Below are 134,841 nucleotides of genomic sequence, written 5' to 3' on the forward strand. Positions count from 1 at the left end.
ATTTGCTCCTCCTGCTCTGCCTTCCCCCACCTCTTCCTCTCCTCCTCCAGCGCTTCTGGCTTCTGCTCTGTGGGACATGGTCCTGCTCCCCCTATCCCCCCCGTATTCCTGTTGGAGAGTCTCCTCCCAGTCTTTCCTTGGGGTCTCCAGACTGTACCCCCCTGCAGCCCCAGACCACACCAGCATCTCCCTGAGTGATGCCCCATGGTGCCTGCCAGCCCCTGGGCTGAGCCCACAGGAGGCGGCACTGGGGACCCACGGCCAGTCTCAGAGAGGGTAAGATGCCCCAAAGCCACACAGCCTCCTGGGGGCCAGGCACGGAGGCTCAGGGGCCAAGGGAGGCCGGGCCGTAAGGCAGGGTGGGGGCTCAGCTTCCAGTTGGACAGCCCTGAAATGCAGGTGTTCAGGCCACTGTGACTCAGAGTGGCCCAGCCACGTGCCTCAGAACCCACGGGTGGGGCAGCCTTCCCAGTACGGGGGTTTCTCTCAGGCAGCGTGGGCTGAGCCTACCACTCTGATCCAACCTGAGGACCTATCTGATTATGTCCATCCTGCAGAAGGACAAATGGAGGCCCAGACACACAGGGACTTGTGTGAGGTTGCTGTATTGGTTTCTGTGGCTGTTCTAACAAATTGCCATGAACTTGGAGCCTTAAAACAATAGGAACGTATCCTCGGCCAGTTCTGGAGGTGGGAAGTCTGAAACCAAGGCTGCTGGGGGGGGGGGCAGGGGGGAGTGGGAACCCTTTCTGTCCCTTCCAGAATGCAGGGGCTCAGGGTACCTTGGCTCAAACCTCTGCCTCCGTCTTCACATGGCCATCTCCTCTACTGTCTCTTATAGTGACACGTGTCAATGGATTTAGGGTCCACTGGCATATCCAGGATGACCTCACTCTGAGATCCTTCGCAAAGACCCTTTTTCCAAACAAGGGTACATTTACAGGTTCCAGGCAGTGGAGTCTTTAGGGACCACCACTGGGCCCACTATAGCGCAGCTGACAGCAGCTTCTCCATCAAAGTCCCTGCCTTGGGCACCCCGGGCTCAGGCCCTGCAGAAGGACACCCCAACTCTCCAGCCACCACCTGACCTCCACCTCTCACCCAGACCCCTTCACCAAGGCCGGCAGAACTCACCCTCCCAAGCGCTCTGGGTTGGGATTGAGGCTTCTCCCACTTACCAGCTCCCACGCACCCCACTTCTGGATCTCCAGGGCCCTGGGGGACAACCCTCCCTGGCCCCTAGGTGGCTGTGCAGTATTGGGGTACCCACCCCCTCTCAGACTGCCCGTGGGTCCCCGGCGCTGTCTCCTGTGAGTTCGGACCAGGGGCTGGCATCTAGGGGTATGGAGGGTAGACTGAGGCTACTGAGGTGGAAGGGCCTGTGTTGGGCAGCCGGGAAGGGGATGGGGAGCTGGGGTGGGGTGTGTAGGATGCAAGCCTGGAGTAGAGTGACTTTGGAAGGGTCAGGACGCAAAGAGAGGCTGGGAAAGGAACCCCCCCATCCGGTGGCCCTCGCACCTGGCCCCGCCCCGCCCGCCCCTCCGCCTCCTCAGGGCTCCCTTCCGCCTCGCGCCTCTCCTCGCATTAATCTCTGCGCCCGGCTCACTGCTGACCCAAGCGAAACGGAGTTTGCCTTTTCCCCTCTCCACAGTTTTCTGTTGGCAAAGCAAAAAAGATCGCAGCGCGTGCTCACCCCCGACCTCCCGGCCCAGGGGGGACCACTCTGGAAAATGAGTCGGCCCTGCGTGGGCCGCTGCTCGCTTCGCGCCGCCGGGGCGCAGGCTCTCCGGTGCGCGGGCGCCGGGCGCCGTGCAAGCACACTGGGGACACTGGCCTGCGGGCCCCAGCTCCTGCCGGTGCACACGCTCGCGTCCGTGAGCTCAGCCCGGCACACTTGCATGTCCTCCACGGGCCCTGCTGCGCGCTGGGCACCAGGGGTCGCGGCAGTGTCCCGCTGTCCCCTCAGCAGCTCCTGGTGCCCACCCCTCTCCGGACAGCACACGTGTAGGATACTCGCACCAGCTCACAGAATCTGCCCAGCATTCATGGAGTTCATGGATGAGCTGATGCAGTCCCTGCCCTCAGCCCATGGCCCATCTGTGACACAGAATCAAACGGGGATGTGGCTGGGCCAGAAAATGGGGGAAGGGGAGCACGTCTGGGGAAGGTTGAGGAGGTGCCCTCAGGAAAAGGGGTGGGGTGGGCGAGGGGGGAGACAGTACAGGTGGAGGGCAGGAGTCAGACTGGAGCTTCGGGTGTGGGGGAAGAGACCAGATTCCCTGACGGGTCAGGGCACAGTGGACAAGCCTGGCAGGCACACCCCTCGTCACACACGCACAGCCACAGTTGTGTGCACACCATGAGCCCACCCTGTGCAGGGCAACCACTGCCACTTGGGAAAGACCTCTGCCCAGGTGAGCTCTCATGGGCACAGCCCCATTACCCAGGCTGGACAGACCCTCCCAGCACATGACTCCACCCTGAGCCACACTTGCTGAAGCAGGTTTGCGGTGGGGCTTACCCATGGTGCCACCGCAAGGCCACTGCCCTCTCCGCTGAGTCCTGGCCCCCAGGGGGTGTGGGCAAAGCTGCTGGTTCTGCCAGGCCCAGAGCAGTGCGCTGGATCAGTGTGGGCCCGCTGCCAATTCACCCCCAAGAAGCAGGGTGTAAGGGGCAGGGAAGGGGCTGGGAGGGGCCTGCCAGGGTGTGCACCACAGGCTGTCTGCAGTGGAGAGCGGTATGGACTTTGGGAAGGGTCCCCCCCACCAACCTGGTGCAAGGGGCAGGCAGCAGCTCCTGCCCTGCCCCCAGCTCCCCTGCCAGCCCGAGTGCTCCTCTTGGGTCCAGAAGAGCCGCAGGAGGTAGGGGAGTCACTGTGTCCTCCTGGACAGGACCTGCCAGGGCTGTCGTCCCCGATTAGCAGGTAATGGCCTCCTTGATGCACAGTTGTATTAATCAAATTAATAAGTGCTGAGGTGACCTTGGTGGGTTCTGCTGAGAGGGGCATTCTCCCAGGAGGGGCACGAGGGCCGTTGAGGAACACACCTGTATACCCGGCCCCAGGCTCAGGCAGGCCTGGGGACCCTGCCTTTCCACCTCGGAAGGCTGCCCTCTCTTGCGCTGTCTTCCCAACACACACTCATCACACCCACTCATCCTTCACTCCTCCCCAGCATTAACGCCCTGACTCACACACTCTCCCCCACTCCCCAATGCTCACCCCAAGCCCCATTCGAGACCCCGACAAGAGCATTAAAGGAGAGAAGTGGTGAACTCAGGGACCAGGTTCTATGGGCTGCTCCTGTCTAGGGACCCACAGCGGAGACAGAGACGACATCTGGAGGGAGGACAGGGAGGGCGGACTCGGCCTGCAGGGGTGCATCTTTGCCGACCTGATCTGCTGTCTGCCCCGCCCCAAATCCCGCCTCCTGCGGCTGCTTGAGTGGGCCGCGGCTGCCCCCCGGTGGCCACACAGACCCCGGCCAGCCGGGATCCCAGCCGTTTGCCCAAGCCTGCCGACTAGAGCCCCCTCCACGTGGCTTCTCCTGGGCCTGCCACTCCCGCGGCCCTTCCCACTCCTCCCTTTGGGCCCAGGTCCTGAGCCACGTTCTACGCGACCTGGTCAGTGTGCCTGCCGATGACCTCTGGGGCCGTTCCGCCGTGCATGCAGCTCAGGGACACTGAGGGTTCATAGACCGAGGAGCCCAGCAGGTGCCGCAGGGGCAGCGTGAGTGTGGAGCCCTAGGAGGGCCCGAGGCGGGCTGGGGGTGCCCCTCGGTGCTAGTCCCGGTCGCAGGGGAATGACACAGCCTTATGGCCATCTGCCCTAGAGCTGGAGCAGAGAACTCAGGGCCCAGGTAGTAGGACCCGGCCAGGGAGAGGGAGAGGCAGGGACAAGACAGGGTGGGGTGGAGCCAGGCTAAATGAGGGGCGGAGCTTGGCGGGACGCTAACGGGGCCGTGCCGCTGGGTCTGGCCGGCTGGTTTAGGGGGAGCAGCATCAGATAAAAACTGAGCAGCAGGTGCACGGCTAGTATGAGATCTAAGCCCTTGATGCAAAAGGAGGGCCGTGTCAGGATGCGGGGTCCCTGTTCTGTGCACTGAGGGGGACAGTCACAGGTGTTGCAGGAGTGGGCCTTGGCTGGGACCCTATCCAGAGGAAAGGTCAGGTGGGCACCTGGGGTTGCTGAGTGAAGGGATGGACAGGGCAAGGAGGCCTGGAGGCCAGGCGGGGAGCTGAGCCTTGTCCAGACTGCGGGGTGCCTGGCGGGCCAGTGCAGGGGTGCCCGGTGGGCCGGTGGAGAAGTGCCTGGCAGGTGCCACTGTGCGCCAACAGAAGCTTGGCTTGGGGCAGACCCTCTCTGAGGGAGGATATGAAGGTGTATGGCAGGCTGGGTGGCCGGAGGCGGGAGACAGGCCAGCTGGGGGGACACTGGGAGCTTCCCGAAGGGGGAGTGAGGATCCAGGTTGCAGGGACCCCCTGCAGACATCACTCCGCCCTGCCCAAGCTCTCCAAGATGGCTACTTCAGGCTCCAAGGCAAGCGGATGGACACCCCCTGACCCTCCACAGGGCGGCCCAGAGCCCCTGGGATTCAGTGTCCAGGGTGACAGTGACACTTCCCATGTGTGGGTATAGTGCTGCCCCCCCTACTGGCCTCAGACACACTGCATCTGACACTGTCTTTAATGGGCAGCTCAGTCACTGGGCTGAGCAGCAAACTGACCTGCAAGTCCTCTGGGCTGGGGGAGGACACCAGAGTGCCCCGGCTCCCAACCAGCTGGAGCCTGCACTGGGGCCCAGGTGTGTGGGGAGCCTGCCCCTCACTGGCTCCCTGGGCACCCAGAGGGTGAGGGTGGCGCAGCTCAGGGCTGGGAGGCTGGGGACAGCCCCCCTGCAGTCTTGTCCCTCTTGGCCTTACGGCCCCAGCCAAGGAGGGGCCTGGGGCTGGCTCGCACAGGCACTGAGGTCCCCCAGCCACACTCCTTCTGGTTCCTCAGAAGCCCCCGCAGGGCTGGCCGGCGGTCCCCCTGCAGTCAGGACAGAGACACATAGGGTCAGCACCCCTGGCCTGGCCCACCTGTGGCCAGCCTGGTGAGTGCAACAGGAAGAGGTGGGTAGTGTGTGGGAGGCATGTCAGGGGTGCCACGCTGGGGTGGGTGAAGGCCGTGGGACAAAGCTCCTGAGGTGGCACCTCTGCCCGGGGCCTTCAGGGGTGTGGGCACACAGAGGCCCACTGAGGGGTGGGCTGGGGCCTCGTCTAGGGCAGGGAGGGGTCACCAGGTGAGGCGGCCCCACGGAGGGCCACAGCATCCTTTCCAAAGCCCTGCAGCATATGGGGAGGTTGGGGCTTGGAGGACCAGGGCCAGGCTGGGACAAGGGAGCTGGGGACCACCCTCCCAGGTCCCCAGGGCTCACTGTGCTGGGTGGCTCAGCGCTGGGCAGCAGCGTCACCACCTGCAGGCTCACGCCCTCGTCACCCACGCCCTTCAGCTGGGCCACCACCTCGGCGTGCTTCCACCACTTACATGGCTGCCCATTCACAGACACGATATAGTCGCCCTCCTGCAGGCCAGCTGCCTGCAGGAAGATGGGGACAGTCTGCAGCTCCTCGCAGACACCCCCACCCCGCCTCTGCCCGTAGTACCATCAAACCCCTGCATGCTAAGCCGCCTGCATTGAGCCAGAGATTTGGCTCTGGGGGCAGGACAGGGGTCCTTACCGCAGCGTGGCCCCCCGGAATGACAGCCGCGATGAGGACCGGTGAGTCTCCCCGCAGTGTGAAGCCAAAGCCACCCTCCCCTCGGGTCACGTGGACGGGCCCTACCAGCCGCCAGCGGTTCTTGGCTGAGAACACAGACAGGGGCCCCTGGGGGCCGTTGGAGGTCAGAGGCGTGGCTGGGCAGTTCTCTTGGAGGAGCCCCTGCCTGTAACACCCCCACCCCAATGTCTGCATTCTGGGACAGAAACCAATGAGGTACGAGGCAGGGTGGGGTCACCATGCTGGGCCTGTCTGGGGTCTCAGCCCGGGCAGTGAAAATGAAGAGCAGAGCCACTCTGGCTCTAAGTGCCCAGGAAGGGGTGCTCACCAGCCGGTGGAAGATATCAGCCACCTTCACCCGGGAGAAGCTGGGTGCCCTGACCTCCAGAGTCCGGTGTGTCTTAGCTGAAAGAGTAAAGGTGAAGGGAGGGCAGGGCTAAACCCCAAGTTCATGGGCCCCCAAGCCTCTCAGCCACAGCAGTCTAGTGATACCTGCCCCTCTTGGACATCCGGAGCCTGGTTGCACCCCCCACCAGAGGGAGGAGCACCAGTGCTGAGGGGCTGGCCTGCAGGTGTCTGTCGCCCAAGGCTGCAGCCCCCCACCCCCACCCCCACGCCAGGGCAGGAGTCAGGTGTGTGGACGGGACACAGGAGCGAGGGGCGTGCAGCGTGGGCTTTCCCGGGCGCCCTCCTCCTCCTCTGAGGTCTCCAGGGCTGTGGAAGGTGATTCATCTGTAACAGCAGCTGCAGGAGCCTCCGTCCACCGCCCTCCCTCTGTCCCAAGGGTCCTGGCTGCTCACGCTGGATGTCGGGGGCCTCGGTAGCCTCGAAGAAGTCGTCCTCGAGATCCAGCTCCGAGTACCTGGTCAGCGAGCACCGCAGCGCCTGGCCCAGCACAGCCTGCAGGAGGTCCACCCTGCGCAGGGCACGGCCCAGGGCATGCAGCCGCAGAGCCTCCTCTTGCCCCAGGATGGCACGCTTCAGGTGGGCCTTGCCTGCATGGGCACAGTCAGCACATGCTGTGTCACACACAGCCCTCCTGGCACTTCTGGGCTGGGCCCCAGCTCCCCCCACCCCCAGATGCAACAAGAAAAGGGCAGGTGAGGGCTTCTGGGTTCATCCTGAGGGTCCACTGGCTGGTCCAGGAGGGCTGCCAGGTGTGGGCAGCTGGGCCAGGGAAAAGCCTCCCACATGTACTCCCACCTGCCCAGAAGGCTGCCCGAGCTGCTGAGGCCCCTGCTCGGCATCACCCACCAGGTAGAGGGCATCCGGGAGGAGGGATGACTACCCGACCTGTCAGCCTTGGGACACCAAGTACGCCCAGGACACGGTGGGGTGGGCTACTCAGCACCCTCCTCCAGCCGCTCACCTAGCTTCCTGCGCTCCTCAAGCTCCTGCGGCAGCATGAGGCCCCGGGGCTCCGATGGGGGCAGGGGCCCGAGGAAGACCTGCTCCAGTGCCAGGAGTTCTGCCTCAGCTGCTGGGGGTCAGAGAGGGCTGTGAGCCCCTCCATACCAGGGCCTCTGCAGGCACACAGGCGCGAGGGGCAGGGCACTCACGGGGGCTGTCGCACAGGGCCACGGCCGCGTGGTAGTGGGCCAGGGAGCGGAAGTGCTTGGCCTTGACGTGCACCAAGGTGGTCCAGGGAAAGGGAACATAGCTGCACACCGGAGGCTGGATCATGGCCTGGTGTACCAGCTCGTACTGGGCCGCCACCTGCCGGCACAAGGGGCAGGACCCTGGGGCCTCCTGAGGGACTCCAAGACAAGCCCAGCCAGGCACTGCCCAGCAGCCTCTGTCCCTCCCCTCCATTCCCCGGGGCCCTGCCCCACACCCCAAGCTGAGCCCAGCTCATGGTCTGTGCCCACAGTTCCTGCTCTGATTGCCGCTGTCCTTGAGGCGGGCCCACAGGGACCAGGACAACAGCTGGTTGTGGAACAATGGAGACAGCCCGGACACTAGCCTCCTTTGCCCCCAGCTCTGCCCCTCGCCTCCAGCCTGGGCCCCTGGCCCAGGCCCTCCTGCCCACTGAGCCACTGCAGCTTGGCCAGGCCCAGATTAGGGGCCCCACTCCTTCCAGGATAGGGCCTCCCTGTCCTCACCTGGGCGGCCTCCTGAGCCAGGTGCAGCTGGGCCAGGCAGTCACGGGGCGCTGTGGGGACTGGAAGCGAGAGGCCCTCGAAGACACACTCCTGAGCCTGGGCGGCCATGAGCTGCTCCAGCATGGACAGTGAGGCGGGGCTCATGTCCGGGCTGGGTGCTCGGGAGAACTTCTGCCTCAGGAGGTTGAAGGCCCCTACAAAAGGTGTGCTCAGGGTGGGCGCGGCAGGGCTGGCCCCACACCCCCAGCACCCCTGTGCCCCAAGGGCCTGCAGGCTTAACGCGTCACGCGGGGAGGCTGTCCTACCCGCCCCCCAGCTCTGGCCCCAGAGAACAGCTAGGACCTGAACAGGCAGACATGCACCCTGCCTGTGGCCATGGGTCTGGGGTCTGGGCTGCCCTTACCAGCAGCCCTCTGGAAGGACTCCGCAGCGCGGCTGGTGCCCGTGGGGCAGCCACGGTCCTGGCGTGCCCCGATCTGGGTGTGGAGGGCTCCGATGTTGAAGAGCACACTGCCCTTCTCGAAGGCTAGCGCCCGCTGCTGGGCTGGGACCCCTGTGAGCGAGTCATACCTGCAGGGTTGGGTTGGGCTGGGTGGGGTTCCATGGCAACAAGCCAGAGTCTCAGACATGGGGTGTGGGCAGGGGAGGCCACTGCCCCCGGGAGGATGGCGGGGCCCAGGAAACCCTGTTCGCCCAGACCCCTACCACTGGAAAAGCAGCCCCAGGCTCCGGGCAGGGGTGACGAAGCGTGCGTCCAGGAGGCAGAGCTGGTTGTAGTATGCCGTGAGCAGCTCCAGACCCGACTCACTCCGGCTGGGGGTCCGCACGGCCTGTAGGACAGCAGCAGCTGGGCCCACTCCACAGCACACGCACCACCCTGGGAACCTCTCAGACATCACAGCCCCATGGGAGCACCCCAAGGTCTAGAGTGGACAGGGTCACACTGGGGCACGTTTGCCCTCTCTGGGCTGTCATGAGCCATGCGTGCCACCCCAGGGCACTGTGAAGGGTACAAGGGAGGGACAGCACTGAGGTGAGAGGTCCAGGCAGGGTCTCTGGGGAGGGGACAGGCATGGAGCAGCCATTCCCAAAGGGCCAGCAGCACCTCGCATGCAGAGCCACCTGTGCCTGGCTGTGCTGCCTTAAGGTGGGACTCCTGCAGTGTGACCGTCTACACTGAGCTCCATTTTTCTGCTACCGACTGAGCCTCATCTGTGAAATGGGTGTGGCCAGACTCCTGGTTGGGGCCGGGCGGCCTCCAGGGCGGGGCAGGGTGGGGTCCACCCACCTGCCGCAGGTTTGTCAGCTCCCTGATTTCCGTCTCATAGGAGGCGCCGTCCTCTCCAAAGTGTCCAGAGATCAGTTCCTGATGGGGGAACAGGAGAGGGCAGGTCCTGGCCCTGCAGAGGGACTGATGCGGGTCCCACCTCTGGCCCTGGGAACCCATGCCCACCACCCCAGATGTGGGCCCAGAGACTCCGAGCTGTTTCTAATCGAATTCCCTTACGCATTAGCCCCACGTGGCAGGTGCGGTGTGCCACTTGCCAGGCGAGGACACTGAGGCACCTCTCCACCGGGCCTGCTGGGCAGTGGCAAGCCACCACTCCCCCACCACAGCCTGGCTCCTGAGCACCCACAGAGACCCTGGGAGCCAGCAGGTTTTCACAACATAGGCTGTGACTTGAGGGGGCAGCCTCCAGCTAACGGGACCCTCAGAGTGAGAGTGAGGGGACCCTGTGGCCATCTCGGGGCTTTAGCAGGGTGCCTAGCTCTGCCACACCCATCCCAGGGTGGGCTCTTCTCTAAAGCCCACCCAGTCAGAATCTCCCACAGGCTGGGGAGGCTGAGGTCCCCACGTCAGACCCTTTCTCCCTCTGGGCCTGTTTTCTCATCTGTTCAATAAGATGGCTAGACCAGGAGGCCTCCAAGATCCCCCCAGACCCCAGGGCAAGGCCAGGTCCTTGAGGCCCCGGGGCTCACAGGCCAGCACTTACCTTCAGGGCTGTGGACCAATCCAGCTCCTTGGTCTCCTTCAGCCCCAGGGGAATCATGGGGACAGTGGTACCTTCCCTAGAACCAGAAGCATTGAGTCCAGGCTCTAAGGCTGGCCCCTGCTGTCCCCAACGGCATGGAGTCCACCCCCTACTGTGCCTGCTACACAGGACACAGTTCTGAGACACCCTCGCACACCCACGTGTGTCTCCTGCACACACACCTATCAGGCGTGTCCGTGTCCACGCTGCAGTTGAGTTCCTCCAATTCCTCCTTCAGCAGCTGCAGGCTGGAGTTGACGTAGCTCAACTCCAGGGCCACCGTCTCCCTGACCCTGGCATTGCTGGTGGCTCTGGGGAGGCCAGGCTGAGGTGAAGCTCTAGCCCTGCAGGTGGGCCACATGCCCCTGGGCACACCCCAGCCATGCCCAGCCCCAGGGGCCAGCAGTGGGGTCCAGGGCCCACCAGAGGGGACCTAGCCCTTCTCCTGAGTCCCTGAAGTTCATGTAGATTCCCACCCATGTGTGCATATCCTGATCCTCGCCCAGGGCACATCCATCAGACCCAGGACTTCCAGGGCGCAGGCTGTGCCCTCTGCCACCTCTCCCTCCACAGGACTCAGGCTGTGGCCTCCGCAGACACTCCACACCAACTTCCCTGGATGGGTGGGGCCAGACCCTCGTGGCCTGCATCTGAGTGCAGGGCAGAGGGGCCATGGGTCCCTAGGAAGGCCAGGCTGGGGACAGGGATGAGGTGGACAGGGAAGCCGGGCTGCTAAGGAAAACGAGGGGCCCTTGGGTCCAGCAGAGCCTCATCCTGGAGCCTCGGCTGGCTGTGCTCACTGGCTGTGGCTCCAGCCATCGCCCATACAGCAGGCTCAGGGAGGCACGTGTGAAGGTCGGAGCACACGCACAGCTCACGTGCCCTTGGTCTGGAGGACAGACACCGGTCACCTGCCTCAGCTCAACCTAAGCAGTGCTGCCGCTAAGCAGCCCCCGCTGGTCACCACAGGCAGAGCAGAGGCCCCCGCATTGCACGCTGTCATGAACAACCCCCCCCCAGCACTGCTCCAGTCCAGCTGGCCGTGAGTGGACCACAGCCAGTAAGGTCCACCAGCTGGGGGCCTGGGTTGTCTGTGAAGGCCTTGGCTGAGAGCCCCACACCCCAGTGGGAGCCTGCACTGGCCACGGTTACCTGCTCATGTGTCCCTCTCCAGACTGGACCACGAGAGCAGGCCCCACGTGGGTCACTGCCCTGCCCCATTACCCAGGGTGGGCCTGGCTCTCAGAGGGTCCCAGGCAGCCAGCGCTCACCTATAGAGGTTCTCAGCCCCCGTCCGCATCCGTAGCTCCTTGTTGATCTGCTGATGGATCCGCGCCCTGCGGCTCTGAAGGCGGCCGCACGGTGTTTGCGCCGCCAGGGTGTCACAGCCCTGTGGAGAGGCCGCAGGTCACAAGCCGGGCCACCCCTGGCAGCAGCAGCTCTGAAGCTGGCCCAGGGTACTCTTGCCCATGGGGACCACCTGGCTGGGGTGCATGAGCACAGAGCCTGGGCACAGTGGGTGATACCAGGAAGGAGTGCAGTGGTGCATCGTCCGGCCAGGAGGTACATGGCAGGTGAGGGACATGCTGGGACTGGGGCGCCAGGAGGAAGCTGGACGGGTTTTGTGGGGCCCAGAGGCAGTGTGATGGGTGCCTGGGCAGGTGGCAGCCAACTGCTTGCCACACATCCTTCTGCACTTTGGAATTTTGCTCTGGAGCCCCCAGGACTGATTCACCCACACAATTCTTCTAGCACAGTTATCCCTGGATGGGGGTGGGGGAGAGGGTGCGACCAGGGGCCTGCAAGGTGCTGGAGGCTGGCTCTCCGGCCCACCCCTCCCTGCAGCACTTGGCCCACACTGACCCTGGACTGGGCTCTGTCCCAGCTGGCTGCTGACTCGTGGGGACCCTTTGGCAAAGGCCCAAACCACAGGCCTGGGGTCCCTCAGCTCACAGGCAGCAGGCCAGGCCTCCTGGCTGCCCACTGACCACCTCAGCAGTGGCTCCTCACCGCACACGGGCAATCACTCCAGCCTGCCCACAGTTTGGAGCCCCAGGTTAAAGCAGCAATATGTGTGCTCCTGGCTGTGGTGACGCTGCAGATGGCGTGACTGACCAGAGGCTCTGGCCAGGGAGGGTGAGAGGCTTCTGCAGTGGCCAGTGAGGGAGTGGGAGTGGGAAAGGCTTTCAGGGCCTCAGTGGGACCGGCCGGTACATCCCCTCTTAGCCATTTAGGGACTTCCTGTCTGAGTCAGTCACCAGCCCACAAGTCAGGAAGTTCTCAGAATGCACCTCTCCTCATCAATGTCCCCACGTGCGGTCACCTGGCCCTGCACAGAGTGGGGATGGGGACACAGTGCCTCACGGGACGCTGCCCCAATGGCACGGATGGGAGGAAGGTTTTATTCACGCAGAACCGACCTTGGGCTCCTTGCAGTGCTTCCCGTCTTCCACACATGAGGAGCCGGCTGCTTTGCCTTGGTATGCCCCCGCCCCCCCCCGTCCCGGTCACACAGGGCAGTTTCAGACCCTCTGGGGGCTCTAGCTTGTCCCAGCCCTTGCAGGGGACTCCCTAAAAGGCTTCAGAGCCCTGGCTGCTGGCACACGGCAACCTTAGATTACAGCCCCACTTCTCCTCCAGACTCCAGAGTTCTCAGGAGAGGTCGAGCAGGGAAGACTTCTTATGGAGGGAGGCCCTCTTCTGGGACGTGAGGACAGGAGGCCGCCAAGTGGTCCTTAGGTAACTGGGGAGAGGGGACTTGTCCCCACTGAACAATGGGACTCCCTGCTGTGGGACCCTGGCAGGCCCTCACCTGTAGGTAGTAGGGGGCTGGTCGCAGGGTGGCACCAGGAGGGAATGAGACAAAACACAACTCTCCTCCCTCCACTCTGCTGGCTCAGGGTCTGTCTTCCTGCTGGCCTGGGCCTCTTCTCGGAGGCGCCCCCCCATGGTCACTCTGTGCAGGAGGGGATGAGCCGAGGACTTGGGCAGTCTCCCCTCCAGGCCTGAGAATCTGAGGAGGGAGGGGCAGGCCACAGCCAAAGTCACATCCCTCTCTTTCCAAAGGTCTGACTGTAAACCTGCAGCAGGTTCCCAGGTTCTGGGTGAGCAGCCATGGCCGTCTGCCTGGGTGGGAGGGTCCTGTGCTGGGCAGAGGCCACCGGCTCCACAGCACTGTCCTCGCCAACATGGTTCATTCGGTTTCCGGTGTGAGTACTCCTGGAGATGTGTCAGGAGTGGGGAGAGCCGCAGCCTCCCAGCTGGGTCCACTCTGCTCGGCAGCAGTCCTCATGGCCTCTTGACCCCAACGCTCCATTTAGGAGGCCAGGCCAGCTGGAGTGACCTGGGTGGGGAGGTGTGGGAGCGAGCAACGCGAGCCTGATCTTCAGGGCTGGGTGAAAGCCCTGCTCACACCTGCTGTCCCCACTGGGTGAGGCTGGGCCCGTGGTGAGGGCATCTCCCAGCAGGGAGGGGCACAGAGGCCAGGTAATCACATTTGCTGGTGGCACAACTTCCCCCATCCGGAAACCCAGCCTGGGTGGGAAGGGGTGGAGAACAGAAAGGCAACCCCCCACACCCTCACTGCTGCGGCTCTGGATGCCTGGAAGCCTGAGGCCAACGGCCCCCAGCAGCCCAGGAGGAAACGGCATGGGCGGCGGCCAGACTGGGAAAGTGGGGAGATGGTTATGCTAGCACGGGCCAGGAACAAACAAGGGCCCCACACCCTCCCCAGGCTCCCCTGGCTTCTGTTGGCTCCCAGGGAGAGGCCCCCATGCTTGGCCGGCCAGCTTCCTCCTCTCAGAGCCCTCGGCTCTGCCTGCCAACGCCCACCAGCCTGAGGGACCCCTCCTCTTCCCTCCCACAATCTCACCTGAACACAGAGGAACTAGATGGCCCTGGAAGGTGCACCCCCCCACCCCACCTTTACCACTCTGCCAAACACTGCTGCCAGGATACAAGGGCTACAACCACACCCGTGCTAGATGGACCACAGATCGGGCCACTCATCCAAGTGACACCACCCTGCCCTCTCTGATAGTCACTTGGGCACTGCTGGTTCCCGGCCACTTTCAGGCAGATCCCACTCCCAGAGCCTCTTCCAAGTGGGCCGGGCTGCTCTTCAGTGGGCACTCACCTGGTGCTAGTAAGCCCTCATTGGACACCAGGGTCAGGTGGGCGCCCACTGGACACCCACTCTCATTACTGTTGGGGCAGAGACACATCACCCACACTGGTCCACAGGGGCCTTGGACCAGGCGTGGCTTTCATGGGAATGGCTAACCAACTGGTCCTGCCCTGACTCTCAGCATTATAGCCAGGATAGGGGCCAGCCTCACTCCAGCCCAGTGGCAGGGGTCAGATTAGACTTTCCAGGTGGCAGAAACCACCTGGGCAACAGAACAGAGAAACGTGTGAGGGTGTGCAGTGTCACTCAGGGATGGGCAGGGCTGGGGTCCATGCCCCACCCCCCAGCTCCCAGCCCAGGGTCACTTTGTCATCACACAAATCAGGACCACGGCTGGAAACAGTGTCTTCCCCCTTCCCAGGGTGGTAGCTGGGCAGAGAGCCTGAAAGTGCCCACTGCAACATCTTGTGTGAGCAGTCTCCCAAACATTCTGCCCAAACCAACACGTGCTCTCTCCAAAGGCTGCCTGCAGGCCTGGCCGCCCTGCAAGGAAGCAAGTTCACAGAGGGCAGGCAACAGGCCTCCTCTCTCTCCAGTGCGACCACTGACCACAGTGTCCCCCACATACTGCCTGCAGCACCTGGCATCTCCTGGGGGTGAGCATGGAGAAGCCTTCCCTTCCAGGGGTCTGGTCAGGATCACGTGGCCAGTAACCTGGAGCCCATGTCCCAGCTGACACCCCCCTACTCCTCCTTGGAGGCCTAGGCCCCAGACACAAAAGCTGAACAGAGCAGCTGGGTCCACTGTGCAGTCTGACACAGGAGAGAGAAGGGGGACAAAGCACCATTGCAGTGCAGGTGCTACCTCTGCTTGGTGGCATCAGACTGAATACCTTTGGGGGCATGGATGCCCAAAGCCTGGCATGAACACTGAGGCACCTCGAGGTGATCCCCCAGGGAACACAGGGCTTCTGGGCTGCAGAGGGAGGCAGGCAGAGCACCCCCTTTCCCAGACAACAGACTCTTAAGGTCTCGACCCCCAACACCCTTCCAGAGCTTCCCCAGTACTCCTGGAAATGGTCCTTGGTCCATAGTCAGCGCCCAGGGTTAGGGACTTTACAAGGGGGTAAAGGTGTGGGTAAGTGAGAAGCGACAAACTCTCCTGTTGTGAAATCCTCCAGCCATTTCCTGTACCTCAGAGACTTCAATCGCCTGCAGCTCAAAGTTTCACCAAATACAGAGCTGAGTGCCCAGGGCAAAGTTGCAGAGCCCTGGGGAGAGGGAGGGAAAAGCTAGAAAAGGAGGAAGGCCAGGCGCAGGAACATACTCGAGGGCCCCGGCTGTCACAGACCAGAGCCCAACACGTGCTTAGAAGGGACCCCAGAGCGTCGAGAAAACTGTGAGCTGGACTTGCGCTCCCCCCATTCCTGGGCCGCACAGGAGGGGCCTGCAGCCTCTTGAAGGCAAGTGACCCTGAACCGTCAAGAGAGGAGCTAGCGCACGCAGGCAACGCGGGCTCTGGCCCTCGACCGGGCCTCAGTTTCCCCAGTGGTACGCCCAGTTGCCTCTTGAAACCTGCGAGGTGTGGGAGGGGACCCCCGGGAGTCTGGCATTGCGTTCGGACGGGAGAAGCAACGCTGGCTCCGCAGCCCCGTGCCCGCAGGCTCCGGGAGCCCGGGCCCCGCAGGCGCGCCCACCTTGCGGACGCTGCCGGCCGCCTGCAGCTGTGTGCTGTCCTCATCAGCGCCCGGCCCGTCCCGCCTGTCCTCGGGGATCATCGCCGCCCGCCTCTCGGGCCGCGCCCGCCTGGAAGCCGAGGCCCGCGCAGGTCCCTCCCAGGCGCCGAGCAGGGTCCCGCACTGTCCTCTGCTCCCGGTGGCGCGCCAGGTTGGCCGGAGGGGCGTTGCGCCCCGCGCTGAGCGTGCGAAACTCGCCGCTGCCCAGTCGGCGGCAGCGGTGACTCCGACGGACAGCAGCCTCAGCTAACCAGAGAGCGAGGGAGGCGGCTCTGAGTGTCCAGGCCGCGCCCACCCGCCCGCGGAGTCCTGGGGGAATGCGGTCACCCCTGGCAACCGCCTGGCCCGACGCGGAGCGGCAGGCGCGGGGAGTGTATTGCGCGTGCGCCGGAGGCCGCTCTGTGTTCGCTAAAGCCAGGGAAAAGCGAAAAAACAACGCGAAACGCGAAACTCCCAAACAGTGCCAAGTCCAGAGCGCCTTGGCGCGCCTCCTCGCGCAATGCAGACTCCACGTTTGCTGCCGTGAAGTTCTGTTCCATCCCCCCGCAACAGGGACCCTCCAAGGGGCTCGTCCAAAAATGTTCACAGTGGGGTTTTTAACGGTTTTGTTAGAGCGATCATTGGTGCGAGTTGTTGAACAATGCCCGCTGTTTTCTCTCGGCTCGGAGAACCAGGCTCCTGCCTGGCCCCACTCCCGGTGCTGTCTGCACGGTTCGTCGTCCTGCCCCCAGAACCCGCCTCCAGAACCTGTTTCCAGAATCATCTTACTTCCACAACCTACTTCTAGAACCGACCTGCCTCCAGGACCAGTCTGCCTGCAGAACTGGCCTGTTTCCAGAACCTGCGGAGCTCCCTGCACGGTTGCCTCCATCCTGGACCTTTCCTAACTTCTGTTTCTGGTGACTCTGGAACCCACTCAGATTTCATGTGGGTCTCACCTCACCTAGAACACACCTTTTGTAGGGGCAGGCACACCAGAGCATAAGCAGTAATCGAAGCTCATCTTTGATCAAATTCCCCTAAAGTTCCAGCCCATCCTAACCATCCCCCCACTGTCCATCCGCCGGTCACTGCCGTGTTTTGGTGCTGAGCCGGGTCCGGTTCTCCCCCCACCCGCACACCTGATCTGCCTTTCCCCAGAGCTAAATCCTGTAAGCTAAGCTCCTTGGCCTGCCCTGACCATCTGCAACAACAATAAAGTAGTACAGTTGTTAGCTCAGGAAAAATAAAAAGCTGTACAGGAAATAAAAAGTAATCACAGAATAGTTCCTGACTTAACTGTGTATTTCTTTTGTATTGCCATAATAATGCGATCAAGAGGTTCTGGCATCTTGAATCCAGGACAATCAGAACATGATTCTATTAGGAGGAGGGGAGAGGTGAGGGGGAGGAAGACAGGAGTGGAGGGTGAAAGATGCTGAACCTTCATCCTCCTAAAGCTAAGTCAACAGATGAGGCCTAAATTAGAAAATAAAATTCCATAAGCAGAAGCATGTTATTCAGAATTGTGGAATTCAATACCAAGTCATCAAGTCAGAGTAATTAAAGGGGCTGCCCCAGGGGGACAGGAGGGCCCTGGGAGGGAGGGGGGGGGCCCTGGGAGGACAGGGCCCCCCCCCAGGAGGACAGCGGGGGCCCTGGGGGGAGGCAGTTGTTCTGCTAAACAGGTCTGGTGAGACCATGCACCTTTAACAGCAATGCGATCCCAATACTTGCTTTTTAAAATTATTTCCCCCCCAAAGCTTGTTTTTTAAAGAGGGGATGTATAGAAATTGATCACAAAACATCCAAAAAGAAAACATAACCCTTTGGAAGTGAAAAGGTTTCTCAATAAGGTTCAAATTACAAGAAAGTTAAAAAGACAAATAGCACATTACCTAAAAATCTAGAAAGTAGATAACATTATATAAAATATGTGGAATAAACCAAAGGAAATTCTGTAAACTCAGGTGAGTTTGTTGCTAAATAGATATAAAATAATTAACTAAATCAAAAGAAAGTAGTAGGAGGAAATTACTAAAGATTAAAAGCTAACATCAGTCACTTAGCAAAAAAAGCTGAGTGTTTGGGCGGAAAAAAGGTTGATAAATCCGTTGAGAGGCCCAGTAGAGAAAAAAGAGATTGTATCAGCTAGGATCCTCCTCTGCCTGCATGAGATTGGGGTGCAGTAGCTTAGCCAGGTTAGTGACATGTTTATTGTTCCCCCCCCCCCCCACCTCCATTCAGAAGTGGACGGTGGAGGCTGGGGTGTGGCCACAGGGATATCCACACCCAGCTGGCCATGTGACTTCAGCCTCACAATGGAGCTGGGGTTATTCCTCCTCTGGGTGTGTTGTGTTCCAGGGAGGAAAAGAGGAAAGATGCATTGAGGTGGAAAGCAAAAAAACGCTCCCAGATGCCCGCAGAACTTTGTCCTGGGGCCATGTGTCGCTGCAGGGGAGGCAGGAATGTTGCTCCAGCTGGCACATTGCTTTCTCCAACAGTCTGGGGTGTGCCCATCAGAAGGAGAATGGGTTTGGGTCGGCCACGAGCAGTGGCTGCCTCAGAGCGAAAACACAGTACACCACATTGCAACAGGAAAGAGCAAGAACTAAGCCCCCGGGAGTTTTGTGAACTGGGAGAGAACATTATGAAAGTTAACTGGAAGGCCTAGAGAAAACGGAGGATTCTGTACTGAAACATAAATGATCAAAGTTGGCCCAAGGAAAGGGAGAGAAAACAAGACCAGACCAATAACCACAGAATAAACTGCCGAAAGGGCAATGGACTTGCAGTCAGGCCGCAAATCCTTTCTGCCGAGAACGGGGGCGAAAGGGACAGCAGTGTTCCTGACCTAAAATGCCAATGTAATGAGGAGAGGCCACACTCCCTTCACTGTGGATGGACTTCACCCACGCACAGGTGGCAGACCCTGTTGGTGTCAGGGCCTGTCCACTTGCCCCGCCCCTGTGAAGTCACCACTCCAGGGAGGGACAGCCGGTCTCAGCCCCAGAAAGTGTAGGCCAATGGTGCATAACCAGAGTGAGATGGAACCATGTGGGGGGCCCTGTGTGTCACAGGCTGGGACGCAAAATGGCCTGCGGTGCCAGGGCCACCTGCACAGTCACGGACCGGCCCCGAATGCCAGAAGGTCACAGCCACCCATAGAGTCTTGTTGGTCCCGGTCCCTTTGCCAACAACCAATCTATACCCATGGGGTTAGGATGCAGCTTCAGCCAACTGGGCAAGAGGGCAGTCTTCAGGGGGCTCCCGGGCAAGTAGTGCAGGAGGAGACCATGTCCCCCCTGCTCGGACGTTGTCATGACTGGGCGAGGCCCCACGGACTGCACAGCCATTTCGCCTGTGACTGTGGGGGAAGCAAAAGACAAACTGAGGGTGGCAGGGAATGCTGGCTCTGCTCCCTGACTTCTGTTTGGTGAAATAACAAATCTTTCTATCTCAGCCACTTGGAGTTGGGCTTTGTGATATTTGAAGCCCATGTGTCCCACGTGAAGATGTGGTCTCCTCGCCAGAATCGGGGGAAGGCTGACCTGACCACAGTGGGACACGTTGTGTAAGTGTCAGGTAGTCAGACCTTTGAAAGGGTGATGGCATGCAGTGCGGACGAGGACACAGGAAAGCAGGCCGTCCACGGTGTGAAGACATAAGCCTTTTAGGAAAGTCATCTGGAAGAAACCATTCAAATCTAAAATATACATGCCCTCAGCTTCAGGGAACCTGCTTTTAGAAATCAAGCCTTCTGAAGTAAACATTCAGAATAACACAAAACAAAACAAAATAAAAACTGGGATACAACTTCAATATCCCCTACAGAGGTCTAGACAATTCTATAATGGCCTTTCCGTGCTTTGGGTTATAATGAGGTTATTTTAGAACTAGAGCTTCATGCAATGGTCTAAAATGAAGTCCATGTGATATTGTGAAGTGAATGAAACAAACTGCAGAATAACATGTACATAAAAAAAGTCCCATGTTGGTCTTTAAAAAAGAAAGGCAAGGAAGAAAACCCCAAATGTACCTGTTTGTGTGATTCCCAGAAGTGCAAGTCGGCTGGCCCGCTACACCGGCGGTCACGTCTGGCTTCCTCTGGCCCATGGGGTGGGGGTTAGGGGGTGGCTGCCTTTTTCTTTACACACTGCTGTACTACTGGACTCGTCTCAGCAAAAGTGCACTCCTGCGCTTTGAAGTTAAAAAAAACATAGAGGGAAAGTGAGAGGATGGGAAGTGAGTCAATGCAGGCAAATTTTGGTGGGAAAAGGCGGACAAAAGGGACAGTAGCTGGAGGAGGACGGAGGTCAGCAGAGGGACTTTCCACAGACAGGAGGTGGAAGTGCTGCGGCTCCGCCTGACACCTCACTGATTGGTGTTTTGCGATGGCCAGATATTCCCTCAATGGGAGCGTGCACGTCCAGATTCTCAAGTTGGGAGGAAACTCGGGCTGCTTTCTGAGTCTCAGAGGAAGACTGGCTGTCCCCAGACTCACTGACTTGCCCAAGACCCAGTGGCTGTGCAGTAAGAGCGCCTGTACACACACTAGCTCTCTCCTGGCAGGGACCACCCATGGGGAGTGCCACCAGTGAACCCAAAATGCCACCAGGAGGAGGGGGTCTAGATAGAGAAATATGGAGAAAGCAGCTGACTCTAGAAATTTCCCAGCAGGTCTGCATTCTGCCACTTTGATGAAGCAGGAGCTGAAGAATTTGGGTTTGGGGTCTTTGGGTTCAATCCGAAATGTCAGATGAGTGGATGGAAAGTGGTGGCGCTTTCCTTCTGGCTCCAAGTCTCAATTAGGTGCAGGGCCGATTGTTTACATTCGCAGTTTTTCAGAACAAGGGCCAAAGAGGCAGGCTTCCTAGGCCCGGGATGGGTAAGCCAGAGAATGTCATCATGCCTGGGTTTGCTCACTGCTGTGGCATGCTAAGCATCTGGAGTTCTGGCAGGCACCTGTACTTAGAGGGTACACGATATAAATGGAAAAGTAAATAACTGTAAGGCACGAGGGGAACATGATATACCACTGCGTGTAAGCCGCGTGTCTGTGACGGATGGAGTAACAGGCAGCCCAGGACTACAGGAAGCCTTAATCAATGGTGGTAATAGCTGGTGATGCATCAGCCGTGGGACTGTCACCGAGGGATGCTGGAGAGGAATCAACAGAACAACGTGAGAAATGAATTGTTTGTAAATACAATCAACAATTCTGTGTTCGTGAGAAAGCCATTCATCATTTGGAAACCACCTTTGGTAAAAGACGCACCTGGCTTCCTGGTGAGACGGGGCCATCAATCCCCCCTAAGTCACCAGGCGGCTCAGGGCTGTCGAAGACCCCAGAGAACAGACACACACATTTATTCTTATTTGAAGGCAAGTCGACAGTCGGGGCGGGGGGAGAGCCACTGAAAGCATGGGCTGGCAGTGGGCACAATAGAAAAAGCCACTTGAGAATGGAGAGAACTCCTTAAAGCCCCCTCTGTCTGGGCACCTTGCCCAGGGGCCCTGGTGGGAGGGCCTGGGAGGACCTTGAGTGCCCCTCACACTCTGACAGCTTCCCAGGCTGTGCTCTCACCCTCGCAAACAGGAAGGCCCTGAGTGTGCACATGGGGAGGGAGAAGCCCCTCTCCGAGCAAGGAAGGTGCCTGCCAGCTGGCTTCTGGGGAAATGGCATTTTTGGGGATGAAGTCCAAGGATGGGGGGGCGGGGACGACCAATTATTGCCCTTGTAAATTGACAAAGTGGCCTGGCTGCATGGGCATTTTCCTGGCCACTTTGGGGACCTGGTTTCATTTGTTCTTAGAGCATGAGGCAAGGATGCCAGCCTTGGTGTCAGTGGCTCCATGGGCTGGGCTGGTCACGGGCAGACACGGGCCTCCCCACAACCCTCTGCAAGGATCCTACTGCTGAAGGGACCACCCTGGGATGGGGGGCAGTCCAGGGCGCTGTGGAGGGGCAGCCTGCTGAGGGGAAATCCAGGCAAGTCTCACCCATGTGTGAGCTCTGTACCTGCTGCAGCCGGGGCTGTCTCAGGGGGGGTGTGGACAAAAGGCTGCTTTGACGGGGATCAAAAGTGAACCGGAGGAAAGGAAGTGGACCCGTGTCTGGGGAGTTCTATTCTAGGGGGAGCCAAGAACTGGTAGGACGCCTGGTCGTGGGGTCAGGGGAGGCCTGGGAGGGCTGGCCGGCCTTCAACAGAGGTAGGAACAGTCACAGAGGCAGAGGGGTGGGGACACTGGCAGGCACGTGTGGAATTGGGAGGGTGCAGACACTCCCTGTGGACTGTTTCTGTGTTGGTGACGTAGGAAGCAAGGCCCCCACTGAGCGTGGGCCTTGGAGGGGGTGCTGGAGGCCGCAGGAGGGGTGGAGAAAGATGGGCTAAGGGCTGGGGTAGGGCTTTCTGGTGGGCGGGTCCCGGCTGGTGTGTGGCTGCTCACAGGGTGGAGGGTGAGAGGACTCCTCGGGTAAGGATTGTGCCTCCCTGAGAGCTTGTGACATATACAAGGAAAAAACTTAATTCCAGGGACCCTTCTTCATTTGTGACCTAATCCAGAAAGATTCCGATTCTGGATGGAGGCACCTCTGCTGTCACTACTGAATACCTTGTTGTCAGACAGTTTGGGATGTAATTTATAAAGTAGTTTTGACACTTGCCCAGCCAGTCAACTGCCAAGGCTCTTACTCCAACTCTGGGGCCACCTACACATAGCTACCCTCGAAAATATATATCATCAGAAAATATGCATCATTTATTTACCAAGCAAAAAAGGGGGTATTATTCAGTGGAACCAAAGCTTCCTTCTCCCTGAAAACCCGTTTCTATTTTCCACGTATGACTAATTTTTAATCTCAGTGACTGAGCGGTAATGCCATTGTCACTGGTGCTGACAATGGGGTTTTTTAAGAAGCATATGATAGATGTTGCCTTCATGGTGTCCTTTTTTGGTTATTTTTCCTGTAGCGTTCTGAATAAAATGAGTTCAGTCTCCGCGAGGCTCTAGCAAATCCAGGCGCAATTGTAGATTAGGTGCCATCTCTATGCAAAGCTTCCGCAGCACACACTCTGAGGCCATTACACGAGAGAAAGCTCTGTCTGGCCATTATTTACCAAAGCCAGGAAACAGCTATTTACCTAACGTCCATTTGTTAAGAAGGCAGGGAAATAGCATCTTTAATAACCTCAAACAAAGGCACTAAACTTATAACACAACCAAATTGTAAAGTGAGGGAGCATGTGTGTACTTGCTTCCTCTGTTTTCCCTGAGTGTACGTGTTTAGGTGGATTTCCTGTCCTGTAATGGGGCACTAGGGTCACAAGACAGCCCACTGAAGCGGCCATGCAAATACGGCCATCTTGTTTCCCGCCCCCCATCCTCAGCTGGCCATCCTCACGGCCATCTCCTACTGGACAGAGGTACCAAGTTCCCCACAGGCCTCCCTGCCCCTCAAGCCATCCTGCCCACTGAGGCCCAGTTGTTTCTTTAAAGTGCAGTGGAAGCATGCTGTCATCTTACGTGACTGATGGTGCCTCCCCAGTGTCTGCAATGATCACATCCATGCCCCGCCGGCCCTTCCCCACCTCCACCACGTACGCACGCACACACTCAGCCCAATGCTCTCAGCGCTCTGCCCACATCTTCTTGGCACTGGCTGCTCCCATACACCCCAATTCCTCCTACAGGCACCTGCCTCCAACCTCCCCAGGTGGCTTCTCTCAGTGCCTAGGGTTTGCTGGGAAGAGTCCCACGGAATTGATGGTCCCAAAGCAGCCCCAGGCAATGACTGACAGGAGCCCAGATCACACTCACTCAGGAGGTGTGTTCTCTGTTCCCAGAGGCTTCAAGAGGGGGTGAGCCCACCCCTCAAACCAGCTCTTCAACACACCTGGGACTGGCCTCTTTCGCTTTCCTGTCTCACTTCCCTACTCCCCTATCTGTGTGCTTCCTGGGCCCACCACCCACATAAAGTATTTGTATGAAGGGTCCGCTTCTGAGGCAAACAGCCTCAGACACTTGCACACATGGACCCACCCACAACTCTGTCCTGGCCATTTGCAGCCATTCGCTGTGCCCCGTGAGCCTGGAGTCCTCCAGTCTGCACCCTGGCTAACATCTACCCAACTTTCCAGACTCAGCTTGAGTGCCACCTCTCCCCACTGTCTCCCCAGACCCAGGCGACACCGATGTGCGGCCAGCACACCCGTAAGTGTGTAGGCTGTTCCCCTCCTGCTCCCACTGAAGAACACGCCATGTTTGCCTCGCACCCCAGCACCCGAACCAGCGCCCAGCCTTCAGTTTGCATGAAAACAGTCGCATACGCAACGTACCAATGTATGGGTACTTGCCAGGCGGCTGGTGGGACCCGCAACAGCCCACATGCAACAACTACGTGAGCTTTTCTCAAACATTACCCGTTTAGTGTTCAAAACAGCAAAAAGCATGTCGCTGTCCCCATTTCTTCAGGACCCAGAGGCCTAGTGAGCTCCAGCAAGGGCGCCGGAGGGCCCGAGACCAGGAGGCGGGGCTCGGGCTTGGCCCCTCCCCGGAAGGCCCCCTGCGCCCCCCCCCCCCCCCCCCCGACGGACCAGCGACCGGGCGGCCCTGCAGAGGCGCTCGGCCCCCGCCAGCTGCCAACCACTTGCCTCATCACCCGTCACCTGGCAGGAGCCTGTGGTCAGGCCTGCGGAAACGGCCGGAGGGAGTGTCCGCACCCCAGTCCCCCGCCTCCTGTAACCCGCCCTCCCACCTCTCGTCTCAGGTGCGCTCACCGCCGCACATGCGCCGTCCCGCCGCCTTGCCTGCTGCCCACGCGGCAGAATCCAGGTGCTGCACGTGGCGGCGGCGGGGCACCGTCTCCGCGTTGGTGCGGTGGCTTAATGGGTCCCAGGGTCACTCGAAGGGCTTCAGAGGAGGTGGGACGCCGCCTGAGCGCGCAGGGCCAGTGCGGGGGCGGGTGAGGCCCGAATGGGGCTCTGGCCTTCCCTTCGGTGGCCACGGCCGTACCCTCGGCGACCCCCTTCCTCTCAGCGTCCCCAGTCGCGCTCTTGGTGACTCCGCTGCCCCCCCCCCCCCGTGTCCCATTCCCCTTCGTGCCCGTCCTCCCTTGTCCCCCCATTGTCCGCATGATTTCCCGTGGCCCCCTGGGGGCGCCTCTCCCGCGCACAGCCATGCTTTGGACGCGTCCCCCCCCCCCCAAAGTATTCCTGCCCTGGACCCCGAATCTCCAGCTCCCCACGAACCCAAGGGACGGTTTCCCGTCGTGGCGCTGCCGTCTCATTTCCTGAGTTCTCATCTGCCTTCCTCCTCCTGTCGCCTTGCACGTGGAGTGTTCATCGTGTGAGACCTCCAGTGTACAGCTTTTCTGTTCTTTCTTCGTTTGGTCTGACGCATCTAAAGCCACGGTACTCACACCTGGCAAACCGGCTGTTCAGTACAGGCTATGCCTGCAGTCAGAAGACTTAATTGTGATATTTAATGATGACATAAAAAACCGGGGAAAATAAATGCTCAGGACTTGTTAACTGAAACTTTTCCTAGGGAAACTAATTTTACATAGTACGTGGTCAGGAATGAATGTCGTCTATTGGCTGTCAGAACCAATAGCGACCTCTCAAACTGTTCTCTTGTTGCTTAGCTGTTGCTGTGTTTTAGAGGTGGACTCGGCCACGACCCGCCATAGACTATCCCTGCCACGTGGACCCAGGCTCACCTTGAGAACTGATCTGTCCTCTCTAATGCATCATAGCACTGTGCTTGTGTGTTTTTTAATTATTGATGTTTTTCAGTTAGTTGATGTTCAGTATTATTTTATAATAGTTTCAGATGTACAGCATAGTGTTTACACATTTATATACACCCTGTGTGTTTTCTTGCATTTGGGGCTACACAGTTACGGATAAAGACGAGCTGATAGGAGATGGTCAAGAGTCCGGTTTGCAGCAGTTCTCGGTGAAGGAAAAGGTTGCCCTCATGAGATAACAGACCACTTTGGGGAAGAAGTGGCCTTTGCTGGGTGGATTCTGATGTTTGTCAACAGGCCCGTTCAGCTCCTGTAACAGTCCAGTCTAACTGACCCCATCCCTACACTAGTGGGAAGTGGATGGGAGCTGCCTGTGTGTGGACACGGCACAGGTGGTGAGGAAGGAGTCTGGTTTCAGGTTGGGGGAGGAGACGGAGGAGGTGATCTTATCACTTCTGTGCAGTTTGTGTTTCTTCCTGTCAAAGACATCATTTTGGGGTTGGCTTTGCATTTCCTCCCTTCGGAGTCACATTCAAATATCTTTTTGATTAAAGGAAGAGAGAGAATACTGAGCAGATGAAGCTGGAAAACTCGAAGAAACAGAAAGTGGAGGAGCCAAACCAAAAAGCCAGGGAAGATGTGAGGAAGACCAGGTTTGAATGTTTTACGTGCTGTTGTTTCATTTTTAGACTCAGTCTTCAGTATGTTCCATTCTTCCTTTTTTCCACCCGTAAGCCTTTCTTAGTTTCCACATCATTTTGATAAACTTTAAAACATATACTTTGTGTTTATGTAAAGTACGCTTACTTCAAATTTCCCAAGGCGTGCTGCCTTCCGCGATCTGCGTGGGGACAGGGGTGGGTTTGGCCATTCGCTACTCAGAGTGCTTGACGCAGCCCTGCCACCCCCTTGCTGAGCTCTAGTGGAACGGGCAGCCACGGACTGGGGATGTGACGGTGGCCTGGACCTGATCCGCTCACATTCTGAGTGTCACGTTTGGTGTCCCCAGGGACCACATGCAGGACACGGAGGTGTGTTTTTCTTAGTGTCTGGCCATTTACTGTGACCCGGGAACGCACTCAGCATGTGAACTCTGGTATCTCGTGACTTGGAGCAGCTCTTGAAATGAGACTTAAGTACACTCTCCACATAGAAACTCCGGTCGGGATAACCTCGTTACCAGGTAAGGGTTGTTCCCTCCCTTTCCTCTGTGGAGGAGGTGAAGTGGGATGGTGAGAAGTGGGTGAGCCCTGTGGAAGGGCGAGTGACACCACCTTTGTCCTCAGAGTCAGGCCTTTGCAGTGGAATTGGGACCTGCCCTCCCTGTTTTGATCCGGTCTTGGCTTTCCTGCAGCGGATGTTACGAATCCAAACTATAGAATGGGTGGTAATGTGAGCTGCTGTCTGACAGGCAGATCCATCTCGCACATTGTGCTCAGCCTGAGACGTGAGGCTGATTCCTGAGGACTGGCCTTCCCTCAGCTGCCTTTTTGTGGTCTGATTTTATTTTGAATGATCTTGTCAGAAATCATTGTAAACTTGGGTCACAATCAACATAACCACAATTTTTTTAAAGAATGAAAAATAGTGCAGAAGGCATCAGGCATACAGTTGTTGCTGACCTTTCTTTACCCCTCCTATCTGTTTTCTCCTGCTTTGTGTATCAGATGATAGTGTAAACAGCTCCTTTGTCCAGCAGAACAAAGAGAAAACCTGATGGGGAAAAACCGCAGCAGCTTTTGCTTTTGAAAAATTTGGTGCTGTAAACGAATCCAGGATTTGCGTCTCATTCACTGTGAACGGGATCAAGGTTTCAGAGTCAGCTGTTTGAGCTGTGCTGTTGTGAGTAGTGATTTCCATTGTTGACGGAAGCGACCGGTCTGGCCCGCAGCCCATCTGAGTACTTCATGTCCCATCCCCTGGTTTCCATGCGTGTTTGGGTGTCAGCGAGGTGGCCCGTTCGCTCCTGCTCTGGCTGATCACGGCTGGTCTTCCGTCAGCTGGGTCTTATTTCTGGATGTGGTTTTCACTCTGATTACTGTAAATGTTACCTTTGAAGATCGTGTTTCTAAATTGCTGAATCCTGGGCAGCCATATGGCAGTCCCTCTGCCTGTGCTCCCAGGCCTCCTGTGGGCGGGAGACGTGCCACACACAGGCACCTCTGCAGCTCCCACTAGCTCATCTGAGCTTACACTGAGCTGCGCGCGTCCACAGTCTACTCCTAGGCTTGCCATCATATTTCTCAAGCATTTTCAAAAGAGAAAGAAGTTTGTTAAAAAGCTTGGAGATGTTTACAAGGTTGTTTTGAATCTTTCCCCATTTTCAGGATGGCAGGCTGCCTAAGTGAGCAGATTTACACATTTACACATGAACTTGTGTTTCAGTTCTGCACTGACTGTCGCCACACTTGACTGACAATTTACATCTGTGTAAACGTTTAGGTTGCAAATTATTTTCACTTGCAATTTTCAAAGCATTGTTGCATTGTCTTCTAACCTGTGATTCTGTCAAGAATGCCCAGGGACGTGCGTCCCTAAGCCCAGGGTGACAGTTATCTGAGCACCTCTGGCCACTGATGACCTGCATGTTGCCACAGCCTCCACGCAGGTTCTTCCTCCATTACTCACGGAGGCAGGGTCTGGGTAGGCGCTTTTGTTCTGCGATTCATCTCAGTTCTAGGGAAAATAAAATGATTCTGACAAGTGCATTCCTACCAGCCCCCGGCCCCAGAACCGCTGTTGGCCTTAATCTTTCTGTCTTACCATCCACTTCCCTATCTTTTCATTCCTTGAAAAATATTTTCTCCACTTTACCTCTCAACCCTCTTACTGTGTTTCATTTGGCTGCCATGTTTCATTTCTAAGATTTTTTTTCTTTTGAATTGTTCCTATGAAAACACTCTCGTTCATGGATACGGTTCCTTTTTAATCTTGGCGGTGATTGATTATCATTCCGTTCACCTTTCTACATGACCCGCAGTCTCTGGTTCGAGTTTGTAAGAAAACTCTTTTATTCTGTGGTTTGATTTCTCACTTGCATATGAGAAACGTCCTCAGATGCCTGCTTCTGTCTGGCTCTCCACGCGCACAGCAGTGGATGGTAACGAGCTGCACAGCCGAGGCTCGTGACCGGGCAGGCAAGGTCGGTGTGTCAGCCTTTGCCTGTGCTCTGAGGTGCCTCACCTCTCCCCGTGCGCCCTCCACCGACCTGCTCTGTCCTGAGGTTGAGTGTTTGACAGCACACTGGCTTGTCTCCGTGGCAGGGCCTGAGATGACTCTTCCCCCCGGGGGCTCGGGCCTCTGCGTGGTTCCGAGTTAAGTCCTCCGCACTCACCACTATTGGTGTCTGTATGTCGGCTCCACTGCACCATGTTCAGCCTTATATTAACACTACTCTCCCATCTGGTATCTGAGCCTGTCATTGTGAGAGCACTCTCTTTTCTGCAGTAAAAACATCAAGTGTTCTTTTATTGAAAGTCCCTTAATGAAAAACTATCTCTTTACATTTATCCATAAATGTCTGTTTTCTGCCTTCTCTAGAAAAGCCATTTTGCCGGGCACCCAGTTCCGTTGACAGATACTCATATACGTCCTACCTCCTGGGCCTGCAAAGTTACGTTTCTAGTTAGAGAAGAGCCTGGCTGGGCCACTGCGGCCCTGTGAGTGCAGAGCCCGCTCTAGTGGGAGAAATGGACCGAGGCCGCAGGCGCAGCAAGCCCTGTGTGAGCTGCTCCACCTGAGAAGACCTGCACAGCAGTCAGCTGGGCATCCAACGTTTGCAGCTGTCCACCCAGCTTACAAGTTGAAGGTGACGACCTGGGTCCTGTCCTGAGGACGGCTGTACCTTAAGGGTCCTCTCTTTGGACTGGTTCTTACTGGCCCGACTAGGGGGAGGCTGAGCCAGGCTAACATGGGGTGTGGACACCCACCTTCCCCGATGGGGCTGACTGTGTCTTCCTGCTTGTCCTGCCCTGCACCTGTCCTCAGCCCTACAGGAAATAGAGCCCTCACCCCGTGGAGCAGAGGGACCTGTGGGCCGTGGGAGCCAGTTGCCAATCAAATCGGACTCTGCAGAGTCATGGGTGGCAGTCCCTGCAGGGTCTCACTACACTTGCTCTCCTTCCTCCTGGGAACTCCTGTCAGGCCCAGGCCAAACCTTATCCTAGTTTACAAGTCAACCCTTGGTATTTCCATCTCGTCTGCATGGTAGTCTGGATTTCTTCAGCTGTGTCATCTGCTTAGCCTAGCCCATTGAGTTCTATTTCAGAATTATATTCGTTTCTAAACATTTTCCTTCAAAAACCCTGCCTATCCACGCCTGACAGCCCACTGCTTTCCCGTCACCACGATTTGTCCTTACACACGCCATACAGAACCGTTCTCCTGCCTGCATTACCTGGCAGTTTCAGTATCTGTGGTTCTTTATGGTTTGTACCTGTCTACTGTGCTTGTCGACCCTCATTCCGGGAGCCTCACGTCCTGTGTGCACAGTGACCTCTGTGAGCTCACTGCTTGACCTCACAAACAGGAACACTACAGGCTCTGAGAGCGACTGCTGTGGCTTCTCCTGGTACGTGGGAAGCATCGTGGACCTGGCACCCTCCGGCCTGTCTGAGGGGCTTGGCTTGGCATGGAGGCCCCAGGCTGCTTCCCACATCACCACTGGCCCACAAGTCAGCAGCCCAATAGCAGTGGTGCCACTGAGTCCACTGTGAGGGGTGTGCCCTCCACGCTGGGCAACTGTGTGGCCGCCCATCTTAACCAGGCCAACCAGAGCCCTAGACTGTGCTGCTGCTTTGGAAGCCCCAGGCAGCCAGAGGACCCCAAATAATTCAGCAGCTCAGCTAGAGCAAACAGTTGTCATGAAGTGGCGCCAAGCTACAGCCTGGCCAGGGCAGCTCTGGAGCACGTGGCTGGACCCAGGACTCATGGGCAGGTGACCACTCAGGTCTGGCGTAGTCATTGAGAAACTCTGTGCGTTGTAGCAGTGTTATGATCTGCGCCAGGACGTTTCCCCAGCAGACACCTCCCTGTCTGGCAGATGCCATTTATACCGACCCATCCCTGCCACCTGATGTGACGTCTAATCACGAGCAGTGAGCTCACTCAGACCACGCTGCCCCTTGCACCTGCCCTCTTCCCTCTCCAGCTACAAGCTGCGTGCTCCCGTGATGAGCACGTTTCTTACCTTGCACCCCCAGTGCCCCGCCTCATCCGTATGCTGCCGACTCAATCTTTTGAAGAGCCAGTTCAGGAATCACCTCCCTGGGGGCACCCCCCCCCCATTGTCTTCCCTTGCCCCCGTTGTCCTGCTTGTCACTCCCGTGTCATTTGTTACTGCACTTGGATTGGGTGTCCCAGTGACTGCTCGGCCGCCCCCTCTAACCTGTAAAGTCCTGGAGTGCAGACGTCAAGCTGGCTGCTTTCCCTGAACTGGCGTCGAACCTCGACAGGAAACCCCTGTGCTAGGAAACCCTGGTGACGATGCAGACCCTCGACGCCCTCTCCTGCGCTGCCTGTGTACACGGCAGGCTCTGAAACGGCGTGTGCACAAGTGAACTGTGCTGTCCCTCCTCTGCTCACCTTCTACACTCCCCACGCGGGTCATTTACTTACTGTTATGGGCTGCATGTTTGGCACCAGGCCTGTGCTGGAGAATTCTGGCTACAAGCTCCTGTGTTGATGGGGAGACACAAACACCCAGCTTGATATGGGGTAGAAAGTGACTCGCCTTTGGAAAAGTGCTGTGGAACTAAAAGAATTACTGCCACGTGAATAAATCTCAACACAAGCAGAGAAAAGGAAGTCACATATATATGAGTTTGTATCACCATTCTGTTAATACAAAATTCTAGGACAAGCAAAACTATGGTAACAGAAATGAGGTCACGGGTTGCCTCTGAGGATGGGGGTGTTGACCTGAAGGGGACAGTTTGTACCTTGATAGTGTCCTGGTTATAAAGGTCAAAACCGGGTACATTTGTCAAATCTCATAAAACCAAACACTTAAGATCTGTACATTTCACCTTATGTAAATTATAACTCAGAAAAAAAGTGCTCTAAAAATGAAACAATTTCGGTGTCACCATCAAGTCGCCTCACGCCTTTGGGAAAGCCGACATGTTCCATGTAGGAAGCCTGCCTCCCGAGACTCCCTTCTCCTCCAGCTGCTCCTGGGCGAGGGGCCGTGGACACGCACGGCAGGGCTCACGCAGGCAGCTGCAAGCACCCGGCAGCTTTATTATCCCGTCAGAGCACGGGAGCGAGCCCCCCACGCACGGGCGGGTGGTGCTGTTGGGGTTCGCACTCCCGGCCCCACCCCTCACTCCTGGCTGTGGACCCGCTGGTGCTGGATGAGGTGGAAGCTCAGGCGGAAGGCCCGGCCGCACTCGGTGCAGCGGAAGGGCTTTTCGCCGGTGTGGATCCTCTGGTGCCGGAAGAAGCCCGACAGGGCCCGGAAGGCGCGGCCGCACTCGGAACAAGCGTACGGCTTCTCCCCGGTGTGGATGCGCCGGTGCTCGCTGAGGAAGGAGCTGCGGCTGAAGGCGCGCCCGCACTCCTGGCAGGCGAAGGGCTTCTCGCCCGTGTGCACGCGCTGGTGCTGGATGAGGTTGGAGCTCTGGCTGAAGGCCTTGCCGCACTCGCCGCACGCGTACGGGTTCTCGCCGTGGTGGGTCCTCTGGTGCCGGACGACGTTGGAACTATGGATGAAGGATTTCCCACACTCCCGGCACTCGTACAGCCGCTCTCCGCTATGGGTCCTCTGGTGCTTAGCAGCGTCTGACCGCTGACTGAAGGTCTTGCCACACTCGGCGCAGTCATAAGGCTTTTCCCCGGTGTGCACTCTCTGGTGTCTAATAAGATTGAAGCTCTGGCTGAAGGCTTTCCCACACTCCTTGCACACGTATGGCTTCTCCCCATTGTGAATTCGCTGGTGCCTGACGACGTGTGAGCTGTGGATGAAAGCCTTCCCACAGTCACTGCATTCATAGGGTTTCTCCCCAGAATGAATGCTCTGGTGTTTCACCACATCCGAATAGCATTTGAAGCTCCTGTCACAGATGCTGCACTGGTGAGGCCGCCCTTTCCAGGGGCCTCTGCCATCTGTCCCAGAGCCTGCATTCAGGGTAGTGTTTGACCCGGATACACTGTTCTCCTGGCCATTCTGGTCCCCAGTTTCCTCATAACCAGCTGGGCCCTGAGCGACCTCTCTGGGCGTCTCTCCAGCTTCATTCCCACAAAGGTCCAGAAACCCCAGTGGCTGGGGAGGCCTCTGGCACAGTCCTGGCGTTCGCTCTCCGTGGTGTTCCCTCTCTTCTGGAGCCTCCTGCCGTGGCATCAACCCTGTGCTCTCAGCCCCTTGCTCAGGAGCCTGGCCAACACTTGATGCCTGTGCTGGGAAATCTGGAAAATGAAGGTCAGCAATGTATGATTTTAGACATAAGAAACTCTACGAAACAATACACAGTTATGCATGAACTTGAGATAGCGTTGGTGACCCACGGTAATGGCAGGACACTAATAAAGCCGGTGTATAGTAGGTACCCATTAGTTTGCTTGTCCAGTTCCCGCCCAATTCTCCCTCAGTTCCTAACTTCTGTGGGCACAGAAATGGACGAGGGACCGGAGGGTGGGTTAGGATCCTTTCCGGTGACTCCAGGCAAGGCCTGAGCCTCTGCCTGCATTAGCCTGGTCTCAGGAATGGAGGGATGGGCCGTGCACCCTTGGTCTGCCTCACAGCCTGGGAAGCAAAGCAGAAGAAACCAGAAGGCTCTGAAAGCAAACGTGTCCTGGTTCCCACTGACCACTCTGACCCCTGATCCCCCAAGACAACACTATCCCTGACAACTCTCTACAACCCACCAAACTCGAAGGGCTCTGCTCTGTGCAAGTAAGGGGGGTTCTTATCCCAACATCAGTACCCAGAGTGGGCAATGGCCTGTGGAAGGGACACCGGGCCCTTGGGTCCTGGCTGGTGGCAGTGAAGCTGGTTAAATTAGGGCCTGTTGGCTCATGGCCACAGACCAGGTGCCTGTTTAGACAACAACTTCAGGGATGTAGCTGCAAAATCATGGGACATCAGAAGGCTGGGTAGTGCCTGCAGCCTTCCTAGAATTTCCTGCCACAGGCTCTTACAGGGGCAAGTGGGGAGGTGGCTCAGAGGGCAGGGACACCAGGGCAAGCACGTCAACCAAGTTGAGAGAAGACCTTCCTGCCCATAGGCAGAAACCTCGTCAGCTGAACAGAAGCAGTGACGCCCCAAGCTGCACCCTCAGCTCAGTGGCTGACTGAGGGCCTCCCAGGCAGTGAGAGCAGGCTGGCGTCTGGCCTTCCATCGGTTCCCTAACAAGAGCATTAGTATGAGCACCAGGTGGGGAGGGAGTGTGTACACATGTGACCTGGGCAGCCATGTCTGTGTCCCACCTAGGCTCCCCACAGAACAAAAATCATGAGTGTGACCGTGAACAAGCTTCAAACACCGCTTGTCTCTTTGCTAAGGAAGGTGGCACTACTGTCAGCAACGGTCACGTGGTAGTGTATCCGCAACAACAGGAAACTAAACATGAGTCCTCCACTTCAACAGCGCTCCAATGTGGCCTGGACCTTCAAAATAGAGGGTCCTGGAGCCTGAGACGGAGGTGGCCAATGGCAGGAGGCTAGCCAGATCTTCAAATTCTTCCTGGTCACCTCCTCTGAGCCCAGGCCAGCCGACACTGCTGGGCCCCGGGGAAACAAAGCCAAGAATTAATATTCTCATTCTCAGAAGTCTCCAGGTGGAGCGACCAGAGAAACAGAGGCATGTAGAGAGTGGCCAGGAGAGCACAGGCATGGAGCCAGGTGAGGTGAGGACCGCAGGCAGAGGGAGGTGGGGGGCTGTGACGGGAAAAGGAGAGTGGGGTGGGGTGATGCTGCCAGGATGGCACTCGGGGAGCCCTGATTCCTAAGCCATCCCCCCTCCCTAGCTCCAGGATGGTCCTCCAACTGCTCTGGGCCTGGCTGCCCACCCTCACCTGTGCATGTGTCCATCAGGGTGGCCCTCTCCATGGCGTGTGGAGACCCAGGCCTGGGCTCCCCTCCCTTCAGAAACACCAGGAGTGGGGACACCTGCTTGGGTAAAAGGAAGGAGAGGACAAAAAGTGACAGAGGGAGGTGAGGTCAGAGCTGCCTCCAGGGATCATGAAGGCGCCACCCACCCACTGGGCCTGTTTCTGTCACTAGAAATCAAGGTCCTGACTGAACAGACACCCCAGGAAGTACCGTTCTATGGGGTGCTGGCTCCCTCCACCTCAGACTCAGGAAAGGGGGGCGTCAGCACCACTGTCGTCTGCCTTTACCACCTTCAAGCAGTTTGCAAATGTCTAAAGAAATAATCATGGGTTTTTAAATTTTGTTCATAATTATGAAGACTTAAATATGAAAACAAGAAAAAATTATTTGAACAGTGCAATTTTGGATTAAGGAATGATTTTGCTAAGCTTAACACCAAAGGTAAAGTCTCACATTTAACTACAGAAGAAAACTTAGTTTAAAAACAAACAGACAAAGGGGCAGCCAGATGACTCAGGTGGTTAGAGCATGAGCTCTTTACAACAAGGTTGCCCGTTTGAGAACGGCGACTGGACTTGGAGCTGAGCTGCACCCTCCACAACTAGATTGAAGGACAATGACTTGATTTGGAGCTGATGGGCCCTGGAAAAAACATACTGTTACCCAATAAAAATTTAAAAAACAAATGAAAAAAATTTTTAAAAAATGGGTGGGGCTTGCAACATAGATAGGGGTTCATATCCTTAACATATAAAGACGGCCATATATTGAGAAAGCATGGAAAACTGCTAAAAGCCACGAACAGATAACACACACACACACACACACACAAATATCAAGTGGCTAATGTATTTTAAAATACAAGTCCCACATTTGTTCCCACCTCATTGCAATTCAGAAACGTCATTCAAAATACCATTGTTTCCTCTGAAAATGGCAAAGACTTAAAAACGGTAGCTCCTTACGAGCAGGAAGAGTAGGGTAAACGGGCACCTCGCACACCGCTACTCAGAGGGTGGTCATTGGACAACTTACAAATGCCCTAGAGTCACACCGCAATTCCATCTCCACAAACCTCTCCTGACACTGAAATTTTGGAGATTTACCTACATAGAAATTTCATCTCCAGTTTGTTTGCAGAAGAAACCTTGGAAATTTCAAGCAAAGAACAAGAAAGGTTGGCTCAAGAAAATCCAAGATACCGGGGTAGATAAACACTGTGCCTATGTCCTTCTGTGAACACATTAAATTACAACTAAATTACAGAGCAGTCAACCTGGAGAACCATCTGAAGTCTGACTAAACTGAAGTTTTACAACTAAGAATTAAAAAAAGCCACGTCGAGACTGGTAGGAGGGGCAGAGACACGAAACTGGCTGACCCTAAACCTCCCTATGGCAGTTGAGAATCTGGAGGGACATTAGCGGAGTCCCCACAACAAATGGCTGTGAAAAACAGTGGGAATTCCGACCATCCAGATGGGACAGAGGCTGCGGGATACCCAGGCGTCCTCTTAAATGGCCACGCACAGACTCGCTCGCAAGCGCTCACCTTGGGCTCCAGCGAAGGGACAGTGACTCGGGGGGCATCAGAGGCATACGGGGGAAAGACTGAGGTGTGTGGCTTCATAGCGAGGGTTGGAGAGCAGTCCCATTTTCCCTGTGTGGGGCCCTTCTCCCATGCAGCCAGCAGGTCGGCACCATCTTTCCTGTGTTTAGCCCTCCCCCTCTGGCTAAATCTGAATCTGATCCGTCTGGTGAGTTCTGCTTCTCTGCCCTGCTGACTCATTGGGACCCCACATTTACACCTGAGCAGCTGGCCCCACGCGCACTGCACTTTTTCTTGGAAAACTAGCCAAGTCCAGTGGGCCCCAGGTGGGCAGTGTCTGGCTTTGGTGACGTCTGCTGAGTAGCTCTAGGCTCAGCACTGTCACCAAACCAGAATCTACATTAACCTGGTGACCACAATTCTTCCCACTCTAGAGACTCCCTGAGACCCTGCCTCACTTAACTCACATACCACACAAGGTTTTATCAGAGGCTGAACCTTAAGGGAGCCAGCAGGTGGCAACAAGCCTCAGGATGTCCTGGCTTTTATGGACCTACCCCAGGACCAGTATTGGTGGTAGATGTCCTTGGTTCACAGCGTGGCCTCTCTCATGCTCCTCCAACTTTAGCACAGGCAACAAACAACTGTAGATTGCTTTGTAGCTCCTACAGGCAGTGGGTGACCTGGGCCTGCACCAGAGCCCCTCCCAAGAGGCCCCAGAACCAACATACTTGGAGGATAGCAGAGCACCACCCAATTAGCCCCCCAAGTCGCTCACCCAAAGGGTGGTCTCAACAGACACCAGAGCCCACTGGGGCAAATCACACTCAGTGGGGTAAACCCCACACAGAGTCCTGTAAGCTGTGGACATGGCCAAACCCCACAGCCAATCAGCCTGAGGGTCGATCCCACCCACTGATGTGCCAATAACAATGAAGGCTCCACTATAACAGGAGGGCACACACAACCCACACAAGGGACACTCCTGGAGCACCTGGAGCAGGTGACCAGGGACACTGTGCCAGTGGCCCCCAGAGCACCTACATAAGGCGCCCCGACCAAAACTGGGAGGCAGCCACAATGAGGAAACCAAAAAAAAAAAAAAAAAAAAAAAAATGCATCCCAAATGAAAGAACAGTAGAAAACTCCAGAAAAAGAACTAAACAAAATGAAGGCTGCAACCTACTAGAGACAGAGTTCAAAACACTGGTTATAAGGATGTTCAAGGAACTTAGTAAGAACTTCAACAAAGAAATATGAAGCATGACAAAGGACACAGAAACCCTGAGAACCAGTCAGGACTGAAGAACACGGTAACTGAAATGAAGACTGCACGACAAGGAATCGCCAGCAGCCTAGATGAAGCAGAGGATCAAACCAGTGATTTGGAGACAAAGTAGCAGAAAACACCCAATCAGAGAAGCAAAAAGAAAAAAGAATCCAAAAAAATGAGGATAGTTTAAAAGACCTCTGGGACAACATCAAGTGCAACAACATTCGTATTATAGGGGCACCAGAAGGAGAAGAAAGCAAGGAGTTCAGAACCTATTTGAAAAAACTGATGGAAAACTTCCCTAACCTGGCAAAGGAAATAGACATACAAGTCCGGAAAGTGTAGAGAATTCCAAACAAGATGAACCCAAACAGGCCCACACCAAGACACATCATAATTAAAATGCCAAAGGTTAAACACAAAGAGAGACTCTTAAAAGCAGCAAGAGAAAAGCAGTTAGTTACCTACAAGGGAGCTCCCATGACTATCAGCTGACTTCCCAACAGAAACTTTGCAGGCCAGAAGGGATTCGCATGAAATGTTCAAAGTGATGAAAAATAAGGACCTACAATCACGATTACTCTACCCAGCAAAGCTATCATTTAAAATCGGAGGACAGATAAAGAGCTTCCCAGATAAGAAAAAGCTAAAGGAGTTCATCACCACCAAACCAGTATTACAAGGAATGTTACAGGGACTTCACACACACACACACATCAAAATAATAAAATAGCAATAACTACATATCTATCAACAATCATCTTCAATGAAATAGATTAAATGTTCCAATCAAAAGACATAGGAGGGCTGAATGGCTTAGAAAACAAGACCCTTACACATACTGCCTACAAGAGACTCACTTTGGATTGAAAGACCCAGAGACTGAAAGTAAAAGGATGGAAAAACATATTTCACGAAAATGGAAACAAACAAAGCTGAGATAGCAATACCTATACCAGACAAAATAGACTTTAAAACAGTCTTTAACAAGAGACAAAGGACCCAGCAATCCCACTTCAGGGTATTTATCTGAAGAAACCCAAAATGCTACTTCAAGGGGATGTGTGCATCCATATGTTTTTACAGCACTGTTTACAATGGCCAAGATGTGGAGGCAGCCTGGGTGTCGGTCAATGGAAGAATGGATAAAGAGGAGGTGGTACATATATACAACGGAATATTGCTTGGCCAGGGAAGGGAATGGGTTCTTGCCATCTGCACGGGCATGGATGGACCTGGAGGGAATTGTGCTGAGTGAAGTATGTCAGAGAAAGACAGATGCAATGTGATTTCACTTATATGTGGAATCTAAAGAACTAAATAAATAAACAAAACAAACTCATAGATACAGAGAACATTTTGATGGTTGCCAGATGGGAGGGGGGTGGGGGATGGATGAAAAAGGGGAAGGGATTAAGAAGCACAAATTGGTTGTTACAAAGTAGTCACAGGGATGTAAAGTAAAGCACAGTGAATATAGTCAATAATATGGTGATAACTATGTATAGTCCAGGTGGGGTTAGTCAAGGGCACCAGTTCGTAAATTATACAAATGTCTAACCACTATGCTGTACACCTGAAATTAACATAATACTGAACGTCAGCTGTAACTGAAAAATTACAAAACGGGGGCAGAATGTGAAGGTCCACATTTCCAGGTATAAAACAAGGAAGTCACGGGGATGCAATGTACAGCATGGGGACCACAGTCAATAATCATATGAGACCTCGTGTGGGCTGGCGTCAGATGGTTGCTGGACTTGTATAGTGATCACTTCCTTAGGTATATAAATGCTGCGTGACTGTGGTGTACATCTGAAACTCATATAATGTATGTGAACTATATTTTTTAATAAAAATCTTTAAAAAAATAACAAAAAAAGGTTAACACAGTGGGAATGCAGTGACCCCTGACGGCTGCCTCACTAGTCGGGGAGCTGTCCTCTGGCCATAGTGCCGTCCCCCGCTCCCACTTTCCACAGCGGACCTGCGGCTCTTCCTCAGCGAGAGCCCAGGAAGGACAGGAGGCCCTGCACCCGGCCTAGGAATCGCGCTTCGCCCGTCCCCGGCGTCTACCGCCCCCAAACTGACCAGCCACTAACCCGCAGACAAGTTGTCCACCCAAAGCGCCGCCGTCTCCTTCACCCGCCTGCGAGCGCTCCCGGCGACGCTCTAGGCCGCCGAAGGACTGAGCACTCGGCTGCCCTGGAGGCCGCTGCTCGAGTACTTCCGGAGACGCTCTAGGCCTCAGGAGGACTGCGCACTCTAGTGCCCTGGAGGTCGCGGTTTAGGCACTTCCGGTGACGCTCTAGGCCGCCAAAGCACAGAGCACTCAGCTGCCCTGGAGGTCGCAGCTCGAGTACTTCCGGCGACGCTCTAGGCCTCCGGAGGGCTGTGCGCTCGGCTGCCCTCGAGACCGTGGCTTGGACTTCCGGCGACGCTAGGCCTCCGGAGGACTGTGCGCTCGGCTGCCCTGGAAGCCACGGCTTGGGCACTTCCGGCGACGCTCTAGGCCTCCGGAGGACTGTGCGCTTGGCTGCCTTGGAGGCCGCGACTTGGGCACTTCCGGAGACGCTCTAGGGCCCCGGAGGACTGAGCTCATTCTCCCTGGATTCGGCGGTTCGGGGACTTCCGGCGACGCTGTAGGCCGTGGGAGGACTGCGGGCTCGTCTGCCCTGGGAGGCTACGGGGTCGACTGTCACTGCGCGCTGGCTGGCCTCTCTCTGCAATTCTTAAAGGAAGGTTCTCTAGCTCGAGTGCAAGAGCCTCCCTGACTATTGTCCCAGCCACCTTCAGAGCAAGCCTCCCTCCCCCGTCTTTCCGCCCCACGGGCTTTCCAGAATCCCACCTTCTGCCAGTCCCCATTTCCCACGCACCTGTCTGGGGGCAGCTCTCCCTTCTCCCAACTGGGCTCCATCCCCTCCAGCCAGGTCCAAGGATGAGATCAGAGAAGTAAGTCTGGGTTTGGTGACCGAGCTGACTGCGGAGTGAGCGAACGAACGAATGAACGAAGTCAGTGCTAGTGGAGAAACGGGAGTGCCATGGGGGAAAAGAGGCGACAGAATCTCAGGAAACTTCCCCATGTTGAAAGAGCAGGAGAAAAGGGTCAAAGGGGAGGGAGTCACGGGGTGGGCAGCAGCCTCACCCTCGCTGCTCCTTAGCACGCGGGGCCCTTCATAAGCCCCCAAGCAGCACAGAAATCCCTTTTTGCTGGCGAGTGCCCGGGGGGCGGGGCTGAGAAGCTCAGTGGTGCCAGGCACTGTGAGGCTGGCACCAAACTCATGCCCACTGGCCCCACCGTGCAGGCGGCCTGCCGCCCTGCTGCTCAGCCCTGGGGTGTCCACTACCCGCACACTCACCGCTGGTCCCGCACGTGTGAATCACTTCCTCCAACATCAGCACCCCTGAGACAGATGCTGCTTTGCACAGGAGGACATTTGGGTTTCCAGAGGAAGGAGCTGGTGCACGGAAAAGGGAAGCGACACCCCTCACTTGGCCAGGCTGCGATGACAGACAAGCACACATCTCCGTGGCCAGAGACCACAGAGCTCCGTGCTCACCGAGGGTCAGTGGGCCGCCAGTGGGTTGCTGGTGCTGCGGGGGAGGGGGCCCTTTTTGCTTCCTTTATTGCCTAGAGCACCTTGGGCACGGCGGGGTTCGAGGACTGGGACATGCAGTTCTGCCACCACTTGGGGGACGAGACGCAGGGTCCAGACCGCAGTGGACCTACCCTTTGGCTGGTGGTCAACAGCGGGGCCAGGACGGAAGGACCCAGGCGGTCTGAGTCCAGCTCTGGGTTCACAGCACAGCTGCAGTTCAGTCCTGCCTGAGCCTCGGTTTCCACCTGTAGGTCAGGGATGCAGGCACCTCTCACGCTTGGGGGACTGGAGATGCAGTGCACAGGGCTTCTAGTGCTGCTCCTGGCAAATCGGAGACCTTCAGTACACCGACGTTATTTTAGAGCTGAGGTTAAGTCAATCTGTTTAAACAGCAACAATTGTAAACCACTCCCAAGCCTACAAGACTGGCGGAAATGTGTGCGAACACTCCCTGCACTTGTTGGTGAGTGATGTCTTTTTTTTTTTTGGGGGGGGTGTTCTATTTTTTCTAAACTTCTCAAATTTTCTTTAAAGACCATGAATGGCTCTTACAATGAAAACAAACTCCCAAACGCTATTTAAGAAAAAGAATCTGTTACAACCTGTGCTCCTTGAAGACTAGACCAGTTTTCCTGGGGCGGGGGTGGAGGGGGGCGGAGGCTGGGCAGAGCCCCAGGTGGCAGCACACTGGGTGACCAGAGATGTCAGGTCAGAGCCTGTGGCCCAAGGGAAAAAGACAGGGGCTCAAAAGGGGAGTACCGTTTCCCTGGATCCTGGCCTCTGGAAGAGGAGAGCCTGGCGTGTCCCCTTGGCTGGCGATGTAGGAGGTAAAGTCACAGCGGGTGACACAGCTGCTATCGCGGGACAGAAGACTCGTGCTGACAGGTCCTGAGCACAACAAATGCCAGCTGGGTGGGGATGGGGCCGCGCCCTGAGCCCACATGCTCTTCCAGGGACAGGGCGGCCTGGACTTAACAAGGCCTGTCCCGACATTCTAGGACGAGTTTCTCACAAAGGGAAACGCGGTCTTCCGCATTATTTTCAAATCTCACAGAAATCTGTCAGCAGGCCTCTTTAAACTACAGAAAGTGGGTAAAGCGTAACTTGGGAACCTGGCCCATGGCCCACGCGTCCCACGCAGTGGCTGCGCGGAGACCCTGGGGCGTGGCCTGGCTGCGCCCTCAGTCCTCACCCGCGGGTTTGCGATCGGGGACCCCCTGGGTTAGGTGCTGGGGGGCGTGAGGACGGACGAAGGCCGTGGCGTGGTGGCTAGGGGACAGCGGAAGGCCGTGTCCACTCCCGGCCCCAGGGCCCCGCGACCCACGCAGCGGAGCCACTCAACCGCGGCGCGGCGGGACCGGGCTGAGCCACAGCGGGAAGCGCGCGCTGCACCCACAGGAAGCGCCGCCAGCACTTCCGGCCGCTCTAGGAAGCTCGGAAGACCCTCTGGGGAACCGGCGGCGGCGGGGGCTGGGGGCGTGGGGGAGGGAGCGGCTCGGGATACTGGGGGGAGCTGGCTGAGGGGACCGGCGCGGGGGAGCGGCCCGGGGGACGGACTCGGGGCGGGAGGACCTGGGAGCCGCGCGCGTGCCTGGAGCTGTCCGAGGTGCTGGGCTGGACGGGGCCCCGGGGTCCCTGAGGCCGACTCCGGACGGAGGGATGGAGCAAGGGGACTCGGTGTGTAGGGTCCTGAGGCCGCAGGAAGGGCTTTGGGAGGCAAACGAGGGGCACTCAGTTTGTGACTCTAGAAGACCTCTGGTCTATGCGTGGGGGAGAGGAGGGAGATTTGGGTTGCTGGAGTGGTCTAGGGGATGGATGGCGGACGCTGGCGTGGACTGGGGTGAGATCATTACCGTGCACTGCTACGGCCAGTCCACGCGGCCTGCGACCAGCTCTGACCCTGGGCACGACAGCTACCTTCAAATCCTGAGGACCCTTCCTATGGACAAGTGTGGCCAGGTTATGACAGGCCCAGAGGACAGAGCTGGGAGTAACTGGAGGTGAAAGGGCAGATCGCAGCCCAAGCCAGACCTGTCCAGTGGGTTGAGGTGCCCGTCCAGGTGGTGCCTCGACAGGGCTTGGAGCACTTGCTTTAAGGGAGGGGCTGGATGAGACCAGAACTCCCCAAACCTGGCGCACCATCATCACTGGGGGTGTTGGAACTAAGTCCAGATCTCCTGGCTCAACCCCAGGCCGACTCAACCTGTCCCCCCAGGGTTTGGGCGGAATCTGTTTTTCAGCAAGCTCCCCAGGTGACATAATTGGGTGGTCTTGTCATGGGTTCTCACACCACATGAAACAAGGTCCGCTTCACAGGACTGACTGAGACCAGCATGAGACTTGCAAACAGCACCGCAGGGGGATGCTCGGAGCCGATCCAAGAAGGGCTGCAGCTTGGACCAAGGGGAAGGCGGGCTGTGACAAGTGGATGGAAACGTACGCAGCCCCGAGACCCTGCAGGGAAGCCCTCCTGTGGACTCTGTAGCAGCTACAGGACAGTCAGTCCTCAGCCTCCCGCCCAACTGGGTTGCACTGGGCTCAGCCTGCAGGTAAGGCACACAACCCTCATAGGACCTGAGGGTGGAACGGGCTCCGTTCTCACCCGAGTCGCCAGAGTGGGTTTCAGGGCCATCTTTCACTGCACAGGCTGTGCTGATAGCCCCGTAACGGGTGTCAGCTGGTGGCACTGTTTGCAGGTGATGTTGCAGAAGTTACTCGAGGAAAAACGGACCAAGTCCCCAAAGAATGTGCCCCCTTTGCAGACCACAATCCTAAGAAAATTCTGGCCCCCAGTCTCCTCTCCCTCACTTGGGGATGAATCCCTTGGCAGTGACGTTGGTATGGCACGAGAAAAGGGGCCTGATGGTCCGGTCAGTGCAGACATACAAGCCCAGCCTGGGCGCTGACGCAGCAGGACGACCCTCCCAGAGCACAGGCCAACCCTGCCACTCCCCACGAAGCTGGGGAGGCCCTGCTTGCTGCTCTGTGGCCCGGCTGCTCAAAGACTGAAGTCCCACATTGCCTCGCGGTATTAGGGAGAGCGGGGACAGGTACATTTGCTCATCTTTCAGGCCAAAGGCACTTGAGTTTTCGGGCGCCACTGCCACTGCACATCAGCAAGGACGACTCGAGGAGGTGCCCTAACCTGTGAAGCTTATGTCCAGAGACAGCCTGGCTGCCCGCCCTCTCACTGAGTGGGGGTGCAGGGCAGGGGAGCCCAAAACACTTGGTGGCCACGGGGCCCTGGGAGTGTGGCCTGGAGAGGTGAGGCAGCCCAGCCACAGGGCTCTGTGAACTGGGTCCCAGTGGAAAGAGGAACTGGGGAGGGGCCCGGCACACCTCAACTGGGGTGGGGGTAGGGTGGTGCCACACTGTCCAAGGGGGGCAGGTGGGACAGGGAGTGGGCACATGCTGTTGACACTTGGGCCATCCCCACCCAGCTGAGCTCTTTCCAGAGCTGGAAGTCCAATAGCTACAAGGCAGACATGGCAGATCTGAAGACCGCCTACACTGTCAAGAGGAGAATGCCCTGGGCCCCCACCTTCCGGGGCCGCTTCGCACATGCGCAGGAGTAATGGACAGGCGCAGCCTTCAACTGAAGCCCGCTGGCCTTAGCCACCGCCAAGTGCCCACCCGAGAAGGCAAACAGTAGTCTGCGACTTGCTGTGTGAAGAACAGGCCACGCGCATTCTCCCAGATCCGCGAGGGGACCGCATTACCTCGGTCTGGGCCAGCCGGTCCTCCCAGCCCCACTCTGGGTCTCTGCATCTGGAAACAGCCACCTTGGGGCGCCGCACTGCGCCCTGGCTGTGGCTCCAGGTAAGTCACGATGCTTCCAGGCCTCAGTCCCATGAGATCGGAGACTAAAGGGAGCCCTGTTTCCCGCACCCCCACCCCACTCCTCTCGGAGACGGGCTCTCAGGAACCAGAAGCAGCCCCATGGTCTCGCCCAGGCAGCAATAGCTCGGGTTTCCATCAACTAAAAAGAATTTATTCGGGACACTTGGCACGCGGTGCCGGCTGCGCCAGCCCGGAAGGGTGAGCGGGCCAGAGCCTTCCCTCTGCAAGCGGCCCGTCCAGGCCTGGCTGCGGCCGGTGCCCCTGCTGGCTCTACCGCAGCCTCCGCACCTGTTACTCCCGGTAGTGGACGCGCTGGTGCTGGATGAGCTGCGAACTCTGGCCAAAGGCCTTGCCACAGGCGCCACAGGCGAAGGGCTTCTCGCCCGTGTGCGTCCGCAGGTGCCGGAAGAAGTGGGAGCGGCCGCGGAAGGCTTTGCCGCAGTCGGCGCACTCGTAGGGCTTCTCGCCGGTGTGGATGCGCTGGTGCTCGATGAGCACGGAGCTCCAGATGAAGGCCTTGCCGCACTGGCTGCAGGCGTACGGCTTCTCGCCCGTGTGCAGCCGCTGGTGCCGCACCAGGTTGGAGCTCTGGCTGAAGGCCTGGCCGCACTCGCCGCACTTGTACGGCTTCTCGCCGTTGTGGATGCGCACGTGCTGGGTGAAGTGCGAGCTGTGGCTAAAGGCGCGGCCGCACTGGCCGCACTCGTAGGGCTTCTCGCCCGTGTGGATGCGGTGGTGCTGGATGAAGCCCGACCAGCCACGGAAGCGCTTGCCGCACTCGTGGCAGGCGTAGGGCTTCTCGCCCGTGTGGATGCGCTGGTGCTTCAGCAGCAGCGAGTTGTACTTGAAGCTCTTGCCGCAGGCCTCACACCTGTGCGGCTTCCCGCCCCGTGGGCTGCCCTGCCGGGCCCCAAGGCCAGAGCCCCGGCCGAAGCTGTCCCCCAGCTCAGGGCCACCGTCGGTCCCAGAGGCTCCCTGTGGCACGAGCGTCATGCACCAGGCACCCCTGTTCTGAGAACAGGACACGGCCCCTGGCAGCTGGCCTGCTGGTTGCTCCAAGCTGGACTCCTGCCCAAAGCTGTCCCCACACATGGGCCTACGAGGAAGAGACCTCAGAAGGGTCCTCAGTGCCTCGCCGTCCTGATCCAGCTCCTCCCCAGGACCCTGCAGGTGGGGAGGTGACAGAACCTGCTCGGGCTCCAACTCAGAATCTGAAATGAGACACGGGAGAGGCCGATGGCACCCGCCCACCCGCCAGTCCACCTGGGGGGGGGGGGGCACTATGTCTGCCCTTCCAGGTGACAGGACCAGCAGGGGGCGCCACAGTTTCGAGACCAGGCTGAGAGCAGAGCCCCCCCCCCCCCCGGAAAGCCTGACAGCAGTCAGACTCCGGGAAGCACAATGCCCTCTGCTCAAAGGGGTGCCACCCAGATCCCTGCAGGGGCGAGGCTGCTGCTTCACACTCTGCAAGGGGGCGCCCTTCCCGAGGCCCACAGGCCCACAGCTCCTCCAAGGGTTGGTCAAGGTCAGGTGGCAACTGCCTCTTGGCCCAGCTCCCCCTGCCCCTGGGGAACTGCCTGATACATTCAGGGTCTCCAGATGGGGACGTGGGGAGGGTTGGAGAGCAGCAAGGGGCTGAGGACCTGGATTAGTGCAGCCCCAGCCAGGCTGTGGGGAGAAGGGGTGGGGACCAGAACTTGATTTGGGGGACAAGTGGAGGCCAAGGGCACTCCACAGCAGGAGGGGGCCCCAGGACAACTCCCTGCTTGCGGGTCTGTGTGAGGGGGGCAGTGTGCTGATCAGAGACCCCAGGCACACAGGCAGGTGACTACAGGGGTCTGGGGCTCAGGGGAGGGGTCTGGGTGGCACTCACAGCCTCGGGAAATGTCAGTGATGCGAGTGGGGAGTGTGGGGGGGCAGAAGGGAGCTCCGAGACAGGGACAAGTGGGGCCCACGGCCCTGGCAGTGCTGGTGCCCAAAGCAGTCGAGGACGCGGGGTCTGCCACGTGCAGCCACAGGTAAATGTGCTCCTGGGCTCACCCCAAGCAGGGTCTGATCACTCACCTGGCCAGCAGGTGTCGCTGCCGAGCGGGACCTCCTCCTCCTCCTGGAGATCCAGCTCGGACAGTCCCTCCTCCCTCAGTGGCTGGGACAGCACCTCAGGGCTGCAGCTGGCGGAGCCTGGGGGCACACGGGAGCTGGGGCTCAACTCCCCCTCCTCTCAAATCCAGCCAACCTGCAGGATGCCACCTGCTCCTAGGTCACACCCTCCAACACACCTCCTTCCCCCCATGGCACTCCCTCCAGAGCCTGCCCAGTGCCAGGCAGGAGGGCCTGCCTGGTGGCTTACATCTCTCTTCTTTAGGGTCAACCCTGCTTGTTTCCCTTGTGGGCAGGGTCCCCCCACTTCTGTTTCTGGCATAGCACAGGGAGAGCTGAAACTGCTGGCTGTGCAACCCACACTCCTTCCCACTGGGCAAAGCCCCTGGCACTTTAGGGCACCTGGACAAGGTCAAAGGCCCCAAGCCTGGCCTTCCGGGCTCTGGCTGCTCGTGGCCGGCCTCTGCCGGTGGAGCCCGCCAGGGGCAGCCGTACTGTGCATGGGCACCAGCCTTCTTATCCCGCAGGCCGGGCTTGGTCGGCATGTCCTCCGGGACAGCCCCTCCCAGCCCTATGCCCTGCCACTCCACAGCCTCAAGAGGAGCCACTGTTTTCTGGGCCCAGATGGGGGTCAAGGGCGTGGGCCTGAGTCAGACTGATGTGGTCAGAATCCTGCTGGCCTCCCCTGGCTCACACCTGCGCCTCCATGTCCCCATCAGAAACATGGGGACATGAGGTCCTACTTTACCAGGCTGTTGTGAAGGTGACATGAAAAACTGGAGGTGAAGTGTGGGTCTCCAAGTTCCGACTGCATAAAGGGTGGGGAGCACGGCCCCCAGGGCTGTGGGGCTGAGCTTTGGACAGGGCCCCAAAACCATCATGGAGGGAGAGGGAGCTAGTCCAGCAAAGGCCTGTGCAGTTTATGTGCTGGGTGGCGTCCAAGCTCTTTCCAGGCAGCACCCAGCCCACACCCGCCCCGCCTGGCCCACCACAGGGCCGCGCGGGGGCCAGGCAGGCTGCTAGAGCCAGGCGCAACACCAGGAATGGCTAGGAGCTCAGGTTCCGGTCCTGGATTGACCTGAGGGTGACCCAATTCCTGATCTCAGGCACCCCCGCGACCTCTCATTGTTAGTGCCCACCTAACATGGTCTGCCCAGAGCCTGGGACTCAGCACAGCTGCTACTCCACAAATTTCAGCTGTCATTACATCCCTCACCGCAACTGAGAACACCAAGAGCGAGAACATGAGATGGAGCACCCTGGGCCCTCGTCCTGACTGTCACCAGGTCACTTGTGTCCTCAGCTATGAGAGGGGCAGGCTAGGCCTCCTGTGGGACGTGGGGCACGGAGGACCCCAGGACACCCTGACATCTGAGCACAAGCAGGGCCCTGGACATCCTCCCCCGGCCAGTCACGGGTTACTTCCACACCTTGACGTCCCCAGACCCTTCCAGGGGAGTGGAGCAAGGTTCCTGGGACCCCACTCAAACCAGCTTGCCCAGAACTCTGGACACGATTTCCAAAGGCTTGGAGAAGGAGATGTGAGGACTTGCTCCTGTCACACGGGACCCAGGTGTGGAGGCTGCTTTTCTTTTTGCCCTGACCACCCTCTCGCCAAAGAAATGCAGTCCCAGAGGACTGTCCCCTAGGGAACCACTGTTTATGACACTCGGCCCCTAGACTCAACCAATGATGCCTGAGCCCCACCCAAATCTGAGGGTGCAGGAGTCCCGGAACCCAGGGAGCTGCTTTGGTTCCCGCCTGCAGGGTGGGTGTGCTGGGCAAGTACCGTGTTGATGACCACGGAGATGTAGCCGAGCCTTGTGGTGGTGGGCTCCAGGTGTCCCCGGTGACTCGAGGCTGACAGGGGATGGCACACAAGGGGGCTCCTGACCATCCCCCAGGGCTGCCATCTTCCCCAAGGCCTGATGAAGTTCTCCACACCTGGGACCTGGGGAAATGAAAACCATGGCACAATGAGCGGCTCACAGGGATGTGCGTGGGGCAAGGCCAGCAGCCCGTCAGCCACAGGTGAGCTCGTGGGAAGAACCCCTCATGTGGGGTCTGGGGTATGAGGCGATCGGGTCCCTGGTACATGAGTCCATGTGGAACAGCACCAACACCTGCAGGGACCACACCAAAAAGCTGTGTCCCAAAAAATGGCCTGGAGTGTCCTCCCAGCCCACAGCCTCACCCACAGAGAAAAGCACAGTGGTTCTCCCCGAAAAACCTGCACCACCGCTGGCGGCTCCTGGCCCTGGGGGATGGTGAAAAACTGAACCTCGTCTGCCGGAGCATCAGCATTCTAGATTAAATCTTAATGAGACATTCCCAGAAAGTAAAACCGTCTTCCTCAGACCCTGCAGAGCCCTCAGAGGCTGCAGGCGGTAACGGTAAGCTGCCGGCACCCCCACAGCGCCCGGGGCCTCCTTTGAGGTCAAAGATACTTTAATTTGGTTTGCAAGAATGGCTTATGCAATGTCAGAGGATTATCTTTTCACGCTGTGATGAAGCAGGACTCCTTCCTTGGGGTAAAGAAGGAGGACAAGTCAGGGCGGGCTCCGCAGACCCGGCAGACAGCACCTGCTCCTAGGAAGAGGGGAGGCAGCCCCAGAGGGGCTCTGGCCAGTGCCCGGGCCTTCTAGGTCAGCCCCCAGCAGGCCTCATCCCCTAATGAAGGGGTCACAGGCAGCTGGGACTGGGTGCCGGTCCTCAACCCCCCGTCACAACTTGTTTCTCGGTTAACTTCCTAGGACTTACCTGGGAAAGGGCACGCTCTGCCCCACCCTGGCTGTCTGAGCAGAGGTGGCGGGGACACAGGGCGCCCACAGGGACGCGAGCACAAACTCAGCGCACGTCCCACGCTCCCGCTGCTGCAACCGGCTGAGGCGGAAGGGACGCAAACGCCACCGGCCCAGGAGCAAACCTTTCTCTGCCCCCCTCTCTCCCAAGCTTGGAGCCTGTGCCCCGTGGGAAAAGGCCCGACCCCGGGGAGCCTGGCAGCAGACAGCAGCCTGCCCGGTCAGAGGTCCGGCGCTCACACTCGCTGGCCGCGGGCCTCGGACTAGAGACTTCTCTGAGCCTCAGCTTCCCATGTGCAAGGCGGGCATGACGGCTCCCGGGGTTCCGGGCGCGTGGGGAGGTGCCCCGCAAATGGACAAGGCGATCGCCTGGGGCCACTGCGCCCGCCACTCCGCGGATCGACCACCCGTGGTCCCAGGCAAGGCCCGGGATCAAGGTCACGCGGTGGCAGCTGCGGGGCCAGACCCGCAGGGACCACGCGCGAGTGCAGGCCAGGCCCTGAAGTCACCGCCCCGCCCGGCGTCCACTCACCTACCGGGCCGGAGGCGGCCATCCGCGCCCGCGCCGGCCGGAAGTGAGCGCATGCCCCGCTCCGCCCAGGCCGTGCGCACTTCCGGGCCGCTCTGGGCGCCCGGAGGACCGCCACCTCGGTGGCCGCAACGCGTGTGATGGAAGTACACACAGCCGAATTCCGCTTTGGACGTGTCGTCCACGAGAATGGACGGAGGCGCGGGGGCCCTGGCCTTCACCAGTTGCCCTTTTCTGTCTGGACATCGTCTCCGTGACCGGCCACCCAGTGTCGCCCCGCTGGATTCATTTTGGCGGGGTGGGGGCACCTTCCTGTTTCCTGTGAAGGGGGAACCTGGGGGGTTCTAGTTACCCAGACTTTGAGCCAATCACCATGTTTTCCGCCCGCCTCTTCCCCCTCCTACAGGAGCCCTGCCAGACTCAGCCTGAACAAGCATCTCGCTTAGGTTTCGGAGGGCCCTGCGCTGGGGCGGGGAGGGGGGAGGCTGCCCTCCGTAGGATGCTGAGCCGCTTCTCTGCCCCCGCCCACCAGATGCCAGTAGCATCTCCCCTCATTTGTGACAATCCAAAATGTCCTGAGACATTGTAAACCAGCCCTTCTGGGAGGCAGACTCGCCCCTCGCCCGTCGGGAGAACGGCTGCTTAGAGGCAGACAGAATGAGCAAGGGCTGGGGGCGGGGCAATTACAGGGTCCCAGGAAGCTGGCCTGGTGCCTCTCAAACCCCTCCAGGGGTTAGGGCTGCAGGCACCAAGCAACTGGCGAAGTCTAACTTAATTTCCCAGGTATGGAGGGCCACCAAGGTGGTTGTCTGCAGAGGGACACAGTATCTTGTCACTGCAGGGGGTCACTTTCATCCTAAGTTATAGCAAACTGCTTTTCTGATTTATGTGAGGCTGCCCCCAAGAGATGCACTGGAGGAAGTGACTGGGTCTCTGGCTCTGGGCGGAGACCAGACCCTGGGCTGGGCCATAGCGCCAGCGTTCTCTCCCAGGGAGCCAGCAGCATCTCCCTGGGGAATCCTGACTGTACCCCAAGCTGCAGGGAGGTGAACAGAATGCAGTGAACGGATCAGGACAGGTGTTTATTACAGGAGCAAACAGGTGTCAACAGGCAGCAGGACAGGAGGCAGCTGGAGTAACACGGGAGCCAGTGAGGCGGCGTCTGGACTAGGACTCACATGGCCAGCAAACCACAGGAAACCAGTAGGAAGCAAACAGAGCATCCATCCCAGGTGCAGAGCACACTTGCTCAATAAAGACTGAAGGAGCGAAGAGATTATAAAGTAAAAGTTCAACAAACTTGACTAGTTAGAAAGTTAAATTTCTGGACAATAAAAATAACAGTGGGAAACAATAGACTAGGGAGTATCTGCACGGCCACAGGCCTAAGACCGCCCGTTGTGTGACAGCGTTTATGGCCCAATGGCCACCTCGAGCCACCAGGTACGTGGGTGCAGACGCACTTTTCACCGGGAGATGTAAGGAGAATGCCGAGACACCAGGTGTTCAAGCTCACCAGGAAACATACTAAAACCAAGAGGCATGGACACTAAACGCAAACGAGATCAGAATGCCACACGGGTAAGGCTGCAGTGACACGGGCGCGCGGTGTGATGGGGAGTCCCTGCGGGGCGCTGTGTGTAGCGGACACTGGGCACCCCCAGTACTGTCACCAGCGTGTGCAGAGGCTGAGGCCCCTGGTGCTCACCCCACGGACAGCAATTCGGGCCTCAAGGACCCATGTCTGCAGGTGGCGGTGGAAGCAGCGTCACCCTCGCCCCTGGGGCCAAGCCTGGCTGCTGGGGGGGCTCTGGTCAAGGAGAGGAGCACGCAGTGGGTCCCTAACAGGCAGCTGCAGTTTGTGAGGAAGAAACCAGGCGGCTGTGAGCTCCGAGCTCGGCACACGGAGGTTCTCGAAGGCACAGGCTGCGCCCGGAGCAGAGCACTGTCCTCGGGCAGTGGACCCGGAGACCTCGCTGTCCTCTTCGTGGCTGCTCCTAGTCTGGCCCCCAGCCCACTGCTTCTCTGGTCCCAATGCTGCTTCCTTGGGCCTCAGAGACACTGTTTACCCCTCCATCCTGGCTCGCTGAGAACCTTGACCTCATCATGACCTCTCTGTCCTGCTCCAGAGCAAATGTCCAAGTCCAGTGTCATGGTTTTCCCACCTCCAGCCCCACCCCCCAGTGGCATCTACTCTGCAGCGTGTCTTGGGAGTCTAGCTCACTTGCAGAGGTCATGAATGATCTTGTGCCCAAACTGGGGACGGAGATGAGATGAGGTCACTAGAAGTAGAGCCCAGGTGACACCTTGCTGCCCACAGCCTCCCCAGGAATGCACTGGACCCCGGTGTAACAGCAACCAGAGGCCAAAGTTACTGGTCAGCCCCTCACTGCCCACTGTCCACAGCGCTGGCTCCCACTGTTCCTCAGATCAGGTGGGTGAGGCCTGCAGGGCAGATACTGGCATAGCTCACAGAACGCCGGCATGAAGGATGATCGACGTCAAGTCCCCAGGACATCGCAGGTGTCTCCGTGTCATTCAAGGTCCTCTGTGGCCTCTGCCCTGGCGTCAGGTGATGCTGGAGCCATCCCTGCACAATCCGTGCTGGGCCGTGGCAGGGCCTGCCGTGTGGGCACAAGATACCCCACGGGTCTGGGCTCAGTGCTCTAGGTCTCCCTGCAACAGCGGGAGGGCGCCCTGAGGTCTCTGCATGTCGCCAGGGGCTTCCTCAGCCTACGGGTGTTTCCACCTGGAGCCCATTCCTAGAACACCGGTTGAAGGAGAGCTGACGGGGCCTCCTGGAAGGGGCGAGAATGGACACTCATGAAGGTCTGCCCACGGTGCATTTCTTAACCTTTGAAAAGGTCTGAGAGCCGCGTGAAGGCTCCTCACTGTCACTTCCAGTTTCCCCATTTCACAGAGCCTCACTCAGGTGAAACACTGCCCTCCGCTCACCCTGTCTCCAGGCATGTCCCTTAAGTGTGGCTTTCCTGCAGGGACAGCCCTCCCCACACCTGTGTCCCCACCTGTCCCTTGAGGCCAGATGACGAGGTTTCCTTTCTTCTCCTCCCTCTTGACCTCTGTTCACCTTGGAGCTCAGGAATGTGGGAACTTTCCGGTTTTGAGGTTCCTTTTTATGCATAGCTCATTGGTAACTTCTTCCTTTGCAGTGATCTGCTCTCCCAGCCTGAAAAGGATGAGAAATATCTCTTGAATAAATAAAGAAGCACAACTAGTACCTGGTTCCTCTGTTGGAAAAAGCCAACTGTGAAAGGAAGAAAATGGCTTTGATCACATGGAAACTGGTCCTTACCAAAGGTGACAGCGTAAGGGTGGGGAGGGGCTGGAGCGCATGGCTTAACCTTTGACCTCAGACCTGGAAGGCAACAAGGTCATGAGGAAAGCGCTTCTTTTTTAAAAACTTAAGAAAGTTGGAAATCTATCAAACACACATTCACTTAGGGTGTATATGAAGAAATATACAGCAGTGGGTCAAACACCCATTTTACCCTCCACCCAGTTTAGGAAGCAGACACCAACACCTGAGCCTCATGGGGGCCCTGCCCACCCGAGGAAACATTCTCTCAAGTTGCGTGTGAGCCATTCGTGGGCTTTTCTCTCTGGTTTTACGACACAAGTAACCCAAACAGCACACTGCTTCCTTCTGCCTGGCTTTGCACTTTATAAAATTGAAACCACACTGTGTGTCTGCTCAGAGTTTTCTCTGGATCCACAGACGTCGGTGTGTGTTTACCTACTTCACTGTCCATGCACATTTGGGTCATTTCCAGTTTTTCTGACATTCACGTACACTGTGAATATTACTATGTCTCTTTGGGCGCACGCATGCACAGAAGCTTCTCTAATGTACGTTAATGAGTGAGACTTCTCACTTCTCACAGCAGCGTATACACAACCTCAACTTGCCAGAAAATGCCAGTTTTGTTGCTAATGTGGATGGTAGGTTTTTCAAGTTACAGTTTGTTAACAGCGTGTCAAATTCAATAGACCTTTTTCATTGCGATAAAATACACCTGTTTACGATTTTAACCACTTGTTAAGAGTACAACTCAGTGGCATTAAATATCCGCAGTGCTGAGCACCTGTCACCACCATTTATACCCATAACCTTGTCAGCTCCCCAACAGAAACTCTGCACCCATGACGCTGCCATGTCCCTGCCCCAGCTCGCTAACCCCTATTCTGCTTTCAGTCTCCATGCATTTGCCTGCTGTAGGGAGCTCAGAGAAATGGAACTGCGCGGTATTTGTCCTGTGCGTCTGGCTTCTCCCCCAGCATCAGGTATCCTAAGTGCAATCACATCGTGTCACGTGGCAGGACTGCATTCTTTTTATGGCTGAACAGTATTTCATGGTCCAGGGAGACCACAGCTTATCTTTTCATTTGTGGACAGACACGTGGACTGTTTCTACCAATGGCTGCTGTGAACTTTCATGTAGAGACCTGTTTGAGTCCCTGCTCTCGATTCTTCTGGATATACAGCAGCTCTGGTATAACGTTGTTTCGTTCTAACGTTGACGAGATCGTGTAGGAACCTAACTCCTGTTTATACCAATTAGCCTGTGGTAACACTGGTTTCGTTACACGTCGACTCACTTAAAGTCCCAGAACCTAGATGATGTTAACGAGGACTTAAGAGTACACTGACCTCCTATGTGACACCCTTGCCGAACCTTTAATAATTTCAATAGTCCGTGATTACTTTTGCATTTCTATGTAGACAGTAGTATCATCCACTAATCATGACACTTAGGATTTTCCACTCTAACCTTAGGCGTATTACTTCGTCCCCTTTCTTACTGCACTGGCTGGAATCTCCAGGACAAAGCTGAACAGAAGTAGTGACGGCAGGCATTTTCCTGTTGGTCTTGATTTGGAAGGCGTTGCTGTTAATGTTTAACCCTAACATATAATGTTGCTATAGGTTTTGGAAGATATTCTGTATCAGGTTCAGAAAATTGTATTACATGCCTTACTTATGAAAAGATACTAATCATGACTGTGGAATTTTACACAGATTTTTACAGCTATTGAGATGATGATATGGTGCCCTTCTCCCCTTAAATCTGTTAACGTGAAAAATGACATCAGTTTCGAGCCACATTTGCCATTCTGACCTAGACGTAAGCTGGCCGGGCCGCGGTAGCCTGTACCCACTGTTTGGCTTGCTGGGATTCTGTGAAGGGCTTCTGCTCCACAAGCATGTGACACTGCGCTATAATCTGATACCACCGTCACACTAGCCTCATAAAATAAGGTGGGACGTGTGTCCCCTTTTCTGAGTCCGTGTAAGACTGGACTTAGTGTCCTGAACTCAGTAACATACCATCTGAACTTGCACTCTTGTGGGAAGACTACAAGCCAGGAGTGCAAGCTGTTGAACGGGAATAGGGGTCTGCAGGCTACTCTCGCATCGGCTTCTAATCCCCCACTTCAGCCGAGTTCTCACGTTTACTGGCTCAGTGTTTTACCTTTTAACCTCTGATGTATCTGCTGTCCTCCTCCCCTTCTCAGTCCTAATGGTTTACTTGCTCCTTCTCTTTTTCTTGGCCCTATTGCCAGGGAACGTTAATTTTAATAGTCCTTTCAAAGAACCAATCTGTACACTTTTAATTCCCTCAACAGTATCCATTCCCATTACTAATTTCTGTTCTTCATTATTTCCTCCTCCTCTGAGTGTATCCTGTTGTTCTTTTAATAACGGTTAAAGCTGGGTGCTTAGCTTGATTCCCAGCTCTGCTGCTAATCGAAATAAAAGCACTGAGGGCTACAAATTTCCATTTGACCCAGAGGTTCTCACTGTCCTTGAGGCTGAAGTACTTTGTAACTTTCGTTATGTTGTGTTTCTTTGACTTGGTTTATTCAGAAGGTTTTTTTCCTGGAATATAACTATCATTTGAACATCAACAAAAAACACCAAAGAGATTAATCTGAAAGATTTGGCTTCGGAGCTCGGTGGTGGTGTGATGTTGTGATGGGTAACTCAGAAGAAATGACAGATGAGCCCATCTGTCTGCACCAAAATGACAAGAGGGAAAAAAGACCGCTAACTGTTTTAGTTTGAAATGTGTGGTTTTTCTCATGACTGTAAACTGTATTTTTACAGTTTGCTGGGTTTTAAGAGCATTTTTCTGTTGTCGTTCCCGGGTGGGTTCAGTCTCAGCTGTCATTCCCCGGTGGCTGCTGTCCCTTCCCGGCAGAGGCCCTGAAGGTGTCAGCTTGCACAGCTGCACCTCACGCACATGGGCAAGTGTGCGCCTCCCCGAGCACGAGCATGTGACAAGAGCTGACATGCGTCAGACCATCAGGGTGAGCCAGCACTGCACTTAGGACTTCACGTCTCAAGCCCCTGGACGACGCTAAGCACCGCCAGCGCCCCATTTCACGTCTGAGGAAACTGAGGCACAGGAGCTTCAGCAGGGTGCCCAAGGCCCCACATCTCAAAAGTTCGGGGTCAGGGCAGTAGCCCTTGGCCCAAGAGCCTATGCTCTTGACCACCTGCTTCCTCTCCGGAGATCAAAGACATGAGATTAGCATGTTTCTTCTCTCCTAACAAACTGGGAAGGATCAAGACCCACCTGCCTGCTGCCAGTGAGGCCAGGGGGAAGCTGCCCTCTGGGCGCTGCTGGGTGCCCATGCGGCAAAGCCTGGAGGAAGCTGTTTGCCAGAATGATCTCCGCCTGTCATTCCCCTTCTGGGACCCGTCCTGTTGGCCCTAAATGCGGAAAAGATGTTTGTCGCGGCATTATTTAGAATGATATATAGCCTGTAACAATATATTTAACATATGTCTCAGGGTATATTATAATACTTTAACAGACAAAACCCAGAGCAAACCAAGCGGATGCAGGACACGCGTGAGCACCATGGCTGAGGCTGACACCTGCTGCCCACGCCACAGCCCCCCTGGCACACCAGGGGAGCAGCAGGGCGCGCCTGCTCTGAGCACCTCCCAGCACCTCCCCATGGTCTCTTTCCACTTCCCGCACCTGCTTCCCCGCCTACATAGTTCAGAAGGACTTCCAGGTTTACAGGCTGGGGGTGAGCTCTCCACACTGCACCTAGAACAGGCCAAATGCTGCTGCTTTTGTAAATAGAGCTTTAGTGGCACATAGCTGGGCTCAATCACTTGTGAACTGTGTGTGGGTGACTGCTGTCGCATGTCACAGCTGAGCTGAGTAGTGACGGAGATGTTCTGGCTACAAAGCCAAGAACAGTGATGATCTGGCCATTTACAGGGTGGCTGGCATTTAGCCAGCTTGCTTTGTCACTCTCCTGGTGCCCATATTGTATTGTTACTACCGTTTCTTTGCTAAACATTTGAGAGTGAACTGCAGACCCTGTGTCCTCGAAAACCTAAGTGAGCACCTTTCATAACACGGACTTGTCCGGGTTGGCCACGGGCCATGATCCCACCGGGGAGCTTCAAAGCTGACACGGCCCTGCCACCCAGTGCACAGTCTAGACCCCAATATCCCTGTCCTGGTAATGTCCTTTCCGGCAACCTTTTCAATGCAGGATCACACAGCGTGTATCCCCCCTAAGCCAGCTTCTGGCACATGCTTTTGAACAATTTTGCCTCATCAGTTCTCACTTCCTGGACTGTGAGAGCACATCACAGGTTGGGGGGGGGGGTGAAGGAAGAGGGAAGACGTGCTAGGCCACAGGTTACTCCCATCACCTGGGGTCTAGGCAGGTCGGGTGTGGGAGGAGGGGCCCGGCTCAGGCAGAGGTGTATCGTCACAGCTTTTAGAAAGAACAAGAGTAGGACTGTTACAGTTCCACCTGTGGCACGCTCCCTGTCGTCCGTGGCTGCCTGACGGAAGAGCCCGTCTGTACCCTAACTCGGGCCTTCTTGCAGGACGGAATCCCCAAAGACTAAGGCCATTATTAGTTTTTTTGGTTCCCAACAGTGAAAATGTAGGTATCAACATTTTCCTAATAAAAAGCCGTATTACCTCCTGGTTGACAGCCAGGCTGCATGGGGACGGGCTCGGGACTCACTGGGCCAAGAGTCTGCAGGCGAGTGTCTTCAAGGAGCAGGTGAGAGGGCCCCCCTGAAACTGTCTAGATTCGGGGACAAACCGCACTGCCCTGGACAGCACAGAGCCCCATGCAGACCACTCCTGGAGGGAAACCAAAGGCGGGTACAGCATGTGGACTTGACCGGGGGGGATGATGGAACTTGGGGACCAGGCACAGAGAAGTGGAACTAACCTGAATGGAGAGTTGGCCCCTGGGAGGCAGGGCACACCGCATTGTGTCTGAAGGTCTCCTCTGTGGCAGATGCAGGCTGGATCGAAGCTGCATGCCAGGTCAGCATCCGGGACCCCCATCACGTGGCCAGGGCACAAAGCTCCCATGGTGGCAGCATTTAGGCCCCAGGAGCTGTGTCCCAAGTGGTCCACATGGGTAAGCGAAGCCACTTATGTGGGGTGATGGCTGGGCTGGGAGGACACACAGGGGGTCCAGCTCCTGGGGATGGGGGCTGAGTTCAAGGACTGGTGCTACAGCCCGAGAAGGACTGTCACTGCAGCCAGCCAAGCAGGGACAGCAGGGTCTGGTCCAGTCTAGCGGGTCCCCAGTGCTCACCACAGAAGCTCTGCCATGCAGCTTGGAGCCACAGGCGTCCTGCCAGGCTGCATGGGGACGGGCTCGGGACCCAGTGGGCCAGGAGCCTGCAGACCAGCGTCTTCAAGGAGCAGGTGACAGGGCCAAAGCCCAGTGGACACCACAGGCATGGGCGGCCGCGGGAGGCCGAGCGGACCGCCTCCCTGTGCTCAGTGCTTCTTCCACGGGTGCTGCTTCCGATGGCGGATGAGACACGAGCTGTAGGCAAAGGTCTTCCCACATTCCTTACATTCGTACGGTTTCTCTCCAGTGTGTGTCTTCTGATGCTTCAGGAGATTCGAGCCGCAGTTAAAGGCTTTCCCGCAGTCACCGCATTTGAAGGGCTTTTCTCCCGTGTGAATTCTCTGGTGCTTCGTGACATCGGAGCTGTGCCGAAACGTCTTCCCGCACTGACCGCACTGGAAGGGCTTCTCTCCAGTGTGAACTCGCTGATGGCGAATGTGGTCTGTCTTGTGCTTAAAGATGCGGCCACATTCGCTGCACTCATAGGGTTTCTTTCTCTGAAAAGGAATGAATACGGGAACCCCCTCAAAGTCATCTTTAAAGGACGCATCGAAAGCATCAAAGATGTGTTCTTCATCTTCAGGACTCAGGCTGGGTGCCTTACTGTGCTTTTTAGCCAAAGCGCCTCTTTTGTTGGGCCGTTTTGCACCGCACACCTTTTCTTCCTTGGCAGTGTCCTCCTGCGCGCCTCTGTCTTCCTCTGGGCTCTGAGTCTTCTTTCTGTGGCCCGTGGGCTTTTCCATCTTTCTCTGTTCCCAGGAGAGGAAGGACCACGGGAAGCCAGTAAGGGCTAAGGAGAAATGTCGGGGCACAAGTGTCCAGCCTATCAAGTCCTTTTTTTTAACTCCACTTCTTCAGAAAGGTCTTGCTTTACACATAGCTCTTCACTTTTCTGAACCTGTAATTAAAGCTGTGGGACAGAGCTTCTTTCTGCAACAGAAAGAAGAGTGCCACCAATTCTCTAGCTGTTGGACAGAAGCAAGACTGAGCATTAAGCAAGTGTCTGCAAAAAGCAGTGAGCTCTTTCTCTGCTCAGGGACAGGATGGAGGGAGATCAGGGAGGGGAGCTGGGCCCCACGGGCAAGGCCCCTTTCCCTCCCCAGCTCGTGTACTTCCGCTTGGACATCGAATGAGTGTCTCAAGCTGGACCTGACCAAACAGAACACTTGATTTGCCAGGACCCCGCCCCACGCACTCTTGCCAGGTCCCTCATCTCCATAAATGGCACTGATTACTCAGCTGCTAAGCAAGGAATTCTTCCTCCTCTGCCAGGGGATGGGGGCTTCACACCTGTGTCCAGTGGGATTTGACACGTACCTTGTGGTCCCCAAACTGGAGTTTTTCCCACCCTTTTCTCGCTTCTTCTCCACCTCTTGTATTCGGGAGCTGGGCTGCTCGAGCCACTGGTGCCTGTCGTGGAAGGGACCTCCCATCAACTACAGCATGGGTTCTGAGCTGGATGAAACCTGGGGCTGGCTCCCTGGGGGATGCCCCTGCCCTCCCCTCATGACCTCATCTTCACACAGCAGCCAGTGAAATCCATCACATCCCTGCTCAAATCCCCAGGGGCTTCCCTCACTTACAAGCCTATAGACTCCTGACCCACTGCATGGCCGACCCCCTCACTGCCCTCCAGCCATCTTTAGGTCCCACAAATGTACCCAATTCTTCTGGCTTAGCACCTGGCTGCTTCCGAAAACAGGCCCTGAGAGTAGGCGTTTGTGGGGTTGGCCCCTCACTCATTCAGGGCTCTGCTCCAAGGGCCCTTCCCAGAGAGGCCTCCCTAACCAACCAAACACAGCCCCCAGTCCCTGCTTCCTTGCGTGACTCAAGCTTTCCTTGTAGCACCGAACCGGAGCTAACTCACCTACTGAGGGCCAGAACCGCAGGTAACCATCAGCGAGGTACTTGTTTGCATTGTCTGAAAAGTCTGACATTTGCTCTCCCGGATTCCATCTAAAAGCATCCCAATCTCACTGCAAGTTCAAACAGGCATCAGGTGGCCCCAAGGTGCATGTAAGAAGCATGACTTGCACGGCTCATGTTTCATTTAAGAGCCCTCATCTATTTCTTTTCTGATCTGCGTCTTTGTTCGGGGCCAGCTAATGGAATTCCAGCGTTAGGCTTGGACAAACTTCAGGCTCCCGTAGACGCTAGCGAAAGAAATCTACACGAAATCAGGAAATAGCCCTTTCCTCTGTGCTCCCCAGAAAGCACAGCATCTTCTGATCCTCGAGCCCCACTACAGAGGCGTTCCAGCAGAAGCATCTCAGGGCTGTGCTGGTTACCCTACATACAAGGGGTCCATAACTCAGGGAGCCCGTCTTACCCAAAGTGTGGTGCTCCGGGTGATAACATCCCAAGTGACACATGTGTTGCGATGTAAGTACTTTGAATTCTTTCTGTTAGGTCAAAGGAGATACCCGGGCTTCTCCCTTCTCTCCCACACATAGAAGCAACACATAAAATGGCTGCACAAATCTCCCAGCAAGGAGTTTGAGGGTCTGGTTTCTTCTAAATGAAATGTTTAGCTACACCTGATGTGGATTCCGGCCAGTGTCACTCAGAGGGTTCTACTGGATGTGGCTTCTGGGAGGAGGCCATTCTCAGCATCAGGTGGGAGCCAGACTGAAGATGAAGGAAGGTCACCTGTGCTGAGGGGAGGCTGCAGAAAGAAGGGGGCATGTGTCCTAGGGAGGGTGGGTGCAACGAGGGCCGAGGAACACAGCACCAGTCTACCAGGCAGGAGTTTGAGTTGGGGTCTAGCTTTGGGAGGAAAATGAGGTGAAAACCATGAACCAATACGTAAGCGCAATCAATCCTGGTGCCCTGGTGGTCGCCGCTCTCCAAGGCAGGTGCAAACTCACCTGGGCCCTATGTCCACCCCACTCGGCCCCTGAACCTGCGACCTGAGGCCTGTGTGGGGTTCCTCTGTGCTCCAAGCACTGTGCCCCCTGCCAGGACTCTTGTCACTCCACATGTGGCTTGTCACTGATGTGGCAGTCTCCCTATGAGGCACGAGTTCTTGAGAGCAAGGAGCATGTTTTTTGTCCCTGCATCTCTAGTTGCTTGTCTAGAGTCTGTACTTATCGGTGCTCAGGAACCTTCCAATAATTTTGTCCGCCCAGCTCAAGGTGGCAGGTGCTTAATGGCAGGGATTGGATTTACTCCCTTCCCTACATGCCGTGCACACCAAGGAATTAAACAGTTGTTCAAAACGGAGTAGACTAGAGGTCATCGTCTTGGTCCCCTCGTGTCACTGGCCCGTAGACACCGGTGACTGCTATGGCCACACAGACAACTCCGTCCACATGCGGGAGCGGAAGAGGGCTCCGGCCCAAGGCTGGGTGCTGGTACCTGTTGTGCAACTTCAGTGTCGCTCCTCTGCTCTCTGGACCGGACCTCTCGGAACAGGCAGCTTTGGGTATCCAGCAGCAGCCGGGATCCCGGAAAATTCACTCACCCAAGCTCCCTCCAGGAGCCTGGGTCTCAAGGAGAGACCGGATTACCAGTGGGTTTGAGATCCATGCACCCATGCCAGGGGATTGTTGGGGCCAACATGACGCAAACAGTCTGTTGGGCCCCGGCCTGCAGCGGCCAGCAGCTGTGCTGAGGCCAGGGACAGGGGCCCCAGCCGGGCAGGGCGCGATGCGCCCCGTCGACGACGACAGAGCCTCGCCAGCTGCGCGTGCAGGGCCCGGGGCGACGCCTTTACCGAGTCCTCGCGCAACCTCAACCTGCCCGCCGCGCCTGGACTCGAGAGGGGAAAGACGATGCTTTCGGCCGGGGGCCCACGCCACGCCGGAGGGACTCAGGTCGTCCCTGGCTGGAGGCGGGGCGGGGGCGTCCCTCGCAGGGGCCCTTGCCAAGCCCCGCCACACCGCAGCCCTCCCGCGCCGGCCCTGGGGGGCTACCCAGCGGAGAGCCCGGCCTCGGCACCCGCCGGAAGGTCGTGCTGCCGGGCCCGCCCCTTTCCGGTGCCGCTCTAGGAGGCGAGGTCCCCGGGCCTCTCGGTGGTCGGCCGTGGTGGGCTCCGCCCCCGAGCAAGCTCCTCCCACCACACTCTGGTCCCACAGGCACCTCGCTCAGTCTTGCTTCCCTCTCACCCACCCCTTCGCCCCCTCGCTCACCTCTGCACCTCCTCATTCACTCTTATGCCCCCCTCACTGCCTCCTGCACTCCATCCCTTATCTCAGGTTTCTCTCTGGGAAGAATGATGACCGTGAATAAGGGGGAACCACGAGTGGAGGCTTTTTCCACGTTACTTCCTCCACAGCTCCCCCATCCCTACCCCCGGCTCCATTCTCGGAGGTCGGTAGACGCCAGCCCCGGTCCCACGGGCAGCTCCCGCTCAGTGCCCCTGAACACAACCCGCAAGCTTTTCAGGGCCCCAACACTTCTCCCTAGGGTGCCTTTCCTGATGCAGAAAGCCTGCGTGCTGGACAGCGCCTCAAGTGCGGGCTGGACCAGATGTGACCCTCTCTGCAAGCAGGAGCCCTGTGATATACACACGAGCCCGAGGTCTCCCCTCTGCTCCGGAAAGTCCCTGGGAGGACCTGAGTGTGCTGACCTGTCCCTGGTCCAAAGGCCCCTGCAGACCCCAATGGTCACGAGGGAGGAGGGCGCCTCTCGGAATGTCCATCCTCAGGGATGCCCTGCTTTGGGGTCATCGCCTCATCTTCACCCCGTTCTCATGGTGGAGAACAAGGACTGGAAATGCGCCCCGCGGCCACCGGCTTCCTGTGCCGGCAGAAGGAAGTCCCAAGGAGCCAAGCCTGGGTGGGGTGCAGTCAGCGGAGAATGGCAAATGACCCAAGGAGGGGGGGACATGGGCACACAGGACAAAAACAGGTGTGGTGGATGGTAGGGGAGGTGACCCAGGGTCTGGGGGGAGGACGGAGGCTGCAGGGGAGGGGTGCACAGGGAGGGTCTGTGCCAGGATGGGACCCCCCGAAGCCACTGGTCCCAGCTGGCAGGTTCTGTGGGCCAAGAAGAGCAGGGAAGGAGACAGTGTCCTCCCTGAGCCAGGGCTGGGTGGGGGACACAGGGCCCTGAGGGGGCGCCAGGCGCTGGTTCCAGGATAGGGGTGGTTAGGCAGCTTGGGAAGGGGTCCCTCAGCCCCATGGGCTCATTCGTTTCCTCCCCATTAGGAACGAGTGGGTATGAGTGGGGGGTCACTGAAGGGAGCAGGACCAGAGAGCAGGCCCAGTGCCAGTAAGAGGGACAGAAAGGACGCCTCCACAGGAGCCGAGCCCCCACCTAGAGCCAGCTCCAGGGCTCAGAGCAGGGACCTGAGCACAGACTAAACGGCTTGTGGAGGTCACACAGTGGGAAGTGGCTGATTCAGACTGGAGGACTTGCATGCGTCTCAGCCCTGGGGACTTCCGGGCCCCTCTATCGTCTTGGGGTCCCACAAGTCACACTGAGAAAGGGCAGGAGGCCTTGGCAGCATCTGAGCTGCAGGACAGAGCTCTTACCCAAGGCCACCAGGCTCTGGAAGTTTCCAGCATCAGGCTCTTGAAAGCCACGCACCTGCACGTGCCTGGGCTGAGGGGTGTGTTCCGGAAGGTCACCAGGGCCTGAGCCCTGCCTCCTCTGTGCCCACAGGTCCCCCTGAGAGCCCAGTGATGAGTGGGGGGTTTACTTTCTGCTTCCCCAGCTGCCGGCCTGGCCCCAGGACCCTGGAGAAGAGGATGTCCCCAAAGCACGAGCCAGTGGCCAGGGCAGCCCCTATGGCTTCAGACCGAGCCCGCAGCCCCTCTCCCATCTGATGCAAGGGCCTTAAAGGGGAATCATCTTTGGGGAGTGTGGTGGGTGGGGTCTGTGCACTCAGACCTCTGCCGGGTTCTAAGGCAAGGGGTGAAGGAAGAATTCTGCGAACACAGGTGACAGCACCCAGTGCTCCTAATGCAGGCAGGTGAGGCTAATGAGGTTTCTTTTGATCATAAGGGACTCTGGTGGGAGAGCCCACCAACATGCACACAGGTGGCACCCAGGGCCATCGTGGTCGTGTTGACAGCAATAGCTCATGTTTGCTAAGCGTACTCTGCCAGACGTGGGCTCTAAGCCCTTTACATGTGGCACTTCATTATTCTCCCTGCAGCTCTCCTGAGGGGCTCACCTACCCTCCCACTTAGCAGACAAGGAAACCAGTTGGGGAGGTGCAGGGGTTCACCTGCAGATTGAGCTGGAGGGTATGGCGTTCACTTGGAATGTGAGCTGGAGGGCGTGGGTCAAACATTTGAACCCAGGTCATCAGCGATCCAGGCCCTTTCCTCCATGCGGCCCTGCGGTTCTCATTATGCTGCCTCATGATACAATGTGGATGCTGAGCTCCAGCCATCATTCCAGCCAGCAGGAAGGAGGAAGGGGAAGAAGCCTGCCACCTTTACCTGCTAGATCTTGAGGTTTCCATTAAGGGAAGGGGAGAATGGAGAGTGGAAGGCTACGCTTCCTGCTGGGGAGGCGACAGGCAGGAGAGCACTCTGGACTGCCCAACCCAGGGATGTTGAGCTGGTGGGGATCTACGGGTCCTCTATGGGCCCTTGTTCCATAACTGCTCTGATGGGGAGACTGAGGCACAGAGCTCTGTCCTGGCACCAACTGGTGAGAAAGCAGAGTTTGGTGCAGTCAAGAAGGCCAAGTGCCCAGCTGCCAACCGCACAACCCAGGCAGAGCAGATCCTGGGGGACCCACAAGGCCTGGGCCACCCCCTGGCCCAGGCAGGGCTGGGCTCGCCTACCCAGCACCTTCCCACTATCCCGCTCCTTTTCTCAGGAACCCACAGGCCTGTTTCACCCCCCTCAGCACACTGCCCCCTCCATTCCCCTCAACCTATGCCCACCAGGCTGAGGGGCTGGCTGGAGAGTCCCACCTCAACTGACCCTCCTGCCTCACCCCTTTCTCCCACTCTTCCAGCCACCCTTCATTCATGCCACCTCGTCCCCACCCACAGCCTCCTGCAGGTGGGCTTGGAGGCAGACGAGTGGATGGAGGTGGGAAGCTGGGGAGTGAATAGCAATATAGTGCGTGTTTTCTCTGCCCAGGTCTGTGGACCTGCCCTGTGAGAGGCTGAGGCCTGGACCTGAGGCCCATGTGCTGCCCATCCCGCCACCTGGGCAGTGGGAAGAGGGCAAGGATGCCAGATGGGGAAACTGAGGAAATGCAGATGGGCTGAGTCATTAAAGTCACTCCAAGTTTATTCTCCAGAGCTGCTGGTGATGAGAGGGGCAGGAGGGGATAGGATTGGACAGGGTGCTGGCCCACCAGGGTACAAGACAGGTGGGCAGGACACAGGGCCGCCACAGTCAGGACGCCATTGCCCAAAGGCCAGTGAGGAGACTGAAAAGGAAGGCGGCGGCCACAGTTTCAGGGCTGCCCTGGGGGTCTCCTGCCCCCCTGACCTGGAGGCCTTGCCAAGGTGGGATGTTGCACAGGGTGGTCTGGCAGCAGATCGTGGTCATCAGGGTCTCGGCTACCTTTCTGGTGGAAGGTTCACATGTGTCTGCACACCACCCGGAGTAGGTCGCCCAAGGACCCGACTCTGGTGGGGGCAGTGGAGAAAGGGTGTGTCACACGGAAAGGCCCAGGCAGGGATGAGGCCCCCCAAGGGCTGTGTGCCTGCCGGGTGCCAGGTGGCTGCTCACCAGTATTCCACTGGGAGTTCAAGGTTTTGCAGAAGGGCTGGCTGAGAGGGCAGCTTCGCGTCTCCTTGCAGTCCTGTCCCTCGTGCAAGGCCTGGCAGGTGTAGCACTGCAGCCATCCTGTGTGGCAAGGTGGGCTCAGGCCAAGCGCCACAGTCCACGGAGCCGCCAGCTCCCCCGGGGGTCCAAGTCCGGCCTCTTCACCGCCAAGGCCTCCTTCCACTCCCTGTTCCCCTTGCTGTTCTCAGCTGATCCCCACAAAACCAGCCCTGCCAGAGCCTCCCTCCACACCTCCTCTGGCCTGCAGAGCCACGCTGGCCAAGGCCTGGGGTGAGAGAGCCCATGGGATATGGGTGGAGGCGGGGGGCATGCTGGGGGTGTAAGGGGCAGGGCTGGGCGGGCAGCCCTAGGCCATGCAAGTTGGATGCTGGTGATGCCCTTGGCTTTATACTTGGGTATGGGACAAAGGAAGCGTGGCCTCCATGTCAGGGTGAGGGGTGGGGGTGGGTCTCATCTCTCACTCTGCTGTGTTCTAAACCATTGTCCCCACTCCCTGTCACCTGCAGGAGCCTATCCACCCCCTTGACCCAGGGCCAGCCCACCTTCCCCTGCCCTGCCCTGCTCCAGAGGGCCATTCTGCTCATGACTCAACATCCAGGGTTTTGTATTCACTGTTCTCTCCATCCTGGGGCTCCACTGAGCCCCTCTCTGCTTGGTGAACCCCTATTCAACTCTCTGCCCAGGCACCATTGCCCGTCCCAGTAGGAGCTCCTTCTAGGCTCCCTACCCTGGATGGCACTTGAAGGGCACAGTCAGGGTGAGTGAGGTGAGGGGTGTGCTGAGTGTCGGGGTCCCCTCCTCACCCCCTTCCCCGCCCCGCTGGAAGGCAAGCTCACAGGCGGCCCTCGCCTGTGCGTCTGCATCACTCCAGCCCGACACCCAGCCTGGCACTCAGGGGCACCCTTAAGAAGTACTGAAAGAGGGGCACGGGTGCCCACGGTGGGGGCTCGGGGTGGACAGGTACCTGGGCCCCCGCTGCCTTTATCATCGTCCTCCTCGTTGTCCTCGTCGTCCTTCTCGTCCTCATCGCCCTCGTCGTCCTCGTCATAGCCAAAGTCGTCGTCACTATCATCCTGTGCCCGCCCTCGCCCTGGCCACACAGGGATGCCTGTAAACCTCCGCTGTCCAGGTACAGAGGACACACGCTCGGGGCCCAGTGCCGAGCCCCAGCCCTAGATCCGGCCTGTTCCCACCCCTCTGTCCTCCTCTGCCTGCAGCCTCCCACACAGGCGAGGTCACTGTCTGGGTCTCCACACACCCTGGCCCCGTACCTGACTATGACCAGGCACTGTCTTTACCACCAGCGGCTGTGGCCAGCCCTTTACAGCACCTGCCCCCCACCCCGCCCCTGAACCCTCAGGGTGGCCTGCCCATTCTACAGAAAAGGAAACTGAGGCTGAGAGAGGAGAGGGCACCCCAAAGCCTGCATTTCAGAGAGGCCAAGCCTGGGGCTCATGGGGAGGGGAGACTGTGTCCCCCAGGAGTGGGCTGGGGCTGGAAGCGGGGAGGTTTGGGGACCTATGGGAGTCCAGACAGCCCCCATCCACCTCCCTCTGGCCTCAGACTCCAGCCTCATCCCCTCTTTCTCCCAAGCCATGTCTTGTCCCAGGGTGGGGTTCCCTGGGGGCCCAGACTGTGAGGTCCCCTGTCGTTGCAGGGTCGTCCCCTTGCCACAAGTACCTGGCTGCCTGCACAACAGCAGGGCAAGCAGGACAGCCGGGAGTGCCTTCATCCTGCGAGGAGCTCTGGATCTGCTCACTTTGTCCTGCTGGGGCTCTGCATCTGTGGGAAATGGGACAAAGAGTACTGCTGGGGGCTTCCTGGAAGCCCCCGGGCCTGGCCCCCCCAGCTCCAGCCTCAAACAATGGGACAGTTTCCCTCCTGGACTTCAGGGACCCAGGGGAAGGGAAGTCAGTGTTGGCCTTGGGTGTCCTGTCCATCTGTGCTGCTCTGCCCTGACCTGGCTTCCTGGCCCCAGTACCCGGGGCTGGTGAGGCTAAGGACCAGACTCCACCTCTGGCCCCCACAAGACCTGGCCTCTGAGCTGGGCAGACCCTTCCGCTGACACCTTGGGCCCTGTTCTCCCCTTTCTGCAGCTCAGCCCAGGTGCCTTGAGCCCTGACACTCATCTTGCCGAGCCCCACACAGAGCTGGGGAGGATGGCTGATGCCCTGTCTCTCCAACCAGGCTGGAGCTCCCGGAGGGCAGTCTGACCTTGGCGTTCCTGCGTCCCCACTGGCCCCAGTGGAATTTGCCGGTGCCTGGGGATGGCCACACCCAGGCCAGCAGGTGAGCAATGGGGAAAACACAGACATGCCAGTGCTGGAAGGGCAGTGCAGGGAGCTCACAGAGGGGTGGAGGAAGGCCACGCGATGGTGGGAGCGTGTCCGAAGTTCTAGGATGTTAGAGCTGGTGGACCTTGAGTGTGAGCTAGTCCTGGCCCCTCATTTTATGGAGGAAGATTTGGTGCCTGGGAGAGGAGCGCTTGGCTCAGAGGTGCCCTTGACTCAGTCCCAGATGTCCAGGCTAGCATTGATGTGTTTTTCAGTTCTTAAACTTTCTCTTTTTTAAATCAGACATTTTTTTCAAAGCAATTTTAGGTTCCCAGCAAAATTGAGAAGCTACAGAGAGTTCCCATATGCGCCCCCACCCCCAAAGTGCCTACCCCATTAGCAACATGCCCCACCGGAGTGATACATGAGCTACAATCGATGATCTGCACCGACACAGCGTAACCACCTCAAGTCCATGGTCTACATTAGGGTTCACTCTTGGTGTTGGACATTCTGTGGGTTTGGACATGTGTATGATGACGTGTACCCACCATTATAATTTCATGCCAGAGGATTTTCACTGCCCTGGAAACCCTCTGGGCTCCAGCTGTTTATCTCTCTCCCCGCAGACCCTCCTGGCAATGACCGATCTCGTTACTGTGTCCGTAGTGTTGCCTCTTCCGGAATGGGTCCCGTTGGAATCATATACTGTGTGGCCTTTTCACGTGGGCTTCTTGCACTCAGTCAGGTGCATTTCAGGTTCCGCCAAGCCTGTCGTTTCATGGTCTGACAGCGCATTTCTTTTTAGTGCTGAATACTATTCCAGTGTGTGGACGGATGGACCAGTTTATCCACTCACCTCCTGAAGGACATCTTGACGGCTTCAAGTTTTCTCAGTTATGAGTAAAGCTGCTTCAGCGTCCATGTGCAGGATTTGTGTGGACAAGTTTTCAGCGCCTTTGGGTAAATGCCAACACTGAGGTTGTCCCCCAAACATCCATCCCTCTCCTCTTGGTGACCCACCACCCCCGGGGGCCTCAGCTCCGGGGAGGGGGCTCAAGTCTGAGATCATTGCTGACACCTCCCCTACCCCAGTACAGGCTCAGTGGGCTCCTGACACCAGGCCCAAAGGAGTGCAGCACCCTACAATGGGGGCTTCCAGGACCTTAGGGAATGCCCCACACACACTGTGGACAGGGAAGCGGATCTGCCACCTTGAGCTCTTGGCCGCCAGGAGCCAGTTGGCAACCCCAGAAGGAGCTAGGCTTGCAATGAAGCCAATCTGACTGAAAACTCCACTCTTGGCCTGTTTTCACATGGCCACTTCCTGTGTGTCTCTGCCACAGGGCTCCCTGTCCTTTGTCTCTTAGGACACCAGACATTGGATCTAGGGACCACCCTAAAACCAGGATGACCCCAAATCCAGATCCTTAATTCCATCCACAAAGACCTTTTTTCCAAATAAGTTCACATTCACAGGGTCTGGGAGTTAGGATTTGGATATCTTTTGGGGGGCCGCATTCAGCCCAGCCCACATCCTATCCCCCCACTATTCTGGAAGTCAGGGATGTTCTCCATCTCAGAGTTTGACAACCTTTCAGGAAACAATCGCTGTGTGGATGACACAGAGGTCCCTGTTGACCCTTGCATGGCCCTCTTGGTGAGGCCAGGTGGTCTTTTGAGAAATGGCCCTTCTTTGTAACAAGGCCTGCAGCCACATCCTCCAAGACAGCCAAAAATACGGGTAGAAAGCTCTGCTACACATCTCTGCGTGACGCCAACCTCACCCCTCTCCTGGTCAGGGCCTGACCCAGAGACCTGTCCCCTCTGCCCCTGAGCACAGGAAGCTCAGCAGCCAATGGCTGGAGAGCAGCAGCCTCTAATGCTGTCCTTGGTTCTGACCACCTGGCTCTGCTATGGGTCGGGCTTGCCGATGGTCCTGGATCCTGAGGACAATGTGAAACTTGGGCCATGGCCATAGAGTCGCCCCAGGCTGTGGGTACTAGTCAGAACGACACAGAATAGGGTGAGATCCCAGTGTCTCCTCCCCAGGATCTGGGCATCTGGGCAGCTCAGGCTGGGAAAAGGGAGGTCAAGGCCAGCTGTCACCAGCTCCCTGCAGGGACTGTTCAAACAGAAAGGGCCAAAGCCACACAGTGACATGTTCTGCTCTCATTCTGTTAAAGAAAACCCTTTCATTTGCTAACCAGGCTAACTGGTATTCTTGTTTGCAAAAATTCTAATAGGGTGAAACTGTCCCACGTGCATAGGGAGGAAGGCAGAGTAGCTTGGAAACCAGGATAGGAATCTCCGTTTCCCTGGCAACCAAGCCTAGCGTGGGAGAGCACTGGTCTCTGCTCTCTAGAGAGCAGGCCCAAAGCTGCATTCCCCAGGGACTGGCCCCAACTCCTTGGACATTACTCTTTGGACACTGGGCATCTGCCCCCTGCCCCCAATATACCCAAGCCAGGCCCCACCCACCTGTCTTATCTTTTGCTGCATAACAAATTACCCCAGAACTTAAGGGCTTAAAACAACATCATTTATGGTCTCTCAACATCTTGGCCAAAGGAAAAAGAGCTTTGGGAATGGCTTCAAGGTTAGTGGTCAGTGATGTGTGCAGAAATGGGAACAGAAAGGGTTGAGGCAAGGGACAGACATCATTCACTGACTTGTCAAAAGATCCCTGTGGCATATATATATGTAGAGAGAGAGAAAGAGAGAGGGAGGCTTATTTTAAGGAATTAATGAATTAGTTCATGCGATTATGGAGGCTGGCAAGTCCAAAAGCTGTAGGGTGGGCCAGCAGACAGAAGTCAGAAAAAGCCAATGTTTCAGTTCCAGTTCAAAGGCCATCTGCTGGCAGAATTCCCTCTTGCTCAAGGAAAGTCTTTTGTTCTATTCAGTCCTTCAACTGATTGGATGAGGCTCACCAGCACTATGGAGGGCAATCTGCTTCACTCACAGCCACTGATGTGTTAATCCCAGTTATTTTCCTCCAAACACTTTAAAGATATCATTACACTGTCTTTTGGTCTTTATTGTTGCTGTTGAAATTGTGCTGTCAGTGTAGCCACTATTTTTTTTTTAGAGTTGATCTCCCTTTATTTTGGCTGTTTTAAATATCATCTTTTGTCTTTGGTGGTTTGCAATTTCACTATGTTGTACCTAAGTGTGGGTTTTCTTTTTGTTTATTCTATTTAGTATGCTTAGTATGTTTATTCTATTTAGTCATGCTTCTCTGTAAATACTTATTTTTCACCAATTCTGAAATATTTGGGGGCAAAATCTCTTCAAATATTGACTCTTTCCTTTTGGGACTTCAACCAGGCTTATATGAGCTCTTGACACACCATCTTTTGTGTGTCTTAACTTCTCTTTCCTGTTTTTCATCTCCTTATCCCTGTGTTACATTTTTGATAATGTCTTCAGATTTCTATTCCAGTTCACAGATTCCCTCTTCGGTTGTGTCTAATTTGCTGCCTAACACATTTGCTGAGGTTTTTTTTTTTTTTACAACCACTTTATTGAAATATAATTCACATACTGGAAAATTCACCTTTTTAAAGTATACAACTCAGTGGTTCTTAGTATATTCACAGACTTGTGCAATTGTCTTCACTATCTATTTTTGGAACATTTCCACTACCTGAAAAGATCCCTTGATCATTAGCAGAAACTACCCATTCTTTCCTCCTCGCAGCTCCAGGCAACCACTAATATACTTTCTGTCTCTTGGATTTTTCTAATCTGGACATTTCGTACAAAGGAAACCACACAGTATATGCTTCTTTATTATTTTTATTTTCACTTAGCATAATTTTTTCAAGATTCCTGCTGACCTTTTAATTTCGATGAAAGATTTTCCATTCCTAGAGGTTCTTTTTTCCCCCCAGCTAAGCATGGTCAGTTTTAATAGTGTTCCTTTCTTTAATATATCTTAAACCTATGAAACAGTTTGATTTTATATTCTATATATGATACCATCGATTTAGAAAGTTTGTGGGAATTGAAACCTGTCACTCACCACGGTTTCTGCTGTGTCTCACTTTGGAGGCTATTTCACTTGGACGTTTGCTGATTTTTGACTTCCAGCTCATATTTGAGTTCTGCTGAATCTGTGGACACCCCGGTTCCCAAGTCAGGGTTCCTTGTCCATCTCTTCCTTTGCCTTCACTCCTGCTGAGCAGCAGGAGAGCAGTGAAGTGTACAGGCTCTGGAGCCAAGTGCTTAGGTTTCAACGTGGCTGTACCTCTTGGTCACTGTCACACACACTGTGTGACCATGGCAGGGAGCTCAATCTCTGGGTGCTGTGGTTTCCTCATCTGTAAAATGGGAATGATGACAATACCTGATGGTAGGGTTGTTGTGAGACCGTGATGAGATAACATACACAGGGGTCAGAGCACATGCACGAGCTCAGTGAACGCTGTGATTGGGACACAGCCGTGAGCAGCATCCGTGTAATGTAAGCTTGGGGCTGCCGCAGATACCCTCTTCTCATCTTCTTGTAGGGGGTCCCAGAGCTGCCCTAGGCCAATAGTGGGCGCTCCATCAATATTTGCGGGACAAATGAGGACAGGACGAAAGGAAGGACCCTCACACTTGCCCCAGAGACGGATTCCAGGCACAAGGGACGCAGGTGCAAAGGCGGAGCACGCCCACAGCTTTGTGAGCAGGGAAGGCGAGAGACAAAGCTGAGAACCCAGCCGGAGCGGGGCCAGATGGCCTTGATACCCAGCCCTGGCTCTGGGACTTGCCCTCAGGTGTGAGTGTTGTTGGAGACGGAAGTCCCCGGGGCTGCGGCGGCTGGCGGGGATCGTCATGGATGTTCAAGGGAGAACAGCCTCGAGCACTCACAATCGGAACCTCGGATGGGGTTGAGGAGGGGAGGGGCCCCAGGGCCGCGAGTCTGTGAACAGGCACGGGTACCTCCCCTCGTTAACTCCCTCCCTCTGCCTCTCTGCATCTTTGTGCGTTTTGCTTCAATTCGCAGTAAACGTTCTTCCGAGAAATATCAAGGGGACCTCAGCCAAGCAGAGGGGGAAGGGATCCTGCCCACGCCTGGGTAGGGGGAGGTGGCAGCGGTGGAGGGAGTGGGAACCGGAGAGGGCGGGCGCGAGCGGTCAAGCGGGCGCCTGCTGGCGAGGGGCACAGGACGGTCCGGAACAGCGACCTGGCTCGGACCTCAGGGCCGCGGGTGCTCCCCGCACGACTCCCACCGCCCCCGCCCCCGCCCCCGCCCCCGCGAACCCCCGCCCCAGTTCCGCCCCGCCCCTCGCGCGGGGTCCGCGTCTGCGGCTGCGTTCCCCGAAAGACGAAGCTGCGCCCGGGTTCCGGTCCGCAGGGAGACCGAAGGGCACCGATCCCCGCGCCTCCCGGAGCCTCGGAGTGCCGACACCCCAGGGATGTGAGTGTGCCCCCGACTCGTGACCTGCGCTCCACGCTCTGATCAGCGGTGAGCGCAGAGACGCGCGCAGGGCAGGCGATGGGAGGGGGCTCATCGCGGGGTTCCAGGCCCCCCAGCCCAGGGGTGGGGGTGGGGACGTGGCGCTCACCCCTCCCCCCATCGGCAGGTACAGTTCGCTCGCACCTTGCCCTGCCCTTTTCTCTCCGGACGCACCTACGGCTCCCCAGGGAAGAGAGGACGCACCCCCGATCTCGCCCCCCCCATCCCACAGGTGCTGGGCGCGGGGTGGGCACATCTCGGGTTGTACCTATTCTCGCTGGAGGAGATGCTGTGATGATGGACACTCTGGGGGATGGGCTGGGGGTGGGGCTTTGCAATCTCCCAGACGACCCCGCTGTGTATTCCTGCGAGGAGGTTGCATTTGGAGGCTAGAAAAAGAGAGGGTCCTTCGGGCTCGGCCGAGGGCTGGGTCTGCTGACCGAGGCTTCTCCTTGCCAGGCCTGCGCCCCAGAGGACCCCCGCCCGCAGCCCCTGCGTCTTCCCAAGGCCCGTCTGGAGCATGCTGCCTGCAGCCATGAAGGGCCTTGGCTTGGTGCTGCTGGCCGCTCTGCTGTGCTCTGCGCCCGGTGAGTCTGGGGGCAGCCCGCCCTGGGGTGGGCCAAGTCTCCTGGAGGATGGGGCCGTGGGGCCGTCATCCTCTGATGGCGCCCATCAAACCCACACCCCCTCCCCAGCCCCTGGGACTCCAGCTCCTGTCTCTCTCCCTTGCACTGCTCCAGCTCCAGCCACGCGGGTCCCTGCGGGCTTCGGAGCACTGTTCCTCCGGGGCCTTGCACCCGGACTGGTCCTGCACGCTTGTCCCTCGCTCAGTGCAGAGGTTCTGTGCTCCATCACTCTCAGAGCCCCACCTGTCTGCCCATCAAGTCCTGTTTGGTCCTTTGAAGCTTAGAACCAACTGGACTCTGGGATGGGGAGGGTGAGTGCATGAGGGGGTCGGAGTGTGCAGGAGGGCACCATAGGTGTGAGGTACTTGTGGCTGTGTGTGGAGGGGGCAGGGAGGGGGCACAAGAATTTCCAGAGTCCCAGTGGTAGAACCCTCTCTGCAGACTCCTGGGAAGGGACACAGGTTCTCCCAAGGCCTGCCCTCCAGGTTCCAGTCTGGCCTGGTCACTGCTGGCCAGAGGGTGCCCACCCCCCACAGCAGCACGGTTGTCTGAGAAGTGCCTGCAGCAGGCAGGTGGGGAGGATGTGGGGTTGGCCGGCCTGGCCTTCAGTTCCGCTGCTCATCCTCCACCTCGGGCCTCAACCAGCTCATGGCCTATGGTGCCAGGACTGCACACTGACCACCAACTCCAGCCATTGCACCCCGAAGCAGTGCCAGCCATCGGACACGGTGTGTGCCAGCGTCCGGATCACGGATCCTAGCAGCAGTAAGTCAGGACGTGGCCCGGGGTGGGGAGAGGTTGGGGGTCCTCTGAGCCCCTCTGGCCTGCTGTGTGACAGCGCACAGGTGCCTGTCCTGCCCTGGCCCCTCCATGGCCCTTTCCACGTTGTTGGGTAGCATGGGTGGGTTGAGAGCCTCAGCTTTGCTGTTCTGGGTCCCAAGCTGGGTCCTGGGCACGAGGCAGAGGGCCCAGCTGGGGCTCCAATCCCAGGCTCCCCTTCTTCCTCAGGCAGGAAGGACCATTCCGTGAACAGGATGTGTGCCTCGTCCTGCGACTTTGTTAAGCGGCATTTTTTCTCAGATTATCTGATGGGCTTCATTAACTCTGGGATCTTAAAAGTAGATGTGGACTGCTGCGAGAAAGATTTGTGCAACGGTGTGTCTGGGGCCAGGGGCAGCCCCTGGGCCCTGGTCGGAGGGCTCCTGCTCAGCCTGGGGCCCACCCTCCTCCGGGCTGGGCCCTGAGTTCCCCTCCCTCCTGCAGGGCTTCTGAGCTTGTCCCCTGGAACCTCTGGCTGCCCCCTCCTCAGCCTGGCCTGGCTGAGGCTGGAGGCAGCCTTGGCCTGGCTCCACCATCTGTGGCCCTCACCCCTCCCCGTCTCTCCACCAGCTCCGAGTCCTAGCCAGCAGGACATCTCCAGAACACCAGGTGTCGGGTGGGCAGAAGGACGGGGGTGAGGGCGGGGGGGGACCCGGGACCTCCAGGTCTCTGAGGGAAGTCAGACTGAGCCAGGCCCAGCCCAACAGCCTAGCTATGAGGGCATCACCTACAGAGAAATAAAGTCACTTCTGAGTCTGGAGACCTAGGTCCAAACCTACGTGTGGGGGGCAGAGGCTTCCTGGCAGAAAGCAGGGAATGAGGCACTGAGTAAGAGCAGGTAGGCTGTGGGGGCTGTGAGGACTGGGCTGCCTGGGGGACCTTGGGCCCCATGAGGTTTGGGAGCAATAGGATGGGGGAAGGTTAGAGTTGAGATGAACCAGATCACAGGGTCGCCCGAGGGGGAGCCCTTCCAACGGCGCCTGCACTGCAGACACCAGATGCACAGGCTCGCACTGGCCACACAGATACAGCGGTGTCCCCCCGCTGCCTGCAGAGTGGGACACTTGTGTCCACACCCACGCTCACATGTCCACATGCTTACTCCCACAGATGTGCACACACAGTACATTAAACCATGGACACCCCCCTAGCACGTGGATCCGTGTGCCTCAGCGCAGACACACCCACACATGCCCATGTCACACACACGTACACAGACACACAGGCCCATGTGTGTGGGACTCCTGTCCCTGCTCTGTCTCGGCCCCACAGATGATGAGACCCAAGGGCAGCTCCCCTGAGGCCTGCTGGGGCTGGGTTGGGCTACCCCCGCCGCCCTCATGGGCTCGCCTTCTGCCTCTTAACCAGACAATCCCCGCCCTCACCCTGAGCTGGGCAGCACTGTGGGCAGGGTGCTGAAGGCCAGCCCCCAATCTGGCTAAGGAAGCCCACCCCTGTGTGGGAGGGCTCGGATGGACTGGGGCACTTGGGTGGGAGGAGGCAGGTCTGAGGGTGCTGCTTCTGGCCCTTCCCGCTCCAGCCATGGCTCTGGTTTCATCCTTGCACCCACATCCCGGCCAGCTTCCTGCACCCACTGGACATGTGATACTTGGCGGCCACGCCAGCCTTCCTCTGGGGTCAGGTCTTTGGCTAGTTCTTCCTCATCCCTGTGTGGCTGACCCAGGCCATGGTCACTTCTAGGTCCTGGGTTCCTTGGAAAGTACAGTGGTTCCACTAAGAGCTGGCCTTGACCTCCATTCCAGGCTCCTCTGATGAGCCATGGATAGGAATCTGGGGTCCAGGGTGAGTGAACCAGAGAGTTGAGTGGGGTCACTGGAGACTGGTGTCAACTTCCTGCTGGTGGAAATGGCCGAGGGACGTGTCCGAGGGTCGTCTCCGCTGTTTTAGTTTGCTCTGATGCTCTGCAATGTACCCCATCCTGCCCCTGCCCGAACCTCAGTAAAGTGTGCTACCCACATTTGTGTCTGGTGTGCTTTGGGGAGTGCAGGGACTGGGTGCTGCTGGGGGTGATCTGGAAAACAGCAGCTTGCTCCGTGTAATGAGAAAGTTCAGGGTTCGAGGAGGCCGGAAGCTGGAGGGCAGTGGGGAGCAGTGGAGCCCAGAGGTCGTGGCGGGTGAGGTCTTGGCCCCCGCACCCACCGCGAGTCTTTGTGCACTGAATTTATTATTTGTGGGATGCATTTAAGACGGAAAAGGGAGGGGAATTCTCCTAGCTCTTTTAAGAATGATTCACAACTAGAAGTCAATGCGGGCTTCCAGGGAGGGTAGCACGGCACAGACAGTCTGGACACGACACCTCAGTGCCCACTTCCAAGCTGCTGGGCCTCATTCCGTGGCCCCACCTCTCACAGCATTTCGGTGTAGTCCCCACCCTGACAAGGTGTTGGAGGGTTGACCTCCACAGCCCAGGTCAGGAGCTCAGCCCAGTGGGCACACGGATATGCCGACACACCAGCCATTTGATTCTTTCTCTGAACAGTTATCCAAGGGCATCTTTTCAGGTCAGCACGACTAGATGTACCTTTTGTTTTCAGTGTCTGCTGAGTATTCCCCTGAACGAACAAACTGAGATTTATTTAACCACCCTTACCTGTGGTCCAGGGTCTGCTCTTAGCAACACTGATGCGACCATCCTCGTCCTCACATCCTCGGGGACTCGTGATTATTCTTGCGGGTCAGTTTTGAGAAGTGGACAGCTGAACCACGAAGGATAGCTGCCTAGATACAAAACCGACACATAGAAAGGCTGTGTCACACTGGTCCTGCCCGTTCCTTCCGCCCTCACTTACAGTGGATGTTATCCAACTCTAGGAATGTTTGTCAGTCTGTCTGGTAGATAAAAACTAGAATCTTACCGGATTGTCATTTCCAGTGAGGCTGAACCGGTTAGGACTTTGTCAGCCATCGTGTTTCTCCTGTAACTGACCACACCCTCAGCCCATCCTTCCATTGTGGTGTTTGTCTTACTGATTTGTAGAGCATTTTGTGTATTAGGGACACAGTTTTCCCATGGTGTATGTTTTGCAAATATTTCCTTGGGTCTGTGTTGGTGTCTTCACTGTACATACATGCATGTTCTCAAGTTCTGTGGGTGAACCTCATTTTTTTTTATGGTTTCTGGGCGTCTGACCTTAGGAGAACCCGCTCTGCCCTTACCTTATGAAAGTCATCTCTATTCTAATATTGTTACAAACTTGGCAACCACATTCAGATAGCCAGTCCGCCTGGAGTTTATGATGTGGCAGGAGGCAGGGACATCTTCTAAAGAAATAGCTAATTTTCCTCAATGCCACTTATTATATAAGACGTTCTCCCATTGACCCCATGAGAATAGAATGCATTCCCACAAGTGTCTGCATGCTTCTGTCCTGCTACCTAGCGGGATCCCAGTGGGCACTTTGGCACACGGTCCGTGTCGTGATGTTTTGATTCTGGCAGATTCACAGGAAGGGTCATATGTGGAGGAAGGGCAGAGCCTAGAACTCAGGCCTCTGGCCCCTTCTGTCCCAGCCTGGCAGAACGCTAGCCAGGCGGGTGGATGAGGAATGGTGAGGAGTGTGGGCACCTGGGAGGACGAACTCCTCCCTCAGTTCCCTCCCTGGGGCTGGTACCTGACCCCTCCCCTGTTCTGTCCGAGAACTCCTCCTGTGAGCGGCATGAATCTAACTAAGTATTGATTGGGGTCATGGGCTCAGGTCCAGACCCTCAGAAGGGCCAGCTGCCACTGAGTGAAGGTGGGGAAGGGGCACTGGAAGGGTCGGTGGGGCCCGTCTAGGGCAGTGGGATTTGGAGATGCTGGGAAGGGGTGGGGGGACCCACAGGATTCGTGTTTTGTGGGCAGCTGGGTTGAAGAGAGTGAGGGCTGATGGAATGGCTGGAGGTGCCCAGGACGGCCCCATGCTGGCCTGGGAGAGGACCACCCACGTGAGGGGCACAGGTGAGGACCAGGTTGGGACAGGTGGAACCAATGACCAGCTCAGGGCTGTCGGGCTGAGCTGAGGGACCCACGGGACATCCTGGAGGACGGGGAGATAGAGGACAGGGGCTGAGAGCAGGGCCATTGGCACCAGGAGGAGGTCTGGGGGTGGGGCATCATCATATCACCTGCCTGTGGGCTTGGCCAGTGGCTCTCCTGGCTGAAGTTTCAGAGTTCCCAAGTACAGCCAAGCCTCCTACCCTCCCCACCCCCACCCTGTGCCCAAGTTCCTGTGATTTCCCATGGCTTTTTCCCTCAGCCCAAGTCATGAAGGACCAGTTGGTGAGAAGAGGGCTTCACAAAACAAGGGTGACTAAGCAGGGAGGGCGGGTGCCTGGGGAGGGGCCGGGATGGCCGGCTGGCACCCCCAAGGTCAACACTTCCTATCAAGCCCACTCTGCCAGCTGCCTGCCTCCCCAGATCACCCGGTTCTGAAGGGAAATCCGGGGACCCCGCTCCATCCATCCTGAGCACTGAGTCCCCCTCCCCTAAAGGGGAGCTGAGGAACATGCTTGTCCCAGCTGGGCAATGAGACAAACAGACTCCAAGATGGACAAAAAGACAATCATTCATCTTCCTGAGACAACCCACTTTGGGGGTTTGATCCAGGGCAAGCCTTGAAGGGAAGAGCTGGTTTACCTGAGGGAACGTGGCTGGGAAGCCAACTTAAGATTAGCAAATCAAAATCAGTGGTTCTTGGGGAGTGTCCCCAGCGCTCCCTGCAGGAATCACCATGGTTACCACGCCTTCAAATCCCGAGTTTTCTCAGAGAGCCCTCCGCTCAAGCCAAGCATTCTATTTCCAGCAGCAGTTGCAATGAATGAGCCACGGTGTCACACAGGAGCGTGGAAGGACGCTCACAACATGGAGCAGAGGAAAGTCCCAGCACATTACACGCAGATGCTACTCTACATAAAGCACTTTGTGCCGTTCTATGGAACTGTGATAGAAAAAGTACAGCTTTCGAGGCAGGAAAGCTATATTGCCCGTCACCTCTCTGTCATCTGCCTACTGTCTTCTGTCTATCTATTATCTATCATGTATCTATCAACTGTCATCTACTCTCTATTCTCTCTCTCCCCCCCCCCCGCTCCCTCCCTCCCCAGGGAGGAGGAGAACAGAGTTTTGAGGTGTGTGTGTGGGGGGAAGGAGCACTGAGGGAGGAGCAGGGGCCATGGCTTTGAGGACAAGTCGCCCTGTGATGGACTCAGGGCATCCATGTCTGCGCTCCAGCTTTTTGTGGGAGTTTCGGGGGCTGCTGTAACAAATCACCACAAACGGGGCAGCTTGAAACAACAAAACTTATTCTCCCACAGTCCTGGAGGCCAGAACTTAAAATCAAGGCATGGGCAGGGCCGAGTTCCCGCTGAGGACTCTCAGGGAAGACCCTTCCTCATCTCTCCCAGCATTTGGGGGCTCCCGGTGTTCCCTGGCTGTGGCTGCGTCACTCCAATCTCAGCTCTGTCTTCACGTGGCCTCCTCCCTGAGTCTCTGTGGGTCCTTTTTTGTCTCACTCTCTAATCCAGGATCCACTCTAATCCAGAATGGTTTTACCTCAATCCTTACCTGAATGGCACCTGCAGAGACCCTATTTCCAAATAAGGTCCCATGCTGTTTTTATATTTCGTCATCCACACCAAAAATCCTGGGACACAGGAAGAAATAGACATTTTCAGAATGTAGAAATCTCCTAATTCCTCATTTATTTTATCCCATGTCACACACACTTGTCTCAGAACAGCAGCACTACAGCCGTCACCCACTATCTAATTACTGAGCACCCAGAATTCGGTTTTGCATTCCTTTTACATTTTTTGTGGCTGTGTTGCATCTACATTGTCTGAGCATGTAGTCATTACATATTATATTGGCTCCCCTCTGACACTCGATCCGCATTCTACATGTGTTTGTTTAAGCATCCACACCAGTCTTCACCACAAAACCTCTGTTATTGACCTTATTGTCTATAGCTGTTTCTCTGGTAGAGCCCTCAGGAACAGCTCATGGGAACAAAATGCCCTGAGTTCATCAAGGTTGAAAACAGCTTGTCCATTTTGCTGGTTAGAAACCTTGAACCACACTTTCTCCCCTTTATTCTCAGTATGTTTTGTGCTGTCCTAGTAACAAGCTGTGGCCCCTGGTGTGCTGTGTGCCTTGGGGACCAGCAGGGTACTGTCCTTCTGATTCCCTGATTCTCTCTCCAAATCTCCTCCCTACCCTGGCCGGTCCCCCACCATTCCAGAATCTCTCCGCTGATTGGAGAAAACCCTGCCTGCAACTTCACTTACACTGAGCCTCACGAGGTCACTCACACCTTTGATCTGCTGGCAATTCCTATAAGCAGCAAGTTAAAGAACTGGGGCAGCAAACAAGTGAGAAAGAGGCCAGATTTGGAGTCCCCAAAACATCCTCTAGGAGCACATGGGAAGAAAGATAGATGGGGACAGAGAGAACTCTGAAGTGAGGGTGTGGGAAGCCCCTCTGGGCTGGCCAGGTGCTGTGTGTGTGTGTGTGTGTGTGTGTGTGTGTGTGTGTGTGTGTGTGTTGGCTGTTGTAAAGAATGCTGCCAGGATCATGGGGATGCAGAGATCTCCTTCACATAGTACTTTTGTTTCCTTTGGACAAACACCCAGATGAAATTGCTGGGTCATATGGCAGCTCTAGTTTTAACTTTGTGAGGACCCTCCGTACTGTTTTCCATGGTGTCTGCACCAACTTACAATCCCACCAGCTGTGCACATGGTTCCCTCTTCTCCACATCCTTACCAACACGTCTCGTCTTCTTGACGATGGCGATTCTGACAGGTGTGAGGTAACGTTTCATTGTGGTTCTGATTCACATTTTCCTGATGACTAGTGAGTTGAGCAGGTTCTTACCCATCTGTTGGACACGCATTTGAATATCTTTTATTCAGATCTTTTGCCCATTTTTAAATGGATTATATTTTTCCGCTATTGAATTGTATGAGTTCTTTATATATTTTGGACATTAACCTTTATCAGATGTGTGATTTGTAAATATGTGTTGACTGGTTGATGAAAACATGTCCACAGCTTTGCAGGAATTTAACCCTGCATTTTCTCTACAGGCAATGGCTCAGTATTCCATAACTCAGTGTGTATGACGTCGTAGAACAGACCTACCATGAAAAATGAGAGTTGGCGGTAGTTGCAGCCAAGGACAAGGACAGCCCTTTGAGACACCTGCTTCAATCATCTGGGCTCTCCTGCTGGAGAATTTGGGATTTGTTTTCGGGGCCTCCATCGCCTGGCCCTTGGTTTGGACATCAAGCAGCTAAATGTCAGTTTCTTCCTCGGCCAGGAGGGAGACATGTCATCAGCTGTCTCGGGTTTAGTGACAGTTGCCCAAAGACGATTAAAACTCCCAGTGAGAAGTGGAATATTTAGTGGGAGGAGTCCCAGCTGTCAGCAAGGCCGCTTCCTGTTTGTGTGCTGTTCCCTTCCAGCCGGCTTCCGGCCAGCTCTGTTCTCCAGACCCACTCCGGTTTGTCCTCAGCCTCCGCGATTGTCTGAGGCTTTTTTTTACGTGCTAGTGGAAGCATTGGTGTGTGTGATTTTTCAAAGGCCACGTGCACTACTTTCCCTGTCCAACCAGCTGTCAAATACAATACATCCACCCAGGATTTCACATCAGCCTCCCCAAATATCGTCAGCATCGGCCCACATTTTTTCATTGAATTCTATCAATAAGCTTCTAACCCCGTCTCCACACCATACAGCTGCGGCAGAGATTAAGACGTGTGCCCTGTGCTACTTAAAACCGCAGCATCATTTCCTGCTCCTTCACAACAGAAATGACCTTTACACATGTTCCCATGTTCCAGGAACTGGGGCGGTGGGAGAGGTTGTTCAGTCAAGTGCTGCATTCCTTCGGGTTTGTGGACAACCGTTTCCCAGGAGGCGTAGCACGGGTATTCCCAGATTCAGACTGCCAGGTGTTCGTGATGTAGCATTGGACACCGACGCCCACCTTCCCTTGGGGACGAGGGACGGCGTACTCAGCCCAGCCAGCTGAACAAAAGCAAAGGCCAGTGTCCCTTTATACTGCAGTTCTCGGGTTATTAGAGAACCACAACAGAAGCCACACGGACCAATGATGTCCTTCCGTGACGCAGAGTCCCTGTAATGCCCAATAAATTGCCCCTCACCACACTCCCAGCCTGGCCTCGGACCTCAGAGAAATCAGGTGCCATAGTGATTGGAATATGCAGGAGCTCTTCCTGGGTAATGAGAGAGGCGCCCTCTCCCGGTGCTGGTGACAGTGGCATCTTTTGATTAGCCTTTAGCTTTATCCGCCTCTCGCTAATTTCCCGCGAGGCTGGTCTCCTGGACGAGAACTCCCTCTAGTGTCCCTACTCGGGATAGCAAGCCCTTATCATCATCATGAGCTTCTAAGAACGTTATTTCCTCCTGCCTCGGCCCCAAAGCCAGACCCTAAGATCCCCCTGGAACTTCCTATCCAGGCCAGCGCACAAGCTTGTTCAGTTTTGGAGGGGGTATGCTTCCATTAATGTGTCCCTGAGCACGGGCTCTGCTGGGGGTACTCCGCCCTGACCTGCACTCCACCTGGCTGTGACAGACACTCCTGTAACCTCCGGGGTGTACATGCAGGCTGCTAAGTCACACATTCATTCTTTGCATCCCGTCCACATCCACACCTGGTGTGTATTTTTTGGAGCAAGTCCAGCCCTACCCCTCGGGGGAGCAGCCACCTGCCCCACCTTCTGCAGGCAGCTGCCTTAGCAGATTCGTGGCTGCACAGAGGGCAGAGGTTGTGCGGGTCAGCATTTCACTGGCATTATTTCTCACTGGTTGTCTGACAAACAACCAGGTAGCAAATACAGGCACATGTAAATGGAAAGCTCCAGCTGGCTGCCAGTGACAGAGGCCGAGGGGTGCATCTCACTTATGCTCCCAGGTTGCCCAGGTGACGCCCCGAGGCAGAACTCTCACATCAGCGGGAACCCACTCCCCACCTGGGAGGTGCTGGGTGAAACACCAAGAGTATTATTTTCTTGCTCTGAGGACTCTCGTGGAATCTGGGCTCTTTCCTTGGGGGATCGTGGCCCTGGGTGCCCCTCCTGTTTACATGATCTCCCCACTTCCACTCACTCCTATTTTGATCACTACTTTTCCTCCGGTTCAGCCATGCCACCCTGGAGCAGGCACCCACAGCCTTGCTGACAACAGCTCTTCAGTCCCACTAGTGTCACAGCATTTGCCAGTAAAGGATCACAGGATAACGCTCTTGCTTGGTGATGGGGCCACATTCACAGCTGTCTGTCCATTTTGCGACATGGGCCAAGTGATGACCCAGACTGAAGTTCATTTAGGAGCATATGTTGCCAACTGGACACTGGGTCCTGGGACCACCAGCTCAGGCGAAATGAAAAACATGTTTGAGAGATGGAAAAGATATAAAGTGTAATTGCATCCTCACTCCCTCCTCCAATCCCAGAAACCTGGCCAGGGGGCTCCCTGTCTGCCATCTCCCCATACTCACCCAAAGACACACCATTTAAATGACTTGGCCAACTGCTCCCATTTCTTCACACTTGTTTTGAATAACTGATGTCCCATTTGCCCATTGTAACTTTCCATGCAACTGCTGCAGAGGGTGACAGAAAGGTGGCATGCCCACATGCCAGTGTGTCCCCTGGGCCACTTCAGTACGCTGGATGCCATAAGAGTGTGTACCCACATCAGAAGAAACATGCCCAGGTAGGCTGCCTGGACAGAGAAGTGTGTCTTCAAGGTCGCCTCTGCCACAGACAAACAAGGCCCAGAACAGGGCGCCCGGTCCAGTTATTATCCCCAGTCCCAAGTCCCCTCCTCCTATCCTTCATGTCACCTCTCTTTGGTGAGCATGACTCTCTTCCTCACCAAGAAAAGGAAACCCCCTGAATTACAGCATCTGCCACAGCCTATCAATGGCATTCAGTAGGTGTGTCCCTGTGCATCACAAAGCCAGTGATGGTCACCTGCACTTGTGACTTTCCTAGTGCCTTGGAAGGAATGTCAACTGCAGGTTGGTGAGAGGATGAGGTGGTTACTTCTCCCCATAACAGCCCCCCCTTCACCCACTGCAGGAAGTTAGTTATTAAACCATCTGGAAGTGTTTGCTCACACAAGTGTGTAGCCATTTGGGGACAGCCTGGGAACTGGTGTCCATATGACTACTTCCGAATAATCACTTCAATTCAGCAGTGTCTAGAATTAGTGGTGTGCCCGCCCCCTCACATTGTTCGTTTCAGAATTCCTGCAGATGATGAGTCATCAGACTTCTGCTGTTACTTCTCCCAGTGTCCCAGCTCTTTCACAGAATACCTTTGGGATTCCAAGGTTACCTAGCATGGCCTTCAACCGGCAGCATAGGTTTTTGGATAATCAATGCTCTTGATTGAGTTACTTTTCAAGTGAGTGTAACATCTGTTTAATTGTTCACAGGAGAAAGACTTTCCATTGACTAGAAAAACCAGCCCGACTTCTTTCTCATGATCTCAGCTTCCTATAAAGGTTTAGCTTGTCCCTGGGCCTAGTTAACAGCAGCCACAGAAGAACTCTTTTTCTTATTGCCCCTCTGTCCATCGGCCAGTTCCAAGTGATCCAGTTCTGTTTCCTCCATAATCCATTGTTAGACTTGTCCACAGTAGCTGCCTCTAGACTTTCACTGTTTTATTCCAGGACAGGCATCCTGGCACCTAGTCGTCAGGTTTTTCCATTCCTTTTTCTTGCCTTAATCATCATAACAAAGACAATCCTCATAGCACCAATCTAAGAGAGCACAAGGAGATGGACTGTCCAATTCAAAGACCCCCCCTTTATAATAACTTTAAAGAATATCTATTAGCATCAAATATATGATGATGGAAAGAGAACTGACTCTGGGTGGTGAACACAATGTGATATATACATGATGTATTACAGAATTGTACACCTGAAATCTATGTAACTTTACTAAGAATTGTCACCCCTATAAACATTAATTAAAAAGAAAAAAGAGTATCTATTAGCTAGGAAAAAATAGGATAAAGATTTGCACAATACCTCTTGCCTTAAAAACCTTTGTGTAGCCGCCCTTATTTTCTTTTGGTTGGTGTTTACATGGTTTACTTTTCCATATGATTTTACTCTCATTCTTTCTGTATTCTTATATTTTTCTTGTAAGAAGCTTATAGCTGTCTTTTAAAGCCAATCTGAAAATCTCATTCCTTTACTTCCAGTACTTAACCCATTTACATTTAATGAAATTATTGATATAGTTAGGATAGTATCTACCATCTTATTATTTGTATTTTTTATAGCTTATCTGTTTCATTTTTCTTTTCTCTCCTTTTTTTCAGATTAATCAAATATTTGTATTATTCTACTTTTCCTTCTACTAACTTAGTCCATATAGCCTTTAAATATTGTTAATAGTTGCCCTATAAATTATAACATGAAATTTGACTCATTGGAGGAAAATATAAACAATCATCCCCCCCATATTTCTGATACTTCTAGAATCTTAGAACCTTTGAGTTGTATTTACTGGGTTTTACATCTGATAGTGGCTGAATTGCTCCCACTGGATCCACCCTCTCTTAGATAACTATAAATCTCAGAAAATGTTAACAGCACCACTATTTGAGGGCACTGGCGAGTGACCAATAGCAGGTAGATACTGAAGGGTAGTCAACACTTGGGACAAGTGTTTCCTCTTGTTATGAATTTCTATTGTTTCCTATTGCTATGAATTTCAGCCTGAGGACAGCTTCCAGTCTGTGCCATATGGAGAGGCTAAAAATCAGGTAGAAAGCGCACAGTCTTACTGACTTGAAGAACCAGGGGGCAGAGTTCAGGACCACTATACCAGCTGGAAAATGAGGGAACAAATCCAAGAAAGATAGAGCAGAGAGGGGGAACCCAACATTCCATGTATAAAACCTCAAGTCTCTGGCTCACCTCTGAACAAGGCATGTGCAGAACAGACTCCAAGTAGCCCACCTAAAGTTAATAGATCTGAACTGAAGTTTTAGTTGCCATCCACTGCAGAAGAAACAGAATTGTAGGCCTAGTTCAGCCAAGTTAATAGCCTGATTAAAATATATATTAATACCCTTCAGAAAAGCATAAGATATTCAGTTTCTATAATATCATTTTCAATGTCCAGGAAGCAATCTAAAATTGACACAGGAAGAAACAGGAAAATATGACCCACACTCTAAAGAAAAGATAAAAACTGGAGATCAATGCTGAGATAATCCAGATTTTGTAATTACCACATAAAGACATTAGTAGCCATCATAACTATGTTTGAGGACGTAAAGAAAAATATGCTTGTGATAAATGAACAGATAGGAAATCTCAACAGAGACATAGAAGCTATAAGATAAATCAAATGAAAATTCTAGAACCAAAAAAGGACAATATTTGAACTCAAATTTTACCAGCTTGGCTTAACAGAACATTGGAAGTGATAGAAGAGTTAGTTAGTTACAGATAAAACGAATAGAAGTTAACCAATATGAAGAATACACAGGAAAAGATAGAAAAAATTGTACAGAGCCTTAGGGAACTATGGACCAATATTTAAAGATCTAACATTAATGCAATAGGACTTCTTGAAGAATAAGAGGACAGAGAGAATTGTGTGGATAAACAATGGCCAAAAATTTTCCATATTTGACGACAGGCATAAAATTACAGATTTAAGAAGCTCATCAAATCCCAAGTAGTATAAATATGAAGAAAACTACATTTAGGCACAACAGAATCAAATTGTTGACAACCGAAGATAAGAAAATTTTGAAATCAAAGATAAGAAAATTTTGAAATCAGCCAGAGAAAACACACATTACTATGCAGTAGAACAACAACACAAATATCAGCTGATTTCCCATCAGAAAAGCGTGGAGACTGGAAGACAGTAGAATAATATCTTTAAAGTGCCAAAAGAAAAAAAAAAGATCTGCCCAGAATTCTATAGCCAGTGAAAATATTCTTCAAGGATGTAAAAGAAATACTTTTTTTCCACAATAAAACTATTAGAATTCATTGCCATCATACATGCACTACAAGAAATGAAAAGTTTAAACTATGAGTCTCTCAGCAGAATTTTTCTTTCTTCTTCTTTTGTATAAATTCAGAAGGATGTAAATTTTGCTTAACCTGCCACCCTTCACTGCATTCCAAACATTCCAAGTAGTATTTTCCTCATTCATCTGTTCTAGGTATTTAAAAAATACTTAAGATGCTCTCTTTTTAAAGATGGAGTTAACTTAAAATGTGTTGTTTGATTTATACATGTGATAAAATTGTATTTATCTCTTTTGTTATTTTTTTTATTGATTTCTAACTTAATTGTATTTAAGTCAGCAAATATGGTCCTGAGATATGAGATAAAGAGGACTTGTGAGAAATGATAAAATCTGGACACTTTGAACAAAATCAAAGACCAGAAGATCTTGTTCATGTTTCAGTTAACATCTCAGAGCCAGGGGCATAGTTGTTTAATTACTTTCATACAGAGAGCCTGAGGGAGCCCATTGGATCATTCACTCTATGGAACTCTGACCAGTCAGTGCTGAGGGAAAAAGCCATGGGAAATCACAGGAACTTGAGCACAGGGTGGGGGTGGGGAGGGTAGGAGGCTTGGCTGTATTTGGGAACTCTGAAACTTCAGCCAGGAGAGCCACTGGCCAAGCCCACAGGCAGGTGATATGATGCTGCCCCACCCCCAGACCTCCTCCTGGTGCCAATGGTCCTCCTCTCAGCCCCTGTCCTCTATCTCCCCGTCCCCAGGATGTCCCGTGGGTGCCTCAGCTCAGCCCGACAGCCCTGAGCTGGTCATTGGCTCCACCTGTCCCAACCTGGTCCTCACCTGTGCCCCTCACGTGGGTGGTCCTCTCCCAGGCCAGCATGGGGCCGTCCTGGGCACCTCCAGCCATTCCATCAGCCCTCACTCTCTCCAACCCAGCTGCCTACAAAACATGAGTCCTGTGGGTGCCCCCATCCCCTCCCAGCGTCTCCAAATCCCACTGCCCTAGATGGGCCCCACCGACCTCTCCAGTGCCCCAGACCCCTACCCGCCAGTGCCCCTTCCCCACCTTCACACAGTGGCCAGCTGGCCCTTCTGAGGACCTGGACCTGAGCCTAAGCCTGAGCCTGACACTCCTGTTTTCCCAGATCTGACCACTCCCGTCATGAATGGCACATGACCACAGAGGTCTGCTGAGAGCTGGACCAGAGGGCTGTGGTCTGGGCACGGCAGGTGGAAATGATGGAAGGAACTGGAGGGGTGTGGTTGAACAGTGAGTTTATTGTCTCTGGAAGGAGTGAAGGTCATGGTCCCAAGGCACAGGTGGCACCCACGAAATGAATCTACTTAGGCCCCCATGGACAGAGGTGGCAGGGATGGAGCAGGGGCTGGCCAAGGCCACAGAGCAAGTCAGAGCCAGAGTCAGGGCTGGAGCCACCCTGTGGCCTTGCCCAGGCTCTTTCTGCCGCTTGCTGGGTCCATGACAGTCCGTTCAGGGCAAGGAACCTTAAACGGGAGCTGTGACCCCAAACTGGGAAAGGTTCATTCTCCTCCAAGTGGAACCAGGACTCAACTCTCTGAGCCATGTGAGCAAAGGGCCCCTGCCAGGGACAGGAGGGGTGGCCAGGTCCAGGGTGGAGGCATGGCACTTTTCCTACCACCTCAGGGGCGGAATGTCCCACTCAGTGTCTCCAAAGAGAGGGAAGCAGGACAGAGGCTGAGGGCGGGAGGACAGGGTGGGCCTGCAGGGCCGAAGGAATGTACTCACAGCAGGGTCCAGAGGAGGCCTATGGCCAGTGGGAGCAGGAGCTGTCGTCGCTGGGCCCAGGGACCCTCCCATGTGGCAGGCGCCCTGTTGCAGAGACTTGGGACACAGCACTGCCTGATGATTCTGTTGAACGCCTCGGATCCCGACGACCACTCATACTTCATGTTGGTGTTGGGGCACCTGGGGGCGCAACGTTTGCTGAGCAACATCTTCACCTTTGATTCTGCAGAGAGGAGGAAGGAGGAAGCATGGTCCTGTCCACGTGGCCAGAACTAACTCAGAATCACAGAATGGCTGGCCCCATCAAGTGCTACCCGACACCTCCTCCTGACCCTTTCACAGGCCACACTGCAGAGCATCAGCAGCATGGCTGCCCAAGGTCACCTTCAGGTCACAGCAAAGAGGGGTCCAGAACCTGCTGGGGGCTCTTGCCTGAAGCCACACGTGGCCCTGGCCACCCTGGGTCATTTAAGGATGTGGCAGAAACTGTGAAGGAATCATCAGGGAGGAGCAAACACTGGAAACTACCCAAACTGTAGGAGAAAAGACCATCTTGGGTGGAATCCACCATTATTACGCTGTATTATGTTGTGTTATGTTGTAGTGTCTATTGTATTTGCTGTGTTGCATGATATTTGTTATGTTGAATCCTATGTATGTTGCCATCTGATAATTGTATTATATGATCTCATTTCAGGCTACATAGAATGCTTCTCAGGGGATCGTTTGTTGGGCTCACCTGAAGGAAGGGAGAAGGCAGGATGCCTCCTCAGGAAGCTCCCAGAGCCTGACCTTGAGCAGCTGCCCTCCTCCCCAGAGCTCAGGGTGGAGAGCTCCAGGCAGAGGTGGGGGTGGCAAGCAAGGGGCCTGAAGAGAGCCCTCACCCGCTCTGCACTCCCAGCCCCTAGCACGGAGGCACCATGACATGACCTCCAGCCACTGACTTCCAGGCCAGGAAGCTGTAACATGAAACTCTGGTGGGGCCACGGACAAAGGATACAGTGCTAAAAGAAAAACAAAATCACGGGAGAAGTGCAAGTATTCAGTCAAGTCGTGCTCCCACCATCTGCAAATTCTTTCTCTCTTGGTAAGGAAACGGGCCATCGCAGGGAGGAGGTGCACACGGAAAGGCAGTGGCTGTGGAGACCCTGGGCAGTGAGGCCGGAGGAGGGGCCGGGCCTCCTTCCATGTGCAAGTGCACCTTGAATTTAGCCCTTCAGAGATGGAGGTCGGAGGAGTCACATCGTGTGCAGGGCGCTGGCCGCAAGAGTGGCACAGCCCTCCCTGCCTGTACCTACAACCTCAAATGTGCCTGCGTTTTTCACAGGCACTTCCACTACGGACTTACCTCCAGAAAGCCCAGTAATAGCACAATATGCATCTGCTTGCGTCATTACAGGAAAAGCCGGAAACAAGCAGGCAACGGGAGACCTGAGGTTCATTATGGGGAACTGATTAAATGAAGGACGCTCCAGCCAAGTCCCTAGGATTTGAGGCCAGAGAGGCGGCAGCTCTCTTGGCTTTGGCAGGTCCCCAGGGACCTGGAACCACGCAGCCAGAACCAGCAAACCATGATCACGGTTTCTGGAGCGAACAGATGGTTCTCCACCTCGGCTCTCTTTGGCCATTCTACGCTTTTATATACGAATGTTTCTAGGTTTGCTAGTGACATTTCAGTGGGCTCGGGAACGTGTTCACGTCTGACTTTATAATATCCTGTGAGGCTTGTTTTGAAAGTGGCAGTGTTATAAGGTAAGCCCCGCAGTCGCCGGTGGGGGTGCAGACAGGGGCGACAGGTGCTGGCTGCAGGGTCCCTCCCGCCTGGCTGGCCCTGCTCCCACGGCCAGGCCTGGCGCAGGGTCCTGCTCTCCCTGTAACTTCCGTTACACCAGAGGCTGTGCTGCTGACAGTTCCTGGGAGAGTGACATTTAAGAACTGATGCTTGAAAAGGAGGAGGAAAAGAGGGGCCCAAATTCAGAATCTATGGACACTCCCCCTTGAGTCTAGTGGGAGGAGGGAGCGAAGTGCGGACCAACGAGTCTCAGGGCGCCCCCGCTGCCCCCCAGCCCCCCAGCCCTTCAAAGAGCCCAAGGATCCAGCGAGAGTCCGGGAGAGGCTACGGCGGGCCCTTCCCCGCACCCCCACGGACTCACTTGAATACACGAACAACGCATTCGAGACGCAGACCCGGTCCGTGGGCGAGCACTCGGCGGGCTTGCACATCGCCTCCTTGGTGACTTTGAAGCACTGGTAGCAGCTCAGGTTCACACCTGTGGGGCAGCCCGGGAGCCCGATGGAGCAGGACTGACTCTGGCCCCAGCGTCCAGTGCGCTCGCAAGGCGCACATAACAGACCACGCGCAAAGAGCCCCGGAGATGCCCCTCGACACCAGCCCGGAGCCCCTGTGCCCGCCACGGCCGCTGGCCCGCCCAGCCCGCCCCTTACTTGGCTGTGTTGTGCCGCCAGCAAACTCCGCAGACACCAGCAGAGCCCACAGGACTAGAACCAGCGCCTCCATGACTCCCTAGGGCTCAGCCTGAGGGAGAGGGGTGGAGTAGAGGAAGAGGCTTCATCTGGAACGCCCCTAACTCGCCCAGCCGCATCTCCCCTCCCTGTGGTCCGCCCCCCCCGCCCCCCCGCCCCCGGGAGGGAGGGGGCCTGTTAGCCCCTCCTCAGCAGCTCCTGCTTTGGGGAGCGTCTCCTGGGGTCCCTGAGGATGGCAACCCCAACCTCCAGCCGCCTCCTGCTGGAGGAGAAGGTGAGGCAGGGTCTGCATGTCCCCTACGGGCCACCCCCGGGGCCAGCCTCAGCCCCAGCGCGGGCTCTGATGCATCCTCTCCCTGTGACAGCCCCACCTGGCACAGGGCCCTGGTTCTCACCGTGGGAACATGGGAGAAGACTGGGTTCCTGCCTCAGGGGCCCCTGGATGGCTGAGACAGCGGTTACATGTGGCCCGAAAGGTCTGGTGCTGGAGAAAGATGAAGAGCTTCAAGCGGGAGGGGTAAGAGGAGGACGGAGCATTGGAGCTGAGATCAGGTGACATGTGGACAATCAGGATGCAACTATGGGCAGCCCAGTGGGGGAACCGTCACGAGCCCTACACGGAGCAGGAACCCAGGAAAACACGATGTTCAAGGTGGGGAGGGGAGGGAAAGGGCACGGGGAGGAGGTGATGCATCACAGGCGCCGGTACTTGAATCGCCTCGTGCTTTCTGCGTGCTTGCGGTGACTTTCCTGAGCGGGGCAGTCAGGGAGGCCCAAGGGAAGGGAAGAGGGCTCAGAGCTTCAGTGAGCACCTATAACCTGCTCCAAAAACACCGCCCACACCTGCTGTTTCTACGGGTGCAGCTCAGTCCCACCTCCGCAGGGCACAGGGGCTGTGCTGCCTCCAGGACCGGGCAGACAGGTGGCAGGGCCTCCCCCTGTGTCACACAGGCACACAGTTCCTCTCCTGCATGCCCGGCTGCTGCTTGGGACATGCTCATCGCCAGTGAGGCCCTCAGCTCCGGCCAGGCCGCCTCCCACAGCCGAGTCTCTAGGTCCACTGACTGTCCCTGTGATGGGCCCACCTGGTCTATCGTGGTGTGCAGGTGTGCTTGTCCCTGTGGCATTTCTTGTCCAAAATCTCCCCCTGCCTGGCATCAGGCCCGCACCCTCTCCCCGCCCACCTCACCTTTGCAGTCCCTGCAAATTCCTCCCTTTGTTCTGCCCTTTATTCCTCTCAGTTCTCGCTGGCCGGCTGGGTACCCAGGAGCCTGTCTTCAAGGGAACGGATGTCAAAAAGATTCAATGACACTTGTTAATGCAGTGAGACTTATTCAAAGAGGGCTATTGCCATAGGTGCAGGGCCCACTGCGGATGTTATTTTGCAGTGGGAGGGAGACTGGGCTAGGATCCGAGTACAGCCAAGGAGCAGTGGGGTCAGTGGATGTCACTACGAGGAGACATCAGAGGCCTGGGTTCTAGCTAAACCGACCTCCCAGGATTCTTGCTGAAGGCAGGCCAGGTGATCTCACCTCACTTGGGGACTGAAAGGTGGGATGAGGAACACCATTAGATCGATATCTACCTAGCCTGGGGGATTCGTGCTAAAACTCGATTTTACAAGGAAGGGTACAGATGAGCCCAGGAGAAGCTTTAGGAGTCTGGCTAGAGTTTTGTTAATCAAAGAATCTTTGTCACCAGATGACAAGGAGTTGACAAAACAGCTTGGAATCCCCACACTGAGGGCTGGGGCTGTGGTCTGGGTGGAGCCTTCTCCCCTCTGGAGGTGCTGTCACACCCCCACGACCTCACTTGGGGACCTGGCCAGCTCTAAGGGACCTGCCCAGATCCAGGTGTGGGCAGGAAATGCTGCCCTCTCCTCTGACCCCCTTCCCAGGACCCTGGTCCCCCAAGCTGTTCCCCTAAGGGGCAGATCCCCAGGCCCATGTGCCCTCAGCAGGGTATCAGTCCCATGGCCGCACAGCTTTTCCCTTTCTTTCTCTTTCTTTCTTTCTTTCTTTCTTTCTTTCTTTCTTTCTTTCTTTCTTTCTTTCTTTCTTTCTTTCTTTCTTCCTTCCTTCCTTCCTTCCTTCCTTCCTTCCTTCCTTTCTTTTTTTTTCTTTTTATTTGCAACAAAAAGGGTTTAAAACAGACATTTTAAAGCAAGATGTAGCTATGGCCCAGCCTTCCCTACCCCCAACAAGGCCCTGTTTTCTCCTTTTGTTCTGGAAATCGTTTCGCTCCGTTTGCTGCCGATACCCCCAGCCTCTCTTCCTACGTGCCCCGTTTCCGTTGCTGCATTTATGCCCGTGGCTCCAGCAAGTCCGCTTACACATGATTTCCAAGCCTCTGTCTTGGTCCTATCCTATTTTTGTGCCATCAAAGTTTCCTTTGGCACCTCAGCAGTCATTTTCTTCATCCTAGAATCCCACATTCTCGTTCTTTTATTTTATTTTGCACTATTGGGGTGACACTGGTTGATAATAACATACAAGCTTCAGGAGTACATCTTTTCACTACGACATCTTTATACTCTGTTGTGTGCTCACCACCTGAAGAAAAACACGGAAGCCTTCATGAATTTGTGTGTCATCTTTGTGCAGGGGCCATGCTAATCTTCCCTGTATCATTCTGATTTTGTGCTGCTGCCGACGCGAGCACCACACAGCTTTTCACACTGTGTTTCCATCATTGGGAAGGTCTTTCTGTTTTCCTGCCTGCTTCATTTCCTAGCTCACATCCTTCTGAGCGCTGTGCTGAGTGAGGCAGGGTGTGTGCAAAAGAAGTTAAGACAAATGTATGGAGACTGGAAGGGAAGACTCAGTGTTGTTGGGGTTTAAATTCTCCCCAAACTGGTCTGTATTCCATGCAATCTCAGTCAACCCCCAAATGGCTTTTGTGAAGGGATTAATAAGGTCACTCAGAAACTTATATGAAAATGCAAAGCACCTAAAACAGCCAAAATGATTTTGAAAAAGAGGAACAAATCTGCAGACACAGTGCTATCTGCTCTGACGTCCGACTGCAAGACTACAGCATTGAAGCTAGAGTGTTGGGCATAAGGATGGGCATATGGGTCATCAGGACGGACACCCGGGTCATCAGGACGGACACACGCGTCATCAGGGCGGACACACGCGTCATCAGGACAGACATACCAGTCATCAGGGTGGACACACGGGTCGTCAGGGTGGACATATAGATCAATGTAAAAGAAATAAATAGAGGGTTCAGAAATAAACCCACACATGCAGTCTATTGAGTTTTACAAAGTCGTCAAGGTAATTTCATGGGGAGAGGATTGTCTCCCCAAGGGGGCATGTAGGAAGAGAGCATTGTCTAAATGCTGCTGGAACAACCTGACATCCACATAGAAAAAACAAACTTCAACCCATATTTCCAACCATATTCATGCATTGATTCTATTTATCATTTGTGAAATGGAGCTAATACCTAAACACAAGAGCCAACACAACAAAACTTCTAGAAACAAATGTAGGAGACAATATTTATGACTTTGGGCGAGGGGAAGAGATTCCTTAGGACTCAAAAAACATTAACTCTAAGAGGAAAAAATACAAATTAGACTTTATCAGAATTAAAACCTTCTGCTCTTAGAAAGATACTTTAAAAAAATAAATTGCATTCCAAGGTCAGGAGAAAATATTTGCATATATTTAAATAAGCACTTGTGTCTGGACTATGTAAATAGTGCATATAATTTCATAAAAAGAAGACAAACAGCCTGTAATAAATGAGCTAGAGATTGGAATAAACACATCACCAAATTCAGGTGGCTATGAGCCCATGAAAAGATATTCAGCATCTTTAGTTATTAAGAAAGTGTAAATTAAAACTGCAATGAGACACCAATGCACACCTACTAAGAAAATGACTGTAAGCAAAGACGGATAGTTCTCAGTCCCAGTGAGGACGTGGAGCCGGAAGCCCACATGCTGTTGGTGCAGGTGCAAATGGCACGGCCACTGAGAAGAATTGGGCAGCTTCTTATCGAGTTAAACACACTCTCACCACGTGACCCAGCAATCCTACTCCTAGGGTTTTACTTGAGAAATGAAAACAGACTGGTAAGCACATGTTCACAGCAGCTTTACTCACAAATCTGTACATCCACACAACAGAACAGTGCTCAGTAATGTACAGGGACACACAGCAAATGGATAGATGGCAAAGCATTCAACTAAGTTAAAGAGGGAAGATGAGGAAGAAACTTCATACACACTGCATGATTCCATTTATATGACATTCTGGAAAATGCAGTATGTGTAGCAGAAATCAAATTGGTGATTGCCCAGGGTGTGTGTGTGTGGGGGGGCAGACGGAGGGCTCTTACTGCAGGACGGTGACAGGGACCTCTTTGGGGAGGGTCTCTGTGTTGATTGTAGTGGTGGTTACATGACTGCACATGTTTGTCCAAACTCAGAAAACTGTATACTTAAAACTCATGAATTTTATGTTACAAATAATACCTTAAAAAGCTCATTTAAAAGACACTTTCCACAAAGAAAAACTCCAGATTGAGATGCTGTCACGGGTTAATTTTCCCAAACATTCAAGGACAAGATAATATCAATCTTCCAGAACCTCCTTCAGAGGACAGGAAAAAATGAAGACTTCCTAATTCTTTTTAAGAAGGTAGCATAATCTCAATTTAAAAAAAAAATGGATAAGGGAATAGGGGAGATTCAAGATGGTGGAGTAGATAAACACTGTGCCTGCTTCCTTCCATGAACAAATTAAAATTACAACTAAATTATAGAACAATCAACCTGGAGAACCATCTGAAATCTGGTTGAACAGAAGTTTTATAACTAAGGATTTAAAGAAGCCACATTGAGACTGGTAGGAAGAGCGGAGACACAGAACCCCAAACCTCCATGTGGTGGGTGAGAACCAGAAGGGATATCTTGGCCACAGAGGTTCCCCCCAGAGGAGCAAGGGACCCCAGCCCCACACCAGCCTCCCCAGCCCAGAGTACTGGTGCCAGGAAGAGGAACCCCCACAACAAATAGCTGTGAAAAACAGTGGCAATTCCAACCATCCAGGTGGGACAGAGGCTGCGGGAATCCCAGGTGTCCTCTTAAAGGGCCCTCACACAGACTCCCTCATTCCCAGGCACTCACCTTGGATTCCAGCGGAGGGACAGTAACTCGGAAATGGGGGGGCGGTGTCAGAGCGATGTCTGGAGGACAGTCAGCATTTTCCCTGTGAGCAGTGTCCTCCCAGCAGCCAGCAGATAGCTGCCATCTTTCTTGTTTTGAGCCCTCCCCCTACGCTTACATCCAAATCTGAATCTGATTGGCTTGGTGAGCTCCTCAGTTTCACCTTGCTGACTCACTGAGACCCCATCCCACCCAACAAGATGAACCCAAACAGGCTCACACCTAGACACATTATAATTAAAATGTCAAAGGTTAAAGACAGAGGATCCTAAAAGCAGCAAGAGAAAGGCAACTAGTAACTTATAAAGGAGCTCCCATAAGATTGTCGGCTGATTTCTCAACAGAAACTTTGCAGGCCAGAAGGGATTGGTACAAAATATTAAACATGACGAAAAGCAAGTACCTACAACCGAGATTACTCTACCCAGCAAGGCTATCATTTAAAAATCGAAGGACAGATGAAGAGCTTCCCAGACAAGAAAATGCCCAAGGAGTTCATCATCACCAAACCCGTATGACAAGGAATATTAGAGAGACCTCTTTAAGGGGGGGAGACAAAAATTATGAATAACAAAATGGCAATAGCTACATATCTATCAAGAGTTACTTTTAATGTAAATGGATTAAATGCTCCAATCAAAAGACATAGGAGGGCTGAATAGATAAGAAAACAAGACCCTTACATATGCTGTCTACAAGGGACTCACTTCAGATTGAAAGACACACACAGATGGAGTGTAAAGGGATTTTTCCATTTCATTAAAATGGAAAAAAAAACAAAACAGCTGGGGTAGCAATACTTATACCATATAAAATAGACTTTAAAACAAAGGCTATAACAAGAGACAAAGGACCCAGCAATCCCACTTCAGGGTATTTATCTGAAGAAACCCAAAATGCTACTTCAAGGGGATGTGTGCATCCATATGTTTTTACAGCACTGTTTACAATGGCCAAGATGTGGAGGCAGCCTGGGTGTCGGTCAATGGAAGAATGGATAAAGAGGAGGTGGTACATATATACAACGGAATATTGCTTGGCCAGGGAAGGGAATGGGTTCTTGCCATCTGCACGGGCATGGATGGGCCTGGAGGGAATTGTGCTGAGTGAAGTATGTCAGAGAAAGACAGATGCAATGTGATTTCACTTATATGTGGAATCTAAAGAACTAAATAAATAAACAAAACAAACTCATAGATACAGAGAACATTTTGATGGTTGCCAGATGGGAGGGGGGTTGGGGGATGAGTGAAAAGGGGAAGGGATTAAGAAGTACAAATTGGTTGTTACAAAGTAGTCATGGGGATGTAGGGTACAGCATAAGGAATATTGTCAATAATATTGTAACAACTATGTATGGTGTCAGATGGGTACTAGATTTATTGGGGTGATAGATGGGCGGGGGTTGGGGGCAGGGTGAAAAAGGTGAGGGGATTAAGAAGAACAACCTGGTAGTTACAAAATATTCATGGGGATGTAGGGTACAGCATAAGGAATATTGTCAGTAATATTGTAACAACCATGTATGGTGTCAGATGGGTACTAGATTTATTGGGGTGATAGATAGGAAGGGGTTAGGTGTAAAAGATGAAGGGATTAAGAAGAACAAGCTGGTAGTTACAAAATAGTTATGGGGATGTAAAGTAAAGCATAGGGAATATAGTTAATAATATGGTGATAACTGTATAATGCCAGGTGGGTACTAGACTAGTCAGGGGGATCATTTTTTTTTTTTTTTTTTTTTTTAGAATAGTTTTATTTTATTTTATTATTATTATTTTTTAAGATTTTATTGGGGAAGGGGAACAGGACTTTATTGGGGAACAGTATGTACTTCTAGGACTTTTTTCCAAGTTAAGTTGTTGTCCTTTCAGTCTTAGTTGTGGAGGGTGCAGCTCAGCTCCAGGTCCAGTTGCCATTATTAGTTGCACGGGGCGCAGCCCACCATCCCTTGCGGTACTCGAGGAATTGAACTGGCAACCTTATGGTTGAGAGGACGTGCTCCAACCCACTGAGCCATCCGGGAAGCAGCTCAGCTCAAGGTGCCGTGTTCAATGTTCTTAGTTGCAGGGGGCGCTGCCCACCATCCCTTGGTCGAGGAGTTGAACCAGCAACCTTGTGTTTGAGAGCCCACTGGCCCATGTGGGAATTGAACCGGCAGCCTTCGGAGTTAGGAACATGGAGCTCTAACCGCCTGAGCCACCGGGCCGGCCCAGGGGGATCATTTCTTAAATTATACAAATGTCTAGCCACTGTGCTGTACACCTGAAATTAATATAAAATGAATGTCAACTGTAATTGAAAATTTTAAAAAATGGGGGGAAGGTAAGAATAAGAGGTTCAAATTTCCAGGTATGAAACAAATAAGTCATGGGGATGTAATGTACAGCATGGGGAATAATCAATAGTATTGTGATAGCGTGGTACGGTGTCAGATGGTTGCTGGACTTATCATGGTGATCACTTCTTTAGGTGTATAAATGTTGAATAACTGTAGTGTGCACCGGGAACTAATATAGTGTTGTATGTTAGCTATATTTTAATAAAAATCTTTTTAAAATTAAAAAATGGGGGTGGGGTGGGAGATGAGGGTAAGGGGGATAAAATATATGGTGATGGAAGGAGAACTGACTCTGGGTGGTGAACACACAATGGGATTTATAGATGATGTAATACAGAATTGTACACCTGAAACCTACGTAATTTTACTAACAATTGTCACCCCAATAAATTTTTTAAAAATTTAAAAATGGATAAGGTATTATAGGAAGTGAAAATTCCAGGGCAATCTCCCATGAAAATGTACCCTAAAAATAATATCAAAAAATCACCAGTGGCCAACAAAAAGGAAAACATACTGTATATATTTCCATATATGCAGAAAATCACTTGATAAGTTCAACACAGTTTATGATAACTCTTGCAGCAAACTAGGAATAGAAGAGAGACCTTTCTAAGGTGATAAGGAGTACCTATAAAACAGGCTATAAGGTGCATCTTCTTTAAGGTGAACTATTGAACACGTCCCCATTATCACCACTTCTATTCACTCTGTGCTGGAAAAAGAAACAAGTGGGCCTTTCAGTAAAATATGAAGTCAACCTCTGGTCACTTGAACGTGCTTGATTTTTAGTTTAGACAGTCTAATATGATTCGCAGAGCAAATACTGAAATGAATGCATGAATTTAGAAAGGTCACATGTTATAAGATCAGTATAGAAAAACCAACTGTATTTCTATATACACGCAACAATAAATTTAGAATCTTAAAAATCTGAAAAGAACCCCGCTGAATTCTGGGCTGTCCCAGGTTAATTTCAGCTGTCTATATCCAAACCCATTTACTCTTTCTAGCAAGAAAAGGAATGCAGATCACCAGGGAAAGGCACTGGAACCCCACCTTTCTTGTGACCTCAGTACACATAGGAGATGAAGACACCACGTGTTGTTACCTTTCCGGAGAGAAACAAAACAAAACGGCAAACCTCTGGCAAAGCTGTCTCTGGACCTGAGCCACCTGCTGTGCAGAGTGGCTGTCACTGGAGAGACAGGAAAGTAGGGAAATGACAGCCCGAGAGTGATGGACATGGGCAAAAGCCACCCTCAGAAAGAGAAGGCCTGGCGCCTGGTGTGGGACGCAAGCATCTGGACTGACAGCTGGTGGTCAGAGGACTGGCTACTGGCGACACTTGAGAGTGTGTAGGAACGCAGAGGGCAGCTGGAACTGCATCCCTTCTTGGGCAGTTGACCCATAGGAGGGGTATACCCTTTGAGACTTGGGGGTAAAAGGAAAGAAGGAAACAGGAAGGGGAAATTAAGTGCTGCAGAACAAAAGAATCATCGTTTCAGAAGGCACCACCCACCCCTCCCACCACCACCAGACCACAGACGACACAAGCTTACTGACGCTGCACTTCACTGTGCAGCCAAAAGAGGGCGACCTTGGCAGCGGGGATCCTGGGAGCCCGCACACCCACGGTCCGCACACGACTGCCGGGGAGGAGACGCTGTAAGGAGAAAAATAAAAACAAGAACCAAGTCCCAGAAAACCAATTATGAGGCAGAATAAATCTGTAATACCTGAATTAAAACAGTTGAAGATCTGAAAAAACACCTTAATCAGAAATGCAGAACCTCAAAACAAAAACAGGCAATAAAAAGGAAGATAGGAAATAAGAACTGAGTAAATTAAGGGAAGAAATGGAAGATAAATGGAAAGACCAGCTTACCGTGTTTTCCCGAAAATAAGACCGGGTCTTATATTAATTTTTGCTCCAAAAGATGCATTAGGGCTTATGTTCAGGGGATGTCATCCTGAAAAATCATGCTAGGGCTTATTTTCGGGGAAGCACAGTAGAAATAAAGACTGACTTAGAACGTTCCAAAGGAGCATACATTTGAAATTTCAATAGGAGGTTTTGAAGTAATTCAAAAAACAACCCAAAGAACAAAAATGATCTAACTCCACCCTGAAAGACCTCATCTCATTCCTAGGGATGGAGGGTGGCCTGGAGTCCTGGTCAACTTGACCTCTGTGGGCCAACCTCTGACCTCTCTGTTTCCAGCACCCCAGAGGGTCACACGCTGGGGCAGCTACTGGAAGCCAGGCCTCCCTGACCCAGGCCCGCTGGGGAAGGCCGGGCACCCTTCTCTGCTGTCGTTCTCTTCTCTTCGCAGGGTCCAGCTCAGCTCCCTCCTCCAGAGAACTCCCAGAGTGTTGTCAGTTTATCCTCTGCCTCAGGAGGGGCTGAGGGGGACTGAGTCCCTCTCCCACCTTGAGAGTCAAGCTCCCAGCAGAAAACTGATGGCAGATCCCAATCGGGGAAATTGGAAGTGAGAGCCCTGAGCGTCTTATTTGGAGAGGAGCAGGCAGGACTGGGGAAAGCAGGGACACCTGGGGGAGCTGCTTGAGAAGTGGATGAAGGTGGAGGGACAGACTATCTGAAACCGAGAGTCCTGACCGAGTGGATGCTTTTAACACCAGGGCCCCAGTGCTCACTGCTGTATCCTCAGGTGTGCCCTCAGGTGAGCCTCTGTCCTCTCCCTTACATTCATCCACTCCCTGAGACAGCCAGGCTCTGCCTAATTGTCACAGGGTGTGGCTTCTAAAGACGACATCATGCCTTGAGTTGTGTTTCAGCTCCTGAGCGCTAAAGCAGAACGACCCCTAGCCACATCCTCCTGAAACCAATGGGGCAGAGGAACCGATCTGAAGCAGACCTCAAGGTCTGAAATCAGGAGTTACTGCCCTTGCCTCACTCTTGACCAATCGACAAGACCCCCGACCCGAGAGCCATTCTTCTGATTATGCAGGATTCAGCCCCCTAAACCTTCTGTCGTGAGCCATTGGGGAGGCGGGTATTTCGGAGCACGAGCTCACCCCTTCTCTGGATTGGTGCCAATCCTAATAAATGTATTCTCTTCACTGTAAACTTCGCTCGTACACTGCTTTTGAGCTGTGCTTGTGGTCAGACGAACTCTGGTTCAGGTCAGTAACATGTCCTAGGACCCTGCGGGGGGAGCCAGCGGGGTAAATACTCAACCTCCCATCTGCTTCCCCATCGCTTTGGTCACCCTGAATGTGATGACTGCTCACAGCTGTGGGGGATAAGCCAGCTCAGCTGGGTGGCTCTCCCTTGGGGTCTCCCAATGGCTGTAGTCAGATGGTGGCAGCAGCCTTCTCCACATCTATGTCCCTCGCCATGGTTACCAGCATCCACCAGCCCCGCTCTCTGCGCCCCACCACCCGACAGTGGGTTTCTTATGCCTCCTCACTAGAGGCGCCTATCTCTCCACTTCACTTGACACTGAGTGCAACTAGGGGGGCTCAGGAAGAAACTAATAAGGTGACAGTTTAGGGAGATGTGAGAGAGGAGTAAAGCGTCTTCATGTTACAAAGAGCCATCATTAGGACATTGCACAGACATGAAACATCTGACCAGTGCGGCCCTGAGCACAGCTGAGAAGCCCCATTCACAGCTGGCCCGCTGGCATTGCCCCCTCATGTCTGAATGTCCACTGTGGGGTGACTTGCAGGGCACTTAGGTGTTGTTTGCAGGCTTGGGCCCTGGCCAGAGCTGCCACATCTTTCCTGGGTCTCCAGCTCTGCCCTCCTCCTCCCCACTTATCAGGTGGCATCCATCCCACCTGGACCCACGGCCACTTAGCAGACTCTCCATCCTCTTGTAAAACAAAAACATAACTTCCATGGCTGAAAGCCTTTTCGAAAGACAGGGTTTACTGGGCCAGCGAGAAAGACAGCACCAGGTTGGGGCAATGAGTCTAAACCCAGCCGCACGCCAGGGGAACGGCAGCATGTCTGCCCTCGTAGAGTCCACGGGCTTTTTGGTACCTCAAGGAGGGGAGCAAGACGAAGTCGTCTAGAAGGAATGTACTACAAGGGGTACGGATGAAGGGGTGGGAGGTGGAGCGGGGCCAGCTCTGGGACTGGCCAGAGTCCCTGAAGATGGACTGTGGACAAGGTCTGGGAAGTTCCAGTGTGAACAAGAGGGGGAGGCTGCAGGCGCTTCCCTTAGGCGCTTCCCTTAGGTAAGCACAGACATCCGGCGGAAGTGGATTCAAAGCCCTAGCTTAGGAATGAGAACCACACTAAAGAATGTGAGCTGTCTTTTGTTGATTTTGCCTGTTAACTGATTAATCCCTTCTTGCCTCTTCCTTCCACCCTCTGGCCCCTGTAACTTAATTTAGGGCATCTCAGAATTTTCTCCTTGTCACTCTCAAAGCCACGAGGCTCTTGCTTGGGTGGGAAGAGCTGTTTGGAGGGCTTTCTTCTCCTACTCCACTCCCAGCCCTGGCACCCCACCCCCACCCCGCCCACCCGCCGCCAAAGGTCCAATTCTGAGTCTCTCACACGGGGAGCTCCTCTCCAGGGACAAAGCCATTTTCTCAAGTGGGGGCATCCAGGGCTTTGTTCCCTCTTCCCAGATAGTGCTCTCCCCTTCTGTCAGCACCTCGGAGAGGGTTCATAGTCATCCCAGCCCACCCTGTGTGGCCCATCCTGGCCTACCTCCTGGGTGTTCTGCTCTTTCTGAGAAGCAGAGTTTGAGAGTGGGGTGCACATAGATGGGGGTCCTTGAAAGGACAGTGATGGGATATGGAGTAGACAGAACAGAACAGGCTGGGCCTCGTCAAGGGAGCTCCCCTTTCCCCACACACACCCTGTACATGGGGCCCCACTCCCGGCCCCCAGCTTGTCCATCCCTGAGCAGGAGGAGTCTGGCCCAGAGCCTCAGTGACCAGACGCCTCTGCGCTGCCCTCCCGGGCAGGCTCTGCACAGCGTCCTGCTGGCTGTGGGCCCTGCTTTTCTCGGATACGGAGTACACAGGAAACTGAAACTCAGGTTCCCTGAGTCCACACTCCTCCCCCATGAGTCAGTATGAAAAATGTCATCCCCCAGAGAACACCATTTCCTCCCCGCACCCCTCCCCTCCCTCTTCCCTGCAAGAACCTGAGCCTCTCAGATACACTAGGAGAGACGGGGAGCCCAGCTCCTGTAGGCGGGGCAAATCCCAGGGGCGTCAGCCTCTCAGCTCCAGCCCAATGTGAGGATGAAGGAGAGGGTCTTCATCCACGTATTACACATGTAGCAAGTTTCCTTTAAAAAAAAAAAAAGGGTAACTGGACGGATGAACAGATTGGGATGGATAGTCCGTGGAGCGGCAGGAGCCAAGTCAGCGTAGGAGGTGCCAGCTCAGGAGAGGGGGAGGGGCCGAAAGGGAATGGAGCTAATTCGTCCAGGGCTTTCTAGGCGGTGAGGGGAGCAGAATTTGTCACCCCAAATATGCCTCTTATTTTAGCCTGATTAATTTTAAGAAACAGCAGACAGGAGAAGCTCTGAGTGGAGGTTACACATTTGTAACAGATATTTACATTTTTAAGGGAAATCTCCATTTGTAACGGTGCCTCCCTCTCTGATCTCTAAAAACTCTGATCGATGGAAAAGCTCTAGACTTAAACCTGCATAACAACCACAGGATCTTGCTGTGCTTTTCCTGAAAACCTCCCATAACTGAACCCCCCACCCCCACACACATCTTTTCTCTTTAGCTGGAGATGCTGGTAAAGGTGGTGGTTGGGCCATTTTGGGGAGTAACTCAGTTCTTCTGGGTCTCTCCCACGTGTGGACGGAACAGGGGCCACAGGTTAAACCTACAAACTTAGAAGACTGAAAGTAACCATATAGGATGGTGTGAACATAAAAATTCCTAACTAAGGCGGGCCATGGCTGGAAGTCACATCTTTATAGTCTGTAGCTTCCTTGACAAAGGTCAATCTCTATCTCAAGCGGGCCTGTCTATTGTCTTTGCATCTAGTAAAAAAGCCAACTAACTAGTGTCCTGTACTCACCTATGTACAATAAGTACCTGTCTCTCTAATTTACTTTTGTCCAATCTCAGAGATTCCCCCCCACCCCCGCCCTTTGCTTTCTCCCACCCCCTTAATCGACTACCAGTGGATTTTAGGTAACCCTCCTCCTTAGATTCTATGTATAAAATAAGCTTAAAACTGCCATTTTGCAGAGCATTTTCTCACTCTGTTGAGATTTTGCTTCCCAGCAATTTTCATCAGTTTGGCTCAAAAAAGGTCTTATAAGCTTTCTCTTAGGCTGGATGTTTTTTCAGCAACACATGTATATAGGGAGGTATCCATGTTATTAAACATCTGTTGGTTTTTCTCCTGTTACTCTGTCTTTTATCACGGGGGAAAAGGGGTGGTGTCAGCCAAGAACCTAGAAGGGCAGAGGGACAATTATTTTCCTCCCCCACAGGGGTCTTTGTCCTGTCCCTGACCTTGGTGGTTCTGGAGGTCCTCAGGAGGGCAGGTGTGGAGGACTGGCTGGGGGCTCACCCTCAGTGTGGCCTGGGTCATCCTGTCCTCCCCTGGCCTCAGTCTCCCCTTCTGCTGAGTGGCCCCCCCTCGGTGGCCACACAAGGACCACAGCTCTCACCAGGCCCTGGGGTGAGGAGGGCTAGGGCCCAGAGGACTACTGGGAACCCAAATCTTGAGATCACCATCCCACTAGCAAGGGAGTGGGGAGATCTGCATGGAAGGCAGCATGGAAAGTGGACAATGCTTAGCCCTGTAGAGCCCTGGGGAGTGCCAGGACAGGACATGCTGGATCTCCACCCTTACAAGCACAGGGAGGAGACTCCTGGACAGGGTCCCACCCACTGTCCCAACAGGAGCATGGGGGAGGTTGGGTTGAAGTCCCTCCCTCTCCAATATTTGCAGTCCTGGGAGGGGGGCTTGTGAGACTGACTGAAGGGAGCCTCACCAGAATGGAGCCAGGAGGCCTGAAGGGAGCTCTCACATAGTGTCATTCGAGATCAACTACAGACCTCACAGGAAGAGGCATGCCTTGCATCACCTCGGACCCACCCAAGCTGAGAATGCACGACTAATTCTTCTCAAAGAACATATTTTTTACTATAAGAACTCTTAGCTTTTCTTTCTTTCTTTGGAACACCACAGGTATTGCCGAGTTGTAGTTCCAAAATGCAAATCCTAAAACCCTTGAATAAATCTTTATCATTTATTTCTAGCCAAAGACTCTTTGATTCATGCTCAGTGGACAGTAGCCACTACACTTGGAACTCCCAGTTTCCTCCAATGGACATTTTATTCATAACAGTTCCTCCTAACTCCCCTTTTTTCTCTGTAAAGTAACGTTCGCCTCCTTTGTTCTCCAGACTTGCCTATGGGTTCACCACAGCTTACATGTCCCAAATTGCAATCAATTCCTCTGTATTCCTGAGTAAATCCATTTTGCCGGTAACATCACTAGCTGTTTTGTTTTTTTTAGGTCAACAGGCTGTATATTAACAGGAGAAATGCAGGCCTGCAGCCCCTAGCCCCCTTCCCAGGTCTCCAGGGAAGGGCAGAGGGTCACTTGGGGGAGTCTGACCTCCACATCTCCCCAGGCCCAGAGCCTCTAAAAAGTTCCACTCTCAGTGGCTCCAGACCCCAGGCCACAAAGGTCTTGGGCCAAGTGTTGGCAGCAAACGGAGCCTGGTGAGACAAGGGAGGGTGGACAAGCATGGGTGTGTGAATGAGTTCCTGTGAGACCTCAGGATAGTGGGGGCTCTGGTTCCAGTGGGATCCTGCTCATTCCTTTAGCAGCACAGCCAGAGGCTCCAATGAGTGGCCAAGAGTCTCCACCCAAAGCCTTAATGTGGGGAGGGAGCCAGACCACCCCTATGCCTTGTTAGATGAGAGTGACTGGAACCCTCCCATCCAGCCTCTGAGCCCCTCTCCTGTCCCGTCCCCGACCCCCAGCTCTGGCCTGGAGCGCTATCAGTGTCACAAGTCCTGGACACTGGCCTGTGATCCATGTTCTCTCCTGTTGTCACTGGGACTGTCAACGTGGAACCCAGAGTGTGTGTGGGTACATGAGTGGTAGATGGGGCACTCCCATGGGCAGATTCCCAGGGGTTCTGCCTTGAGCCCCCCAACCTAGTGAAAGCTGGGCCTGGGAGCAGAGCTCAGGGACCCCTCTGATCCCAGACTCAGATGGGCTCTGGGGTAGGTGGCTGCTCTTCTCTGGCTGCCTCAGTTTCCCCCCAGCTTACGGGCTACCTGGCGGAGGCGTCCTGAGGCTGGGGGTGGGCAGCATAGGTGAGGGCAGAGGGGCAGAAGGGGAGTGGTCCTGGGGTGGGGATGAGAGGGTCTGAGGGGGCCCTCAGCACTGGTGTCTTCAGAGCGCTCAGGAAGGAGGCCAGGTATGTCAGAAGGGGAGGGCTGTTCCTGTCGAACATTAAAGAAGGTTCCAGGAGACCCTCCCTGTACAACAGCAGGACAGACAGGCTGACTGGGAGACTAAAAGCTGAATGACTGCTGTGAAAAGGACCTGAGAGGGGTGGGGTGGGGAGGGCTCTGCTCAGCCTGGGGCCACCCTCTCTGGGCCCTGCTGTGTGTCCCTGCCCAATCTGCCCCTGGTTCTTATGTTAGAGGTATAAGGGTAGATGCTACTGCACACAGCTCTCAGGGGTCTGGTCCTCCTCATGCCACACGTGGATGCCCAGAAGACAGCGGCCACACTGGCTGAATCTCCCTGTCTCAGCTGCCCCAGCTCCCCAAGCCTAGAACTGTGGGTGCCCTCTTCACTCTCACATCTCTCGCCTTGCACTTCCTGCCTGCTGCCCACATGCTAAATGCTTTCCACCCAAAGACTGCACGTATTTCATATTTCTCCAGGCGGCTGCCCTCTGGGAACCATGCCTAGTGAGGTTATTACCCCTCTGCATAAGGGGTCCCAGAAAACTCCCTGGGATGGGGCTGAGAGGGCCTGCCCACAGTTTCCCTCTGCCGTGCTTGTGCTATGCCTGAGCCACGAGCCCCCGGATGGTCTCGGCACCGCCTCCTCCCACGGGGAGCAAGGCAGGGGAAACGGGCGGGGGACACAGGGGCAGGAGACACGGGCAGATGCTAAGGAGTAGGAGGAGGTGCGGTGCCCTCAGCAAGATGGCTCCCCGTCCCAGAGGCCAGGGTTCAGACAGACTGGAGCAGCCTGGGAGGGACGGGGCTGCTGGGGCTGCTGTGAGCCTCCCCCTCCCCCACCGGACACACACCTAAGGGCAGATGCAGGGAAATGAGGGGCGTCACCCCAACACCTGGGGGGAGAGGCGAGTGGGGCACAGCCCTAGACCAGCTTTCCTTTCCACTCCCCTCCAGCTTCGTGTCCCCACGCCCCTCTCCTCTCCGCCCCCAGGCTGCAAGAAATCGAAACTTGGAGCCCTGGGCTCCTCCTCCTCCCCTCGCCTCAGCCCCACCTAGACTCCCTGTGGCTCAGCACAGCCTCCTGCCTCCCCAGAGGGACGGCAGGAACCTGGAGCCACCCCCAGGTCAAGGCTGCTTCAGACCCCAGCCCTAGAGGGACTTTGTCCTCCAACCCAGAGCAGCAGGGCAAGTGGCTACAACCCTCTGAGCCTGTTTCCACTTCTGTAAACAAGATAAAAACCACAGCCACCTCTCAGTGTAGTTATAGGAAGAGTAATAACAGGAGTGTCACGTGGAGTCGTAGGTGCGAGCGTGGGAGCTTAGGTATCAGCAGGAATAGCTCTCACAGGTGTCCTGCCACTGCCCCGGCCCGCGGCTCCCTTCCCAATTCCTGACCACGACTCCCATGTAGCTTCCTGTCACCCAACCCAGACACTGCCAGCCTCTCTGGGTTCACTGGTCTTGGTCCCTTCAGCAAAGTCGTATGTGGTTTATTTTGAGTGAATGCCTTTTACGTGAAGACTGTGAACACGGATGACCCCAGAATGTGTTTCTGGGGACGTTCTGATTTCTAGCCCTTTGAATTCTTTTCTTTCATTCAATGCTTGTCTGACCCATTCAAGTGAATCACATTTTCACTACCCACTGAGTCTCAACCAGGCTGCTCTGATGTGCTTCTGGATCCTTCCCCAAGACGTTGGCTGGGCCTGCGTCTCGACTTCCCCTTGTCTTCCCAGGGCAGACCCCGTTCTGTCTGCTTGTTGGGGGCTGTTCCTCCCTCTGGCTCCCTCACTGCTGGAGTTGCAGGAAGAGTAATCACAGATTATCCCCTGGAAGTGTGGACGATGACACTGCATTCACGCACCTCAGTGACCTCCCTGTTCAAAGCTCCTCACCTGTCCCTGATCTCAGGGACCCCAGATGGGCCAGAATCCTGAGCCCCCGTGGTGGCCATGGTCCCACCCCACTGGACAGTGTTCTTTGGGCCCTGGACACAGGCACATCTGAGCTTCTGGCCAGCCTGAGACAACACGGGTGGGGAGCTGAGTGGCCCTGGACCTGCCCACAATCCGGAGCAGCCTGAGGAATAAACAGGTTGACCCCCTCGCGAGCACCTGGCTTCAGTCCCTCATTGCTTCTTTTCCACCCACCAGCTCAAAGGACCCCCTTGGCTGGAACACCCTTCCCCCACAGCAGGCCCGTAGACGACTAGCCTGGTGGGCCCACGCTTCCTGGGTCCCTGCAGACCACGGTAGGCTTGCCAAGGGGAAATGGGCACTCCAGCCAGGGTCCAAGGCCTTCTCCAGGGAAGCCCCCAGCTGCCCCTCCCACAGGACCTCGGGGCAGAGGTCTTGCTCATGCACTCACTGAGCTCCTGCTTGCCCAGCTAGGTTTTCCTGTGTCCTCCTTGGCCTGACCAGCCCTGGCATCCTGACCCGAAGTCCCAGAACCCCAGGTGCCACAGCCTGTCCCCAGGGCATGCGCCTGCAGGTCCCCCACTTTCTCTCCTGCCCCAGAAGCAAGCTGACGTCCCTCCCTGCTTCCTGCCCCGCCTGCCCTGCTTAGCCTGGGGAAGGAGAACGTGGAAGACATGGGCCCCGCCTGCCCTGCTTAGCCTGGGGAAGGAGAACGTGGGAGACATGGGGTAGAGGTTCCCTTCCAGGCCTCGCAAGCAGCTGGCTGTGGACTGGGGACACCTCTCCCCCACGGTCCCCAAGTGGGCCTCAGTGAGGGGCTGTATGTGCCACAGGGGTTCCCCAGGCCCCCCGTATTAGGACACAGCTGGGAGGAGGGCTACCAGACATGGGCGCCACAAGCAGTCACAGCAGAGCAGGAAGGGTGGGAACATCTGAGTTTACTTGAAGCACCAAAGCAGCAGGAGGGCTCAAGTGTATGTGTGGGGGGCAGGGGCAGGGGCTGCAGCTGGATTTGGGGGTCAGAGATGATTTCTGGGTCCAGAAGCCTAGACCTGGAAGCAATGGAATCCCTGCCATTGAGTGAGTGGAATGTACGGTTCAGAATGCCCAAGAACGGCTCTGTTGTCGGAGCTCGGGGCTCTCAGGGCTGCTTACCCCCACTCCTTCCCCAAGCACGGCCAACAAGGCCACACAATGGCACACCTGCCCACACAGCTGGGGGTATCCACAACCACAGCACGCTGCCACTTCTAAGACAGTGCACAAAGCACATCTTACACACACACCACTGTCTGGGGACGGACAGGGCCCGGGGCTTAGGTACCCGTCCCAGTGTGACTCAGTTCTGACTCTGGGACCCACAGGCTCCAGGTGCACCCCTATCCCTTCCCATGTTCCCCGAGGAAGGTCGTATCATTGATCCCAGAAGTGAGGGAGTGAGGGTAGCTGGCGCTTCTGGGGGCAAGTGTAGGTGCAGGGGGCAGGCCCGATGGTGGGGGCTGGGCCAAGGAGGTGGGATTGGGCAGGATGAGGAGCTGAAGGGTCTGGGTAGGGCTGGGCTTTCCTTCCTGAGCTGCTGGAGGCAGGGCCAGGCACAGGGTCCAGGTGGTCAGGGGCCAAGCCGCAGCGAAGCTGACAGCAGGCTGAGCAGCAGCCCGAGGCCAAGCAGGGCGGCGCTGGCCCGCAGCCCACCGTCGGCCGCGCTGATGTTGCACAGGAAGCTCTGGCAGCAGTGGGTGCCCATGGAGGCCACGCCGAGGTTGACGTTCGGGGGGGCAGGGCAGATTGGGGAGCAGCCCTTGTTCAGACTGTGGCCAAAGTCCACCATGTTCCCTGCACCGGAAAACGAGGCTGTGAGCAGAGAGGCAGAGGGGACGGGGCTGGGGTCGCGGCTGGAGGCCTGGCTGCCCGGGCCAGCACTCACCGATGCCAGCAGCGGCAGATATGGTCACACAGTAGTTGTCAGAGTCGGAGCAGATGGTGGGTTTCAGGCAGTAGAAATTGCTATTCTGATTCGTGCAAGAGAAGCACACCAGGGAGTGGGCTGTGGAAGGAGGGGACATGCTGTAGGTGACATCCAAATGCAGGGTTTCGGGAGCAGGGGTGAGGCCTCCAGTGGGAACAGGATGGAGGAGTGACCGCTGGGAGAGGGGCCTCTTAGGTTGCACAGAGCAGTGGAAATGGGCTCAAAGGACCCCTGGGCCCATTGAGAGAAGGGGGACAGGAAGTCCGGGAGGAGGGCCTCTCACTTTGCTCCACACCCAGGGCCCCGAGGGCATCTCACCTTGCTCCACACCCAGAAGGGCGGCCAGCAGTACCGGCAGGAAGACCTTCATTCTGGAGGGGACAGGCTCCCGTCTGGGTGTCACAACGCCAAGAAAACCGTATTCTAGAGAGACATAGCTCATAGCGGGAAGGGCCCTGGCACCCAGCAGTACCAGTGGCTCTGGGAGCCTGCTGTCCCCACTTTGTAGACAGGAGCGGGACCTGCAACTTCTAGCAGTAGGGGGGGAACAAGGGGTCTTTCTGTTCCATCCTAACCTCCCCTTACTCAGTGCAGACTCCTAGCTGAGACCCCTGCCCAAGCCTGTGGCTGTTGCTGGGGGAGGGGAGTACAGGAGACCAGATAAGGGAACTCATTAACGTTCTTAGAAGCACACAGAAAGGAAGGCCAGAGTGGCTGTCTGTGGTCCTAGGGATGGGGGATGGTGACCAAGAATGCAAACCGGCTTCCCAAACTTTCCATGGACCAGCTCCATGTGGGGTCCCAGGGGCTGGGCTGGGCTGGGCTGGGCGCATGCTGGCTTCTCTAGCAGAGCACCTGCCTAGGGCAGCTCTGGTGCTGGGGAGGCCCAAACATTCTGTATGTTATTCAGTGCTGAAGTCCTCATAAGTATCTATTGCCCCGTTTTGTGGCTGGGAAACAGGCTACTGGCAAGTCTCCACCAGGTGGGAGACTCTGCCAGGTGGGTGTGAGTCCATGGGTGCTGCCCTGTGCTCTGCACCAGGACACCTTGGCCAGCCACCCGTGGCAGTGGGTGGAGAAAGCACTTTGAATGTGACCAGCTGGGTCCTGGTTGTGTTCAGCAGGAGGTATAGTGTGGGAGTTAGAGTCTGAGGCCTAATGCAGACTCCTGGGCGGGGGAGGAGCATTCTGGGCCGGGAGATCTCGCTCCCAGGCACTGGGAAGAACACCAAAGAGAGAACAGATCTGGGGAGGGGGCTGGGGGAGACCATGAGAATGAATGGGCCCCAGGCCTTTCCTGCCCAGCCCTGGGCCTGGGCTGACAGGTTGGCATCGGAGGGCAAGAGCTACCGATATTCAAGAACAGTGCCCAGCCAGCTGGGGCCTCTCCCTAGATCCAGGCAGTTCCGGGAGGAAGATGCCTGTTTCTGCCTCTTCCCTAAAGTTAGGTTTGGGCATGGAAGAGCCCTGAGCTGTCCTCACAGAAGCTCTGGTGTGAATAGCCACTGTCACAGCCAGCGTCCCCACCATCCCCTGCCAGGAACCCAACCAAGCAGGCCCAGCTAGGCTGAGTCGGCTGGAATGGACTGGACCGGCATTAGTAGAGTCGGGCATTAGTAGGGTCGGACGAAGGGAGCCCCCGAGGGCAACCAGTGCGCTTCCGGGGCGGTGCCATCCAGGACCCAGACTGCGAACTCCTCCCCCAGGCTCAGGGGCTGATTTCTGGGAAAGCTGGGCATCCAGTGACTCGGCTAGCAGGAGAGGTAGGAGTCTATCCTGGTCTCCAGGGATGAGAAGGGACCAGGTGGCCCAGCGCAGGGGGCCTGGGCTCCTGGGTACTTCATATGCTTGCGTAATCTATGCCAAACAGAGTGCTCACCGCTTGCCTGGGCAGGCTCGTGTCCCAGCGTGATTCACTAGGGCAGTCAATTCTCCCTGCCGGCCTCCAAGATCCCGGCCCCTTCTCAAGTAAGAAGGGCTGCCCCTCCCTAGTCTCCACGGGAGGAGCCACGGGGAACCCAGAGTTGGGTGATAGGCCCCCAGTGCCTGCGCAGCCCTGGGCCGCCAGCTAGGGAGGGCGCATGGCGGCGGTCTCCGCGCGCTCCCGCCCCAGATCTCTGGAAATATTCGGGAGGGCTGGGGGACTGGGAGTGAAGGCTCAGGCCCCTGCGTCCGGGCCCACCCGCACCTCCGACTTCCAAGCCTTCCTCGACCTCTTCTGTGCTTTCCTTGGCGGCCCGCTCGCTCGCTCCCCTCCGCGCCCTGCAGGGTGTTTTCCGGGGCGCCAGACCTGCCGTGCCCGCGCCCCCAGCCCACCCTGCCCGGGCCAGCCGACTCACCGCAGGGGACGCAGCTCCACTGCCTCGGCGAGCCGCTCCAGCCGGACTAGCACGCAGGCCGAGGCGAGGGCATCTGGAGGGGCGGGCGGGAGGCGGAGCCGCGGGCGGGCGCAAGCGGGGTCGGACTTTCCCGCGAAGGCGGGAGGGGGCGGGGTCGGGGCGTTTCCGCGGGGGCGAGCGGGGGGCGGAGTCGGGGAACAAGGGGACCCTCCTCCCGGCCCGGGTTCGCAGGCCCGGTCCCCGGCTGGGCTGCGCTAGTTCCCAGCGGGCCAGGCGGGTGTGTGGGGAGGGGCGTTCCTGCGAGGCCCGAAAGCCCACAGGTGGCCGGACACCTTAGGGGCTGAGCACCGGGGAGGGAATGCGTCCGAGGAAGCCGATGGGGCAGTAGTGGGAGTCCCTTCTGCAGAGCAGGGTGGGCAAGGTGAGGGGGTGGGTAGGAGGTCTTCGGCCTGGGCTCCCTGAGGTCTCGGGCTCCAGTCCTCGCCCCGGCGCTGAGCTGTTAGCCCTCCCATGTCTGGGGGAGGGGTGGTGACGGGACAAACAGCGCGAGGTTGGAGGAGGGGGCTTCTGGTTTCTGTGGCTTCCGGGCAGTGGTGTGGGCAGCAGGGATCCCCAGCGGGAGATCTGGCCCTATGAGCGTCCATCCATCTTTGCAGGCTCCGGGCCCCTCTTCTCCCTGGGCGCAGGGCCGCCTCCTATGTAGCTCCCACAGCTGGGCCAAGACCCTCAGCCCAGGATAGACTCAAGAGCCTACTGTGTGCTCTTGGGGCCCTCCCTCCCAGTCTACAGCCAGGGGGCCCACTCACAAAGCTTGCCTGACCTGACCCTGGGCTCAGAACCTAGAGGCACCTGTGTAACCAGCTAAAGGACTTGGTGGGTGGGGCCTGCACGCATCAAAGCCAAGAGACAAGAACAGGAGTTTACAGCAAAGAAAGTAAAGGTTTATTTAGGGAATTGGCATCAAGCCTGGAGACACAGGTGAGCTAGTACTCAAAGACCTGGGTCCCAGATGGCCACTAGAGGATAGATTATATAGGGGGAATCATCAGGCATGGCAGTGAAGGGAGTTGGGGTCATGGTCTCTACTGATTGGTGGGGGCTTGGGCAGGAGGCAGTTGATCATTGTATCAGTTCCTGATGTCAGCCGTGGCGGAGTCCTGTCTGGTTTTGTGAGGATGTGGTCGGTGGGGTCATTCCGCTTTCATGGGTCGGGGGCTGAAACATAACTGAGGTCCAGCTTTGTTTGAAACTTTGCTCTAGTTTGGAGTCTGGTTATTGTATCTTTGTGACGGTTGATAGACCTGAAGCTTCATTCTTAAGGGAGTTTGACACAGACCAGGACCTTTTCCTGAGGCCTTAATGATTAAGGGAGCAGACGTGCAGTATGTGCAAAGGTGGAAGGACCTGGTTGAAAGCAAGCAAGTGCGTCGTAGTTCTGTTAGACTGAACAAAGCTAGCTTGAATTAAGGAAAAGTCACACTTCAGAAATGAAGTTCATGTGCTGTTCCAGATGTTAGAATAAAGCCGGGGTCCTTGGCCTGACATCAACGGCTTCCCTTCCATGTGTTCTGTCTCCAGGTGCCCATTCAGTGCCTTGTCCTTCAGGGAATATTCACAGAGCACCTGCTGTGTATGGCCTTGGTCTGGACCTGCAGCCCCACCTTTCCAGCAGCCAGTCCTGCCCTATGCAACATCCTGGCACCAGCAATACCCCAAGCCCACTCCTGTTTCTGGCCATGTTTCATGTGTGCCTGTGGGCCGTCCACTTGACCCCTGGTAGTTTCCTCCTCTTGCTGCAGAGCCCCCTCTGTGGGTTTGCGTGTTTCTGCCACCTGTGTGTTCTGGGAAATTCACACTTCACACTCTTACAGCACATGTCCTATCGGGAGCTGTCACAGGGAGCTGTCACATGTGACCTTTTCACTCCGCCCTTCTGAACAGTGACAGAGGGCCCCAGGAGAAGGGGCTTCTTAACTATACTCACGGGGTAGGTGGGGGTGATGCAAGGGGCGGGGGGGGGGGGCTGAGGCAGGATGGCCAGGATGGAGCTGGGTGAGAAAAGGGACCCTGGGATAGTGACTAGTCCTGTGGGCAAGGGCTAGGAGTCCATTAGGTATCATGTGAGGGGTGTGCATGGGTGTGGAGTGTGTACGTGAGTGTGTAATGTGAATGGGTGTGAGTGTGTGTATAAGTGAACCCTTGTGTCTGCAGAGTTCCAGGGTCTGGATCAGCTCCTTGTATGATCTGTGATGTGGGATGACGGGAGCATGGAAAGATCAGCTTGAGAAAGCTTGTAGGGGCCTCTTCCTTGGATGCTGAAGGCAGGGAGCAGACTGTATCATGAGATGTCTTCAGCTGAGGTGTGGTGACATCCGTGGGGGTTCCGCAGCTCTCGGGGTGATGGCTCTGCTACACCAGGGACACAGCCGTGCAGTAGGCTGTTCTATTGGGCAGGAAGAGCATCCAGCAGGACCTTGTGCTCCAGTCCCATGTGTCACAAACCCTAGGAGTCCCAAGGACGCAGGCTTTATTCTGCAGGCCATCACCTGCAGGGCTCTTGTGTCTTGTGATGGGGCAGTTAGAACTCTCTGTGCACCTGCTCCCCACACCCCAGGTATCTGCTTGCCCACCACTGCTTCTGCTGTGGGGAATAAGACTCCTGTAACTAGGTCTCAGATGTTTGGGAGGCAGGTCTGAACTCGCCAGGTGTGTCGTCTGGCCACCTGGGCCTGGCACACACATTGTTAGGAATGCATGTAGGAGATTTGGTTACCTGGGTCTCTGCTGGAAGCTGCCTGGTGACAGTGGCCATCGGCTGTTCCTTGGACAGGAGCCAGCAGTCTTGTGATGAACCAGAGTGCTGTGGCCACCAAGTGGGCACCTGGGGTCACTGCGAGGTGATCTCCCCTCTGAGGCATCTCAGACATCTGATGTGGGTGGGGAATTTCAGGGTGAGGTTGGCTCACAGCTGGAACTTTCTCTTCCTCTCTCCACCTCACAGGGTCTCAGGTGACCTGACAAGCTCTGACCTGGAGCAGCCTAGGCACCCAGGCTTCATCCGGGGTGGACAGGAGGACTCGCAGCACATTCCAGTCCAGGCTGGGGGTGCAGTGTCACACCCAACCACCGTGCCCCCTGTTGTACTGATTTTCTCTGTCTTTGAGGTCCGGCTGTGGTCCCATGTCCCCTGTCAGCATCCTGTGCTTTTAGTCTGTCCTCACCTGGGCCAGTCCCTGCCTAAGGATGTGCTTTCTAAGCACTGCTTGTCCCAAGAACGCCTTTCCCAGGCAGAACATGATTTCTCGGGATGTCCAGAAGGTGGTCAGGGCCTGCCATCCCTCCGGGATTTCAGGGTTGTATCCAGGAGGAATTTGACACCTCATCTGGTTTTCTGTTACACCGGGCACACGTTGGGCAGGGCTGGCTGCTGGAAAGGCCGCAGGCTCCATTCCCACTCTCAGAGTGAGGCTCCGTGTGGGGCACACAAGGCCCCTGCGGGTCTGGTCCCTCCACATTGCCAGCCCCCTCTCCTTTAGCCACCCATTTGGAAAGCTCCTGGGTCCTCATGTTCTTTGGGCTTCGCGTTCTAACTGCTGATGCTCCCCTCCCCCACCCCCCAGCACAATGCTTTTGGCTTCTCCTAATTTGCCCCACAGCCCCTGTCCTGAGCAGGACCCAGTGGGAGGGGTAGGTGCGGCCTTGGCCAAGTGTCTCCCCACACGAACACTTCCTAGGAATTGGTGCTGCCCTCCTGCAAAGGGCCCAGACACCACCTGCAGCACCCACTGCCCCTCCCCAGGCTGCTTGCTCCTAGCCAGGTTGGTCTAGGAGGCCCTGGAACGACCCCCTTTGGCCCCTGAATTTCTGTTCCCTCACCCCCCATGTCTCTTGGTTGGGCCACATAGGCCTTGGGCAGGGCCCCCGCTGCTCTCGTCCCTAGCTGGGAGGGAGGCCCGTCTGGCGGCCCAGGGTGCAGGGGCAGCAGCCTGAGGAGCCTGTGAGGGTGTGCTGACTGTGTGACCTTGAGCTCCCCACCTGACTTCTCCGGGCCCAGCTCCCAGTCTCAAAGTGGAGCCTCAGTACACTCCTCTCAGGCTGGCTCCCCGCTTCTCTCAGAAAACAGGCCCAAGCGCTGCCATGACTTCAGAGCCTCTGCTCCAACCACTGGAGCCTCAGGCCCTTCCTCTAACCCACACTCCCACCTCAGGGCCTTTGCACAGCTGTTCCCAATCCTGGAGCAGGAAGTGCACTCCAGACATCCCTGGCCTGTGCCCTCACTTGTCTGCTCAGGTGCGCATGTCAGAGAGATCTTCCCCAACTTCCCACGTGAGGCCCCGCCCCCTCCTGTCAGGGAAGCACCTGGCACTTCTCCCCCACTTTGAACACTGCCTAGCGTGTAGTGGTGCTGAATAAATAACTGGATGAGTACATCTGAATGGGAATGCAGCTTCAGAGATGATGTTGTGGGGACAAGAAGCCACAAACTGAGAATTTAGAAGCACCATGTTTGTAGATGGCACTGCAGGAAGGAGGGGCGGGGGACTACGGTCTCCTAGGTCCTTTCTATACCAAGGCCACAGGCTCTCTGCATGCACAACCGGAGACCCTCCTTGAATTGCCTCGTGGGCAGCCGGTGGAGCAGCCCCTGTGACATTCCGCAAGGGGTGAGCTGGCCTTTGTAAGTTAGCAACGTCAGGCTCCCTGCAATGGGAGCCGAGAACATGTTCCAGTCCGTCAGAGTACTTTTTCCAGAAGGCAACGAAGACACCTTTCCTCATGATAGGTTGTCCTAGTAGGACGTGAAGGATCTTGAGAGCGGAGACCTACCTTGTCAGTGTCTCCTGGTTAGGGAGGTAGGAAAGTGGCAGGTCGCAGAGCAGGCTTACCTGTCTGGAGATGGTGGTCCAGAGAGGCCGGCTGGGGCTGGTGACCTGGAGGCCGACATTTGTGGGTGGTTGATGGAGACACAGAGGGCCAGAGGCCTCCCTCACAGCAGTGCCCCTCCAACCGTCCACCCCAGTGCATGGGAAAGACACCGCGTCCTATGAGGCTGAAGTCCGGCATTCCCGCCTCAGATAGGCAGGGGCCGTCCCGACCCCACTTTCCACCAAGTTCTCCGCCTTCCTAGGGGTTCGGCAGCCCCGGGGCTTCCTGCACACCGGCAGTGGCCTTGGGAGGGCCCTGGAGGCCTCGGTGAGCACGCTCTCCAGGCCAGCCTGAGGGCGGGGCCTGTGTCCGCGTCCCTGTCCCTGGTGCTAGCTCCCTTCCTGCGGCCCTCGAGCGCGCTCTGGTGGCCGGAGCTGGAAACACACCCTGCTGCAGACCTAGAGGCCGCCGCCAGTCCAGCGGGAGGCTGTGGGCAGTCCTGCCGACCGGTTCTCCATTCTCCTGGACAGTAAGTGGGTTCACTCACACGGTCCCGGGGACAGGCCAGCTTCATTCTTTTCATGTAGCTGCTTTTATCTCAGAAGTCTCCAGGCGGTCCCTGCCCTGGGCCCGGGTCAGTGACTCCCGCCAGGCATAGATGACCTTCCCAACTTGAGTCTTAGGGTTCCTCCCCTCTCACAAGCAAACTTGCTTCAAGTTTCACAAGGTGTCCTGAGCGTGGGGAAGAGCCCCTCCGTGGGGACAGTGCTGTTGCACTGGGGAGTGGATGCCCAGTCAAGCACTGGCACCGGGACGCGGCAGCTTTTCCGGGGGCCCAGCTAGGCTAGAGAGCCGTGTGTGGCTCTGAGCTCCTCCAACAGAAAGCAGCCAGCAAAGGCCAGAACTGACCCTGTGCCACCTGAGGGTCTGAAATCAGTTATCTGTGGCCACCGGGACTCTAAATGGCCAGAGGCTGGAGGTGCCGCTTACATAGACCATTGCTTTCAGCAGACTCACCCTGGACTCTGACATCAACACAGTTCTAAAAACCCTCAGCCCGGCCAGCGGGGTGCCATCAGAGGAGACTCCCTTTGGGCAGAGCTGGCTGCGCTCCAGCACCTTTCCGAGAGCCCTGTCCACGTCGGACCTGGCTCTCTTGAGGGGGGATGGAATGGTGTGCTCTGCGGCTGCCTGACTCGGTCAGCAGGGGGCAACAGCTGTGAGCCCCAGGAGTGAGAAGTCAGGATCATTCGTGCAGGAGACTCAGTTGTCATTTCCTGCTAGCATCAGACCTTTGCAGACTAGCTTGGTTGTAAAATTCTACCAGAAAGTGCAGAAAACTCACTCCTCAGCTTCCCAAATGGGAAAGAAGCAAGTCACTAGGCTGTCCTCACGCCCTGTCCCTTGGCCATTTGGCTGGAGTAGAAAGCTTGTCCTCTGAGAGGGGAACTGCCAGGTGTTCCGCCACCTCTATGCTCCTCCCTGCATACTCTTTGTCCTTGGTCACAGGGCCCGCTGGGTGGCTCCCTATACCATCCCATGCCCCAGCTGACTTCATTCGGGAAGGGCAGGGAGGAGAGAGGAAGGACTCGGAAGGGAGGGGCAGAGAGGATGTCAGTTTGGGTTCTCTGGGAAGCAGACAGCAAGGGAGACAGAGAAATGCAGGAGCCCATTGGCAGGGGTGCCTGTGGAGGATAAGGGAGGAGGAAAGGGTGAGATGGCAGAGCCTTCTGGCCCCAATGGGATACCTGCGGAGCCTTTGGAAGTGGGGAGGGCAGGAGGGAGTTCTGGGGGGAGGAAGCGGGGGCTGGAGAGCAGCTGGAGAGTGGCCAGGACTTGGGGGCCACTGAAGAGCAGGAAGGTGCTGGCGTTAGTGGCCCAGGCCTGGCGCCTGTCCCTGATCAGCAGTGGAGGGAGTGGCAGGGGCGTTGGCACGAAGGACTGGGCTGCTATACATACTCCTCACACAGGGTGTCACTCCAAGGGACTCCTTTGGATTCCATGCAAGAGAAGGGAAGATGGAAATCTTTTAGAAATGGCTTTGCCATAATGATATTTAACCTACTATATGTGTCATGGCACTTCGAGCATCTCACTCATGACTTAAGGATCTGGCAAGAGGAGGGAGATTCCCTAGGTCCTTGACACCCCTGGGCCAGGCCTCAGCCTGGGTCCCCACGGAGAGTTCTCTCTGGGCCATGGGTGGGACTCAGGCTGTGGGTGAGGCCCAACCTTGGTCGGTGATCCAATGACCATGGTCAAGGACAGGCCACCACCCCACCCGGTCCAGCCACAGTTGTCCTCTTCCTGGGGAGGCTGGGATCCCTCCCACCCCTCCAGTAGACTCATGCCATAGCAAGCACTTTTATGCATTTTGGCCAAAATCCCATGGTAAGAAATGTATTTGTCATTCTGACCAATGCATATAAATTCTGGTTATGGGGGGAACTCGATATTTTCTGTTCTACCTAGGGTTACCTCATTTCACTCTATTTTTCATTAAACACCAAATCAAAAGCCACTATACCAATTTCACCACCCACAGTTCGGAAAGCACCGAAAACACCCCTAGTCCCGGACGTTTATTTTTCGGATGACTTCTTAGGACTTTTTAAAGGGAACAAGCACTTTTAATGTAATTAAAGCGTTAAGTTTGAGAAAGGAAGTGAATGTTTAATGGAAATGAACTGACCTGGGCCATAGGAGATGGGCCCGGGCCACCCACCAGGTCGAGCCTGTGCAGAGGGGGAAGTCTCATGGATCTCCACAGCCTGACGTGGGAGCCCCCATAGATGCCCACACCCGGGGACTCTACTGTGTTGTCCACTGTGCCCATGGGCTCAGGAGGCTTGTGTGTGCGTGCGTGTGAGTTGGGGTACAGCATGGAGCCAGGCAGCCTCTGGGCATTCCCCTTGGTCCCTCACCCGCCCTCAAGGAGCTCCCACATCCAGCAGTGAACAAGCTAGCTCCCGTCCTGAAGGAACTCAGGGCCCTGGTGTCCATTCAGAGATGGACAGACTTGTGTTAATGCCAGCCTCCCCGTGAGCCATGAGGGCTGCTCAGACAACGAGTTGTCAGGGTCTCAGGTAGAGGTGGGGGAGAGGGAGAAGTGCTGAGGATGGGGTGAGGCAACCAGGGGCAGAGATGGGCAGAGTTATGGGTGGGCCATAAACCTTTGCTAGTGAGCTGAGTGAGTATACAGTGGCGAGATGGGGTCGGGGACGGCCCCCGCGAGGGGACCAGTGGACAGGATGCGAGAAACCGTGCCAACTCTGGGCCTGGGCTCTGGACCCAAGGAAAGGACACTGGTGGGCAGCGGGGGAGATGTGAACACAGTCTGTATGGGGTTCTGTGCGAGTCTGGCCACAGGGCTAATTTCTCGTGTTTGACCTTGGAGATGTGGTTATGTAAGAAGTTAACATTTGGAGAAGCTGGGCAAAGGAAGTACAGGAACTGTACTATTTTTGAAACTTCTTTGTAAGTATGAACTGATTTCAAACTGAAAAGTTAAAAATGTTTTAAAAGCAGCAGGGAGTAGGCTTGGTGGAGCTGCGTGGTTTGGGGTTCTCGTGGGGGAGGGGAACCCAGTGTGTAGGAGGCGGACCTGGAGGGCAGCGGAGAAGGGCAGCAGAATTACGCCCTAGACCAGATTGGACGGGGGCGGGGGTGTCAGGGAGAAAACATTTCAGCAGGTCTCCTTTGCTGTGATGGAGAGGAATGGTGAGGAGTGTGCAAACTCTTTTCTTCATGAAGGGATCTGGGGACCAAAGAGGATGCCATCGACGGCTTGGGGCTGGCAGGGCTGGTGCAGCCGGAATACAGCCCCTCCTGTCTTACTGCCTTGGTGTGAAGTGAGCGCCTGGTTCTCATTAGATGAGAAGGCTGTGGGGAGGGAGAATGGAGCAACCTCTCCACTTAGTCTTGCCTCCACGATACCTTTCTACATGTGTGTGTGGGTGTCACCTGGCCCTTAATGGTGTGGGACACTGCTGGCTCCTGCCAGCTAGGAGACCCCAGTCAGCTCTCAGCTGTTCAAAGCCTCTTCTACCCCCGAGGTCAGCGTGGCGCTTCTCCTGTGGGTCAGTGTGAAGGGGCAGCTGGCACTTCAGACAAAGGGCTTTATTAAAGGGAGCATGAGCCTGCACGTGGCTAAGGTGTTCTCATCCTCTTCTTCTAGAGGCTTCTCTGTAGTCACCCTGATGCTAGCCAATGGTGTTCACCATCCTTTCTGCTTTCAGATGGGGACCATTGGCCCAGATGTCTAAGTTGGCTCCCTTGTGGCCATTCTTCTCATAAACACTGCTGCTGACCGGCCTATCCAGGCCCTTGGCTGGGAGGTTCAGCCACAATCACAGACGACTGGCACTGCCAGGAGGAGCCCACGTGGACTGAGTAGAAAAGGCAGGTGGATAAATAACACCACAGCTTGAAGGTCCACCCTAGGCATGAGCACTGCAGACAAGGAGCACAGCATTTGAAACAGCAACGAGCAGGACAGGGGACCTAAAGTGTCATCTCTCGCGCTTGGGGGAAGAATTGACTACAGAGAGCATATGAGACTGTCCAGAGAGTCAAAGGACAGGGTCAGAAGCCCCTTAGATGGAGGTATGATGGGCCTAGAGCTAGTGCTGGGGTGACAAGGGGGTCACAGGCCCTCAGATTGTGTTCCTTGCTTGAGAAGGGACTGGGCACATAACCAGGGCCCACATCGTCCCCAGCTCTGCCCTAGTTTTGCTGCATATCCTGGCAAGGCCTGGCCTCCGAGCTCCTGGGCTGTTCCATCTGTGCAAGTTGCTGGCTGGACAGTGACGTGGCTCAGGAAGCAGGACCCATTGGAGAAAACGGGTGACCTGGGGTCAGGCAGAAGGGGGTGGGAGATGGTGGTGTGGCTGGCGCAGCAGTGCAGCTCTGGTGATGTGACTAACTGATGGCCCGGAAAGTAAGGAGTGGGAGGGTGGAGGGCATCAGTATGAACCGATAGACCATCTTTATATCCTCTTGCGTTAGCGTCTCCACTTGGAAGTTTTTCAGCACCTAGGACAGAGGCGAGGGTTGCGCCTGGCCAGCTGGTCAGCTCCATAGTCCTGGCCCAGCCTCCCCCTCCTGCCAGGGTCCTACTACGCGGGCGGGCGCAGCAAAAGGAGAGGCCTGTGGTCCCCAGCCCGGCCTCCCAGCACGCCCCGCCCCGTCCCCACCCACAATCCCGGTCCAATGCAACCGCGTCACGCCAACAGCCCCGCCCAGACCGCTCACGTGGTGCAGCAGAAGCAGCATCTCGGTCTCCGCCAGGCGCCGCCCCAGGCACTGCCGCGGGCCAAAGCCAAAGGCCAGGGAGGGGATCCTGGTGCCCGAGCCCCTGTTGTCCAACCAGCGCTGGGGATGATAACGCTCCGGCCTAGTGAACACGGCGGGGTTTCGACCCAGGCAGTAGAGTTGCACTTGGACGAGTGTCTGCAGAAGGGGTGGGGTGGGGTGGGGGAAAAGGCAGGGTCAGCTGCCCCGTGGGAGAAGTAAAGCAGGCTTGGGGTCTGCTGGAGGGGCTGTGGGGCCTCACTCACCCCAGCCGGGATATGGTAGTTCTGCATGACCACGTTCGAGCTCACCTGCCGCTCCACAAAGATACCCACGGGGTACAGCCTGTGGATGGGGGCATCCGACAGGGTCCTCAGGTGGAGGACCTTCTGCAGCCTTCCTAGTTCAGGACACACCAGCCAAAGGGAGCTCCTGCGCCCTCACAGGTCCCTTGGGCACTGGGTGCGTCCTTGCCCCTCATGAGCTCAGCCAAAGCTCTTCCGGCCTGAGCAGCCCTGGGCCAAGGAGGGCATGGCCCAGGACGGCACCCAGGAGGTAGAAGTGGGATGCCAGAGGACAAAGTGTCCATCCCTCTACAGAGAGGAAGAGGAGGTGCTGGGGGGGCGATGCATCCTTGGGCAATGCTGCTGGTAGCCCAGGATCTGCCTGTGAGTGCTGCTTCCCAGGCCGCAGGCCAGCTCAGGGAGCCACACCTACCTCAGGGTCTCCTTGAGGGCAGCCCGCAGGAGTGGCAGTTCTGTGCTTGCCCTCTGGGGGTTTTCAGAGATCTTGGCCTCAGCCAGCAGGGTCTCCTGCCGTAGGGCCTGCTGCACATCAGGGTTTCGAGCCAGCTCAAAGAGGGTCATCAACAAGGGGTATGCCGTCTGCAGGGGCCATGGTGCAGGGCTCAGACCTGGGCACAGGCCATGCACCTCAGCCCCCGGGGCACCCCTCCCAGGAAGGTGGTCTTCCCCTGGGGGCAGGTTGTCTCAGACCCACGGTGATGTGCATACCTAGAGCAGGATATGCTGAGACCTCAAGACCCACCTCTTCTACTCTCCTTGCGTCCCTCAGAGAAGGCATCCCTAGTCTCAGGGAACACCCAGGCCTCCTCCTGTCACTTCAGGCCTGGTTCTCACCCTCCTCTGGGCTCCAGGAGGGGCTCAACCTTGCTCTCTACCTGGGGTGGGCATCTGGGACCCCAAGTCCATCTACTCCCAGAGGGTTATCTCCCCTGGGCATCTGCAGCCAGGTCAGACCCAGCCAGTCCCTCCTCCTCGGGCATTTCCATGTGCAGGGCGAGGCAGCCGAGCTCGGTCTGAGATCTGGGAGACATTAGCTCCTAAACCCCATTCCCATGGCAACGTGCCCTGGCATCCCCTGATGTGTGACAGCGGCTCCCTGCTGCTCCTTTGCTTCAGTCCATGCTATGCCCTGTGGCACATGAGGGATGCTTAGGGAGCAAAAGTTTGCCCCACATGCCCCCTCACTGGCGTCCTCTGACCTTGGCTGCAGGCCTGGTGCCCGAGTCCCTTCCCTTCAGGGGCCCTGACCTCTCTGCCCTTATCTGCCCTCTGCTCAGCCTCACTGCCTTCCCTTGCTGTCTGCTGTTGCACCCTGGGCTGCTGCCCTCCCTGACTCCTCTTCATGGCATGCATAACTTCTGTGTGGTTCTTCCATGTTCAGCTGTGAGTCCTCTGCCTCTAGGAAGCCTGCCCAGAGCTGCCCACTGAGGCCCATGTCCTCCCCTGGGCTGTCTCGCCACATGACAGCCTCTGCTCAGGGAACTTCTCTCCCAGGGGTCTGTGACTCTCACAGCATCCCGGTGCCAGGCCCAGAGCAGCCCTCAGAGACGCTGGCAGGTGAAGGTTGGGTCTAGAGGGAGGAAGCTTTGGCTGCACGCCACACCCCAGGGCCCATCCTGCCCATAGTGCTGTGTTGCCATCTCCTCTTCCCTCTAGCTGGAGCACTATGCTGCCCTTCCTGTCATCAGCCTGTCACCGACACAGGATCTTGAATGAAAGCCAAATGAACTCTGTCACCAGGCAGGGTCCCCTGTGCTGCAGCCCAGCTGTGTGTCGGCCGTTCCCCTCTTTCCCAAACCCTGATGGTCTGAATGTGGCCTGTGCTGCAGCATGTCCCCGGGCCTCGTCACTGTGCAGTCTGCCTGGAGCATGGCTTCCCACGCGAGTAACTACAAACCCTCCCCTTCGAAAATTGCTCCCACGTGCACTCCACTCAGAGCCTTCCGTCAGCTCAGAAGCTGAGGGCTAAGACTAGAAGTCTTGGAGGCACAGACTGGGGAGGGCCATGCAGGAGACACTTGGCACGGGAGGGCTTCCTGCACTCAGGAGGCTCCATGCTCTAAGGGCAGGGCTGGTGGCTGGCCTGACCGTGTCCACGCTCCCAGCAGTGAGGTCGATGGAGCTGGCCCTGATGGAATCCAGGGTCATGTCTGCATGCAGGAGCAGCTCGGCCACGATGCCGCTGTAGTTCCGTGGGCGGCCAAGGGCCAGCTCCTGGTAGATTTTCTGGATGGAATTGTTGGCTGTGGACACAGAGACAGAGCCCTGGGCCTGGTGTTGGGAGGCACTGCCTCCCGTCGTCCTCCTACCCGGCAGCCCTCAGCACCCCGTCTCCATCTCCTGCCCAAGGCCTGGGATGAGCCCCGCCCAGCGCTGCCTCACTGCCAACTCTCTTGAGGACTGAGAAGAAGCCATGGCCCTGTGTACTGCCTCCGTCCTCTCCCGAGTGGCCCCCGTGTCCCTGCCACACAGCACTGCCGGTCCCTGCCCTCACCATACTGGAAGATGTAGTCCCAGGCCTCAAAATGCGCTTTCCACGCCTTGGGGCTTGTCCAGCGGGACAGGCTCCTGGGCATGAACATGAGCTGCACGGTCGTCCTCAACATGACCTCCAGAGCATGGATGAAGTTCAGGCTGGCTGGACTCGGGCTGTGGCCCAGGAGGCCCAGCCGCTCCCCGAAAAGGGCCAGGTTGCTGGCTGCAGGGAGGGGGCACTGCTTAGTGAACGGCAGCCCAGCACTGGCCCTGGTCCTGGGCTGCCCAGCTCCCCACCCGGCAGCTGCCCTCGGGGACCCTGTACCTTCTATGGTGTAGCAGAAGATGCTGGGCTGGATATCCAGGGTGAGGCTCCCTCGCGCGTTCTGCAGCACCTTGGACAGCAGGATCTTGGCGAAGTCCCTCGCCACGCTGTCCACCATGGGGAGGTACTTCTGGACGGCCTGCAGCGACAGCACGTCCGGGTTCAGCCGCAGTCGGTCCGAGCGCCATTCGGGCCCATTTCTGTAGCACAGATAGTGAGCTGCAGGGCAGCCCGAGTCGGTATCTGGCCCCCAGCTCTGCACGCATCTTCCTCATCCCCAAAGGGACACAGCGAGGCAGGGAGCTGCCTGCTGCTTCTGAAGGGCAGGCAGCCTGCACTTCAGCCCCGGCTGCTCCACTTTCTTTTGGGGAGGCCTTACTGCCCCGGGCCAAGGGCGCTCAAGTCTGCTATGGGGCTGAGACCTGGGCTTCTGCCTGAACGTGCCACATGGGTTCACTGAGTGTGCTCATGCCAACTTGCAGGCTGTGTGCCGGGTACACACATCGCCCATCCAGGCCCTCCCTTGGTGTGGAGACCTTTTCTGTGAGGAAGGAGGCTGGCCCTCCTGTCGAGCTATGCCCACCCTGCTCACACCGTGGCCCTGAGTGACCCTCATCTCTCCACCCTCCCAGGTCCTGAGAATGCTGTCTCTGTGCCAGTGGCACCTACCCCTCTACCTACGGGGTCTCCAGCTCCTCGATGGCATGAACCAAATCATAGCGCTCATGACATACTCAAAACGGAGCCCAGGCACCTGGGGACTCTTCGGATGTCCCCCAGGGGACAAGGGGGATTTGCATTCTCGGCCACATTCCAGCATGACTAGCGGCTTTCCCAAGGCTAGCCGCCGGCAGGCACGGGCACACACATGCACAGAGCACACACAAGTGCAAACACACACGCCTGTGCATGAACACAGAGAACATGTGAAAACACACACCGACAGAAACAGCGCACTCAAAAACATGCATGCACATGCAGACACACAAAGCACATGCATGCACACAAAGTAAGCAAGAAATGCACACATGCGAACACGTGGGGACACATGCACAAACACACATACAACACGCACGAGCACATACTAGCACATCAACATGGGCAAAAGACATCCATCACACACATATAACAACCACACACACGTATTCACACACAACAAATGTACTCAGGCAGGCACAGACAGGTGCACACCAGACAGACACACATGCCCACATGGGCACCCACTTAAAGCTTAGCTTCTGATCAAAGGTACCATCAGCAACCAGTCCGCCATGTCCCCGGCCCCAGGACTCTTCCCACCTAAGGGAAGTTTGCCTCAACTCTAGGATCCACGGGACCCCTCGCGGAGACTGCGGCCTGGAACCTCGGGCTCCAGCACACGTTACTGTGTGTCCCTGGCCTGTGACGCCGCTTCTCCAGGCCTTGGCTTCCTGACCTGTAGGAGGGCAGAAACCCAGCAGCCTGCAAGAGAACCCCACGAGGTCCGCGCAGACTGGGTGCTCCCAAATGGCCGCTGCCTCTTCCTCTCACGCTAAAGGACGGCCAGTGCTCAGGTCCCTGGCTTAGCCCTGCTCCCCTCCAAGCCCAGGGCACACGTGACCCTCTGGGGTGGGCACTCCTTGGGAGCTGTGCTCACCCTCTCTCCACCTGCCCGGGTAGGGCAGGCCTGCTTCAGCTCATCCCTGTCTTGCCTGTCTCTGCTCCTAGGCTGCCCGTTCCCCACCCTCCTCATCCAGACTCGCCCTCACAGCAAGAACACGCCACATTTATGCCCATAATGCTGTCGGTGGGCCAGCCAGGGGTCCAGGACCGTCCGATGGGGTAGATAGCCGTCCGCCTGCTTCAGCCTCTCCACGTCCTCAGGCAGCATCACGAGGACTATGTGTTTCCCTCCCACGTCGTACCTGAGGGACAAAGTCCAAGCCCTGCCGGGGGCTGTCCTCCCCAATCCGGACCATCTCCCGACTGTGGCCCTGAGCAGGCAGACCCTCCAGCTGTCCACCTGGAGCCTCTCCCACTCGTGTGTGGGGCCCGTCCGTCAGCCGCAAGCCCTGGACTGCTCCGTCTTCAGGGAGAGCCATACCCTCCTGCTGAAGGGAGCAGGCCCCCTGGGAGGACTGAGCAGGTGGTGGGGACAGAGGATGCAGAGTGTTCTCGCCGACGTGGCCCCTGGGGAGCCTTACCTGAAAATGGGCCCCAGCTCCTGGAACATCTGCTGCATCTGCAGGTGGAGGTCCTCAAAGCCCTGCTCCTTCCAGATGTGCAGCAGCCTCAGCCACCTATTGCCTGGACACCTGGGGATGGCCTCGAAGGGCAGCACGGCCTTGTGGGCCGCAGCCGCTCCGGTGGCCAGGCTGCGCGCCCAGCGCAGGGCCAGCCGGGGCCCTGCCGTCCACACTTCTGCTTTGGCCCACAGCGCCATGCCAGTGTCCCTCCACTCCCTCTCAGCCTAATCCTTTTATCTCCCCTGGGGGCCCGGAAGGCTGACCAATCACGTCATGGGACAAAGTGTCCCTGGACGAGGCCAGGAGGCCCGGGGCAGGGGTCAGGGCCGGAGGCCTCCAGGCAAAGGAGGAGGAAAGAGATAGATGGCGCCCAGTTACGCAAGGCCTGCTGGCGGGTGGGAGTCCAGAGCAGGTGCGGGTCTGGAGTGGGGGCTGAATAGGGCTGGGGTGGACAGGAGGCCTCTCTGTCCTCTCCGTGGATGAAGGGAGCAAGATGGATGGGCCCCTTATCTTATCCAGAGATGAGAGGGAGCCTTGGATATTTTTATCTCCTTTCCACAAGGACCAGAACAGGAAGGAGTGGGGTGCTGTGCGCCCCTTCCATTAACATGCACGTTCTATCGACGCTTCCCCAGGCCTCATGCTGGTTGTGGGGAGTGGAGCCAGAGGCCAGCAAGGGCTCCTCCCAGCGAGGACTTTCGGTTCCCTTGGGGCAGTTAGGGGAATCCAGAGACACAATTGGGGATGGCACTGAGGCGGCCAGGGCCCTGTCTGTCTGTCTGGTTCCGCTAAGGAGCAGTGAAGACACAGGAGATGTGGTTCACTGGTGGGGTGGCCTGCAAGCCACTCTTCAGGCCGAAAGACTAGTGGTACAGCTTGCCTTGGCCCAGGCCTGCCCCACACAGGCCCTGTGCTAAGTGTCCACCAAGGGCCCACACCCTCCTTGCTCACCCTACAGCCAGCTGTCAGGGGTGCAGACTCAGAGCTGCAGCCAAGGGCGGGAAGATGAAGTGTATTACTGGGGCCTGTGGTTGGGGCACCCCACTCTGCCGGGACTCTCCAGCAGGCACACAGCACAGCCGGCCTGGGAGGGAGGGCCCATGTGTGAGGTCCCCTGTCTTCTCACCGACGCCTGGCAGTATTCCTCCACAAGGTGGGTATCGCTGTCATTGTTCCCATTTTCAGATGAGGAGACTGAGGCCCAGGGGTTCTATGAACTCCCAAGGCCCCTGGCGTGTCGGGGGGCCCTAGTGCCTGGCTCCTCAGTGCTCCACAGTTGCGCCTACATGCCTTGATTTGGGGATGGGGCGATGGGGGCCGCGGCTCAGGCTCTGGAGGCAGGAAGGAGGGTGTGAGTGGGTTTAGCAGGGAGACCCAAGATCTGAGTGTTGTTTCTTATTTTACTTTAATCCGTCGCCCGCTCCTGACCTTTCCCTGGGGACTATTCAGCCAGGGTGATGAGTCAGACTCCGCCAAGGCCTCTTCAGCCAGTTGAGATGTATGATGTACCTCAGCCCCAAATGCTGTCACAGCCGTCCTTGGGCAGGCACGCGGCTGGAGCGCAGCCTGCCCTGACGTGCAGGTGCATCCGCCCGAGCCTTCTGGACTCCTCACGCTGCCACCCTGGCTGTGTGCCCTCCACCCACACCCTCTTGGCCTCTCCCGGTCTGTTCCTGGGGCTCTTGGGGCTATAGACATGCGGCAGCTTTCCATGTCCCCACACAATGTGCCTGCCCCAAGGAAGATGGAGATACAGGTCGGCCCGAAGCCTCCCTCTCCTGCCCAGAGGAACTGCGGAGACAGCTGTGACATGGAGGTGCCAGCACCAAACGCTGCTGTGCTTGTGCTGGACTCCCGGTGTTTCCCAGAACCCCAGCCTTGAAGCCAACAGGCAGGTGCCAGAAGGGCTTTCTCACAGTACCTCATCACCAGAGAAGACAGGTGAGGGGTTCTCTGTGCACCACTGTGCCGCGCTGCGGCCCGATAGGTCTGGCAGGGCCTCCTGGGGAGGAAATCTGTGTCGGCTGCAGGGCAAGGGCCCAGCACATCCCCCCAAGCATGCAGAGTGCCCAGCCCTGATGCTCTCCACTCTGGTGAGGGTGTGCTGGTGTTGTATGGACGAGAACACAGGTCAGAGGTGTCACAGGGCAAGGCGACCTGCGTATGGTGGATGTCCCCAAGGTCACGGTCACCAGGAAGGTTCACACTACTGTTGAGGCAGGGGAAATGCAGTAGGACTCCAAGTAGACACACAGCTTTTGCCCACGTGGAGCTCACGCTCCAGTGTAATAAACCTCAGGAAACCAACCAGCAAAACATACACCAAAGAGAGTGGATCAGAAAATGGCCTGCAGCTCCTGCATTGAATCAGGGTGGTCTGTGCGGCTCCTGTGGGCAGCTCGGGAAAGAAAGGGATTCCAAGTGCAGCCTGCGGGCAGGCCGTCTACAGCTCTCTGCCCTGCTGGACCAAGATCTTGGCCTGGCCTCACGGATCACAGGGCTGACCTGGGCTAAGGGTCAGCCAATCTTCTTGAACAAATGTATGCATTTCATCCTGACCACAGCCTTTCTGCACAGACACCTGCTGCTGCCCGGCTGCCTGTGCCCCCTTCTTACTCGGCTCGGTGACACCGTGGACCCCAGGTGCTTTCTGGGAACTGAAGGCAGGTCCACACCTCTGTGCCTTTGCACTTCCTGTTGCTTCCCCGATCATCTCCAACCTCTGTGATTCTAGGTTTTGGTCATATTCTCCCTATTGTCCTCCACGTTTAAAAATGCAAAGCTCATTGGTTGAGCTTGGGTCTCTGTCAGGCCGGAGCGAGCAGTGGTTGTGTGTCTGTGTGTGTGCGCACGCACGTGAGCCTTTGCCTCTTCCTGTTTCTCTCCTTCTGCCACCCAGCTTGCTGGTCAGTTTGAGATGAGGTGGAGCGTAGAGGGGTAAGAAAGGTTTTGTTCAATGTTGCCATCGTGAGCTGAATTCACACTCTCTAAACCAGGCAGGTGTTTAGAAGTGACACTTTCTCTAGTGGGTGATTCTTCTGTGGAGATCTCTCCTAATGCCCTCGACTACGCTTGATGTATCTCTATTCCAGGTGGTCACTTGAGAAACCTCTGCAAGCCCGAGGACTTGTGAGACACATTCGTCTCCTGTGGCTGCCCTGGCCCCTCCATTCCTCTAGGTGGCCTAGTGGGCAGGTGGCAGGAGGAACCCACACTGGCTGGCTGCCCCTGGGGGCCCTCACCTTGTTGCTAAAACACACTGTGTCTCTTGTCGAAACATCATGGGTGTCGATGTTTCCTTTGGGTCAATATTTGCCTGGCATCTAGTTTTCAATCATGTGACTGTCAACCTTTCCACAACTTGTACTTTACATATGTTAACCTACAAATAAAAGTCAAAATGAGAGGCACAAGCAGTTACTTGAGATCAATAAGAATAGCTATTTGGGAAGCACGGATTCAGAAAGAAACCCAAATAGTGTTCCGATGCGGAGACAAAGGCAGGCAATGACATCCTAGAAGGAAGGTGTTGCTATTGCTGCAGATAAGTTAATGCAGTTGCTAAGTCTAACCAATGTTTTTAATTTTTAGCCCGTTAGTCATCTGTCCGGGAGTCATATCTTCTTTCTTGATATCTTTGCAAACAGCTCTTGGGGACACACGTTTGCTAAGATCTGGTGCAAAGGTTATTTTGCCATTTCAACATTCCAAAGGTTTAAGGACTAAGAGGGGCAAAGCAGCTCCCCTGGCACGGCAGCTCCTGCTCCATTTTAAAGTGGCTCCATTTATACTACTGTTTGTAGACGTTATTCCCTTAAATATCGTATGGCCATATTGTGTTGTTGTATTGTGTTGTGTTTTATCCATATTGTGTTGTGCTTTATCCAGTCTGACCATCTTTGTCTTTTAACTCTTAAATTTAGTATCTACATTTATTGTACAACTGATGTATAATGATTATTTATACTTTATATTCTGTTTTAATTGTTTCCCAAGTTCTCCATTTTTAAATACCATTTTCCTTTCTTTCCCATTTTAGAAGATATATACTCCATTTTTACCAATTTAGTCATCATCTTAGACAATTTAAAGGGAACTTTGTAACTTAAATATAAAGTTATTCAATAACTTCTCCACAAAAAAAGGCAGAAACTTTAGTGCTCTTTTTAATTCAA

General features: G+C 55.7%; 9 protein-coding genes, 3 long non-coding RNA genes and 1 other non-coding gene across 58 annotated transcripts; 3 read left to right on the forward strand and 10 right to left on the reverse strand.

Annotated features, from left to right (window-relative positions):
- Positions 1–4,666: 4,666 nt before the first annotated feature.
- RHPN1 (rhophilin Rho GTPase binding protein 1) lies at positions 4,667–20,895 on the reverse strand. Of its 7 annotated transcripts, none has more exons than XM_074316686.1 (16): positions 20,771–20,895; positions 19,774–19,934; positions 11,166–11,284; positions 10,077–10,205; positions 9,856–9,931; positions 9,150–9,227; positions 8,567–8,691; positions 8,265–8,431; positions 7,862–8,055; positions 7,319–7,475; positions 7,129–7,239; positions 6,560–6,754; positions 6,088–6,164; positions 5,721–5,867; positions 5,417–5,578; positions 4,667–5,028 (listed from the first exon to the last, which is right to left on the reverse strand). In XM_074316686.1, the coding sequence occupies exons 3-16, from the start codon at positions 11,192–11,194 to the stop codon at positions 4,864–4,866; spliced, it is 1,812 nt and encodes a 603-aa protein (XP_074172787.1). In that variant the 5' UTR covers positions 11,195–11,284; positions 19,774–19,934; positions 20,771–20,895; the 3' UTR covers positions 4,667–4,863. The 7 variants fall into 7 exon arrangements, with proteins under 7 accessions (XP_074172787.1, XP_074172788.1, XP_074172785.1 ...); XM_074316687.1 differs by having other exon boundaries at positions 19,774–19,929; positions 20,771–20,885; XM_074316684.1 differs by lacking the exons at positions 19,774–19,934; positions 20,771–20,895 and adding an exon at positions 15,717–16,040 and having other exon boundaries at positions 10,077–10,196.
- LOC141567863 (uncharacterized) lies at positions 20,796–31,196 on the forward strand. 4 transcript variants are annotated; one of them, XR_012490786.1, is made up of 4 exons: positions 20,796–20,918; positions 26,039–26,137; positions 26,494–26,667; positions 26,771–27,090. It is a non-coding gene; the product is annotated as an uncharacterized LOC141567863 (long non-coding RNA). The 4 variants fall into 4 exon arrangements; XR_012490787.1 differs by lacking the exons at positions 20,796–20,918; positions 26,771–27,090 and adding an exon at positions 27,152–31,196 and having other exon boundaries at positions 25,949–26,137; XR_012490788.1 differs by lacking the exons at positions 20,796–20,918; positions 26,771–27,090 and adding an exon at positions 29,025–31,196 and having other exon boundaries at positions 25,950–26,137.
- An 84-nt stretch (positions 31,197–31,280) lies between these two features.
- ZNF696 (zinc finger protein 696) lies at positions 31,281–39,592 on the reverse strand. Of its 6 annotated transcripts, none has more exons than XM_074316689.1 (3): positions 39,456–39,592; positions 34,496–34,589; positions 31,281–32,888 (listed from the first exon to the last, which is right to left on the reverse strand). In XM_074316689.1, the coding sequence occupies exons 2-3, from the start codon at positions 34,527–34,529 to the stop codon at positions 31,807–31,809; spliced, it is 1,116 nt and encodes a 371-aa protein (XP_074172790.1). In that variant the 5' UTR covers positions 34,530–34,589; positions 39,456–39,592; the 3' UTR covers positions 31,281–31,806. The 6 variants fall into 6 exon arrangements, with proteins under 6 accessions (XP_074172790.1, XP_074172791.1, XP_019567735.2 ...); XM_074316690.1 differs by having other exon boundaries at positions 34,496–34,592; positions 39,456–39,575; XM_019712176.2 differs by having other exon boundaries at positions 39,445–39,523.
- A 575-nt stretch (positions 39,593–40,167) lies between these two features.
- On the forward strand, positions 40,168–44,881 carry LOC141567862 (uncharacterized). Of its 2 annotated transcripts, none has more exons than XR_012490783.1 (5): positions 40,168–40,305; positions 40,783–41,415; positions 43,269–43,501; positions 44,024–44,216; positions 44,393–44,881. It is a non-coding gene; the product is annotated as an uncharacterized LOC141567862 (long non-coding RNA). The 2 variants fall into 2 exon arrangements; XR_012490784.1 differs by lacking the exon at positions 40,168–40,305 and having other exon boundaries at positions 40,791–40,918; positions 41,204–41,415.
- A 35-nt stretch (positions 44,882–44,916) lies between these two features.
- GLI4 (GLI family zinc finger 4) lies at positions 44,917–50,518 on the reverse strand. Of its 4 annotated transcripts, none has more exons than XM_019712243.2 (4): positions 50,230–50,516; positions 48,682–48,843; positions 46,857–46,973; positions 44,917–46,003 (listed from the first exon to the last, which is right to left on the reverse strand). In XM_019712243.2, the coding sequence occupies exons 1-4, from the start codon at positions 50,276–50,278 to the stop codon at positions 45,084–45,086; spliced, it is 1,248 nt and encodes a 415-aa protein (XP_019567802.2). In that variant the 5' UTR covers positions 50,279–50,516; the 3' UTR covers positions 44,917–45,083. The 4 variants fall into 4 exon arrangements, with proteins under 4 accessions (XP_019567802.2, XP_019567803.2, XP_019567805.2 ...); XM_019712244.2 differs by having other exon boundaries at positions 50,226–50,515; XM_019712246.2 differs by lacking the exon at positions 50,230–50,516 and adding an exon at positions 49,653–50,219.
- A 767-nt stretch (positions 50,519–51,285) lies between these two features.
- On the reverse strand, positions 51,286–62,865 carry ZFP41 (ZFP41 zinc finger protein). 21 transcript variants are annotated; one of them, XM_074316700.1, is made up of 7 exons: positions 62,235–62,865; positions 60,745–60,853; positions 60,195–60,287; positions 58,461–59,807; positions 56,822–56,958; positions 53,249–53,409; positions 51,286–53,020 (listed from the first exon to the last, which is right to left on the reverse strand). In XM_074316700.1, the coding sequence occupies exon 4, from the start codon at positions 59,618–59,620 to the stop codon at positions 59,024–59,026; it is 597 nt and encodes a 198-aa protein (XP_074172801.1). In that variant the 5' UTR covers positions 59,621–59,807; positions 60,195–60,287; positions 60,745–60,853; positions 62,235–62,865; the 3' UTR covers positions 51,286–53,020; positions 53,249–53,409; positions 56,822–56,958; positions 58,461–59,023. The 21 variants fall into 21 exon arrangements, with proteins under 21 accessions (XP_074172801.1, XP_074172796.1, XP_074172810.1 ...); XM_074316695.1 differs by adding an exon at positions 58,202–58,369 and having other exon boundaries at positions 60,745–62,865; XM_074316709.1 differs by lacking the exon at positions 60,745–60,853 and having other exon boundaries at positions 58,461–59,775.
- A 3,186-nt stretch (positions 62,866–66,051) lies between these two features.
- GPIHBP1 (glycosylphosphatidylinositol anchored high density lipoprotein binding protein 1) lies at positions 66,052–68,362 on the reverse strand. 2 transcript variants are annotated; one of them, XM_019712288.2, is made up of 4 exons: positions 68,261–68,362; positions 67,560–67,670; positions 66,524–66,640; positions 66,052–66,420 (listed from the first exon to the last, which is right to left on the reverse strand). In XM_019712288.2, the coding sequence occupies exons 1-4, from the start codon at positions 68,310–68,312 to the stop codon at positions 66,185–66,187; spliced, it is 516 nt and encodes a 171-aa protein (XP_019567847.2). In that variant the 5' UTR covers positions 68,313–68,362; the 3' UTR covers positions 66,052–66,184. The 2 variants fall into 2 exon arrangements, with proteins under 2 accessions (XP_019567847.2, XP_019567845.2); XM_019712286.2 differs by having other exon boundaries at positions 67,545–67,670.
- A 4,343-nt stretch (positions 68,363–72,705) lies between these two features.
- On the reverse strand, positions 72,706–93,564 carry LY6L (lymphocyte antigen 6 family member L). Its single transcript, XM_074316304.1, has 6 exons — positions 93,432–93,564; positions 92,998–93,088; positions 92,706–92,822; positions 90,553–90,775; positions 78,359–78,486; positions 72,706–73,178 (listed from the first exon to the last, which is right to left on the reverse strand). The coding sequence occupies exons 2-5, from the start codon at positions 93,068–93,070 to the stop codon at positions 78,444–78,446; spliced, it is 456 nt and encodes a 151-aa protein (XP_074172405.1). The 5' UTR covers positions 93,071–93,088; positions 93,432–93,564; the 3' UTR covers positions 72,706–73,178; positions 78,359–78,443.
- LY6H (lymphocyte antigen 6 family member H) lies at positions 73,642–77,725 on the forward strand. Of its 7 annotated transcripts, none has more exons than XM_019712284.2 (6): positions 73,642–73,775; positions 74,201–74,311; positions 74,430–74,534; positions 74,762–74,889; positions 75,574–75,693; positions 75,937–77,725. In XM_019712284.2, the coding sequence occupies exons 4-6, from the start codon at positions 74,823–74,825 to the stop codon at positions 76,170–76,172; spliced, it is 423 nt and encodes a 140-aa protein (XP_019567843.1). In that variant the 5' UTR covers positions 73,642–73,775; positions 74,201–74,311; positions 74,430–74,534; positions 74,762–74,822; the 3' UTR covers positions 76,173–77,725. The 7 variants fall into 7 exon arrangements, with proteins under 7 accessions (XP_019567843.1, XP_074172403.1, XP_019567844.1 ...); XM_019712282.2 differs by lacking the exon at positions 73,642–73,775 and adding an exon at positions 73,850–73,921 and having other exon boundaries at positions 74,201–74,263; XM_074316302.1 differs by lacking the exon at positions 74,430–74,534 and having other exon boundaries at positions 73,643–73,775.
- Positions 93,565–95,594: 2,030 nt separating the features above from the next.
- Positions 95,595–95,696, reverse strand: LOC141568007 (U6 spliceosomal RNA). The gene has a single exon (XR_012491025.1). It is a non-coding gene; the product is annotated as a U6 spliceosomal RNA (small nuclear RNA).
- A 1,433-nt stretch (positions 95,697–97,129) lies between these two features.
- Positions 97,130–105,054, reverse strand: LOC141567936 (uncharacterized). The gene is made up of 2 exons (XR_012490923.1): positions 101,192–105,054; positions 97,130–100,484 (listed from the first exon to the last, which is right to left on the reverse strand). It is a non-coding gene; the product is annotated as an uncharacterized LOC141567936 (long non-coding RNA).
- A 6,739-nt stretch (positions 105,055–111,793) lies between these two features.
- On the reverse strand, positions 111,794–115,337 carry LY6E (lymphocyte antigen 6 family member E). Its single transcript, XM_019712294.2, has 4 exons — positions 115,179–115,337; positions 113,158–113,262; positions 112,798–112,917; positions 111,794–112,706 (listed from the first exon to the last, which is right to left on the reverse strand). Exons 2-4 carry the CDS (start codon positions 113,207–113,209, stop codon positions 112,483–112,485), a joined length of 396 nt encoding a protein of 131 aa, XP_019567853.1. The 5' UTR covers positions 113,210–113,262; positions 115,179–115,337; the 3' UTR covers positions 111,794–112,482.
- Positions 115,338–124,148: 8,811 nt separating this feature from the next.
- On the reverse strand, positions 124,149–131,942 carry LOC109434846 (cytochrome P450 11B1, mitochondrial). The gene is made up of 9 exons (XM_019712174.2): positions 130,625–131,942; positions 130,190–130,345; positions 128,442–128,641; positions 128,136–128,339; positions 127,730–127,884; positions 126,054–126,220; positions 125,603–125,681; positions 125,298–125,495; positions 124,149–125,078 (listed from the first exon to the last, which is right to left on the reverse strand). Exons 1-9 carry the CDS (start codon positions 130,861–130,863, stop codon positions 124,965–124,967), a joined length of 1,512 nt encoding a protein of 503 aa, XP_019567733.2. The 5' UTR covers positions 130,864–131,942; the 3' UTR covers positions 124,149–124,964.
- Between the last annotated feature and the right edge of the window lie 2,899 nt (positions 131,943–134,841).

The sequence above is a fragment of the Rhinolophus sinicus genome, linkage group LG12 (genome assembly GCF_036562045.2).
Source record: "Rhinolophus sinicus isolate RSC01 linkage group LG12, ASM3656204v1, whole genome shotgun sequence".
Taxonomy (NCBI): Eukaryota; Metazoa; Chordata; class Mammalia; order Chiroptera; family Rhinolophidae; genus Rhinolophus; species Rhinolophus sinicus.

Coding starts and splice junctions, on each gene's coding strand:
- ZNF696 (XM_074316689.1), bottom strand. CDS start 34,529: ATGGAGAGGGCCACCCTGATGGACACATGCACAG. Junction 32,889..34,495: donor CCTGATGGACACATGCACAG/GTGAGGGTGGGC, acceptor TTCATTTTCCAG/ATTTCCCAGCACAGGCATCA.
- GLI4 (XM_019712243.2), bottom strand. CDS start 50,278: ATGCGCTCACTTCCGGCCGGCGCGGGCGCGGATGGCCGCCTCCGGCCC. Junction 46,974..48,681: donor TCTCCGTGGTCATCAACACG/GTACTTGCCCAG, acceptor GTGTGCCCCCAG/GCTCCGCCAGCTGCAGCCCT. Junction 46,004..46,856: donor CAGCGACACCTGCTGGCCAG/GTGAGTGATCAG, acceptor GTCTCATTTCAG/ATTCTGAGTTGGAGCCCGAG.
- LY6E (XM_019712294.2), bottom strand. CDS start 113,209: ATGAAGGTCTTCCTGCCGGTACTGCTGGCCGCCCTTCTGGGTGTGGAG. Junction 112,918..113,157: donor CCTTCTGGGTGTGGAGCAAG/GTGAGATGCCCT, acceptor CTCCTTCCACAG/CCCACTCCCTGGTGTGCTTC. Junction 112,707..112,797: donor ATCTGCCGCTGCTGGCATCG/GTGAGTGCTGGC, acceptor TTTCCGGTGCAG/GGAACATGGTGGACTTTGGC.
- GPIHBP1 (XM_019712286.2), bottom strand. CDS start 68,312: ATGAAGGCACTCCCGGCTGTCCTGCTTGCCCTGCTGTTGTGCAGGCAG. Junction 67,671..68,260: donor GCTGTTGTGCAGGCAGCCAG/GTACTTGTGGCA, acceptor CTGTGTGGCCAG/GGCGAGGGCGGGCACAGGAT. Junction 66,421..66,523: donor GAACTCCCAGTGGAATACTG/GTGAGCAGCCAC, acceptor TGCCCCCACCAG/AGTCGGGTCCTTGGGCGACC.
- ZFP41 (XM_074316709.1), bottom strand. CDS start 59,620: ATGGAAAAGCCCACGGGCCACAGAAAGAAGACTCAGAGCCCAGAGGAA.
- LY6H (XM_019712282.2), top strand. Junction 74,535..74,761: donor TCGCCCCCCCCATCCCACAG/GTGCTGGGCGCG, acceptor TCTCCTTGCCAG/GCCTGCGCCCCAGAGGACCC. Junction 75,694..75,936: donor GATCACGGATCCTAGCAGCA/GTAAGTCAGGAC, acceptor CTTCTTCCTCAG/GCAGGAAGGACCATTCCGTG.
- LY6L (XM_074316304.1), bottom strand. CDS start 93,070: ATGGAGGCGCTGGTTCTAGTCCTGTGGGCTCTGCTGGTGTCTGCGGAG. Junction 92,823..92,997: donor TGGCGGCACAACACAGCCAA/GTAAGGGGCGGG, acceptor GCTGCCCCACAG/GTGTGAACCTGAGCTGCTAC. Junction 90,776..92,705: donor TGCGTTGTTCGTGTATTCAA/GTGAGTCCGTGG, acceptor TCCTCTCTGCAG/AATCAAAGGTGAAGATGTTG.
- RHPN1 (XM_019712295.2), bottom strand. CDS start 15,797: ATGATCCCCGAGGACAGGCGGGACGGGCCGGGCGCTGATGAGGACAGC. Junction 8,692..9,149: donor AGCTGACAAACCTGCGGCAG/GTGGGTGGACCC, acceptor GCTGTCCTACAG/GCCGTGCGGACCCCCAGCCG. Junction 8,056..8,264: donor GTCCTTCCAGAGGGCTGCTG/GTAAGGGCAGCC, acceptor CACCTTTTGTAG/GGGCCTTCAACCTCCTGAGG.
- LOC109434846 (XM_019712174.2), bottom strand. CDS start 130,863: ATGGCGCTGTGGGCCAAAGCAGAAGTGTGGACGGCAGGGCCCCGGCTG. Junction 130,346..130,624: donor GAGCTGGGGCCCATTTTCAG/GTAAGGCTCCCC, acceptor TTTGTCCCTCAG/GTACGACGTGGGAGGGAAAC. Junction 127,885..128,135: donor GGACTACATCTTCCAGTATG/GTGAGGGCAGGG, acceptor CTGTGTCCACAG/CCAACAATTCCATCCAGAAA.